Raw genomic sequence first — 137,959 nt, 5'->3', positions numbered from 1 at the left:
ATTTTTTTGTACCTTTCTGCCCTCTGTTCCACCCGTTTTCCCCTTGTTTTTGTGGCCTTCTGCCCTCTGTTTCACTCGTTTTCCCCTTGTTTTTTGTGCCCTTCTGCCCTGTTTCCCTTGTTTTCTGTGGCCTTCTGCTCTCTGTTTCACTCATTTTCCCCTTGTTTGTGCCCTTCTGCCCTCTGTTTCCCCTCGTTTTTTGTGGCCTTCTGCCCTCTGTTTCACTCGTTTTACCCTTGTTTTTTGTGCCCTTCTGCCCTCTGTTTCCCTTGTTTTTTGTGGCCTTCTGCTCTCTGTTTCACTTGTTTTTTTTGGCCTTCTGCTCTCTGTTTCACTCGTTTTCCCCTTGTTTTTCGTGCCCTTCTGCCCTCTGTTTCACTTGTTTTCCCCTTGTTTTTTGTGCTCTTCTGCCCCGTTTCCCTCGTTTTTTGTGCCTTTCTGCCCTCTGTTCCACCCGTTTTCCCATTGTTTTTGTGCCCTTCTGCCCTGTTTCACTTGTTTTCCCCTTGTTTTTGTGCCCTTCTGCCCTCTGTTTCCCTCGTTTTTTGTGCCTTTCTGCCCTCTGTTCCACCCGTTTCCCCCTCGTTTTTGTGCCCTTCTGCCCTCTGTTTCACTCGTTTTCCCCTTGTTTTTCATGCCCTTCTGCCCTGTTTCCCTTGTTTTCTGTGGCCTTCTGCTCTCTGTTTCACTCGTTTTCCCCTTGTTTTGTGCCCTTCTGCCCTCTGTTTCCCTCGTTTTTCATGCCCTTCTGCCTCTGTTTCCCTCGTTTTTTGTGACCTTCTGCCCTCTGTTTCACTCGTTTTCTCCTTGTTTTGTGCCCTTCTGCCCTGTTTCCCTCGTTTCTTGTTTGTGCCCTTCTGCATTCTGTTTCCCTCATTTTTCGTGCCCTTCTGCGCTCTGTTTCCCTCGTGTTTCGTGCCCTTCTGCCCTCTGTTTCCCTCGTTTTTTGTGCCTTTCTGCCCTCTGTTCCACCCGTTTTCCCCTTGTTTTTGTGGCCTTCTGCCCTCTGTTTCACTCGTTTTCCCCTTGTTTTTTGTGCCCTTCTGCCATGTTTCCCTTGTTTCCTGTGGCCTTCTGCTCTCTGTTTCACTCATTTTCCCCTTGTTTTGTGCCCTTCTGCCCTGTTTCCCTCGTTTTTCGTGCCCTTCTGCCCTCTGTTTCCCTCGTTTTTTGTGGCCTTCTGCCCTCTGTTTCACTTGTTTTCCCCTTGTTTTTCGTGCCCTTCTGCCCTCTGTTTCCCTTGTTTTTTGTGGCCTTCTGCTCTCTGTTTCACTGGTTTTTTTTGGCCTTCTGCTCTCTGTTTCACTTTGTTTCCCTTGTTTTTTGTGCCCTTCTGCCCTCTGTTTCACTCGTTTCCCCCTTGTTTTTTGAGCCCTTCTGCCCTCTGTTTCCCTTGTTTTTTGTGCCTTTCTGCCCTCTGTTCCACCCGTTTTCCCCATGTTTTTGTGCCCTTCTGCCCTGTTTCACTCGTTTTTTGTGGCCTTCTGCCCTCTGTTTCACTCGTTTTCCCCTTGTTTTTCGTGCCCTTCTGCCCTCTGTTTCCCTTGTTTTTTGTGGCCTTCTGCTCTCTGTTTCACTGGTTTTTTTTGGCCTTCTGCTCTCTGTTTCACTTTGTTTCCCCTTGTTTTTTGTGCCCTTCTGCCCTCTGTTTCACTCGTTTCCCCCTTGTTTTTTGAGCCCTTCTGCCCTCTGTTTCCCTTGTTTTTTGTGCCTTTCTGCCCTCTGTTCCACCCGTTTTCCCCATGTTTTTGTGCCCTTCTGCCCTGTTTCACTCGTTTTTTGTGGCCTTCTGCCCTCTGTTTCACTCGTTTTCCCCTTGTTTTTCGTGCCCTTCTGCCCTCTGTTTCCCTTGTTTTTTGTGCCCTTCTGCCCTCTGTTTCACTCGTTTTCCCCTTGTTTTTTGAGCCCTTCTGCCCTCTGTTTCCCTTGTTTTTTGTGCCTTTCTGCCCTCTGTTTCCCTCGTGTTTCGTGCCTTTCTGCCCTCTGTTCCACCCGTTTTCCCCTTGTTTTTGTGGCCTTCTGCCCTCTGTTTCACTCGTTTTCCCCTTGTTTTTTGTGCCCTTCTGCCCTGTTTCCCTTGTTTTCTGTGGGCTTCTGCTCTCTGTTTCACTCATTTTCCCATTGTTTTTTGTGCCCTTCTGCCCTCTGTTTCCCTCGTTTTTTGCGGCCTTCTGCTCTCTGTTTCACTTGTTTTTTTTGGCCTTCTGCTCTCTGTTTCACTCGTTTCCCCCTTGTTTTTTGTGCCCTTCTGCCCTCTGTTTCACTCGTTTTCCCCTTGTTTTTTGTGCCCTTCTGCCCTCTGTTTCCCTCATTTTTTGTTCTTTCTGCCCTCTGTTCCACCCGTTTTCCCCTTGTTTTTTGCCCTTCTGCCCTGTTTCACTCGTTTTCCCCTTGTTTTTTGTGCCGCGCTGCCCTCTTTTTCCCTAGTTTTTTGTGCTTTTCTGCCCTCTGTTCCACCCATTTTCCCCTTGTTTTTGTGCCCTTCTGCCCTCTGTTTCACTCGTTTTCCCCTTGTTTTTCGTGCTCTTCTGCCCTGTTTCCCTTGTTTTCTGAGGCCTTCTGCTCTCTGTTTCACTCGTTTTCCACTTGTTTTGTGCCCTTCTGCCCTCTGTTTCCCTCGTTTTTTGTGCCCTTCTGCCCCGTTTCCCCCGTTTTTCGTGCCCTTCTGCCCTCTTGTTTCCCTCGTTTTTGTGGCCTTCTGTCCTCTGTTGCACTCATTTTCCCTTGTTTTCCGTGCCCTTCTGCCTTCTGTTTCCCTCTTTTTATGTGGCCTTCTGCCCTGTTTCACTCCTTTTCCCCTTGTTTTTTGTGCCCTTCTGCCTCTGTTTCCCTCGTTTTTGTGGCCATCTGCCCTCTGTTTCACTCGTTTTCTCCTTGTTTTGTGCCCTTCTGCCCTCTGTTTCCCTCGTTTTTTGTTTGTGCCCTTCTGCACTGTTTCCCTCATTTTTCGTGCCCTTCTGCCCTCTCGTTCCCTCGTGTTTCGTGCCCTTCTGCCCTCTGTTTCCCTCGTTTTTTGTGCCTTTCTGCCCTCTGTTCCACCAGTTTTCCCCTTGTTTTTGTGGCCTTCTGCCCTCTGTTTCACTCGTTTTCCCCTTGTTTTTTGTGCCCTTCTGCCATGTTTCCCTTGTTTTATGTGGCCTTCTGCTCTCTGTTTCACTCATTTTCCCATTGTTTTGTGCCCTTCTGCCCTCTGTTTCCCTCGTTTTTCTTGCCCTTCTGCCCTCTGTTTCCCTCGTTTTTCGTGCCTTTCTGCCCTCTGTTTCCCTTGTTTTTTGTGGCCTTCTGCTCTCTGTTTGACTGTTTTTTTTGGCCTTCTGCTCTGTTTCACTCTTTTTCCCCTTGTTTTTCGTGCCCTTCTGCCCTCTGTTTCCCTCGTTTTTTGTGCCTTTCTGCCCTCTGTTCCACCCGTTTTCCCCTTGTTTTTGTGGCCTTCTGCCCTCTGTTTCACTCGTTTTCCCCTTGTTTTTTGTGCCCTTCTGCCATGTTTCCCTTGTTTTATGTGGCCTTCTGCTCTCTGTTTCACTCATTTTCCCATTGTTTTGTGCCCTTCTGCCCTCTGTTTCCCTCGTTTTTCTTGCCCTTCTGCCCTCTGTTTCCCTCGTTTTTCGTGCCTTTCTGCCCTCTGTTTCCCTTGTTTTTTGTGGCCTTCTGCTCTCTGTTTGACTGTTTTTTTTGGCCTTCTGCTCTGTTTCACTCTTTTTCCCTTGTTTTTTGTGCCCTTCTGCCCTCTGTTTCACTCGTTTTCCCCTTGTTTTTTGACCCCTTCTGCCCTCTGTTTCCCTTGTTTTTTGTGCCTTTCTGCCCTCTGTTCCACCCGTTTTCCCATGTTTTTTGTGCCCTTCTGCCCTGTTTCACTCGTTTTCCCCTTGTTTTTTGTGCCCTTCTGCCCTCTTGTTTCCCTCGTTTTTTGTGGCCTTCTGTCCTCTGTTGCACTCGTTTTCCCCTTGTTTTCCGTGCCCTTCTGCCTTCTGTTTCCCTCTTTTTATGTGGCCTTCTGCCCTGTTTCACTCCTTTTCCCCTTGTTTTTTGTGCCCTTCTGCCCTCTGTTTCCCTCGTTTTTGTGGCCATCTGCCCTCTGTTTCACTCGTTTTCTCCTTGTTTTGTGCCCTTCTGCCCTCTGTTTCCCTCGTTTTTTGTTTGTGCCCTTCTGCACTGTTTCCCTCATTTTTCGTGCCCTTCTGCCCTCTGGTTCCCTCGTGTTTCGTGCCCTTCTGCCCTCTGTTTCCCTCGTTTTTTGTGCCTTTCTGCCCTCTGTTCCACCCGTTTTCCCCTTGTTTTGTGGCCTTCTGCCCTCTGTTTCACTCGTTTTCCCCTTGTTTTTTGTGCCCTTCTGCCATGTTTCCCTTGTTTTATGTGGCCTTCTGCTCTCTGTTTCACTCATTTTCCCATTGTTTTGTGCCCTTCTGCCCTCTGTTTCCCTCGTTTTTCTTGCCCTTCTGCCCTCTGTTTCCCTCGTTTTTCGTGCCCTTCTGCCCTCTGTTTCCCTTGTTTTTTGTGGCCTTCTGCTCTCTGTTTGACTGTTTTTTTTGGCCTTCTGCTCTGTTTCACTCTTTTTCCCCTTGTTTTTTGTGCCCTTCTGCCCTCTGTTTCACTCGTTTTCCCCTTGTTTTTGACCCCTTCTGCCCTGTTTCCCTTGTTTTTTGTGCCTTTCTGCCCTCTGTTCCACCCGTTTTCCCCATGTTTTTGTGCCCTTCTGCCCTGTTTCACTCGTTTTCCCCTTGTTTTTTGTGCCCTTCTGCCCTCTGTTCCACCCGTTTTCCCCCTGTTCTTGTGCCCTTCTGCCCTCTGTTTCACTCGTTTTACCCTTGTTTTTCGTGCCCTTCTACCCTGTTTTCCTCTTTTTCTGTGGCCTTCTGCTCTCTGTTTCACTCGTTTTCCCCTTGTTTTGTGCCCTTCTGCCCTCTGTTTCCCTCGTTTTTCGTGCCCTTCTGCCTCTGTTTCCCTCGTTTTTTGTGCCCTTCTGCCCTCTGTTTCACTCATTTTCCCCCTTGTTTTTTGTGCCCTTCTGCCCGTGGTTTTCCTCGTTTTTTGTGCCCTTCTGCCCTGTTTCCCTCGTTTTTCTTGCCCTTCTGCCCTCTGTTTCACTCGTTTTTTGTGGCCTTCTGTCCTCTGTTGCACTCGTTTTCCCCTTGTTTTCCATGCCCTTCTGCCTTCTGTTTCCCTCTTTTTATGTGTCCTTCTGCCCTGTTTCACTCGTTTTTCGTGCCCTTCTGCCCTCTGTTTTCCTTGTTTTTTGTGGCCTTCTGCTCTCTGTTTCACTCGTTTTCCCCTTGTTTTTTGTGCCCTCTGCCCTCTGTTTCCCTTGTTTTTTGTGGCCATCTGCCCTGTTTCACTCGTTTTCCCCTTGTTTTTTGTGCATTTCTGCCCTCTTTTTCCCTTGTTTTTTGTGGCCTTCTGCTCTCTGTTTCACTCGTTTTCCCCTTGTTTTGTGCCCTTCTGCCCTCTGTTTCTCTCGTTTTTTGTTTGGGCCCTTCTGCACTCTGTTTCCCTCGTTTTTTCGTGCCCTTCTGCCCTGTGTTTCCCTCGTGTTTCGTGCCCTTCTGACCTGTTTCCCTCGTTTTTTTGTGCCTTTCTGCCCTCTGTTCCACCCGTTTTCCCCTTGTTTTTGTGGCCTTCTGCCCTCTGTTTCACTCGTTTTTCGTGCCCTTCTGCCCTCTGTTTCCCTTGTTTTTTTGTGGCCTTCTGCTCTCTGTTTGACTGTTTTTTTTGGCCTTCTGCTCTGTTTCACTCTTTTTCCCCTTGTTTTTTGTGCCCTTCTGCCCTCTGTTTTCACTCGTTTTCCCCTTGTTTTTTGACCCCTTCTGCCCTGTTTCCCTTGTTTTTTGTGCCTTTCTGCCCTCTGTTCCACCCGTTTTCCCCATGTTTTTGTGCCCTTCTGCCCTGTTTCACTCGTTTTCCCCTTGTTTTTTGTGCCCTTCTGCCTCTGTTCCACCCGTTTTCCCCTTGTTCTTGTGCCCTTCTGCCCTCTGTTTCACTCGTTTTACCCTTGTTTTCGTGCCCTTCTACCCTGTTTTCCTCTTTTTCTGTGGCCTTCTGCTCTCTGTTTCACTCGTTTTCCCCTTGTTTTGTGCCCTTCTGCCCTCTGTTTCCCTCGTTTTTCGTGCCCTTCTGCCTCTGTTTCCCTCGTTTTTTGTGCCCTTCTGCCCTCTGTTTCACTCATTTTCCCCTTGTTTTTTGTGCCCTTCTGCCCGTGGTTTTCCTCGTTTTTTGTGCCCTTCTGCCCTGTTTCCCTCGTTTTTCTTGCCCTTCTGCCCTCTGTTTCACTCGTTTTTTTGTGGCCTTCTGTCCTCTGTTGCACTCGTTTTCCCCTTGTTTTCCATGCCCTTCTGCCTTCTGTTTCCCTCTTTTATGTGTCCTTCTGCCCTGTTTCACTCGTTTTTCGTGCCCTTCTGCCCTCTGTTTTCCTTGTTTTTGTGGCCTTCTGCTCTCTGTTTCACTCGTTTTCCCCTTGTTTTTTGTGCCCTCTGCCCTCTGTTTCCCTTGTTTTTGTGGCCATCTGCCCTGTTTCACTCGTTTTCCCCTTGTTTTTTGTGCATTTCTGCCCTCTTTTTCCCTTGTTTTTTGTGGCCTTCTGCTCTCTGTTTCACTCGTTTTCCCTTGTTTTGTGCCCTTCTGCCCTCTGTTTCTCTCGTTTTTTGTTGGGCCCTTCTGCACTCTGTTTCCCTCGTTTTTCGTGCCCTTCTGCCCTGTGTTTCCCTCGTGTTTCGTGCCCTTCTGCCCTCTGTTTCCCTTGTTGTTTGTGGCCTTCTGCCCTCTGTTTCACCCGTTTTCCCCTTGTTTTTTGTGTCCTTCTGCGCTCTGTTTCCCTCGTTTGTCGTGCCCTTCTGCCCTCGTTTTCCACTTGTTTTTTGTGCCCTTCTGCCCTCTGTTTTCGTCATTTTTCGTGCCCTTCTGCCCTCTGTTTCATTCGTTTTCCACTTGTTTTTCGTGCCCTTCTGCCCTCTCTTTCCCTCGAGTTTCGTGCCCTTCTGCCCTCTGTTTCCCTCGTTTTTTGTGGCCTTCTGCCCTCTGTTTCACCCGTTTTCCCCTTCTTTTTTGTGCCATTCTGCCCTGTTTCCCTCATTTGTCGTGCCCTTCTGCCCTCTGTTTCCCTCGTTTTTGTGGCCTTCTGCCCTCTGTTTCACTCGTTTTCCCTTGTTTTTCGTGCTCTTCTGCCCTGTTTCCCTTGTTTTCTGAGGCCTTCTGCTCTCTGTTTCACTCGTTTTTCCACTTGTTTTGTGCCCTTCTGCCCTCTGTTTCACTCGTTTTTTGTGCCCTTCTGCCCCGTTTCCCCCGTTTTTCGTGCTCTTCTGCCCTCTTGTTTCCCTCGTTTTTTGTGGCCTTCTGTCCTCTGTTGCACTCGTTTTCCCCTTGTTTTCCGTGCCCTTCTGCCTTCTGTTTCCCTCTTTTTATGTGGCCTTCTGCCCTGTTTCACTCCTTTTCCCCTTGTTTTTGTGCCCGTCTGCCCTCTGTTTCCCTCGTTTTTGTGGCCTTCTGCCCTCTGTTTCCCTCGTTTTTTGTTTGTGCCCTTCTGCACTCTGTTTCCCTCATTTTTCGTGCCCTTCTGCCCTCTGGTTCCCTCGTGTTTCGTGCCCTTCTGCCCTCTGTTTCCCTCGTTTTTTGTGCCTTTCTGCCCTCTGTTCCACCCGTTTTCCCCTTGTTTTGTGGCCTTCTGCCCTCTGTTTCACTCGTTTTCCCCTTGTTTTTTGTGCCCTTCTGCCATGTTTCCCTTGTTTTATGTGGCCTTCTGCTCTCTGTTTCACTCATTTTCCCATTGTTTTGTGCCCTTCTGCCCTCTGTTTCCCTCGTTTTTCTTGCCCTTCTGCCCTCTGTTTCCCTCGTTTTTCGTGCCCTTCTGCCCTCTGTTTCCCTTGTTTTTTGTGGCCTTCTGCTCTCTGTTTGACTGTTTTTTTTGGCCTTCTGCTCTGTTTCACTCTTTTTCCCCTTGTTTTTTGTGCCCTTCTGCCCTCTGTTTCACTCGTTTTCCCCTTGCTTTTTGACCCCTTCTGCCCTCTGTTTCCCTTGTTTTTTGTGCCTTTCTGCCCTCTGTTCCACCCGTTTTCCCCATGTTTTTGTGCCCTTCTGGCCTGTTTCACTCGTTTTCCCCTTGTTGTTTGTGCCCTTCTGCCCTCTGTTCCACCCGTTTTCCCCTTGTTCTTGTGCCCTTCTGCCCTCTGTTTCACTCGTTTTCCCCTTGTTTTTCGTGCCCTTCTACCCTGTTTTCCTTGTTTTCTGTGGCCTTCTGCTCTCTGTTTCACTCGTTTTCCCCTTGTTTTGTGCCCTTCTGCCCTCTGTTTCCCTCGTTTTTCGTGCCCTTCTGCCTGTTTCCCTCGTTTTTTGTGCCCTTCTGCCCTCTGTTTCACTCGTTTTCCCCTTGTTTTTTGTGCCCTTCTGCCCGTGGTTTTCCTCGTTTTTTGTGCCCTTCTGCCCTGTTTCCCTCGTTTTTCTTGCCCTTCTGCCCTCTGTTTCACTCGTTTTTTGTGGCCTTCTGTCCTCTGTTGCACTCGTTTTCCCCTTGTTTTCCATGCCCTTCTGCCTTCTGTTTCCCTCTTTTTATGTGTCCTTCTGCCCTGTTTCACTCGTTTTTCGTGCCCTTCTGCCCTCTGTTTTCCTTGTTTTTTGTGGCCTTCTGCTCTCTGTTTCACTCGTTTTCCCCTTGTTTTTTGTGCCCTTCTGCCCTCTGTTTCCCTCGTTTTTTGCGGCCATCTGCCCTGTTTCACTCGTTTTCCCCTTGTTTTTTGTGCATTTCTGCCCTCTTTTTCCCTTGTTTTTTGTGGCCTTCTGCTCTCTGTTTCACTCGTTTTCCCCTTGTTTTGTGCCCTTCTGCCCTCTGTTTCTCTCGTTTTTTGTTTGGGCCCTTCTGCACTCTGTTTCCCTCGTTTTTCGTGCCCTTCTGCCCTGTGTTTCCCTCGTGTTTCGTGCCCTTCTGCCCTCTGTTTCCCTCGTTTTTTGTGCCTTTCTGCCCTCTGTTCCACCCGTTTTCCCCTTGTTTTTGTGGCCTTCTGCCCTCTGTTTCACTCGTTTTCCCCTTGTTTTTTGTGCCCTTCTGCCATGTTTCCCTTGTTTTATGTGGCCTTCTGCTCTCTGTTTCACTAATTTTCCCATTGTTTTGTGCCCTTCTGCCCTCTGTTTCCCTCGTTTTTCGTGCCCTTCTGCCCTCTGTTTCCCTCGTTTTTTGTGCCCTTCTGCCCTCTGTTTCCCTTGTTTTTTGTGGCCTTCTGCTCTCTGTTTGACTGTTTTTTTTGGCCTTCTGCTCTGTTTCACTCTTTTTCCCCTTGTTTTTTGTGCTCTTCTGCCCTCTGTTTCACTCGTTTTCCCCTTGTTTTTTGACCCCTTCTGCCCTCTGTTTCCCTTGTTTTTTGTGCCTTTCTGCCCTCTGTTCCACCCGTTTTCCCCATGTTTTTGTGCCCTTCTGCCCTGTTTCACTCGTTTTCCCCTTGTTTTTTGTGCCCTTCTGCCCTCTGTTCCACCCGTTTTCCCCTTGTTCTTGTGCCCTTCTGCCCTCTGTTTCACTCGTTTTCCCCTTGTTTTTCGTGCCCTTCTACCCTGTTTTCCTTGTTTTCTGTGGCCTTCTGCTCTCTGTTTCACTCGTTTTCCCCTTGTTTTGTGCCCTTCTGCCCTCTGTTTCCCTCGTTTTTCGTGCCCTTCTGCCTCTGTTTCCCTCGTTTTTTGTGCCCTTCTGCCCTCTGTTTCACTCGTTTTCCCCTTGTTTTTTGTGCCCTTCTGCCCGTGGTTTTCCTCGTTTTTTGTGCCCTTCTGCCCTGTTTCCCTCGTTTTTCTTGCCCTTCTGCCCTCTGTTTCACTCGTTTTTTGTGGCCTTCTGTCCTCTGTTGCACTCGTTTTCCCCTTGTTTTCCATGCCCTTCTGCCTTCTGTTTCCCTCTTTTTATGTGTCCTTCTGCCCTGTTTCACTCGTTTTCCACTTGTTTTTCGTGCCCTTCTGCCCTCTGTTTTCCTTGTTTTTTGTGGCCTTCTGCTCTCTGTTTCACTCGTTTTCCCCTTGTTTTTTGTGCCCTTCTGCCCTCTGTTTCCCTCGTTTTTTGTGGCCATCTGCCCTGTTTCACTCGTTTTCCCCTTGTTTTTTGTGCATTTCTGCCCTCTTTTTCCCTTGTTTTTTGTGGCCTTCTGCTCTCTGTTTCACTCGTTTTCCCCTTGTTTTGTGCCCTTCTGCCCTCTGTTTCTCTCGTTTTTTGATTGGGCCCTTCTGCACTCTGTTTCCCTCGTTTTTCGTGCCCTTCTGCCCTGTGTTTCCCTCGTGTTTCGTGCCCTTCTGCCCTCTGTTTCCCTCGTTTTCCACTTGTTTTTCGTGCCCTTCTGCCCTCTGTTTCCCTCGAGTTTCGTGCCCTTCTGCCCTCTGTTTCCCTCGTTTTTTGTGGCCTTCTGCCCTCTGTTTCACCCGTTTTCCCCTTCTTTTTTGTGCCATTCTGCCCTGTTTCCCTCATTTGTCGTGCCCTTCTGCCCTCATTTTCCACTTGTTTTCGTGCCCTTCTGCCCTCTGTTTCCCTCATTTTTTGTGCCTTTCTGCCCTCTGTTCCACCCGTTTTCCCCTTGTTTTTGTGGCCTTCTGCCCTCTGTTTCACTCGTTTTCCCCTTGTTTTTTGTGCCCTTCTGCCCTGTTTCCCTTGTTTTCTGTGGCCTTCTGCTCTCTGTTTCACTCATTTTCCCCTTGTTTTGTGCCCTTCTGCCCTCTGTTTCCCCTCGTTTTTGTGGCCTTCTGCCCTCTGTTTCACTCGTTTTACCCTTGTTTTTTGTGCCCTTCTGCCCTCTGTTTCCCTTGTTTTTTGTGGCCTTCTGCTCTCTGTTTCACTTGTTTTTTTTGGCCTTCTGCTCTCTGTTTCACTCGTTTTCCCCTTGTTTTTCGTGCCCTTCTGCCCTCTGTTTCACTTGTTTTCCCCTTGTTTTTTGTGCCCTTCTGCCCTCTGTTTCCCTCGTTTTTTGTGCCTTTCTGCCCTCTGTTCCACCCGTTTTCCCCATGTTTTTGTGCCCTTCTGCCCTGTTTCACTTGTTTTCCCCTTGTTTTTGTGCCCTTCTGCCCTCTGTTTTCCTCGTTTTTTGTGCCTTTCTGCCCTCTGTTTCACTCGTTTTCCTTGTTTTTCATGCCCTTCTGCCCTGTTTCCCTTGTTTTCTGTGGCCTTCTGCTCTCTGTTTCACTCATTTTCCCCTTGTTTTGTGCCCTTCTGCCCTCTGTTTCACGCGTTTTTCATGCCCTTCTGCCTCTGTTTCCCTCGTTTTTTGTGGCCTTCTGCCCTCTGTTTCACTCGTTTTCCCCTTGTTTTTTGTGCCCTTCTGCCTGAGGTTTCCCTCGTTTTTTGTGCCCTTCTGCCCTGTTTCCCTCGTTTTTTGTGCCCTTCTGCCCCGTTTCCCTCGTTTTTCGTGCCCTTCTGCCCTCTGTTATAATGCATGCTTGTTGTGTTGTCCATTCGGATCAACATTGAAGCTCCTTGAATGAAGGTGCGAAAGGACTTAAGAGCCAGGAATATCACCAGTAACTCCAAAAGGTTTATGTGCCAAGTTGGTGGGTGTCCCATTTCCCCGTGACTGTGAGGGCTTGAAGATGCGCTACCCACCATTCGAGAGAGGCATCTGTCGTGAGGATGAAACTTGGAGCATCCACTACAAACAAACGGCCTGCTGAGATGGTAGGTATGCAAGTCCACCATAGCAATGCTCTTTGTATCTGGGACGAGATGTTGATGACATTGTCGAAGGACGCGGAGACTTGTTGCCACTCATTGTCGAATTCCTCCTTTAAGGGTCTCATTTTGAGGCAACAGTTGCGAATTAGGGGAATAGGGGAAGACAGCATCTACAGAAGCGATTTGAACTGTTGAACAGAAACTTACTATTTTGTGCGCAGGAGAGTTGCCAGTTTGGAAATCCGCTGTTGCCTTCCGTTTGAGACAAAAGCCCTTGTTTGCTGAGTGTCTATGATGGCCCCCAGATGGGCAGGAGGAGGAACTCTGGGGGGAGAATTTGAAGGAATTTCACAAATTCCAGAGTGTGGCCTCTGGACACTATGTCCAAAACCCATCTGTTAGAAGGGGCGATCCTAGAGGGCCAGGTTAGTCCCTCCCGACCACTCCGAGAACCACCTCTCCCACAAATAATGCTGAGTCTTAACGTGAGGTCCTCGCCGGGGAGGACTTAGAGTCTAGGATCGTACACACTGAGTTCACACCCCACTTATCAACGGACACCACACAGTTGCTTTCAATAAGTAAGTTCTTTATCAACAGTAGAGATTTATGCAAAATGCGATTGAGGGATCGTAAAGTCTCAGTGATGAGGAAGAGGGAAGCGGTACAGTCTCGATCTTTAGGCCAGCACGAAGCGTACCCTGCGCACAGCTCTCAATCCTGGAGCCGGGGGATACGGAAGATGGCGACCGTACTGGCTGTTCTACTCACTTCTTCTCGAACCCGGTCGTGGTGGTAGCGTCAATGGTCCAGCCGGCGGACCAGAGTACTCCTTGAGCCGCGACGAGGTCAGCAGGGCTCAGGTTGTTCAACGAATGTCCTTTAGAGTTCAAGGATGAGCCGCGACGAGGTCAGCAGGGCTCCGAGGTTCCAGTTCCTTCTTCACGAGGATGAGCCGTGACAGCGTCAGCAGGGCTCGATAAGGTCCAGGTTTCCAGTCTTCTCCCCAAGGGTTGAGCCGCGATCAGATCAGCAGGGCTCTCTTGTCCAGGATACAACTGACTACTAGTTCTTGGACGAGCCTTGATATAGCGCAGTGCCCCTTTGATGTCCGGACCCTCGCAGGCGGGGATCCCTTGCCTCAGGGCTGGTCATTGGAGGGTTCCGTCGGCTGGCTCTTTGATCCTTTAGAAGATGTGCCCGGGGATTCCCAGACGCCCATCAGGGTCTGGAGCCAGTTCTCGGGGAGGCCAAAGGTGTGATCAAAACCAGCCCACAGGGGAAGGCCAGAGGTGTGAGAGAAACCAGTCTCCCAGGGGAGGCCGGAGGTGCAATCGAAACTCCTTGTCTTATCTCACTCAGGAAGTCCTCTATCCCCAGCCGGGCATGGCGCGTCTGAAGCCTAAGTTTCGCAGGGCCTTATAATCAGGTAGCAATAAATACTGGGAACTGCTGTTATATTTCCTCTGACGTCAAGACTGGTTAAAAGCTACTTCTTTTCAGCAAGAAGTACAAACAAAGATTATTGACATGCCTTACGACGGCGAATGACTTTTTGGCCAGCACATTGATGACGCCCGCCAGGCAATAAAGAAAGACACTGACCCAGCAAGTGCTCTCGGCACTCTACAGTTTAAAAAGCCGCCCTTTGGTACCCCGAGGGGTCGTGTCTCCTCTTTTTTTTGGGGAGGTTACAACCAATACCGGCAAGACCAACCCTTTCAAGGCCAACCGCGCTACTCCTCCTCCTTGGACCAGCAGTCATTTCGACAACCGCAGGCTGTTTCTTACAAGCAGTACAGAGGGAAATCCTCCTTCACAGGTAGAGATTGCTCAAAAAAGCAGTGATCACTGCCAACCGCTCTTCCCATCCATCCGACCAAATTTGGACGGCGGATATCCCATTTCTTCTCCAATTAATCCACAATAACTACAGATCGATGGTGTTGGACCTGGCCTTGTGGCGTGGTTCCCCCCGTTCCTCAGCACCCCGATAGCATAGCCCCGCACCCAGAAACCCCTGGTCGTCCCGTCCCCTGTCCGCCCCGCTCCCTACTCGACCCTACCACCAGGCGACCATCCCCGCATTTCGCCATCCCTCTCCCCGGTACCGGGCGCCCAGAACCTGCATCAACCTACAGGGCCCCCGGTCGCCATTACCCCTCCCGAGGTCCCTGACTCCCTAGACCTTCCGTTGGATCCCCACCGAAACCAGGAAAACAGTCACACAGGCCCTCGTCACCAGCTGTCTGGACTACGGAAACACCCTCTACGCGGGAACCACAGCCAAGATCCTGAAGAGACTGCAGCGCATCCAGAATGCCTCAGCACGACTCATCCTGAACATCTCCCGCCGCAGCCACATCTCTACCCACCTGAAAGACCTGCACTGGCTCCCAGTCAACAAGAGGATCACGTTCCGACTCCTCACCGACGAACACAAGGCTCTCCATGAAACAGGCCCGAAATTCCTAAACAGCCGCCTCACCTTCTACACACCCACCCGCCAGCTCCGTCAGCCTCGCCCTCGCATCCGTCCCTCGAGTTCGGAAGTCCACCATCGGAGGAAGATCCTTCTCCTACCTGGCGGCCAAGACATGGAACTCCCTCCCCACTCACCTACGGAAGACCCTGGACCATCTCTCCTTCAGGAAACAACTCAAGACCTGGCTGTTCGAGCAGTAGTGCCACCCCCCCCCCCCACCCCCCCCCCCCCTCAGCGCCTTGAGACCCTCTCGGGTGATTCCATTGGAAAGAAGTTTTCCACCATGGCGGCAACTACTTTCCGGGCGGCCAAGGGACGGATGCGAGGGCGAGGCTGGCGGAACGGAGCTGGCGGGTGGGTGTGTAGAAGGTGAGGCAGCTGTTGAGGTATTTCGGGCCTGTGTCGTGGAGAGCCTTGTGTGCGTGGGTGAGGAGTCGGAACGTGATCCTCTTGTTGACTGGGAGCCAGTGCAGGTCTCTCAGGTGGGAAGAGATGTGGCTGCGGCGGGGGATGTTCAGGATGAGTCGTGCTGAGGCATTCTGGATGCGCTGCAGTCTCTTCAGGATCTTGGCTGTGGTTCCCGCGTAGAGGGTGTTTCCGTAGTCCAGACGGCTGGTGACAAGGGCCTGTGTGACTGTTTTCCTGGTTTCGGTGGGGATCCAACGGAAGATCTTTAGAAGCATGCGTAGGGTATTGAAGAAGGTAGACGAGACAGTGTTAACTTCCGAGAGTGTCCGAAGTAGAAAAACAATGTATAACATAATGCTTGTCCAAGAGAAATGACATGATGTCCTGATTTAGACATTCCAAGATAGTGGAATAACATTCTCGCGAATGATGGCGATAATCTGTGTCCGTTTTTATTTAACTGTGCACCGTATAAACAAGACACATCTAATTAACAACATTAGGTGTTACACAACTGATATTTTGGGCACTCAGGTGACAATACTCTTTTTATTTTCTGTCCCGTGTGATATTTAAATATTTAGATTCACAAACTGAGTGAGGTAATAACAGCTCACAAATACGGTTTCGATTATACAATTTTTTGGCAAGATATTGAAAATATATCAATATATATGATGAACTGGTGTGTTTAAGATGGCCAACACTTTTTGAGCAACATGTATTGCTCAGAGTTGATTACACTTCCGGGTCACATGGTTCAATCCCAGTGGTGCAGCACATATAGGCTATCGCTGACGTGACGCACTGAGAGTTCGACAGACTGCGCTGGATTGAATCTGTGAAATAAGTGAGGCTAGCACGAATGGTACTAAACTCAAGCGCGTCTCTCTAATGATAACCTGAATGCTAGACTTTACGTGTCTGCGATTCATTTAGGTAGCAAATGTAGTGAAGACAGGTTTCACTTTGGTCAATTTGCACTAATATTGCCTTTTTCTTACACTGAATATGACACAACCTATATTACCAAGGCCGGTAAACAAAACCTGGGTCAGACTTTGCCCAGTACGGCTAAACACAACTGTAAAAACTTGTTTTGCTGAGCCATCGAATGAGAACATCTCAATACCTCTATTAGTATTAACCCTGGATATACATAGAGAGATATGTGTGTGAGGCAACCATAATATGATGTAGAAATATAACAGCAGTTCCCAGTATTTATTGATACCTGATTATAAGTTGCCCATCTAGATTAAATCGTAATCAGGCTTGAGGTAGTGCAGCGTGTAGATAGAAACTACTAAATACAAATGACATATGTAAATTATGTCTAGATCTGAAGCATAAAAACTGCCCAAAGCCAAAGACTGGAGGACATTTGATCTTCGAACTATAGTAACTCCAAATCTAGTCCTGTGGATAAGTATAAGCAGGTAATAGCTCCATTAAATAATTAAGCAAGATAGTCCACTTATTATATATATTGGCTTCTGTTTTTAGACTGATAACAGGATCTCCAAAGAAACTTGTTTAAATGTTGGTGGATATATACCAGGTCACACTTGGACCACATTGTGAAGTAAGCTGCCTAGAATTTACTACTGTGATTTTTTCTAAATGAAAGAAGACAATTGTATGAGGAAGGGTACATCTTCCTTTTACAATAACTTAATTGGAATAATAAGACAATTATTTGCCTCAGAGATGGGAGGCATTTGTTGAAACACGGTTATTTTTTAAATTTTGTTGAATTTCTATTGACTGTATTAATCAATTGCAATGATATATATGTAATTTGGTGGTTGGGCCAGGTGGAATGGGAAATGCTACTTACCAGTATGCATCTGTCCTTGGCATGTAGAGTTGCAGAGTCACACACTGTGCATAGATCGCCATCTGGTGTTGGGACCAGATGTTTGCACTTTGTTGTTGTCCTGGAAAAGTCTTTGGAAGTCACGAGGTAGGTGACTCCTCCTTTGTACCATAGTGCGCATGGGCATCGGCTGAATCAGCGCTGTGTCGTTATTCCTGTTTTCCAAAATCAATAAAATTAGTTATCAAAAAAGGGTTTTTTTGCCGTAAAACATCAGTTGGCAAACTCCTTCACCCAAACATCAGACCTCATCATCCAAAATTATGCTTTAGTCAAACAAAAGCGTGGGAATCAAAGGACGAATTTACAGAACCTTGATGCAAAATAAAGACACCGTGAAGTTGCTAAACTCCTGTGGGTCTGTTATACCTCAATTCACTTCTGGACAGGCCAGCAGTTTTGAAAATAATTGAAGGTTTTTTACAAATAGACAAGAAATGCACTGTAGCACTCTCCAGGCAACCTTGAAATGTCTCCTATGAACATGCAGAGCTGTATTAAATAGAGCTTTTCTGGAGGCCAAACTTTAATCAAGTCTCCTTGGAGGGCAGAAGTTTTAAACAGTAATACCAAGGAAAAGTTGTAGGATTAACTCCGATATTATCTAGAATGAGGAGAGATGAAGGACTAGAACGTATTCTTAATCCAAATAGAAAAGAATATGGAGCCTTGGGGCCTTATTCAGAGTTTGGCAGACACAATTATAAACGTGGCGGATGTCCAGTCTGCAATATTACCTGTGCATTAACATTAATGGCTCTTCAAATATGGGAGGTGGGACCCCCACCACATTAGGAAGGAGTCCCCTGCCCTCCAAACTCTAAATAAGGCACTTGCTCAGCATTGGAAGCGTCTATTTTAAGGCTAGCGCTGAGTAGCTGATAGTTACCAGTGGTCGGCAAAATGTTATACGAGCTGCACAGTTACACAGATCTCGGTTGAAACCCTTAGTACAAACAGAGAGTTAAGGTAATAAAGAAACTGTACGGGCAGGGGCAGGATTGAAATGAAATGAAATGAAAAAGGCTTCTATATAGCGCATGGCTACCCAGAGGCAGGACTAAAGGGGGGGCCCTTAGGGAAAGAGACAGGTCTTCAGCTGTTTACGGAAAGCCAGGTGGTTAGATTCTTTCCGGAGAGAGAGTGGTAGGGAATTCCAAAGCTTAGCGGAATTGAATTAACTAGTTCTCTGTGACGATTGGTTCAGCGGTCAGTACCACTTTCTTTCTTTAGCGCTTAGACGCCTCAGGGCAGCAATCGCGCTTTATAAATCCTCCTTTCATTTCATTTCATTTCATTGTATGAGGAGTCGCAAGCACTCGATCTGGCCCTCATTATTCTATGAACCTCTGCCAAGTGGAGCTCGTCAGAGCGAAGTCTTCTGGAGGCCTTGTAAGGTCTAACCAGGGCCCTGATGAGGGGTGGACCGTTTCCCTTCAGAGATTTATGGGCGACGCATTGAGCCTTAAAGCGGATTCTCTCCTGTACCGGGATTGGTATGTTACTGACCAAACTCACTGGAGAAAAGAGAGGATTAAAAAATAGGATCTACCACATGGGATGGACCAATCAAAAAGTGATTTAGATCTGCGTTTAACATTATCAGTAAACAGAACCAGATGAGCTGACAACCTGCTCATGCTAGAGTGAAAACAGAATCATGTGTAGGCAGGCTACTGCACATGCAGCAAATTAATATGGCCTACTCCAGACAATTATAAAATTCTATATTCATTCTACTGACCTCCCGACAAATTAAACAAGAAAATCTTGCCACTAACATAAATGCACTAAACACACAGGGCCAGATGTAGGTAATCCCAGATTACTGATTCTTAAATACCGAATCATACCGATTCGGTATTTAAGAACTGGCAATCGGGATGTAGGTAATTTTACTGAATTAATACCGATTCGGTAATTGCCATTCATTCCTATGTGCCTGGAGGCCCATAGGAATGAATGTCAATTACCGAATCGGTAAATACCGATTCGGTAATTGGGGGAAACATAGAAGGGTGGCACGGTGTCACTTTGACAGCCTGTTGCACCCCTCAATTGTGCATGGGTGCACATGTTGCAGACATACATGCTCTTAGGGCATGTATGTCTGCAACATGGCACTGTTTTAAAAGCCAAAAAAATGCTTTTGAAAGGATTTTCATTATTTACCACCAACTTCTAGTTGGTGGTAAATAACGACTTCTTAAACCCCTGTAGCACTGATTTAAGTGCTACCTACATGTCAAAATACAGATTCGATAATTTTACAGAGTTGGTATTTTACCGAATCTGTAAAATTACCGATTCTGTATTTTAACATGCCCCTACATCCCAAAATCAAAATACTGGTCGGTAACGGCCGAAATCGGCCGTTACCGACCGGTATCTGCCTTCCTACATCTGGCCCACAGTCTCTAGCTGCTGCTAATATCAAGTGCACATACTTTCAAGATATCATCTGATGACTACAGTCTCACCCACATCCTTCATCTAACTTAAACTCCCCACTAAGCCCACTCATCATTCACTCCACACTCTCTACCACTAACCTTTCTTCGTACTTTCCTCTAAGATCACCACTTTTGGGAACACCCTGCTACTTCACTTACTGCCCCTCATCTCTCTTTTATCACTTTGCTGAACACTCTCACTTTAATTCTTTTTTTCACCTAGAGAACCCATTGCAATTCTCAAATCAGCTAATCCATCTTGCACACCATCTGACCTCTTCATGGGCATGAATGTTAAACACTTTTTGGATACATTTCTCAGCTGAACCTCACTATCTAAATCTCTCCAGCTTAACTAATATCTATTCACTGCTTCAAAACTGCTATTGTATTATTCCTTCTCAAAATCTTACTTGTGACGGTTTGTCACATGGCTCAGTTAGGCCCAGAGAGAAACGCTGCCATTTTAACATGGACACGTTCGACAAAGTTGCCTTTTCTTTCACATGATGACTTTTGACGCATTTGCATCTGTGAAAGTGAAGGATTAGTTTCTATGAAACTACATTTGCTTACGAATTCCACTTCGTAAGAACACTATCACTACACCTTGACCAACTACGGTCTGAACATACACTGTGCAGATGAGACAGTTTGTTATTCGTCCATGAGGCGTAGCAGCTATCAATAGGTCAGGGACAAGGGAGGCCTGAATAAGGTCTCGGCCTGGGAACAAGAATGGTTTTGCAATAAATAAACAAGAATTTCTGGGTTGGGGCAGAGGAGCACTTGCTGTCATTGCAAGGTCACTCCATGCTAAAACCACAACTCAGCTGTTTGCCAAACACTCTGCGAGGAGGGATGTCCAACCTGTGAGCAAGATGGGTGTCAGGAAGCCCCTGTAGTACACAATGAGATAGAGAATAAGAGTGCCATGCCATCCCTTCATATGTTTCTCCCCTCCTATATTCACAGTCCCCTGTTACCAGTTGGCCGCTTTGCTGCCAGTAAGAAGTGGAGAGAGGGGAATAGGCAGGAGGCCCCTTTAAGACGGAGATGAGGTCAGACGATACACGATTCAAGAAGGCGGGACGGAGAGCGTGTCAGGTTGGTCAGTAGTTGGTCCAGCTACATGCAGCAAGGGAGCGCAAGGTGGAGAAACCAGACAGAGAACACCTAACAGCCTTCTGAGAGAGAGAACCGGAGCCCTGGAGAGGGCACAGCTTGTCCGTGAACAGAACACTCCAACCCGGCGGAGGAGGAAAAGCCGAAGAAGGAGACCAGACCTCAATGAAGGACGTATAGTCACTACGCCCCGGAGGGACGTGGCTCTTCCAGGTGCGTCCGGGTGTCTAAAGGGTTTTGGAAAGGGGCTCTGTCAGAGAGGGACGGGAGGGGAGGAGGAGGGGTGAAAGGGACCCAGGGAAAAGGATATAAGTGAGACGGAAAAGAAAGACAAGGGCAGAAATCATTGGCTACTCTTTTTCTTTTTTGTTACTCCAACCTCTACCCCCTCCCTTCACTTTTATGCATAGCTATTATTTATCCTTCACATCCTCCCTTGACTAAACCATGAAGCAAAAACACTTACCTGACCCTTTTCTTTCTGTCCGAGGGACGACGGCTGCCGATGCTCACCTAAGGGACTGAAGTGAAAGACCTTGTGGGAAAGAAGAATATAACGGAGACAATCAATCATTGTGATTTCCTGTAATACTAATACAAAGTGCACACCAATAAATTATTCAATGCAGACAGCTCCTTCTTGACCGACTCTTCTACATACGTGGTGTAGAATGTGGGCATAATTCCATTAGTCCGAGATGATGGAAAGCCTAATGCAACAACTAATTCATGGTCAAGAAAAATTGGAATGGGCCAGAGAGACAGATGATGACGGCCCAAGTGGACAGGGAAATGTTCAAGGCTTTGCTCACCCAGCAGGTTGAATGCATACATAAGGTTGCTGACAGTCAAACGCACTAAACCACAAATCAACAGAGCCACCAAGGGGTACATGCAGGGCCCCCCAACATATCCCTTCAGAAATATCAACCGGGCGAGGACCCGGATGCCTTCCTTACGAATTTCGAAAGGGCTGCCCAAGCTGTGGGTGGCTGGGGGGGAAGTGGCCTTTCTTTTTAGCACTGCTATTGACAGGGGAGGCCCAGGCTGTGTACCAAGTGGCTAACCCCACAGGAAACACTCCTTACGAGGACATTAAGGCTGTCATATTGGACCATTTGGGAATGGATTCCTAAGCATATCGGTCAAGATTCAGAAAGGAACGAGGTAACCCTGGAGGTACCCCAAAGACAATATTTTTAAAGTTAAAGGCGGCTGCTGATAAATGGGTAAGACCCCAAGAGAACAGCAAGGAACAAATATTGGACTCACATTCCTTGAGAAGAGGCACACCAGATACCCGTCGAGGACTCTAAGCGCAGAACCGGCTCCACAGCTCGCCGCACCCGCTCCGCGGGTGCCGCCTCGCACAGGAGTGCGCTAATCACTAACAACCGGCACCTGGTCATCCTAGGCGGAGGTAAGGGCGTGAGGCTAGGCGTGGGCTGAGAGTGTGCAGGGACTCCAACAACCAGGAGTCCCTGCGAGACCACGGACATACCATCCGGTCCGCTCTCCCCGCCGGCCCGCCCCCCCGCCCGCCTGTGGCAGTAAAGGGCACCTCCTTGCTCTACCTACTGGGACTCACATTCCTTGAGAAGAGGCACACCAGATACCCGTCGAGGACTCTAAGCGCAGAACCGGCTCCACAGCTCGCCGCACCCGCTCCGCGGGTGCCGCCTCGCACAGGAGTGCGCTAATCACTAACAACCGGCACCTGGTCATCCTAGGCGGAGGTAAGGGCGTGAGGCTAGGCGTGGGCTGCGAGTGTGCAGGGACTCCAACAACCAGGAGTCCCTGCGAGACCACGGACATACCATCCGGTCCGCTCTCCCCGCCGGCCCGCCCCCCGCCCGCCTGCGGCAGTAAAGGGCGCCTCCTTGCTCTACCTACTGGGACTCACATTCCTTGAGAAGAGGCACACCAGATACCCGTTGAGGACTCTAAGCGCAGAACCGGCTCCACAGCTCGCCGCACCCGCTCTGCGGGTGCCGCCTCGCACAGGAGTGCGCTAATCACTAACAACCGGCACCTGGTCATCCTAGGCGGAGGTAAGGGCGTGAGGCTAGGCGTGGGCTGCGAGTGTGCAGGGACTCCAACAACCAGGAGTCCCTGCGAGACCACGGACATACCATCCGGTCCGCTCTCCCCGCCGGCCCGCCCCCCCGCCCGCCTGCGGCAGTAAAGGGCGCCTCCTTGCTCTACCTACTGGGACTCACATTCCTTGAGAAGAGGCACACCAGATACCCGTCGAGGACTCTAAGCGCAGAACCGGCTCCACAGCTCGCCGCACCCGCTCCGCGGGTGCCGCCTCGCACAGGAGTGCGCTAATCACTAACAACCGGCACCTGGTCATCCTAGGCGGAGGTAAGGGCGTGAGGCTAGGCGTGGGCTGCGAGTGTGCAGGGACTCCAACAACCAGGAGTCCCTGCGAGACCACGGACATACCATCCGGTCCGCTCTCCCCGCCGGCCCGCCCCCCGCCTACCACGCCCACTATATCAAAGTACTACACTCCCGCAGCGCGGGACGCAGCACGGGGCGAAGACCGGGCTACGAGCGGGCCGTTTGAGGCCGTTCGAGGCCCGGCGAGACCGGGAGACCGGACAGGGCCCTATCCTCTGTAAGTTAATTTGTTTCCAACCCTTTTCACAATCACTATTTAAGCAATATTCATTCTAACTACGGGAACAACCATCCATTACATCATCATCCATAGTATTACAAGATGGTAGCCACAAGAGGGACAAAACAAAAAACACTAGCTCCAGGGAGCGTCGGGAAGTTACTGGGACCCATGGACGACTTCCTTGCAAAGGCAAATTCGTTCATTGATCAAAGTATTACCCTCATGGAAAAAAGAGTCTCATTGGATCTAGACTTTGCCAAGCGATCCTCCCTGGGTAACCTTGCAGAAGCCAGAACTCCCGTCCTGACTGCAAACAAAAAAGCACCAGGTACCGTGAACGAAGGTAGACGTAGCCTTCCAAATAACGTCCTATCCGTATCTGACCTTGCAGATTCCCCGTTAGCCTCAGAATTAGAAAAAAACCCTGAGTTACCACCTCAATCCCCCACCCAGATATCCTCCTTGGAAGACATGCAAGCAAGAGGAAGGAGAGAAGGAGCGATTAGTAAAAATAAGTTTTCTCAAAATAATCCTATTATATCCAAAACCGCTCCTCCCCCGACCACTCCTCAGGTTTCACTAACTCCGCCACTAATTCCCTTACAACCACCACAGCAAGAACTTGCAACTGTAATAGTTCACCGTGACCAACAGGAAGGCTCTATACCTATCCTATTGGATTCACCGTCGCAATCATACACAAAGGGCCCGGAAGATCAGGATAACTCTATATTCATAGATAAGTTAACAGAAATCTTCAAACAATTACTACGACCTGTAGAACTAAAGCTAACAAAGATAGAAACACAGATTTCGAAGATTATCTCGTCCTCGCAACACTCCCAGGGGCCCCCCCCCAAAGAAGAAAGGGAACGCAAACCCTCCTCACAACGCTCCCTTAAACTCACTGGGTACTAGCACAAAACCCTCTACTCCTCACACAATTACACCACAGACAGTAGCACCCACTCTCCCTCCTCCCATTCCAATACCTCCAGCTACCTTGACCCAAAGTACACCAAACCCTACCACCGTAGCTCCGACTACATCAAAACAAACTAAAACCAAACCACCCACAACCACTCGGCCACAACCAGCCCCTAGAAAAACTGTTCCCCCCAAAACCCCGGCACACAACTCTTCTTGCCAACCAGCCCAAAGAAATACCCTAAAAGAGACAGGAGAAGCTAGAGTCCATACGGAGCTTCCTCCTGAGGCCGCCCCTTATGTAGCAGTCATGATTGGAGTAATCGAACTACCTCCTAATACGGCGGAACCGCCATGGTCCCTAAAAAACAAAGTTCACCATTGGCTGCAGACAAATCGCCCCATGCCACCAAATTGCCATGGTAGGATCTCCTCACTTTTTAGGACTCCGTGGGTGGGGAAAGGTAGCAAACAATACCCAGGGGACTGCATCATTATTACCTTCGAGGACCCATGGGTGGTAGACTATATCACCTCTTGGGAACACCCAAATCCAAAGGGAAGTATAAAAATCAAACCCCTCTCATTCTTTACCCCTTCATCCAAACCTCAAATAGCAATTTCTTTGAGGACCCCGCTTTCCCCTGGGTCGAACCATCTCAGCGTCAATTAACCTTCCCCGACAACAGACAATATGGCACCTCTCGCTTTAGAGAGCAGCAAAACCCTTGGCAACTAGTCAATCCACGCCAGCAGGGAGAAAATTGGGGAGAATGGGGATACCAACAACAGAGGAGGACCCGTAGAGCTCCACCTAGATGGGACCCCTGGCACAACATCCCAACAACAAATAGATACAGTCCCCTAGAAATGGTGGATTGACCATCAAGGGATCTAGAACAAACCACCCCAAACTCGACATATTCCCCCTCCCCAAGCAACAACATCGACTTAACTTCACCAACCCCAGCCACGAAAGACAACCCCCACACAATACCTTTTTTATTTTGGAACGTGGCGGGTCTCCAAACTAAGATCGATGACCCTGGGGCAGTCAAATTCCTAGAGCAAGGCAAAATAATCTGCCTGCAAGAAACCTGGGCAACTTCAGAGTTACACTTATTAGGGTATAAAACCTACTTTTCACCTGCTACCCAAAGCCCAATAGGCAGACCCAAAGGAGGCCTAATAATCTACATTGCCAACACTCCTTCCCATCTAAAAGTGTCTAATCTTTTCACTGATTCTAACTGCCAGATACTCTCTGTCTGCTTTGCAAACGAAGACACCATTACCCTTGTTAACTCTTATAATAACCTAATGGAAAATGACTTCCTCACTTTCGTCGATAATATGCAGGAGAGACTAAGATCCCCCCAACATCGGGAGACTAACTCCAAAACGATTCACCTTATCTGGGGAGGTGATTTCAATACACATCCGTGCCCACTGGCAAACACTCAATGTTGCGGATTTTTAGACGACAACGACGCCCCACTAGCACACTTCGTCCACAATAAATCCGGCAATGCTCTGAATAACACACTCTCAGAGTTTGACTTATTCATCTCCAACTCTCCGAAGGCCGAGAGAAACCAGTTTAATCCAACCTATGTAGCTAGAGGCCATCAGACAACAGTGGACTACATCCTGCTGTCCCACAGTCTCGCTGCAAAAGTCACAGATCACCAAGTAATAGACAACATACTAAGTGATCACTATGCATTAAAGATTGAACTTCACCTATCGGAATACAAATCCAAGGTCACGGACATCGCAGCTGCCCTCACTCAAGATAGCCTGCAACTGCGCAAACATAATGGCTATTCCATAAAATGGGAAAAGATTGACCCACAAAAATGTGCAAAACAATTAGTCAACCAGGCATATCCATATATCATTAACTGCCTGGACCCAGCCATAAATCACTCCGAGGTCCTGTTGAACTTCGCAGAAATTTTGACACTAGCCAAGAGACTACTCACGGGGAAAATAACTAATAAACACACAGAAAGGAAAGGTTGGTTTAACCACAATTGCACGAGAGCTCTAACTAACCTAAAATCCGCCCTCCATAAAAAACCAAGGGATGTGGCCCATATTCAACTTCTGAGAAGAAAATACAAACTGGAACGTAACTTAAAATTACAACAAATGAAAGAGAAACTCTGGAATGACCTAGACAAGAGCTCTCTATCAAAAAACAGTAAGGATTTCTGGAGAACGATCAGATCCCCTTTCTTCTCGGACAACAACTCTCCCAAGATAGAGGTGGCTATAGATGAGGGAACTTCGATAGCTCACTTTGAACAAATATTCAAAGACCAAGGAATCACAGACCATCCACCTCACCACCACAATGAAGTACAATACCCAATTTCAATATCTTTTGACATCTCCGAAATCCTGGCGGCTTTGGATAAAAGCAAAACAGGAAAAGCCCCGGGTCCGGATGGCGTGCCTGTGGACCTTTTCAAATGCAACCAGGAGCTTTGGACACCTATCTTAACGAGAGTATGCACGGCAGCAGCTAGTGAGGGCATTTTGGATTCCTGGACTAGATCAATCATGGTCCCCATCTTTAAGAAAGGGGACCGACAGGACCCAAAATGCTATCGTCCCATATCCCTTCTGGACTCCCTCGGCAAAGTGGTGGGGAGGGTCATTCTGGAGAGACTGCAATTGTGGAGCGAGGAAAAGTCCATCATCTCGGACTTACAATTCGGCTTTAGAGAAGGCCTTGGGACAGTTGAGCAGGCACTTAATCTCAGCCTTATAATGGCCAAATACATGCACGCAAAGAAATCAACGGTATACATGGTCTATGTAGACCTGTCTGCCGCTTTCGACTGCGTTGCACACTCCAAACTATGGACAGTCCTAAGAGAGATGAATGTGGACCCCTCATTGCTGGACCTTCTCAGAGAGTTGTATTCCGGGGCCTCGGCCAGAGTCCGGTTCGGAAAGAATGGTGAGCTGACAGCATCATTTGGTGTGGAGCGAGGAGTTAGGCAGGGCTGCGTTCTGGCCCCCTTTCTCTTCTCGCTCTACACAAACGGCTTGGAGGAGGCAATGCTGAGGGGGGCCCAGGACCTCCCAAAAATGAAACAGAGACCGATTCCAGCGCTCCTCTACACGGATGACGCCGTCATCCTAGCCCGAACCCCGCGTGAACTCCAGCATTCACTAAATAGATATACCACCTTTATGAACTCCCTGGATCTAAAGGTTAATGTAAAAAAAAAACTTTCGTTATGATCACGGGGAGGGCGAAGAAAGGTAAAAAAAACATCTTTCTTGATAGCCAACCACTGGAGATCGCCACACAATACCCATACCTCGGGATCTTGATTGACGATAACCTAACATGGAAACCAGCAGTAGAAGCGAGATGTCACATTTTTAAGCGCTCAATAGCAGCACTGCAGACCTTTTCTCGGAAACTGGGAAGGAGGCGTCCAGTAGAACTGCTAAGAATCTACAATGCCAAGTGTCAGGCGATTGCTCTTTATGGAGCAGGGGTCTGGGGCCACACAGACGTTGGAGCTCTCCAAATAATCGAAAACCGATTTATAAGATTTCTTCTTGCCACCCCAAAAGGCTCATCAAACTACGCCTCCCACATGGAATTGGGAATTCCTTACTTGCAGGATCTCCTTAAAATTCAGCCACTGCTTTTGTGGAGGCGTATATGGACCTCGGACGCTAACATGTTATCACAGTTGATAGTGGCCGACACAATGTCACTTGACCACACCCTTAGAATACAATGGCTTCGCTACATTAGAAACTTTTTTACCGACCTTGGCCTTGAAAAATACTACTTCCATCCAGAATCGTTAGTTGCTCTCCCAAAAAAGGAACTTAAGGAACTTGCATTACGGCATCTGGAAACATTAAGATTGTCAACCGAGTCAGCAAAACCTTCAGTGGTTCACGCGAACACAGTTCAGCAAACGTTTGGCATCCAACCGTATCTTGCTCTCGATACTAAAACATACGAGAGGATGCTGCTCACCAGGCTCAGACTGAACCTTTTTTTTAGACTGGTCGCCTTTCCCTTAAACAAAGCCTGGGACCCAAACCTGCCTCTGTGTCCCTGTGATGCGAAATCAACTCAATCCAATATTCACGTCATCCTATTTTGTAAATTTTATCATCCCCACAGAAAATATTGGATACCTCCGCTATGCAGGCGATCCTCTGAAGCAAAAAACTTCTCTTCTTTTTAAAACAAATGACATTTGTTCCGTTTTTCCTCATTGCACAAACGCCTCTATGAAATGGCTTTTTTTTTAACTTATGTATGTATGAGCTTTTTATGCTGATTGTTTCTTTTATGGTTTTCTTCGTGATTAACCGAATAAAGAATTATATTATTATTATTATTACAAATATTGGTGGTCATTTATCTGGAGCAGTTTCTTGAGGCCTTACCAACACCCACCCAGAGGTGGCTATGTCAACAGCCACATCTCTCTGTGGATCAACCTGTGGAGATGGCAACGTCCTTTGCTCGGGCCCAACCAAAGACACTAGCTTTTGAACCTGATTGGTCCTCACGGTATGCCACAGGATGCATGCAAAATGAGAAGAAAACCGGGCCACCCCGGAGTCTCTGAAAGGCAAGCCCTCTAGAGGTGAGGCCGCTCCGTTCCAGGGACCCCAATGCTACGAGTGTTGGGAGTGTGGGTATATAGCTAGGACCTGTCCACCAAAAAAGTCAACGGAAGAACCGATGGATGTCAGTTGTATACCCAAAACCATCCTATATACAGAAGAAATGGATTCTGGCTTCTACGTAAGTCTTACACTCAATGGAAAAAAACGTGACAGCCTTACTGGATTCGGGTTGTAGGCAGTCCGTCGTACAGAGCACACTGGTGAAAGACTTTCAGATCTGCCCGGAGCAGTGCTCAATTTGTAAAATATTAGGTGCAGGTGCTCACATTTTTTAAGGAGGCCACACCCACTCCCCCTGCCCCGCCCTTTCCTCAGTGGCCCCACCCACTTCATTTATTAGCTCCACCCACAACCATAAGCCTCAACACATCAGAGCCGCCTCCTCACCTCTTGAGTTCCGCAAGAAGCTGAAACCCCGGCTCTTCACATAAGCACCTTGGGGGGCTTCACACCTACACACCTGTCCAAGCGCCTGGATACCCTCTTGAGTGATTAATGCACTATGCAAATCAATAAAACATAACATAATATTATTATATGCGAACGAGGCTGCAGTGCGCCTGGTTCTGTGTATAACCGAAGGTTGAGTTGTGGGGGAAGATTGTTTGATGGATAAGTGACCGCCAACCTACCGCCAAGGAGTCTTAAGCGGTGATGGAGGCTGGCGTGGCTGCCAGGATGTAAACACAAAACCTGCTGTGTATCTTTCTTGAAACACGCTAACACTTAGCAAATATTAAAGCCAAGATATGGCACCAATTTATTGATGAAATATTAACTTCTAAACTCAGTTTCCTAAAGATAAATATTTTTTTAAGTGCTGAGTTGCAGTCTTCGTGATTAGAAAAAGCTAGTGATTATGATTTTGTGTGTCAAGCCAGGTGTGAAGTCACGCCTAAGTGTTTATTTATTGAAATGGCCAGAATGTCAACGTAGTTTTTGCCTAATACGCACAAACTGTACTCCGTCCTTTTCACTTTCTTTTGCCAATGCATTGTGTATTTTTTAAAGGAACATAGCTGGTAAGGTTTCAAAAAAATCAACGTCTGTGAGATTAACTTTTTTTCTCTTGCCATGATTGGTCATTCTTCTGTTCTTGTGTCCAAATTACGCAGTTTGGTACTGATGCAATAGAGTTTTCCTCTACCATGCCTATATATTGCCCACAGTGTAATCAATATCTTTTGAACCTGTTAACCATTGCAAACTTCAATTTTCACACATCATTAAGTAAATAGCTGATTTTGCATATCAGGCAGAAGTGCAAATATCGGTGCAAAATGGTACAGCAGGAGAGCAAAGTGTATGACTCCTGACCATGGCAAACAGAAGTGGGACCCAGAGGTTGAGTAGCTTGATCAGGGTACTATCTTTTTGGAATGGGAAGCCAAGATTTGATTTTAGAACATTTTGTTCCAATAGCGTAGCCAGTGTGTCATGGGCCCTAGTGCAAAGCAGAAAATGCCCCTACCCACACCCCACTCCTAGCTGCTGTTTGGATTGTAAACAACAGCAGTAGGCCAGCTGAATGAGGCTCAGTGCTACTGCACCTGCTGCATCAATGGAAACAACGTTCCTGGTTAATTCCAAACCAAGACAAGTAGTCCTAAGATCAGCCCCTGCAAGTAAAACCCTAAATAAATACTCTGTTAGGTCCTTTGATAAAACTGAGACACATACATCCCTCCGTGTCACCACAACAGAATCATAACTCTGTGCCAGCTCCTCGCTGAGGAGTCACTGGACCTAGGAGGTAAGAGTGTGATTGAGAGGGTGGGCTGTGCCTGTGTGGAGCTTGTTCCAGAGTGTAACGCTGCTCTCTGAGGGATGCACATTCCTGTGGTGGCCATGGTGGTGTGTTAATAATGCTCGTCATTGCAGCATGAATGACTGGCCGTGCACTCATTGCACTGTCCTGTGAAGCCCGGGTTCTGCAGCGCCCCCGTGTGCACAGAGCATAAGCGATAGTGAAAGGTAGACTGGAGTCCTTGGCACACGACATTTGCCTTCGCCAGCGCCAAGCACCATCTCTGACAGAGCGCGCACCACATTGGGCCTAAGGGCAAACTGCCCCTTCGGAGAATGACTGGAATGACTAGCTGGGGGTGGCGGTTAGAAACGCTGGGCTTGGACTGGTCTGTGTGCGCCTTTTTCCTTTTATAAAATTCTGAAACAGATCTTTTGGGGGAACAACAGGCTCTTGGAAGAGACAACTTCAGTATTAGTTAAGATCTGGCAAGAGGACTTTGTTTCCCTTTTGCTCAAGAAAACACACCCCCTAGCTCCCAGCACTCTTTCCATCCCTGCCTCTTTGCAACATGTTATCCTAATGCGTACACAAAATATGGCATTTGACAGAAATCATTGGCTACTCTTTTTCTTTTGGTTCCTCCAACCTCTAGCCCCTCCCTTCACATTTATGCATAGCTATTATTTATTCCTCACATCCTCCCTTGACTAAACCATAAAGCAAAAACACTTACCTGAGTCTTTTCCTTCTGTCCAAGGGATGACAGCGGCCTAGGTTCACCTAAGGAACTGAAGTGGAAGACCCTGTGGGAAAGAAGAATACAAAAGAGACAATCAATCATTGTGATTTCCTGTAATACTAATAAATAGTGCATACCAAGAAATTATTCAATGTTGTGAGCTCCTTCTTGACTGACTCTTCTACAATGGGGAGCTACAAACTCTCCCTCCAGGGAATGGGAGACAGAGACAAACATACACACACACAGGACAGCATCGTAGGGAAACGCCGGATACAGTTTTTATATGCTGGCATATGTACATTGTTTTAGAAAGATGGTGGAACTATTTATTTTGTTCAATGTGCTTATACTGCTAATTACTTTTATCACCTCTTTCCTCACCGGCAGAACCCAGAGAGTCCGCCTCCCCTTTCCGATCCAAAGCCACCACGATCACCTGCGGCGTACCCCAAGGATCATCCCTCAGCCCTACCCTTTTCAATATCTACATGGCACCGCTCGCCAACATCATCTGAGCACACCACCTCAACATCATCTCGAACGCCGACGATACCCCGCGGATCCTCTCCCTCACCAAGGACCTGGCCACCACCAAATCCAACCTCCAGAAGGGAATGAAGGCTGTCGCAGACTGGATGAAGACTAGCCGGCTGAAACTGAACTCGTACAAGACAGAGGTCCTCATCCTCAGATCCACCCGCACCACATGGGACGACTCCTGGTGGACGGCTATGCTGGGAGTTGCCCTGATACCCACCAACATCACCTGCAACCTGGAGTTCATTGTGGACTCCACGCTCTCTATGGCCTAGCAAGTTAATGCTGTTTCCTCTTCCTGCTTCAACACCCTCCGCATGCTCTGAAAGATCTACAGATGGATCCCCACCAAAACCAGAAGGACGGTCACCCAAGAAATCGTCAGCAGCAAGCTGGACGCCCTCTACGCAGGAACCATGGCCACACTCCAGAAGAGACTCCAATGCCGACAAAACGCCTCTGCACGCCTCATCATCGTACTACCTCGTAACAGCCACATCACCGCCCACCTGAGAAACCTGCACTGGCTCCCGGTCAACAAGAGGATCACCTTCAAGCTCCTCAGCCACTGTACAGCAGCACTCTGCAGCACCACTGTACAGCAGCACTCTGCAGCACCACTGTACAGCACCACTCTGCAGCACCACTGTACATGACCACTCTGCAGCACCACTCTACAGCACCACTCTACAGTACCCATGTGGTTGTGTGTGGTTGTGTGTGGTTTTGTGTGGTTGTGTGTGTGTGTGGTTGTGAGTGTATTTGTGGTTGTGTGTGTGGTTGTGTGTGGGTGTGGTTGGGTGTGTATGGTTGATTGTGGTTGTGTGTGGATGTGGTTGTAAGTGGTTGTGTGTGTGGTGTGTGAGCATTTGTGGTTGTGTGTGGTTGTGTGTGGTTGTGTGTGGTTGTGGTTGAGTGTGGTTGTGTGTGCGGTTGTGGGTGTGGTTGTGTGATTGTGAGTGTGGCTGTGCGTGTGGTTGTGTGTGATTGTAGTTGTGTGTGGTTGTGTAAGGTTGTGTGTGTGGTTGTGTGTGTGGTTGTGTGTGTGTATGGTTATGTGTGTGTGTGGTTGTGTGTGTGTGGTTGTCATTGTGTAAGGTTGTGGGTGTGGTTGTGTGTGGGTATGGTTGTGTGTGTGGGTGTGGTTGTGTGTGTGGGTGAGGTTATGGGTGTGGTTGTGTGAGTGTAGTTGTGTGTGTGAGTGTGGTTGTGTGTGTGTGGTTGTGTGTGGTTGTGGTTGTGGGTGTGTGTGGTAGTGGTTGTGTGTTTGTGTGGCTGTGTGTGTGGGTACGTGGGTGTGTGTGTTGTGTGTTTATGTGTTGGTTGTGATGAAAGGCTAGGCAGGGAAGGGGGTTCGAACAGAGGAGGAGGGCTGCGTGGGAGGGGGTGGAGGAGCATGCTGTAAGGCTTACTGAGCCATGAAAGAAAGGAACAAGCAACTTAATGACCCGTGACTGAGGAGACAGATGGCGGCTGCAGCGTGTGCATGCTCGTGTGAATGCAAGGCTGTAGCCAGTCTGTAGCATTTTCAAAACTCACTTACTAAAGTCTCTCTGAGCAGTGCATGCACGCTGACTCAGCGAGACCTAAAAACACACAGACATTTTTAATTGGACCATTCCAGTTTGGACCCAGCCATATGCAAACCAATCTTGACCCTGCACCCAATGGGAACAGTCCAGCCCGAACAGCCAGGGCAGGCCCTCCCTGAACTGAAATAAGCATTCTAGGACTGGTTTCGGGCTTTCAGCCCTCATCAGCCAGGATAGCTTGACTCCAGTGGCATGGATAGTGTGGGAACCACGCCTGGGCATACCTGGCCCACTCGAGGTGACAAATGCAAAACAAGCCTTGCCATAGCCAATAGGTCTCGCTTTTGGGACCTTATAACTATTTACTTATGCAGCACATTATCCTTGGTGCAACAACATCAAGGTCCCAAAGGCGAGACCTATTGGCTATGCCAATGCTTGTTAATGTATGTTGAATATCTAATTAACTGTAGTACACTGTAAACAAGCATTGGTAAATGCATTAGGTTTCTCCTATCTGATCTGTATGTCTTGTGTGACGTAATTCATTTCTGGCAGGCTTCACTTTCCCAGATCATTGAGAGTGCACTATGGCGCGGCGGGGACTGTACGGATCCGATTTGAATGTACTTTCTTTTCTTAAGTCACAAATGTATGAAACAGTTTAGAGTCTGGAAACCACTATACAGCCCATTGTCCTGAATGTTGACTCCCAGAGTCCTGAATATGCACCCATGCGAGTTACTCACCCTACTTGCATCAGATAAAAAAGCAACGACTATGGCTTCGTTGTTTAGAATATAAAAAATGCTTCATTTCTGAAATTATGAGACTGTCAAAGAACTATAAGGAGTCTCTTTGAATCGACATACATAGTGAAGGGTGGTCCAGCTAGATAGAAACCCGTCCCACTTAAAGCCCTTCGTATGGCAATATGAAAGAAGCATGTGAACAGATACAAATACTATTCCTCTGTAGAAAATACGCATGTTTACCTGCTAATAAACACAAAGCATCATTCTTCACGGTGCTCACATCAAATGAAATGAATCCTGAATCTCTGCTTTAAACCCATCGACTTGTAAACTTGTGACGCACACTGTGGCTGCAGAGCATCCTTTCTGTCACCAGGCTGAGCTAACGGCCACAAATGCTGCAATCCTATTATTAATAAATCTCCTGCCAGAGGCTCCTAGCGGCCTCGGTTGTCTTGTGCATGTGTCTCCGAGCGCTCTCTGGTTTAAATCAAACCTTTGCCTCCTCGGATATTTACTGGCTTCGGGCTCTCTGAAGCAGCCACAAGTTGAATGAATGAATGAATGAAAAAGATGCTTGCTAAAGCGCACTGCGGCCAAGCGGCTTCCTGGCGCTGGGGGGGGGGGTGGGGGGGGGGGGGTCAGATTCTACAGTGCTACCAAGGGGCTAAACTGGGAAGGCCTGGGAGAAAAGAAAAGTTTTTAAGGCTTTACGAAAGGAGGAATAGCTGGGAATGGACCAAATGGACAACGGAAGGCTGTTCCAAAACTGAGGGGCTAAAACCGAGAAGCGGGTACCACCGGTTCGAGATTTGCGGAAACGGGGTACTTGGAGGAGAAGATGAGATGAGGAACGAAGAGTGCGAGTTGGAGTGTAGGGAGTGACTAAAGAAACAATAAAGAAGGGAGCAGAGTGGGTGTAGGCCAGAAAGGCTAAGCAGGCCAGTTTAAAGAAGGAACGGGAGTGGACCGGGAGCCAGTGGAGGGACTTGAGGACAGGCGTGATGTGAGAAAATTTGAGGAGATGGAAAATGAGACGGCTGCTTGATTCTGGATTGCCTGTAGCAGTCGTGATTCGAAGGCCGGGATGCCAACATAGAGGCAATTCCCGTAATCAAGACGGGAAGTGATGAGAGCCATGATGATCGATTTAAGGGCAGTGATAGAAAAGAAGCGGGAAATTTTTCGGATGAGACGAAGGGACAAGAAACAGGATGAAACAACGGAGCTGACTTGTGCGTGCATGGAAAGGTCGTTACTAACCTTAATGCCCAAAGTGCGAACAGAGGGAGCAGGGGAGGGGGGGGGGGGGCCAAAGGAATGGGGCCAGTAGGAAGGGGACCAAGGACTGGAGGGGCCACCCGTGAGGACAAGCTCCGTCTTGTCCGGATTCAACTTGAGATGAGGTTGTTGTTGTTATTCGGAGTTAAGCGCAGCTGATTCAGGACTGACACCGTCTACCCTGGAGGGCAGTTGTCCTATTCATTCTTTCCCCCACCTCGCCATGCAATGCAGGTTTATTGCGCCCGCAGCGCAGAGGCTTTGAGGAGGAGATCGGATGCACCCGTCACTTTCTCTTGTAACACACTGTTTTCTACCTCTTTCATTTGTTTGTTTTCGATACCTGCACAAGTGCCACCAGTGCCTACGTAACGTTTGTTCTTGTGCTTGAGTGTCCTCCATATATTGCAGTATTATACTTCTATGTTTACTTTGTACGCTTTTGTAACCGGCACACGTCACTTTTTCCTCCTGTAATGCACCGTTTGCTACCTATTGTATTTTGTTGGCTCACGATTGTCACTTTTGTAATGCACCGTTTGCTACCTCTTGTATTTTGTTGGCTCACGATTGTAATTTTTGCTTCATTTAATGTAACCTTTGCTTTTGTATTTTGCTCACTTGTAATGTTCTCATGTATCAGTTCTGTTCCTATTGTGAAGCGCTTTGACACCTTCGGGCAAAGTCCGCGCTATATAAAAACGCATAAATAAATAATAAATAAATAAATAAGTAAATAAATAATCCACAGGCCTCCCCGCAGACGACCTTGGGGGGGGCCTTTGCTCCCCGGAGGACGCATGGGATTAGTGTGGAAACTCCCACAGAAAAACCGGCAACGAGACACAAAACCCACCCTCGAAATGTGCCCACACCTGATGACGTCATTACATTGGTACTATTTATAAGATTTATTTAAAAAGAAGGCAGCTGAACACCACTTCCATAAGAGCAGCTACGACGGGTATAAATACATCTACAGCAATGCAGCTGAATGTATGAATGAATATGCCATCACTGACCCGGAAGAGGAAAGTCCATTTCGCCTTTCACCAGAGGAAAAACACAAATTAATAAAACTACCAGTCTGTTAGCCCCAGAACTCCCAAGTGCATTATGGTATATGCAGTTCACTGTAATGTTTCATGGCATGCGGCATTCACCAACAGGGAATAGTCCATTTGACGCACCCCCATGTTTTGTCCACTGCATTTTTTTTTTTAAAAAAATTTGCAGAGTTTTATATTGCGCAAACTAGAACCGAACCGAATCAGTTATCAGAGTGCTTTACATAGCACCAGTTACGTTACATGAGGACACACTTTCATTTTTTTTTTTCTTTTTAGGCACGGGGAGATTAAGTGATTTGCCCAGAATCACAGGGGGTTTTTGGCGTTGTTACCGAGACTCGAACCGAGTTCCCCAGGTCCGAGGTCGAGCGCCTTAGCCGTTAGACCAACCCACAGCTTCCAGAGTTTCTTGACAAAAAGAGCTCAAAGCTGCAGGTGAGTCAAACCACAACTGGCCAGAGCTACACATTCTATGTCCATGGGTTCTTGCTTCACTCCATGTGTACACATTCTATGTCCATGGGTTCTTGCTTCACTCCATGTGTACACATTCTATGTCCATGGGTTCTTGCTTCACTCCATGTGTACAAATTCTATGTCCATGGGTTCTTGCTTCACTCCATGTGTGCACATTCTATGTCCATGGGCTCTTGCTTCACTCCATGTGTACACATTCTATGTCCATAGGTTCTTGCTTCACTCCATGTGTACACATTCTATGTACATGGGCTCTTGCTTCACTCCATGTGTACACATTCTATGTCCATGGGCTCTTGCTTCACTCCATGTGTACACATTCTATGTCCATGGGTTCTTGCTTCACTCCATGTGTACACATTCTATGTCCATGGGCACTTGCTTCACTCCAAGTCTACACATTCTATGTCCATGGGTTCTTGCTTCACTCCATGTGTACACATTCTATGTCCATGGGTTCTTGCTTCACTCCATGTGTACACATTCTATGTCCATGGGTTCTTGCTTCACTCCATGTGTACACATTCTATGTCCATGGGTTCTTGCTTTACTCAATGTATACTATCACCCGCTTCTAAGTGACCTGGTCTCCAGCTCAACCAAGGCTTACAGAACCATCCCCACATCCCTGGGCAAAGAGGTAACCCCAGAAGAACGTTTTTATCCCAGGGGACAGTCTCAACGTCCATGTTCATCCAATACAGCTATCACACACATTGCTGCCAAGGTTTCAGATTGCAATGTGTCGCATTTTCATAATTTCATTGTGATTATGAGTGACATTTCAACATTTATGAGTGACACTTTATCATGAGCAAAATCATGAGGAAAACTTATAAAAATCAGAAATTAACACTCAATTGAGTAAAGGAAACTGTAAAAAGATCTTAAAACTACTACAAAGCACCAGAAATGGAAGGGCACTAACCAGAGACAGACTGCGTGACTGCAGTTCTCAGTAACATAAGGCAAGCAGGCACTGCAGCTGCTCAGAAGATATAATTGATTTGCTCATTCATGACAGCACGCTAGCCTAAAAAACAAAGTTCATAGCATAGCAAGTGCAATTTGGAGATTATACCATAAATCAGGCCTCTCCGAAACCGGCCAAACTGAATGACAAACTAACTTCTGTTTTCATTTCTGTTCGAGGACAGACTAAAGAACAAGCTGAACATTTAACACAGCAGACAACATCCCACATGCATACATTTGACACAGCAGACACCATCTCACATGCATACATTCGACCCAGCAGACACCATCCCACATGCATACATTTAACCCAGCAGACACCATCCCATATGCATACATTTAACACAGCAGACACCATCCCACATGCATACATTTCACACAACAGACACCATCCCACATGCATACATTTGACACAGCAGACACCATTCCACATGCATACATTTAACGCAGCAGACACCATCCCACATGCATACATTTGACACAGCAGACACCATCCCACATGCATACATTTAACACAGCAGAACCATCCCGATACATACATTTGACAGAGCAGACACCATCCCACATGCATATATTTCAAACAGACACCATCCCACATGCATACATTTGACACAACAGACACAATCCCGATGCATACATTTGACAGAGCAGACACCATTCCACATGCATACATTTAACGCAGCAGACACCATCCCACATGCATACATTTGACACAGCAGACACCATCCCACATGCATACATTTAACACAGCAGAACCATCCCGATACATACATTTGACAGAGCAGACACCATCCCAATGCATACATTTAAAACAGCAGACACCATCCCACATGCATACATTTAACACAGCAGACACCATCCCGATGCATACATTTGACAGAGCAGACACCATCCCACATGCATACATTTGACACAGCAGACACCATCCCACATGCATACATTTAACGCAGCAGACACCATCCCGATGCATAGATTTAACACAGCAGACACCATCCCACATGCATACATTTAACACAGCAGACACCATCCCACATGCATACATTTCACACAACAGACACCATCCCACATGCATACATTTGACACAGCAATTGTTGTAATTTGGCAGTGACTAAATTAGCATTTAGCTCAGCTACACACACTTTTATCGTTAACTTGACCATGTTTTTGGAAGCCATTTTGTATTTCCTGGCTTCCATTTGAATGAACATGCTGCCTCGTGGTCAGCATGTCCTTTTGTCCTTTCTCTGTACCAATGACCTTTTTAAACTGCCCAGCAACTGGCTATTTTTAGCACTGGTCAAGCTTACACATGCGTACTCGAACATTGAACGGTCACCTCTCAGGAATGTTCTCCAAAAACTGACCAGTGGTACTAGACTCCTCCCACATGTTGGCTGTGTTCCAAAAATGCCCTTATATGTACCTAAACTGTGTAAAAGTATACCGCTTACCTTTTTATTACTGTCTAAATCGTATAAAAGAGGTCACGCATCAATGTTCGGGGTGATACTTCTTGCATTACCGAAGGGTGCTGTAGGATTGTACCACCACCCCATGGGGTCCTAATAAACTTGTCTTTTTTGCATTGCCAGTTTCCGTGCCAACTTCTATTCTATGGTGTTCGTGAGTGGTTCTTTCAGAGTATGTAGATCTGTTGAAATCCGATACCACAAATTGGCGACCACGAAGGGACTCATCGGCGACTCGGATGCCCGAAGGAGTGGTCGCGACGAAGGATTGGAAACTCGCCATGGACGCGTACGCTGCCACTGAGTGACCCGAGTCTTGGCACCCACTGTGTTTTTCCTTTCCTTCCGATTTGACCTTCCAGGTGGCGCCGGTCCTCGACTGAGATCCTGATCGGTTGGGTTGTTGTGCAGTGCCCGTTTGGCTGATTTGATTAAGGAACTTGGCAGTTGGAACCTGGATGTTTGAGAATATTTGGTAAGCTTGTGATTGGTAAGGTAGTCTACTGACACTTACTGTGGCTTTTGGATTTGTTTGAGTTAGCTAACATTTGAACCTATGATTTGAATTATATGTGGAGTGCACCTCACATAGGCAGGTATGTAGAGATATTTCTCTGACTTTGTATTTGTTTGAACGGCACACCATGTGTAAAACATATTAAGTGCCATTTTATGTAATATCGCGTTTTCGTGATATTTTGACATGCCTGTTTTAAGCACACTCCGAGGAATGTGCTGTCTTGGAAATGGTACCAGTTATCGATTAAATGACTCTCAGCGGCTCCCCCAGAGGGGACACCTAATCGTGAAATGTACATAAAATTTGGCCTTCCTCCTATTATGTATAGCACATTGTGGCACAAATACACGAAAACTGATCATGAATTACAATGGCCACTACATGGGTCGTTTGATTTGCGAAAGGTTCAATATGTGGAGCAGTGTTTGTTTCAATGCAGGTCTAGACAGGACACGTTTGATTGTGTGCGTATGTGGGAGAAAGCGGTGCGTGAACGAATGAAGCGTGAACAAGCCTTGGCGGACAAGGAGCAGCGGAAGGCTGCTCGTGACAAAGCTTTACAGCTGCAGGAGAAAGAATTACAGGAACAAAAAGAGAGGGAGGCTCGAGAACGTAATTTACAGGTTAATGGTCAGTTTCCTATTCAACGTCCTCTTTATCCTGTCCTTATTAATGAATCCGATGATTTTTCATTGTTAGATCGTTGTCCGCCTCCATATGATAAGTATGTGGCTAATCTCCTACCGGAGATTGCAAAACGTTTGAAGACTAGTGAGAGTTCATGGACCACGGCAACCCCTGCTTCTTTCTTGACTATGGCTCAGTATTATGAACGACAGGAATTGGAGGCTAAAGAAAGTAGTGATAAGAAAGCAAAGGATTTGAAGACGAAAGTGATGTTGGCTCAGGTTTACGCTACACAGCCGAGAGGGAACGATAGGGGTAGACGTGGATCGTATAGTACGTCATCTGCTTGTTCCGATATTTTTGAGGATCAGTGTGCATACTGCAAACAGTTTGGACATTGGGCTTCAGACTGTCCGGTGCTTCGAGAACGGCGTAATCAGCGTGGTCGAGGAAGTGGAAGGTCTCGGAATAGTTATGCAGGGTCGAGGGGTGGAGCGAGTGATCGTGGTAGGTTTGAAGCGAGTGATCGTGGTAGGTTTGAAGCGAGAGGTCGTGGTCAGGCTGATCATAATACTTTTGATCGACGGAATCAGTATTAGATAGCTGAGGGTGAGTTTATTGAGTCTCAGGATAATACATATGCATACGATTGCGTAGGATGGGGTGTGGAATCGGTTGAAGTACCAATAGATCAAAGGGGTCCTTATATATCAGCGAATGTTTTGGGTTCTACTGATCAGTTTCTGGTCGATACAGGAGCTACTCGTAGCGCTCTGTCCAAACACTTGGTTCCAAGGGCTCCCCTGTCTGGCGAAACGATTACATCAATAGGGTTCGATGGAACACCTTCCCTTAGCCCACTGTCCCAACCCCTTACATTTCACATTGATAAATGTACTGCCCCATGCCCGTTTTTGTTGTCTCCGAACACACCAGATAACACTGTGGGACTTGATATGCTTAAACATTTTCGAGCAACTATACGCTGTGCCCCTGGCGGGGTGCGGGTTATTTTGAATGAAAACTACCCAGAGGTTGAGAGATTGTACCTCATGCAAGAGGCCGATGCTTTAGCTTCTCTTCCTAATACTTTGTGGGCTACTTCCGACACTGATGTGGGACAGATGATCATCCCTCCCGTATGTATTACTGTAAAGGAGGGAATGTCTTTGCCTCGTGTCCCACAATTCAAGATTTCCAAGGAAGGTGAAGTTGCCTTGACACATATCGTAAATGACTTGATTATGGCAGGGGTGGTGGAGGAAGTCCCTTATAATGTTTGTAACAGCCCAATTCTTACGATTTTAAAGAAAGACACAGACACCAAAATCTATCGTTTTATTATTGGTTTGAGGGAAATTAATAAGATAGTAGTGCCCCAGTATTCGGTGGTGTCTGATATTACTACCTTAGTTACTTTGATTCTACCCACAGCCACTACCTTCACTGTAATCGATTTGAAAAACGCTTTCTTTTCGATTCCCATTCATCCTGACAGCCGATATTTGTTTGGCTTCACATTAAATAACAAATAGTATAGATTTTGTCGGGTTCCTCAAGGCTACACAGAAAGCCCTAGCATCTATAGCCAGGCTTTAAAAAGACAGCTTGATTCTTTCGACTTACATTCTGGGGTGGCTCTTATTCAATATGTCGATGACATTCTACTTGCAGCAGACACACGGGAACAATGTGAGGAGAGTACTTATTCCCTGCTTTCTTTCCTTGCCAAGAATAATCACAAGGTTTCAAGGAAGAAATTGCAATACTGTAGACCAAAGGTGACCTACCTCGGTCACCTTTTGTCTAAGGAGGGGCGTGCATTGACATCAGATCGAATTCAAGCAATTTTAGATACGACAGTCCCTTGCACTCAGAAAGATGTTCGTGCTTTCATAGGTTTGATGTCCTTTTGTAGACAGTGGATATTAGGATTTTCACACATTATAAAACCGTTGTTATCATTGTTGTCCAAAACTACACCGATTCCCATTGAATGGACAGATGAATGTCAGAATGCTTTTGAACAATTGAGGCAAGCTCTTTGTTCTGCACCAGTGTTAGGTACGCCAGATTATACAAAGATTTTTACATTATATGTCCACGAGAAGGATGGATGCGCATTGTCAGTCTTAGTGCAGACACACAGAGATAAACAGAGACCGTGCGTTTATTTTTCAGCAGTACTCGATCCTGTAGCACGAGGATTACCTGGGTGTTTTCGAGCAGTTGCAGCAACAGCAGTGGCTATACGACAAAGTGAGGGAATACTTTTGTCACACAAATTGTTGGTATTAGTTCCCCATGCGGTAGATGTTTTATTGAACCAAACGAAAACACAGCATTTAACTAGTGCTCGTTTAACAGGATACGAGCTGACGCTGTTGGCGCCACATATTACACGGAAGAGGTGCGCCACTTTGAACCCCGCTACTTTATTGCCATATCATGTTCCTGAGACCCAGAAGGAAGAACATCATGATTGTGTTTTTCTGACCGAAGAACAAACAAAGGGTCGTATCGACTTACAGGATACGCCTCTTCCAGATGTAGATGGAGAACTGTGGGTTGATGGATCTTGTTTAAAGTTGCCAGATGGTACGACTTCCGCAGCTTATGCGATCACGACACTTAAGACAGTGGTAGAAGCAGCACGAATACCACAGAAATCGGCCCAAGCGGCTGAATTGATAGCCTTAACGAAAGCATGTGAATTAAGTGCTGGATTACGTGTGAATATCTACACTGACAGTCGTTACACTTTTGGAGTAGTGCACGATTTCGGCCTACTCTGGAAGGAACGAGGGTTCCTGACCTCGCATGGAGTGCATATTATGCATGGAGAGGAAGTACGTGATCTCCTGAATGCACTATTATGTCCAAAGAAAGTAGCGATAATCAAATGTAGTGCACATAAGAAGGTGACAGACAAAATAAGACAAGGAAACGCTTTTGCAGATCACATAGCGAGAGAGACTGCAATGTAACAAAATATCTCTCCTATGTATGTGGTGAAATCACAGGCTGAGCGATGGCATGATGCCAGAGAGGAAATATTAGACATCCAAAAATCAGCATCTGAAGCAGAACTTGCAACCTGGGCGATAGAGGGAGTGTTGGATGATGAGGGTTGTTGGCGTAGCAAAGATATGAGATGGAAATTGCCTGCCGCTTATTTGCAAACAATGGTTCAAATGACACATGGGCTGGCACATGTTGGGGCTCTTGCAATTACTAAATTGCTTACACGAGTTTGGGAGCATCCTGAGATTGCTAGCACGGCTAAAAGAGTAGTGCAGACCTGTCTGATATGCTTACAGTACAATCCTGCTAAAGGGACTTATACTCCTAAAGGAGGGTTTGTTCCACCTACTGCACCATTCGAAGTACTGCAAATGGATTACATCCAGCTTGAGCGCTGTAACAATCTTAAGTATGTCCTAGTGGTGGTGTGTGCCTTCAGTAATGGATTGAGGCCTACCCCACAAAGGACAATACAGCATTGACAACAGCTAAAGTGTTACTCAAGGAGTACTTCCCGCGCTTTGGTGTTTGTAAATTTTTGTGGAATGATAACGGTCCTCATTTTGTTGGGAAGATAGTGGAGTACGTCCTGAAAGGATTGGGGATTAGGCAGAAATTTCATGCTGTATTCCATCCGCACAACGCAACAAAACAATGCCTGCACCCCTCTTATTTAGTAAACCACGATTATTCAGATATAGACCACACCGTAATTTAATTTAGGTAGATCCGGTACCCTAATAAGTACCATTTACTTTTTATTTTGGAAAGAATTTCATACGTGTGTTCATGCAGAGATAAACAAATACACTGACATGTCTAACTTACTGACTACATATATATACACATTTCATACAAAAAGAAAATTATATTCATGAAGTGAACAAAACACATCCTAACAATATCGTGACAAAAACATTTCAATCCAATACAATCATTGTTTTTTACTTCATAATTTATCATCAGACAACGTCAAATGCCCAGGAACATTAAGAAATTATTCACAAAGTCCTAGAGTATATTTAATATACTAGTATGTTCCCATTGGTAAGCCGACGTGTTTCGAGTTGGGGCCAACAGGGTTCCCAAACTCTCATCAGGGCCTTTTGATTAATCTGTATAGGAAGTGAAATAATAAACACTATTTAGTATTGTTATATGCCTCGTACAGCTCTTATGCCATACCTCATTCATTGCCTAAAGTGTACCTGTAATTCGATTCACTGTGGGAACGGTATATTCAGGGGCTTCTCAGTGGGAAGGGCTGTCTCTCTTAGCTCTGCCCGTATCGCCGTGCCGGTGAACTGCTGTTTCTAGAAGGGGGAGATGAATGAGCCTACCGATGTACATCTGATAGATTCAAACAATGATCCTTACAACAAGCCATTAGTCTAACAACATCCTACCTCGTCTTGAGTGGTGAACTACTCGTGAGGATTTGGTTGTGCTGGTAACGTCTCGCGTATATTCTTTACCTATTCAATGAAAACGCGTGTCAAACTTTACACAGCGAAATACGGGCCCTCAACAATTTATGGCGATGATATATTAAATTATGCTTGCCAGGTCCATACCTGCACTCATGTGCGCTTGCCCTGCCGCTTTGCTTCTTATGGTGTTCGTCGCTCAGGGATCGGGAAACATTACTCATCCAGATCGCGTTTCTGTAAAGCAAGTGGAGCCGGTAAACACTCGCGTGTTGCGCCTAATTGTGGCCTTAGTTCAAATGAACGAACAGACAACCGTGTGAAACTTACTTGTTTGTTTGCTCTTGGCAAGCACACCGGCGTCCGCTCCCGCATGCAGTCAGGAACCACCTGACTGATGCACAATGCGGAGGGCGCCATTTTAGGCTGACATTGTGGGTGGGCGCTCAGTGCTCAAGGATTATGGGAGATGTAGTTTAGCTGTGAAAGCAATATGTAATACATTAATTTGCTCATTCTATGGGACTAGGTATGGACGTTTTCATGTACATGCAGGCTGTCTGACTAATTTTACCCAGGATTGCAGACGCGTTCACACCCTGGATAATTCGGACATGCTGTTTAGTCCGGTTGGAGTGGTATTAAATTTCAAAATTAAATATGCTGTGTTAAACATTTAACACAGCAGACACCATTCCACATGCATACATTTAACGCAGCAGACACCATCCCACATGCATACATTTCACACAACAGACACCATCCCACATGCATACATTTCACACAACAGACACCATCCCACATGCATACATTTAACACAGCAGACACCATCTCACATGCATACATTTAACACAGCAGACACCATTCCACATGCATACATTTAACGCAGCAGACACCATCCCACATGCATACATTTAACACAGCAGACACCATCCTGATGCATACATCTGACAGAGCAGACACCATCCCACATGCATACATTTCACACAACAGACACCATCCCACATACATACATTTGACACAGCAGACACCATCCCAATGCATACATTTGACAGAGCAGACACCATCCCACATGCATACATTTGACACAGCAGACACCATCCCACATGCATACATTTAACACAGCAGAAACCATCCCGATGCATACATTTGACAGAGCAGACACCATCCCACATGCATACATTTCACACAACAGACACCATCCCACATGCATACATTTGACACAGCAGACACCATCCCACATGCATACTTTTGACCCAGCAGACACCTCCCCACATGCATACATTTGCACAGCAGACACCACCCCGCATGCATACATTTCACACAACAGACACCATCCCACATGCATACATTTGACACAGCAGACACCATCCCACATGCATACATTTAACACAGCAGACACCATCCCACATGCATACATTTCACACAACAGACACCATCCCACATGCATACATTTGACACAGCAGACACCATCCCACATGCATACTTTTGACCCAGCAGACACCACCCCACATGCATACATTTGCACAGCAAACACCACCCCGAATGCATACATTTCACACAACAGACACCATCCCACATGCATACATTTGACACAGCAGACACCATCCCACATGCATACATTTAACACAGCAGACACCATCCCACATGCATACATTTGACACAGCAGACACCATCCCACATGCATACATTTAACACAGCAGACACCATCCCACATGCATACATTTGACACAGCAGACACTATCCCACATGCATACATTTGACACAGCAGACACCATTCCACATGCATACATTTCACACAACAGACACCACCCCACGTGCATACATTTCACACAGCACTTTGTGTTATTTTCTTTGATAATAATGTCATGCATGCCCATAGTGCTGCAGAGGCCAGGGCTTCACAGCGCTTCCATCCATGCTCTTTATCTCCAATGCATCCTCGAGGTCACACACAGACCCTGCAGGGATCCCTTCAGCTTCCACCGCCCCCAGTGCAGCGCCCCCTGCTGGTGCAGCTGCATTGATGCTCCTTATCTCCAGTGCATCCTCCAGGTCACAAACAGACCCTGCAGGGATCCCCCTCAGCTTCCACCTCCCCCAGTGCAGCCCCCTCTGCTGGTGCAGCTGTATTGATGCTCTTCATTATATGCAGTGCGCGGGGTCAGAGGCCTCGCCTGATCCTTATATGGAATTGTTTGACTATGGCGATGTCAGTGTCTCTTTTTTTGTTCATAAATAACAAAAAAATATTTAAAAAATAAACATAAAATCCCCCAAAAATATATTTTTTTAAAACACACACACATGGCTGGGCGCTTTGAGGACATCTCACCTCTCCTCGTGCACCGGTCAGTGGGGGCTGCAGGGCCTGGGGGGGCACCGGGGGCCCGGTGTGTTATAACCCCTCCCGAGTTACACGAAGCACCATCGAGCGCGAGCAAAACATCGCGTCTCCCGGCTGCGCACGCGCAGGACCGCGCGTCTCAGCTGCGCCTGTGCGGGGCGAAGACACGATTCCTTCTATCGCAGACCAATCACAAGGTGTTGGGACCTCGCACGGAGCGCAGCCTGTGAGCAGCCCTGGACAGAGGACGCGGAGTCTCACTGCGCCTGCGCAGAGGAGAGACACTCCCCTCCGTAAGAGGAGCCGACCCGAGCTTTGCTCTTCAATACGTCTCCGCGCGTGCTGCGGCGCGAGGCGCCTCGTGCTCTTAGGCGGTTGTTGTCTCTCATTCATTGTGCCCCCGCGCGGACACTGGACTTCATTCTTGTGCTTCTTTGTGTCCCTGCGCGGACCCCGTCCCATCGGTGCTGCGCGCCGTGCTGTCGGGGAAAGGGGGGAATAACCGAAGTCAGTCAGTGGGTCATTATTACGTTTATTTCTACAGCCCCACATGTGAGGCAGAGATCATAATCCTGACAGTTGGGAGTAGATGAGGGATGGAAGGAAGGAAGGGCGTAATGTTGGGGGACCAATGAGAGGGGAGAGGAGACAATGGGCACTCGCGCACGAGAGCAAGGGGTCACCGTCTCGCGCACAAAGCACGAGAGGGTGAAGTAACACAAGAAGGGGCTGAAGTAAATAAAGAGATCTTTCCGTCAACGACTTCAGGAGTTGGATTGTAGTAACAGCGGTGTCTGTCCCCGGCGCATGCGCAGTTCACAATCCAAAGCTGAACTCGTACGGTTCATCTAAGGCTCCTTTAGCCCGCGCTGTGGGAAGCCCTATCTGTCCCCAGCGCATGCGCAGTTCAAAATCCAAAGCTGAACTCGCACAGTTCATCTAAGGCTCCTTTAGCCCGCGCTGTGGGAAGAAGTGTCTGTCTGTAAAGGAGGTAAGTTCCGAGGTAACAGGAACAAACAGGAGTCTTTGTAGGTTGAAGAAGAGGCAAGTTTAATATCCAAGGAACAGAGCACCACAGGAGCACATCCACACACGGCAATCCTCAACTGTAGAAGTCACAGACCCACAGTTGAAGGTTGCGTGTGAGAGAAGCACCACACTTAAAAGAAAACACTGCGCGTGTAACAGGGGAATGCGGACGAGCAATTTACAAGCCATAACAATGAGAAAGAATCTTACCAGTATCTAAGCACTCTACATCTCCTCCCTTCCCTCAACAATGAAAAGGAAACTTAACTAAAGAAAATAAAACTTAATTTACATAAAAGTCTTTAAAGCGTGTAGGCATAGAACAATTCCTGTGAGTTCTGGTTGACACATCTGAATTGGAGGAAGAGGGAGAAGTACCAGAGATTTCAATGTTTTCTAAGGTGTCTTGAAGAGGAGGAATGACCTCAGCAGAAGGTGAAGACACATCACCTTTGATCTCTTGAGAAGTAAGGGTAGAATCATTGAAGGATGAAGATTCTACCTGGGAGAGTAAAGGAACATCTAACAGGGTGGGAAAGTCAAAAGAAAGATAAGAAGAGTTCTCATACCCATGTTTAGTTCTGAGAATACTCATGGCTTGCTCAGGGGTAAGTTTAACAAGTGAGCGTTTGTTGCGCCACCCTCTCTTATCTAAAAACAGGGAACCTTTAGAGACCTTAAGAACTTGAGTGGGCATGGAAAACTTGGAAAGACCTTTCTTGACTTTATCCATGGTTTTAAACATGACCCAATCACCCACAGTAAATATTTCAGGGATGGAAATAATTTTGGAATCAAAATTCCGCTTTTGTACTGATTGCTGTTTCTCAACATTACCTTTTACCCTCAATTTGTCAGAGCAGGAAATGCATTTGGAAACTTGTGGGGTCAAATCTTTGATCCATGAGGGGCAGACAGTACCATGTGGGTTTCTTTTTTTAAGTAGTCTGAACGGTGAAATGCCCGTAGTGGAGTGAGGGGTAACCAAATAGGCCCAAACCTTTTCTCTTAAAAAGGTTTCAACATCCAACTTGCAAGAGAAAGCAGTTTGAATGCCCTCTTTCAAAAATCTATTCATCCGTTCTACCAAACCATTGGATGCAGGGGAGTAAAGGGCAACCTTCAAGTGTTTGACATCAAACTTCTTCAAAAATTCCTCCATAACGCGGGAGCAAAAATGCGAACCATTGTCGCTGACAACTTCTTTAGGAGGACCTTCTACCCTAAAAATTCTTTCTAAAAATCTAATGGCTGACTCGGAATCAGGATTGGTACAAAAATCAAAGTCAAACCACTTTGAGTGATAGTCAACAAGGGAGACTATATAACGTTGAGAATGAGGGAGAATTTCGAAAGGGCCAGAAAAATCAACAGCAACCTTGACCCAGGATTCTTCAGGAATGGGGACACTGTGTAAAGGTAGATTTTGTAATTTCCAATGTTTGTCAGAAGACAGACAGGTACTGCAAGAATCAACCCAATCATTGACATTGCTATCCATGGCAGGCCACCAGAAATGTTCTTTCAGCTTGCGAGAGGTAGCGCCTACACCTAAGTGACCCTGATGAGCAGCAAAAAATAACTTTTTACGCAAAACCACAGGGGAACACAACGATCTCCCCTGAAAACTATACCATTGACAATGGTTAAATCATCTGACACTTGAGCAAAGGATTTTAAAGGGGCAGGAAGAGAACGAATTCTTGGCCATCCTGAAACTATTAAGTTTTTTACAGCAACAAGGGTTTCATCTTCAGAATAGCATTTGAACCAATCTCCCTCAGAAATGGAGAGAGGAGAAAAGACCAAATCCTCTAAAGAAGCTACGACGCACTCAATGTCATCTTTGAGAACATCATCATCATTTTCTAAGGGTAACCTGGAAAGTGCATCCGCTCTCATATTTCTACCACCAGCGATATGGTGGATGCTGAAATTGAAGTCATGTAATTTAGAGAGGATTCTTACCAACCTCGAAGAGGCTTTTCCTGTACCATTCCCATTCAGTAGATTAAGTAGGGGCTTATGATCAGTATACAACAAAAAATGAGAGCCCCAAATGTAGACTTTGAATTTTTCTACAGCCCACGCACAACCCAGAGCCTCTTTTTCAATGGTGCTATAATTGCATTCAGCATGATTCAGTGACTTTGAAGCAAAACCAATAGTGTGTTCTACAGAACCATTCCATTGGCAAAGGATTGCACCAAGCCCTTTCTGGCTGGCATCAACGTAGATGCCACACTTGAGACCTGGTGTGAAGGATGATAAGGCTGGAGCATTAACAATAACCTTCTTAATGTTGTCAAAAGCCAGATTTGCTTCATCATTCCATGTAAAATTAACATCCTTTTTAATTAGCATCCTAAGAGGTTGAATTAACTGGGCATAGTTCATGACAAATCTCGAGTAATATTCGGTGAGACCGAGAAATGATCTCAAAGTGTCTTTGTTGTTAGGGACAGGTACACTAGAAATAGCCTGAGTGAGAGAAAGTTTGGGTTTGATACCTGAGGTGGAGATAGAATGACCTAAATAATCTAATTCTTCTACAAAGAACTTACATTTCTTTTCACCTAGGGTGATTCCTACGTCTTTGAAACGAGAGAGAACAATTCGTAAATCCTTAATATGTTCATCAACATTTTTAGAGTGAATCAAAACATCGTCTTGGTATGCTTGTACACCTTTAACACCAGCCAAGACACTGTCCATAAATTTTTGAAACACACTTGCGGCACTTGCCAAACCAAAAGGTAGTCTTAAGTATTTAAAAGCCCCAAAAGGAGTGATGAAAGTGGTGAGTTCAGAGGAGCATTTAGTCAGAGGAATTTGATGATAAGCACTCCTTAAATCCAAGAGAGTGAACAATTTTGATCCTGCAATGCCGGCGAGGAGTTCTTGAATTCTGGGCAAAGGATAACAGTCAATGAGAATATTTTGATTGAGTGATCTCAGATCTGCACAGAGACGAATGCTGGAATCCTTTTTCTTCACGACAACAATAGGACTAACCCATAGTGAAGAATCTACAGCTTCAATTATTTTCTCATCAACCATTTTCAAAAGTACTTTTTTCAAATCGTCTCTCACGTTAAGGGGAACATTTCTCAACTTGTGAATTACGGGAATAGCGTTGGGCTTGAGACGAATGCGATGTTCGTAGTTTTTTATCATACCAACTGAATCGTTAAAAACTTCTGGGAAATCAGCAATAATTTTGTTGACAATACCTACATCAATAAAGTTAATGAAGGAAAAGGTACTTTGTTCATTAATCTGAACGGGAAATTCTGAACCAGGCACAAGTTTGAGGCCCATTTTAGCAAGGTCTTGCCATCCTACAATACATTTGCCATTAGTGGCTATATATACTTTTGTGTAGATACACCTCCCCAAACAAGTTACAGTGGTGATGAAGAAACCCCACATGTCAATGTGTTTGCCAGTATATCCTTTAGGAATGATGTCTAAAGGTTCAAGAGTAATTCTTGAAGACCAATGGGTATTGAACAAATGATCGGATATAATGGTCACAGGGGCACCAGAATCCGCCATCATGTCAATTTCCAAATGATCAATAATTACTAGACAAGTGGGATCTTTCACGCGTTCAGAATTAATACAATCAATCATGCAAATAGAAACAGACTGAATAGAGAGAATTTCTTTTACAGCTAAATTTCCCTTATTAGAATCAATATTAACTGAACTTATAGTAACATTTTTTAAATCAGAATCAATAGGTTGAATATCAGCATCTTCACCTGAAAAATAAGAAATGTTATTGATTTGAGAATTCTTTCTGTTACGACATACTGATTGGAAATGACCATTTTTCTGACAAAAAGTGCACTTTTTGCCCAGAGCTGGGCAAGTAGGGCTGTTACTTAAATGTGTTTTGGAACCACAACGATAACAAAAGGTATTTGTTCTCCTTTGAAAAGGTCTTTGAAATGGCTTGCCCTTGGAATAAACTGCGTTAACATTCAATTCATTTGGAGTAAAAGATGAAGTACTTTCAGAGATACACTTAGAAGAAACAATTGATCTTTCAATTCCTTTGGCCATTTCAAGAACTTCTGATAAAGATGGATCTCTGCAGCTTAAAATACGCTCTTGAATTTTTTTGTGACAACAGTTATAAACAAATTGATCTCTAAGAGCTGTGTCCAAATAAGAGCCAAAACTGCACTCAGAAGCGAGATTCCTCAAGGCGGAGATAAACTCTTCAACAGTTTCATCTTGTTCTTGACGCCTTTTCATGAAATTGAAACGTTCAAGGATAACACTAGGTTGATCAAGGAATTTTCTATTTAATTTTAAAATTGCAGCAGTATATTCATTAATCTCATCACCACTTCCTGAAGCTGGAAGAGGATTTGGCAAATTATTAAAAATCTGTCTTCCTTCTTTTCCAAGGTTGCTATAGAGAATAGCCATTTTTCTCTTTGGTGCATATTCATCAGCCCCAATAGCAACCAAATAACTTTCAAAATTTTGGAACCAATGTCTCCAAGGTTCTTTAGGTTTACCAGGAAGTGGTAGAAAATAGTTTAAAGCAACAATTTGCTGATTAGTAGCCATGTTGTTTGAATGAAAATAAATGTAAAATGCTTTAATGCAGCAAAAGTCTGAATTTGTTAAAAATGTTCAAAAGAAAACAACTTGTTTTGTAATAAACGACCTTTAAAAAGGTTTAAAATGCAAAAGAATAATGAAATAACTTTAAATATTCGCTCACCGTTGTGGTTTAAGAGATTCCAGAGGCATGCGATGATTAATTTACCTTGCGATCTTTCCGATCGTCAAAAAGTAACCATGGTAACGCTTTGAAAACAAAATAAAATGGCCCCTCTGCGTAGCTGCGTGATTGCGCGCGTGCGCGTAGTGACGTGTGGTTTGAGCGAGGAGATGACTCAACTCGCGAACGTCTCACGTCACAAGGGAGCGCATCAGTGAAGAGAAGTCGGGAAAATGAATAAAATGTCCGAAATCCTGATGCGAGGGGTTGATTCAAAGCGGGTTTTCACGAAGAAGACGCACAGCATGCCCTGGATTAATCCAATGAGGGAGTTAAAGGTGCAAAAATTGGTGATGCTCTGAATTTGAAGTAAAAGAAGTCCCACGTCGCCAAATGTAAAGGAGGTAAGTTCCGAGGTAACAGGAACAAACAGGAGTCTTTGTAGGTTGAAGAAGAGGCAAGTTTAATATCCAAGGAACAGAGCACCACAGGAGCACATCCACACACGGCAATCCTCAACTGTAGAAGTCACAGACCCACAGTTGAAGGTTGCGTGTGAGAGAAGCACCACACTTAAAAGAAAACACTGCGCGTGTAACAGGGGAATGCGCACGAGCAATTTACAAGCCATAACAATGAGAAAGAATCTTACCAGTATCTAAGCACTCTACACTGTCCCCAGCGCATGCGCAGTTCAAAATCCAAAGCTGAACTCGCACGGTTCATCTAAGGCTCCTTTAGCCCGCGCTGTGGGAAGCACTATCTGTCCCCAGCGCATGCGCAGTTCAAACTCCAAAGCTGAACTCGCACAGTTCATCTAAGGCTCCTTTAGCCCGCGCTGTGGGAAGAAGTGTCTGTCCCCAGCGCATGCGCAGTTCAAAATCCAAAGCTGAACTCGCACAGTTCATCTAAGGCTCCTTTAGCCCGCGCTGTGGGAAGAAGTGTCTGTCCCCAGCGCATGCGCAGTTCAAAATCCAAAGCTGAACTCGCACGGTTCATCTAAGGCTCCTTTAGCCCGCGCTGTGGGAAGCACTATCTGTCCCCAGCGCATGCGCAGTTCAAAATCCAAAGCTGAACTCGCACAGTTCATCTAAGGCTCCTTTTCCCCAGCGCATGCGCAGTTCAAAATCCAAAGCTGAACTCGCACAGTTCATTTAAGGCTCCATTAGCCCGCGCTGTGGGAAGCTGTGTCTGTCCCCACCGCATGCGCAGTTCAAAATCCAAAGCTGAACTCGCACAGTTCATCTAAGGCTCCTTTAGCCCGCGCTGTGGGAAGAAGTGTCTGTCCCCAGCGCATGCGCAGTTCAAAATCCAAAGCTGAACTCGCACAGTTCATCTAAGGCTCCATTAGCCCGCGCTGTGGGAAGCTGTGTCTGTCCCCAGCGCACGCGCAGTTCAAAATCCAAAGCTGAACTCGCACAGTTCATCTAAGGCTCCTTTAGCCCGTGTTCTAACTAAATTCGCACCCCCGTCATTTTGTACACCCCCTACGTCAGAGGGGTGCGGATACATGCAGGTTCTGCCTGTATATTCGCGCTGCCCCATCTGGTTGTGCACCCTTTCCTTGCGCATGCGTGAACAGGCCCACTACTACCACGGGGCACTTGGAAGCCCGGATGGCAGAGCCTGCAAAGGCAGCTCCGCTGCTGAGGAGGTGGAAAGAGGCCTCTTCAGCAGCGCACCTGGCCGCACTGTGCTTTAACATGCCCCTTGGTTCAGCCCCCCTTCCCTAGGCGTCGGGCACAGGGCCCTCTTTCTCCTGGGGATTGTACCAGAGAAGAGAGGGGCTGCTGCATCCTGTGAGGGGAGGAGGGGGTGGGGAGGGCTGCAGGAGCACTGGGGCTTGGGTTTATTTATTTTATTTTATTTATGCATTTTTATATAGCGCGGACTTTACCCGAGGGCGTCAGAGCGCTTCACATTAGGAACAGAAATGAAACATAATGAGAAACATTATAAAAGAGCAGATTACAAAAGCATACGTTACGATACATAAGGTAATAGTGACAATTGTGAGCAAACAAAAACATGAGGTAGTAAAAATTGTGAGCAACCAAAAATACATGAGGTAGTAAAGGTAATAATGACAATCGTGAGCAAACAAAATACTTAAGGTAGTAAAAATTGTGAGCAACCAAAAATACATGAGGTAGTAAAGGTAATAGTGACAATTGTGAGCAAACAAAATACTTGAGGTAGTAAAAATTGTGAACAACAAAAAAATACATGAGGTAGTCAAAGTGCATAAGAGGAAAAGTGACAAGTGACAAGTGTGCAGTTAAAAGAGAAAACAGAGTATAATTTGAGGTATAATACTGCAATAAGTGCTAGGCACAAGAACAGGCGTTACGTAGGCAAGGTGGCACTTGTGCAAGCATCAAAGGTAAAAACATGTGAGAGGTAGCAACCGTTATAAGGGCAAAGTGTTGTGTGCACGTTACAAAAGGGCACCGAACACAAGTACATGGAGAATACTGCAAAAAGGCAGACACTCCCACCACAGGAAAACACTGGGAAGGCACTCCCATGGTCATGGAAAGTAGAAAATATCAATAGTGGGAAGTCTTCCTCCGAATAGCAAGAGGACGTGAATTACTTTTGGAGGTGTCTCTGGAGGAGGAGAACTTTGAGGTCCCTTTTGAAGGCCTGGGAGGAGGCGGTGGTCCGGAGCTCAGGCGGAAACGAGTTCCAGATTCTCACTGCGTTGCCTGAAAAGGATTGGGCCATTATTCTTTCCTTCTTGAAAGTGGGAGGTTCAAGCAGTAGATTCTCGGCATTGCGTGAAGGTCTAGAGCCTCCAGAGAGTTTCAGTTTATTCACCAGGTAGCGGGGAGAGGAGGAGTGCAGGGCTTTGTGGGTGATACAAGCGGTCTTGTAGATAGCTCTAGCCTCAAAGGGAAGCCAGCGGAGGGTGGATAACAACGGTGTGATGTGATCGCTTCTTTTGGCCCCATAGATGAAACGAGCTGCTGAATGGAAGACAGACTTGAGTGGGGACAGGTGAGATTTGGGGAGGCCAGTAAGAAGAGAATTGCAGTAGTCTAGTCTGGAGAGGACCAGTGATTGCACCAGGGTTATAAGGTCCTGCTCCGGGAAGAAGCGACAGATTCCTCAAAGAAGGCGCAGTTGGTAGCGAGCAGATTTTGCAATAGAATTGATGTGGGGAGTTAGATTGAGTTTTTTGTCTAGAATGACACCAAGAGATTTTGAGCTGTCGACAATGATGGGTTTGTTGTTTAGTAGATTCATCTGATCCATCCATGATTGAACCGGGGGAGGAGAGAGTGAGGAGGAGAAGAGGAGGAATTCAGTTTTGGAGGGATTCAGAATTAATTGATGAGATGACATCCAGTTTTGAATGGAGTCAAGAGTAGATCTTAGGATGGAGAGATCATGAGTGGAGGCAACCTTGAGGTAGAGTTGAGTGTCATCTGCATAGAGATGATAGTGAATCCCGGATTTGCTTAGGAGGTTTCCCAGTGGTTCTAAGTAGAGATTGAACAATGTGGGTGCAAGTATAGAGCCTTGGGGAACACCTTGACCCACCGCCACAGGAGAAGAAAGACTGTTCGCTATTTTGATCATTTGAGATCTGTCAGAGAGGAAGGATGCAAACCATTTAAGCACAGTGCCTTCCATGCCCATTCTCTGTTGAAGAATATTGAGGAGGGTGTTGTGATTAACAGTGTCGAAGGCTGCGGAGAGGTCAAGGAGAATTAGCAGACAGGACCCCCCTGAGTCGAGTATCCTCAGCGCATCATCAACCACTTGCAGTAGGGCTGTTTCAGTGCTGCAGTTTTGGATGAAGCCGGACTGACAATTGTCAAGAAGATCGTTGTCCTTGATATGACGAGAGAGTTGTTTGGCTACACATCTTTCCGTTATCTTTGCAAGAAAGGGAAGGTTAGTGATGGGGCGGAAGTTGTTGAGGTCATTCGCATCAGCAGTGGGCTTTTTCAGCAGAGGGGTGACCTGCCCAGTTTTGAAGGGGACAGGAAGGGAGCCTTGCCAGAGGGAGAGGTTGATCAGAGTGGTCCAATAGGAGAGGGAATGGGTATAGAAGTCAAAGGCAATGGCACTGGGGATAGGGTCAAGCGAATGGTTGGAGGGCTTTGTTTCGCGTATGCATTTGAGAAGGGCATCTTCAGATATGGGGTCAAAGCTCTGCCAAATGGCTAAGGATTTGCGCTCCTCTGGAGGTGTAGGATGAGCAACCTGACCTACAAGTGATTTCACCTTTCCATCGAAGAAAGTAGCGAAATCCTCTGCTCTCTTTGTAGAATCCTCCACCTTGGAGGTTGGGGGAGAGCAGCTCGGAGTCTTGATGAGATCGAATAGTTTTTTGGGTCTATTTTTGGCGGAATCAAGGAGGGTTTTGAAGTGCGTCGCTTTCTCAAGGAAGATGTGCTTGTGGTATTTGGATCTTGCTGTGCGAAGCAAGGCTAAATTGTCAGTGGAAGGCAATTGCCTCCATTGCTTCTCCAGGAATCTTAGCTGCTTCCTTTCCTCATAAAGGGATTTGTTGAACCAAGGTGCTGAGGGAGTGGGCCTTATCCTTTTGCTTTTGAGTGGAGCGACGTTATTAATTTCAGCTTCAAGAACTGTGAGGCATTGGGAGGTGAGATCGTCAACAGCTATGTTTGGGTCTAGCCTTGGAAGTGAAAGCAAAGCTGATTCACAGAGGGGACCGACATCAATGTTTTTGGCATCACGGAACCAGGAGCTGGCCCGCTTGGGTTGGCCAAGAGTTATAGAGTGTGAAAGTTGAAGAGAGAATGGGATGAGGTGGTGGTCAGACCAGTCTACATGAATAGGGGTAGTAGTAGAAAGCATGCCTGCTTTAGAAATAACAAGGTCCAGGATTGCGCCCTTAGAGTGGGTTGGTTCAGTGCAGTGTTGGATAAGATCATTTGCCGAGAGGAAGGTGGCCAGTGAGTTCGCAGAGGAGTCTTGCGGTGCGCCCCAGTGGAGATTGAGGTCACCTACGATGGTCTGATTGTCACTTTGAGAGTATTGGTCGCTGATGAAGTCTTTGAGATCTTCTATAAACGAAGAGCTACTGCTACGAGGCGGGCGGTAAATGATATGGAATCTGAGCGGTGAACGGTGCTGCAATTGAAGCTCAAGAGAAAGGCATTCAAAGGTGTGGGAGGAGCTGCTAGGAGACGCCTTAAGTTGGAGGGCGTTTCTGAAGATGACTGCAACACCTCCCCCCGTGTTTTCAGTTCTGTCATTCCTAAATATGGAATAACCTGTGGGTAATAGGAGATCAAATATAGAGTGCGAGGTATCTTTGAACCAGGTCTCTGTGAGGAAGAGCATGTCAAGTTTGTGAAAGGTGATGGTGTCGGAGATTTCAAGTTTGTGTTTTACTGCAGATCTGCAGTTGTGAAGCATACAGCGCAGCTCTGTCAAGACTGTTTTGGTGACGGGGGCACTTGGGCTCTGAAGGGTGATCGGGATATTGAACATTTGCGGAGGTGCTCGGGAGGGTTTAGGTGGACGCTTTGTTCTGACAGAGGTGATTGTCGGAATAGTGTAGACAGTGGGGTTGCTAGGGTATGCCTGTTGAAGAAGGGTGGCGCTCAAAGGCTTGTGTGAGTTAACGACGCTTGCAGACGAAGGGTTGAGCTTGGCTGTTTTAGGGTGAGGGGCGAGGTGCATCTCTGGGGAAGTTGGGGGGGGGGTAGAGGTGCATGGAGGGGTGGGGATCTTAGAGCATAAAAGTGAAATGGCAGCTGTCAGCTGAGAGATGGAGGTGATCAGAGAGCCTAACGTATTTTCCAGTGAGAAAGAGGCAGAGCACGGAAGGTTGGGTGGCTCGATTGAAATAAGGGGGGGTGGAATTGGTGGTGGACGGCAGGGAGAGGTGAGGGGACAGGGGGTGTGTTGGGAGGTGGGGTTCACAGGTGGGGAAAGGTGGAGGTTGGGAGCGGGGGTAAATGAATTGGGGGTTAAGGGAGAGTTGTCATTGTTGGTGTTGCAGGAGGGAGAGGAATTAGGGACAAATTTAGAGGGAGAAATGTGCGGAACACGTCGGCATGGAAGTAGGAGGGGGGAGGCCTGTGTGGCGTCATGGGAGTGTAGGAGGTTTGGGCGGAAAAGAGGTGCATTAGTTGCGGAGGTCCTGTCAGTTAGGAGAGGTAGCAGCGAGGGAACGGTCATCTGGCAGAGTGAGGGGGGTTGAGAGAAAGGGAAGTTGAAGAGGGGAAGTGGTTCTGCTGGGCCCGAGGGAGGGAGAAGGAAGGTGTTCCTAGGAGGGGAAAGGGGGTAGTGCGGCAGTACTGGAGGAGTAGGAGGGAGGAGCGAGATGCAGTGGGAATGTGGCAAACACGGGGTGAATGACGAGGGAAAGAAGGGGTGGAGAGGAGGGACGGAAGGAGGGCTAAGGGGAGCATAGAGACAGTTAATTGGGGAAGAGTGTTGGAGGAGAGGTGGACTAAAGAAGGGGGTGATGGGAAGAAGTATGGGGGAGGAGAATAGATTGGAGTATCGTGATAGTGCAGATGGGACGAGGAGCGTGTTAGCTAGTGGTAAGGCTGAAGTAATGCGGGAGGGGACATACTGTGGGGGGGGAGGAATAGGAGATGAGGTAAGTTGGGGGGGGAAGGGAAAGGGGCCGACCTGCGCTTCTCGAGAGTGCAGCCAATTGGAGTGGGGTGGGGTCGGCGGGGGAGAAAGGGAGTAATGGGTGGAGCTGGAAGGAGAGTCAGGGGGAAACCCGGTTGCATAGACGGGGAGTAGGGTGGGGAAGAGGTGGTCAAAGAGCGAGAGGCAGGAGTCTTTGCCTTGGATCATGACAGTACCGTTGTTATAGAGTGAGATAGTGAGGTAGCCATTGAAGCACCCAGAGGGGGAAATTTTTAGTTGTTTCCCATAAGGGATGGAGGAGGAGGAGACGACGTTCAGGGAATTGTAAAAACTGTTGGACCAAGAGGGGATGTCGCGAGTGAAGAAGATGAGATCGTTTTTGAGCCTCCCAAGACGACCATTGAAAAATTGATCCACAAAAAGGGAGTCCGGGAAACGTTCAATAGTGTTATGCTTCAGTCGTTTTATTGTAGCTTTAGTCTGGTCGGGAGGATAAATGATTTTGTAGCAATTGGCTCCAGACTTAACTCGAGAGGTGGTCATGTTGGGAAGCTGAGGCGAAGGAGGGTGGGGGAAAGATGAGAGGGGTGTTGCTGGGAGAGCGGTAGTGAGGAGAAAAAAGAGGGCAAAAAGGGGGCGCATAATCCAAACGGTTATGGTGTTGTTAAGGGGTTTTATGGAACGCTCCAAGTTCTTGAGTGGGAGACCTGTCATTTGTCGTTGTCCTTGTCAGGTGCATTTTGTGTTTATGTTTAAATTCAAATACCTGCAGGGGACCTTGCCAGGAGTGAGGATTGACATGGCTTATCAACTTGGAGAAATGTTTGTCTGCCTCACAAAAAAGAATGATGAAAATCATGCAAACGGGGCCATGATATTGTTCCGCTAATGGGTATTTTGAAAGTGGTTTAAGTTTAAGTTCAAGTTATGGTTTGGTCTCTTTCTTTCTAACCTAACTCCACCTGAGAAAAACCCTTCTTTCATTCTTTTGCCTCCACTATCTCTCTCTCTATATTATTCATTATCTTGCACTCTATAATCTCTCAGTCCTTATCCATGTATTTCTTCCTGCCTCAGTCCCCACTCCCTCTTCCACTCCTTCCTCCTCCATTCTTTGCCTGTTTCTCTTTCCCATCTCTTTCTTTCACTCTCTTTTTCTTTTTCTTTTTCTTCCACCCAACTCCAGGTTTCATATTTCTATATCCCTCCCCACCGATCTCTCCTTCTCCTACTACTTCCATATCTCCTTCTTCTTCTCTAGCGACACCTCTCTTTAAGCTCTACATTCCTATCACATACTTTTCTCTCTTACTTCCCTCGTTTGATCTCTCCCCTTCTACCTCTCCCACCTCACTATCCCTTCCTCTCTATCCAACTCGCCATTTTTAGGTCTCACTGAAGCAATGCGTAAGCTTTGTTTTCGGCGAGAATCTAGAAAGCTGCTTTCAAAAGTCTACCCACTGCGGATCGCATACAGTTCATATGAGGTAGGCGCGTGCATATGAATTCGCTCCCCCTACCCCTCCCACAAAGCAGGACAAGACTCCTGTACTGATCTGCTGCTCATTTTCACCGCCTCCTTCTGTGACTCCCGGTTCTCTTCTCCTGTGACGATCTGCTGTTCTCATCCACTCCACCCCCTTCTTTAACTCCCTGTTCTCTTCTCATGTGCTGATCTGCTGCTCTCATCCACCCTCCTCCTTCTTTAACTCCCTGTTCTCTTCTCTCGTGCTGATCTGCTGTTCTCTTCCACCGCTTCCTTCTCTTACTCCCTGTTTTCTTCTCCTGTGTTGCTCTGTTGCTCTCTTCCACCCACCTCTTTCTCTAACTCCCTGTTCTCTTCTCATGTGCTGATCTGCTGCTCTCTTCCACCTCACCTCCTTCTCTAACTCCCTGTTCTCTTCTCCTGTGCTGATCTGTTGCTCTCTTCCACCCCACCTCCTTCTTTAACTCCCTGTTAACTTCTGCAGATCTGCTGCTCTCATCCACCCACCTCCTTCTATCTGTTCTCTTCTCTCGTGCTGATCTGCTGTTCTCTTCCACCCCACCTCCTTCTCTACCTCCCTATTCTCTTCTACCGTGCTGTTCTGCTCTCTTCCACCCCACCTCCTTCTTTAACTCCCTGTTCTCTTCTGCTGTGCTAATCTGCTGATCTCTTCCACCTCACCTCCTTCTCTAACTCCCTGTTCTCTTCTCCCGTGCTGATCTGCTGTTCTCTTCCACCGCCTCCTTCTCTAACTCCCTGTTTTCTTCTCCCGTGTTGATCTGTTGCTCTCTTCCACCTACCTCTTTCTCTAACTCCCTGTTCTCTTCTCCTGTGCTGATCTGCTGCTCTCTTCCACCTCACCTCCTTCTCTAACTCCCTGTTCTCTTCTCTTCTCCTGTGCTGATCTGTTGCTCTCTTCCACCCCGCCTCCTTCTTTAACTCCCTGTTCTCTTTTGCTGTGCTAATCTGCTGCTCTCTTCCACCTCCCCTCCTTCTCTAACTCCCTGTTCTCTTCTTTTCTCCCTCTGATGATCTGCTGCTCTCTTCCAACATGAACTGATCTCTTATGCACTCCTCTTAAGCTGCACCAAAATTGCACATGGAAGCCAAATTGTGCAGGTTAGTTATGTACTGTTTGACTGACTCATCCTGCCTTTGCATCTTTCTCCCGAAGTGATATCGTACAAGGACAGCACTCACTTTCAGGAGGTAGTGCAAGTCCAACTTTTTGATGCAGATCTCGTATTCATTAAGAGTATCAGAGTCACTATCAGAGAGTTCAGGAAGGTGTTCAAAGAATTCTTGTCCCTCAGAGCCCAAACAATGCATTAACAATGAGGCTTTCCTCTCTGCACTTAAGGAAGTGCCACAAACACGAGCATAATGTGTGTAAACCTTCTTCCACTTCAGCTACGAGAGAGGAGGAACTCCTGGAGATGTCAACAAGAAGGGAGGGGCAGTGGCATTTTGCATTATGTATGTACTATTTTTTGACCTAGTTACTACTAAAGCGTGAACTTCAGTGATCTGGTTACAGTGCGCAATATCCACTAAACCTTATAAGCTGAGCGCATCAGCGACACTGTGTGAAACTTCCACAATAAAAGTTTAGTCCAATGCGCGCAATCCCAGAAACTTTATTTGCTGTGAGTATCAGCGGAACCATCAGCCTGATTACTGATTGAACATATTTATATAGGGAGGAGTCACTTAAGTCTGGTGCTCAATTACATGTGTAGATGTGAGTCTGGTGGTGCCTGATAAATGAAAGGCAAATATTTGTTTACATACAATTTCATATATATATCTGATTTATTATTCCTTTTACAGCGCCTTCTACCTTGAGAAGGCCCATCCTAGACCAGTGTGTGGACAAAACACATGCCGACAAATCAAAGACAAAGGGATTGGGACATAGTCTAGGGACACTAACAACAAATCCTACATCGAACCTCACCTTTAACTGATGGGGATGAAGGGCAAAGAGCGATATAAAGCGATATACTGAAAAAAAGTAAACTGGAGAATTGCTGCACATTAAAGTAAATTAACTAATAATGAACTACATAACCACAGCTGTGAGACCTGGAAGCCAATTATTTCTCAGTAGAGCCCTTGATTGTGATCACCTTACAGTGCTCACATTATCATCCGCGCTAGAAGAGATGGGAGCCTGGGGTATCTGATTACAGAACCTCATTTACATAAAAAAGGGGGGTGACAGCCTGTTCACAATGCACAGCACAACTTGTTTACGTAAAATGCTCGTACACAAACAGGGTAAAGTTTTGTGTCTCTTTTTTTCATTTTCTTTAATATATCCTGCACCTTGCTCCCTTCTTCTCTTCCTCTCATTTCAATTCATCGTAAATTACTCAAATTCACTATTGCTTTATCAGCACGGCACAAGTCGGGGGTAGCCACAGTTTGAAGGGGTCCCCCCACTATTATCTAGAAAAGGGACTCAGTTGCACCTAGCTCCTTAGCCTGCGACTGGGAAATGTTACTTTGTTTCTTGTATCTGCAAACACAGGCCTCAAAGTGTTTGTAACTATCCCTCCCACTAGCAGCGTCCCCTTTATTTATTTATATGTGTGAGTGGCGCAAGAGAGGAACAGAGAACTAGACAAAATTAGCCCTTCAATTGCTTAATACACTGTAAATGTGAAACACTTTGGGGCTTAGGGGCTGGATAAAGAACGTCAGGAAACAAACACAAATTAAAAGCAATTTTGATTTATTAGCTGAAAACTGTTTGAAAATGTAATTTCCAAGTTCCACATATCTGTTTAAAATATTTACACTTTCAGTCATTTCCGAGTTTAGTTACAAACTGATAGTGGGAAAAACACATGATGCATAAAAACTGATACCAAAACCTTATTTTTACAATATTTTATGTTTCTTGCGTTTTGTTTTTAAAACAGGCCGTCGATCTTTCATGTGAAAATTATTATAAGGGCCTGACATCACTTATTGTGACGTCACTACTTGTGACATCATTGTGATTTGCATATGATAATGGGCTCCTTCACTATTTTCCTTATGTGTGCCCTGTTAATTCCATGACATGGGTCTATAGATATTAAAAATAATTATATAAATTCAGAGGTATTCAGCCCATTTCTATGGTGATGTCACACATAGCCAAGTTTTCGGCTGCTTCTTCTATTTTTCAGTGAATAAAAATCACCTGCCGATCCCCCTCCTTCCATTTCTTTTTCTTTTTCACCCCCTTTCTTTGTCTCTCTCGCTCTCTGTATATCTCACCCTCTCTATCTCCCACACACTCCTGTGAGCTTTAGCTTCATGAATCTCACTGCCACTTCTGGCATTCATATGACAAATCCTGAGGAACATTTCAGGACAAAGGATAATCAGTGTGGAAGACGAGTTGCTGAGAGTGCAACAGATTGTCCTAGCACATATATGCTTTTGATGTGGAATTTCGCTATTTCACCACATTCTTCAAACAGAGTCTCCTGCTTACAATGGCTCAATTCTGGTAAAAAGTAGAGGTTGGCACGGCAGAAAATGAATAGGGAGAGCTGAGTCGGAGAGGAGCCATGGGTCACACTTAGTTATAAGGCCTGAGACACAAGCTGATCCATCAACCGAAAACAGTGTGTAAAAGATGCAGCAAACGTTACTTAAAAACAAGGTATATGCTCTGTTATATCTAAAAATAGGTTATTTCTTGAACACCTGTGCTTCGCTTGAGTTCATTACATATACTGCAGTGGCATTTGTTAATAGTAATACATACATTTTACCAATGAAGCTTCCATCTCCAGAGCCCTGACAACATGTCTACTTTGGGTGTGTTGGGTTTATAGATTTTATCACTAATCCTACAAGATAGCTGAAAATACAGTTGTTAGTCCCAGTATTGTTCAGTGTTGCTTTTACAGGAAGTGTGATCAGGTGTGATTGAATTTTTTTCTTTGTATCTCTTCTTCACCAAATAAAAATCAAGAATGTTTCTTTTCTTCTAATCCACATTGTGCTCGCCTCCCACTGTGTATCCTGGTGCAGCATGTTGCTTTGCTTTGTGTAGGGAAGTGAACAATCTCTGGAAACAAACACTTTTATAACTCTGCAAATACTGTTTTCTGTTTTGCTTCTTTACTGCTAGTCGGGTCTTCTATCAAATGCCCTTCAAACTTTCAGCGCCCTTCTATGTTTTCTCCCTGTGTGTTCGATGATGACTTAGTAGCTCTGATAATCGACTAAAGCTCTTCCGACTTTAATTGCACTTGAATGGTTTTTCTCCTGTGTGACTTAGCTGATGATACCTTAATGCTGAAGAGAAGCGAAAACAACTGTCACTTTCACTACAATGATAGGGTTTTTCCCCGTGTTTGTTCGCTGATGACTTTGTAGGCTTGATAAATGACTAAAGCACTTTGGAAATTCAGTGCACTTGAATGTTTTTTCCCTGTGTGTGTTTGATTATATGTTTTAAGTTGTGATAACTGACTAAAGCACCTTGCACATTCGTTGCATTTGAATGGTTTTTCCCCTGTGCGTATTTGCTGATGTGTTTGGAGGTTTGATAAGCGACAAAAGCACTTTGCACCTTCACTGCACTGGTATGGTTTTTCCCCTGTGTGTGTTCGCTGATGACTTTGTAGGTTTTCTAATCGACTACAGTTCTTCCCACATTCACTGCACTGGTATGGTTTTTCCTCAGAGTGTGTTCGCTGATGTCTTTGTAGGTCTGATAATTGACTGAAGCACTTCACACATTCACTGCATTTAAATGGCTTTTCTCCTGTGTGTGTTCGCTGATGACTTTTTAGGTCTGAAAACGGACTAAAGCACCTTGCACAATCACTGCACTTGAATGGCTTTTCACCTGTGTGTCTTCGCTGGTGTTTTTGACGGCTTTATAATTGACTAAAGCTCTCCACACATTCATTGCAATGGTATGGCTTTTCCCGTGTGTGTTGGTTGATGTCTTTGTAGGTCAGATAATCGATTAAAAATGCTCTTTCCACATTCATTGCACTTGAATGGTTTTTCTCCTGTGTGAGTCTGCTGATGATTCCTTAATGCTGAAGAGTCACTAAACCTCCTGTCACATTCACTACAATGATAGGAATTTTTCCTCCGTGTGTGTTCGCTGATGACTTTGTAGGTGTGATAATCGACTATAGCTCTTCACACATTCACTGCATTTAAATAGTTTTTCCCCGTGTGTGTTTGCTGATGAAATTGAAGGTGTGATGACTGACTAAAGCACTTTGCACATTCATTGCACTTGAATGGCTTTTCTCCTGTGTGTGTTCGCTGATGAATTCGAAGGCTTGATAACCGACTAAAGCTCTTCAAACATTCACTGCACTTGAATGGCTTTTCCCCTGTGTGTGTTCGCTGATGAGTTTGGAGGTGTGATGACTGACTAAAGCTCTTTGCACATTCACTGCACTTGAATGGCTTTTCTCCTGTGTGTGTTCGCTGATGACATTGAAGGCCTGATAACCGTCTAAAGCTCTTCAAACATTCACTGCACTGGAATGGCTTTTCCCCTGTGTGTGTTCGCTGGTGTCTTTGTAGTTCTGATAACTGACTAAAGTTCTTTACAGATTCACTGCACTTGAATGGCTTTTCTCCTTTGTGTGTTCGCTGATGACATTGAAGGCCTGATAACCGACTAAAGCTCTTCAAACATTCACTGCACTGGAATGGCTTTTCCCCTGTGTGTGTTCGCTGGTGTCTTTGTAGTTCTGATAACTGACTAAAGTTCTTTACACATTCACTGCACTTGAATGGCTTTTCTCCTTTGTGTGTTTGCTGATGACTTTGAAGGCCTGATAACCGACTAAAGCTCTTCAAACATTCACTGCACTGGAATGGCTTTTCCCCTGTGTGTGTTCGCTGGTGTCTATGTAGTGCTGATAACTGACTAAAGTTCTTTACACATTCAGTGCACTTGAATGGTTTTTCCCCTGTGTGTGTTCGCTGATGTGTTCGAAGACTTGATAACTCACTAAAGTTCTTTACACATTCAGTGCACTTGAATGGTTTTTCCCCTGTGTGTGTTCGCTGATGTGTTCGAAGACTTGATAACTGACTAAAGCTCTTCACACATTCACTGCATTTAAATTGTTTTTCTCCCGTGTGTGTTCGCTGATGAAATTGAAGGTGTGATGCCTGACTAAAGCACTTTGCACATTCACTGCACTTGAATGGCTTTTCTCCTGTGTGTGTTCGCTGATGAATTCGAAGGCTTGATAACCGACTAAAGCTCTTCAAACATTCACTGCACTTGAATGGCTTTTCCCCTGTGTGTGTTGGCTGATGAGTTTGGAGGTGTGATGACTGACTAAAGCACTTTGCACATTCACTGCACTTGAATGGCTTTTCTCCTGTGTGTGTTCGCTGATGACTTTCAAGGCTTGATAACCGACTAAAGCTCTTCAAACATTCACTGCACTGGAATGGCTTTTCCCCTGTGTGTGTTCGCTGGTGTCTTTGTAGTTCTGATAACTGACTAAAGTTCTTTACACATTCGTTGCACTTGAATGGCTTTTCTCCTGTGTGAGTTCGCTGGTGTCTTTGAAGGCTTGATAAGTGACTAAAGCTCTTTACACATTCACTGCACTTGAATGGTTTTTGTCCTGTGTACGTGTGCTGATGAATCTTGAGTAGTGATGACAAACTAAAGCTCTCGCTGCATGTGTGTGATTCTTCTTTCTTGGTTAGTGTCTGTGGGTCGGGTATATATTTGTCTACATCCCATGACTGTATTTCCTGATGGGCCAACATGACTGATAAAGCACTTGAGTTTTTTTCACACATTTTTTATGTGTGCGGTATTTTACACGTTTGATTTCTGTTTTAACAATAAAATGCAATAGCCACCAAATATTTGCTACACTCCTAATACGTAGACGGTGTCTTTGTAGGTGATTGTGCCTTAAGATTGGATTATGGCTATGCACGCTTGCGGGTAAAGATTTATCTTCCTTCTGGCCGGTGAAAATTGGGACAGTCTGTTGTATTGTAGCTAGAAGAACTCCTCTTTCCTTTACCAGTCAGTTGTCCGGCTCCGCTCTGTTGTGCTCTTCTCTGGTCACTGTGGTTTGTCCAGAAAGATTTTACAATTCACCTAGAGCACAGAATGATGGCTCGTCTTCATTTTAGAAAACAAAGCACTACAGTAATCACATCATACCGATCCCATGATTAAAGTTGGTATATGAGACTTGTTTATACAGGAGGCGGTTTGTTATTGTTGTTGCCTCAATTTTCCTAAGGTCCTTTCTTCGTCTTGTGCCGTTGAAGTGCACAGCTCAGCCTCTTACAATCACTGAACTGCCCTTGACGCTTCATCCAGGATCTGTCAATTTGTGTGCAGGTTCCTCTGTCGCCGACTGCGCTGATGTTTTCCTGAATACTGTAGCTCAATATTTTTGCTATTATTGAAGATTTACAGCATTAGCTTCTTTATTGATGGTCATTTCATACATTCAAGGCTTGTTTTCTGCTGGATGTAAAGATATTTAACATTACTAAATTGAAACATAATGGAATGAGAATTCACAATGTTTAACTGGTTGTAAAAGACATTTTGGGGGAGATTTACCAAATCTCCACGCAATGCAGCGCAGCCCCACCACGCGAGGCTGTGCTGCGTTGTGCAGCAGGGAGGGAGCAGGAGAGCACCATATTTTCAAATATATGGCTCTCTCCTTCCCTTTCCCTTGCACCAGCACTGATTACAACAGCCCTGCGCCATGCATACACCTTAGCACCAGAGCGCTAGGGTGTGTGTGTGTGTGTGAGAGTCCAGCATAGGTTTTGAATAGGAAGGACACCCTTCTTGTACAAAATACTATGCCTAGATACGAGGGAAAGCTTTTCCTTTTTTGTATACGTTTTGCACAGTGCAGCATGGATGCAAAGTTAGAAAAGGAAGGACAAATAAAAGAATTTCTCCTTCCTTGCGCCTAGGTTAAAAGGGTGAAGTTTTCTCACACTATACCCAATCTACTGTATTTGGTAAATTGGGTTTAGCGTGAGAAACCATGGGTGGTTGCAGGGGAACGCCCATGCACCCCCCTTGTTAGGCCCCCCTGGCGCAAAGTAATGTGACGCAGTGCTATGCGCTGCTTCACATTCATTTTATTTGTCTGAAAGTAAATTAGGAAAAAAACGATTTTGAGCTGTTTTGTGCCACTTTTGTGACGAAAACACAGCACAAAATGTTAGTAAATCTCCCCCTTCTTCTTTACTGCTTTTGAAACTTAGCAAGGAATATTTCATCATACACAGATATTTAACTAAAAGTTCTATTGATCAGGTGACATCTTAATTATATCTGAAAAGGAGGTGATTTACCAGTGATCACAGTGTAACTGAGCAAAGTAAGGGCGCTCACGGAGCTCCCAAGTACTTATTGGTATAGCTTAAGATAGACGGACTGGTCAAGATTTAATTTAAACAACAATAGATTTTAGAAAAAGAGATGGATGAGGCTCGGCGGCAAAATTTCCAGTAACTCTTTACGAAGTATTCAACAAAAGTAACTCCAGTCACACACTTCTCGTTCCTTTCCTATTCACTTAAGATCATCTCAAATGCCAACTCCTGTCTTTACCTCGCTGTTCATAAGCCACCTTTGACACTTTCAACAGCTCCCTTGGTTCAAGCATTTCTGGTTTCTTCTAACCGGGAAGATTGGAACATTATTGTGAGTTGAGTGGGGTTTCCTATTGCCATACCATCTGCCCATCTCCCTGAAACTGGTGCAGCTTACAGCACCCAGTTCTGACCCTGAAAGACAACTTTAAAAGGCAAGTCTTTATTTCTTCCTAGAGTAGATAAAGTTCTGTAAGATGCAGCTCCTTCCGGGGCTATTGTGTAAGGCCCATCCTTTACATTATAAGCGCAGATAAGGCAAACAAACGTTGATTCATATAATATAATATTCAACAATATCAGTCATTTAGTACTGTAACACGGGGAGGCCTGCCCCCCTTATGCCTACGTGGGCGACAACCCCTGCGGGGTATTCATCATGTGACCCCCCTCTTTTCTTCACAGACTAACGATTGGGGGCATGCAGTGGAACCCGATACTATACAGGACGTGGAGTATGAGGACGACGGTCCCTTTAACTGGCTCCACATTGGCGAGGAGGAGGAGCCTATACCGTCGTCAAAAACTGCAGCTGACAGCACCCAGGCGTGCTTATTCAACGGCAGCGTAGGAGGAGTTGGAGCAGAGTCGAGAGTTTGAGCAGAGTCGAGAGAAGAAGCGGAGAAGACCGGAAGAATCCTTGTACCATCCCCGGCAGAGAGGAGGAGTGACCCGTTGGCGGCGCGGGAGCCAGGAGGCCATCGGCATCACGATCCCCCCAGCCGCACGCCAGGAGGTGTGTGGCTATCCGAGGTACTGAGCCGTATAGCGGCTGGGTGGAGAGGAGGGGTAGATCCGTCCCCTGACCTGCCTTCCCTTTCTTCCCTTTCTCCATTCACACCCCGTTCCCTCACGGCGTACTGTATCGAGCACTGATGGTGAATCCCTCACTCCCTTCCCTAGCACAACGTTAGTGTCCCGGACGTTTTACTGATACTTGCCTTTCTTCTCTTCTCTCCTGGGCGGCGGTCCTGGTGGCATCACGGAGGCGGAAGAGCCGCGGTCCGGCCGGAATCCCCGACGGCGGACTCGGGAGGAGGAGGAACCCAGACCCCGGAGGCGAACGCAGAGGAGCAGATCCCCCAGAAGGTTCCCTGTGAGGAAGACCTGTATTGATCTCTTGTTTAAACAATTAAAACCCTCAATCACTAAAACCCGCCTCCTGCCTTTACCTCCACAACCCGCTACAAGTACTTATAGAGGATCCATGTTATGTTATGTTATGTTATGTTATTTATATTTTTATAGCGCGCAGCTGCCCCAGCAAAGGGGCGTCCTGGCGCTTTGACAGACGCTGTAACATAACACACAATAAAAGAAAAGAAATTAGCTAGACACTGGAAACAGGAAAGTTTTAATCGCCTGCCTGAAGGCGAGCAAATCTTCAAGAGCTCGGATGTGTACCGGGAGCGAATTCCATAAACCTGCCGCTAACACCCTAAAGGAGCGGCCACCCATTCTGCTCAGCTTAAAGCGTGGACAGACAGCCAAATGAAGCCCCTCCGATCTCAAGGATCTCAAAGGCCTATAGGGCGTGAGTAGATTGGCGAGTGCCGGCGGCAAAGAAGATTTCAAAATTTTAAAGGCCAGACACAGCGCCTTGAACTTAATTCGCTGTCTGACCGGGAGCCAATGTAAGGCCATGATGGTACCAGACACTGAGCAGTGTCTGGGGAGGCCCACAATGGCTCGTGCCGCGGCATTTTGTACTCTTTGGAGCCTAGAGGCCTCCGCTTGATTCACCCCTAACAACAGTGAACTGCCGTAGTCCAGCCGAGATAGTATTGAGGCCTGGACTACAAGCTGTCTGGTAGGGGGATCAAAGTACTTTAAGACCGGCCTAGTACCACGCAAAATTCCATAGCACGTGGCAGCCACTTTCTTGGTGTGGTCCCTGAAGGTGAGCGCAGAGTCCACCCAGACTCCTAGATTTCTCACTCCAGCAGCAGGAATAGGAGTGACACCAAGCTCTGATGGCCACCACTGGTTACCCCATAGCTCAGCATGCTTCCCTAGTACCAACACCTCCGTTTTGGTGGCATTCAACTGGAGGCAGTTGGTGCGAAGCCAGCTAGCTACTGCCAAGAGACCCGCACGGAATCTCGGGGCCGCCACCTCAGGGTCTCCACTAAGTGTCACCGCTAGCTGTGTGTCGTCCGCATATGAGGCCATCGTAAGACCCCACTGTTTGACGACACCAGCCAACGGTTTCACATAGAGGTTGAACATTGTAGGGCTCAACGAAGATCCCTGTGGTACCCCCAGCTCCAGGGGATAGGTGGCGGATTGGCCAGGTGGTATAGCCACTTTAAAGGAACGGTCTGCCAGAAAAGACCGAAACCACTGGAGAGCGACATCCGTCACTCCCGCCTCCTGTAAGCGTTGGATAAGTATTTGGTGGGACACAGTATCGAAGGCAGCGCTTAGATCTAATAGTATAAGCGCTGCAGTATGACCTGAGTCAAGTACCTGGCGAAGATGTTCCATGATGTAAAGTAATGCCGTCTCGGTACTGTGTCCTGACCTGAAGCCGTTCTGACTGGGATCCAAAATCTGGTTGCGAACCAGATGCTCAGACAGAACAGAGTTGACATGGGCTTCTGTTACTTTAGCGATCCAAGGCAACAGGGAGATAGGTCGATAGTTTTCTGGCAATCGGGGGTCAGAGTTGGCTTTTTTTAATATAGGAGTGACCACTGCCTGTTTCCATGCCGCAGGTACCATTCCACAAGACAGTGACATATTGATGAGATTCAATATGGGGTCACGGCACAGCGGGGAAAGTGTGTTAATGAAGGCTGGCTTTAACGGGTCCGCAGGAGAACCTGACTTGACCCTAAGGCTGAATCTGTCAAAGGCCTCAATCGACAGTTCAGGTAAAATAGCCAGGGGCTCATGATCCGACGTACCAGAGACAGTAGCCTCTCGATCCTGGTGGAGTGTGTCGAACCCATGATATATTTTTTCCACTTTCTCCACAAAAAAGGAGGCCAATTTATCACAGTGAGAATCTGTGCAAATCACCTCTGATGAGGATCTGTTTTTCATAAGGTCCTTCAGTACCTTGAAAATCAGTTTTGATGGATTGGGGCTGTTAGCAAATTCATGAGCGTAAAATGCAGCTCTAGCTCTGCAGATAGCTCTATGGTAAAGTTTCAGCTCAGTGAAATACCGAGTTTTCAGAGCAGGGTCATAGGATCGTCTCCATTCCCTCTCTGTTTTTCGGCAGGATTTTTTCAATTCTGCGAGAGACTCATTATACCAGGGACTGGGTGTTTTTGTCCGGCCTTTCGACCATCGTAGAGGTATAAGAGAATCCAGGGCGTCGGTGATCCAAGCGCAGAACTGTTGGTAACCTTGTTCCACATTAGTGAAAGTGCTCAAAGGTTTCCGCCCTAATATACCGTAGAACTCTTCCAGCGTTAGCTTGTGCCAAGGCCTTTTAAGGATAGGCCTGTCCATGGATATAAAAGGCTTATCGTGGACCGGACAGAAAGCTTCTACTAGCAGATGATCAGTCCACCCTATCAACCTCGGATCTGACAACCTTAACCCGTCAAGTGTGGAAAAGAAGGGGTCAAGAATATGGCCTCCAGAGTGGGTTGGAAGGGTGACGAGCTGAGTGAGTTGGAGAGCTTCCAGATCCGCCAACAGGGAGCTCACGGTAGTGGATGACCCATTATCGAAATGGATGTTGAGGTCACCCAGGATGTTAAAATTGGCACAGCCGAGCGCTATAGGACTGACCATATCGGCCAGTGCGGATCTAAAGACAGAATCATTGCCGGGGGGACGGTAGACAAGCAGCCCACTGAAAGTGAACTGATGGGAAAAGGCGACTTTGAAGATAGCACTTTCACATGCGGGAAGTCCTGACGGCTTCCATTCAGCCGGGAAGCAGGATTTGACTGCCATAGCGATGCCACCACCTCTTGTAGTCCTGTTAGAAGTGAAGATGGTGTAATTCTGGGGGAATGCAAGGTTCAATATGGCAGAGTCAGAGTCCTGAAGCCAGGTTTCTGTCATTAAGAAAACATCGGGATCCTCTTTCTCTATCAGGTCATAAATGGACAAGTGATGCTTTACAAGTGATCTAACATTAAGGCACCAGATACGAAGATCTCGCGATACAGCACGTGATCGTCACAACCAATAATTTACCTGACTTATCCCCGCAGCAGATGTGTGCATATTACTCCTTTTTCCCCCTTTTCCACCATTACCGTTTGGGGCCCAGATGCCACTTTGTGACTGGATGGGCATTTGGCAGAGTGGGAGTAGGTGTCAGTTATCCACAGGTGATGTAGCATTTCTACCTTTCCATATTTCTCATATTCAAGTTTACCTAATTTCCTGTCTTTTGGCCACTCTACTGCACTCTGGCTGCACACTCACTCTGTGAGGTTCATCAGAATTCAGGTAACGGCCTGATAGTCACAAGGCCTGTGACTGCTGTTCTCTGTGCTGTTCTCTGTGCTGCTCTCTGTCCTCCCCCGCTGTCTGTACATGTTCTGTGCCCGTTTCTTCCCTCTGTTCCCCTCACTGTCCCAGTGTCTCTCTGCCCGGTTTTCCTTCTGTCCCCCTCGCTGCCCCCGTGTCTCTTTGCCCGTTTTTGCCTATTGTTCCTTAGCTGCCCCTGTAACCCTGTGCCCGTTTTTGCTTTCTGTTCCCTTGTTGCCCCTGTAACACTGTACCTGTTTTTGCCTTCTGTTCCATTTGTTGCCCCTGTATTCCTGTGTCCTTTTGCCTTCTGTTCCCTTTGTTGTCCCGCACCACTCCCGCCGCTGGGTCCCCTGCGACCCCGACCCTTGACTGCCCATTCGCTGCCCCCGCCTCCCAGCTGCTCCTCCCTCCCAACTCCCCACATATGCGCGGTGAGGAAAGCGACCCTTGAACCTACCAGGTAGGTCCTCCCCCTCTGCACAGCACCGCCTGTGTGTCCCTGCCCCAGCAGCCGCTGCTGAGGAAGTTCGAGGGCCTCCTCCAGCCGCAGGCTACCACCTGCGCCTCATCCCTGGTGGCCAGTGGTAGGCCGTAGGTTTGTTCCTCTCCTGCTATATATTGTCTTTACTGTATTGCCTGTGTTGCCTTATTGTCATTGTTGTGCCTGTGACTGTTGTTCTCTGTGCTGCTCTCTGGCCTCCTTGGCTGCCTGTACTTGTTCTGTACTTGTTTCTTCCCTCTGTTACCCTTGTTGTCCCTGTGTCTCTCTGTCCGGTTTTCCTTCTGTCCCCCTCGCTGCTCCTTTGTCTCTCTGTCCGTTTTTGCCTTTTGTTCCTTAGCTGCCCCTGTAGCCCTGTGCCCGTTTTTGCTTTCTGTTCCCTCGTTGCCCCTGTAACACTGTGCCCATTTTTGCCTTCTGTTCCATTAGTTTCCCCTCTATTTTTGTGCCTAATTTGTCTTCTGTTCCCTTGTCATCCCGCACCGTTCCTGCAGCTGTGTCACCTGTGGCCCCATCCCCCATGACTGCCCATTTGCTGCCCCCGCCTCCCAGCTGCTCCTACCTCCCACCTCCCCATATATGCCACTTGCGCGCCGATGGTGCGGCTAAGGCAAGCCCATCTGCGCCCGTCTCGCCTGGCCAGCACCCAGCACCAGAACCCCTGGTCCCCGCACTCACCACGAGGAACGCCACAACTATGATGCCAGCATTCTGCACACTCTCAACTCTGGACAGACTCACACCTGCTTCAAGGCCGCCCCGAAACGCACATATGGTCCCTTCACCTGCCGGAACTGCAGTTACACCAGTCTTAGAGCCGACGAACCACCCGCCAAGAAAGACCTCAACCACCTCCGATGCATTCTACTGAACACCCACAAACACTCCCGATAAAAGAGCGAGCTAAGTTCAAGCTAGGGTGCTTGACTTTTCAAGCTAGGGCGGGCACAGCCCCGGCCTTCATTAATTCGGCAATTTCTGCCTATGCTCCCTCTAGGCACCTTCGTTCCTCCAGCCTAGCTCTACTAACTACGCCCCGGTTTAAAAAGAAGCGGGCAGGGGGACAGAAGTTTGCCGTACTTGCCCCCACCTTCTGGAATGACCTCCCCCTATCTTTAAGACTCTCTCCCTCTTATTTGGAGTTTCGGAGGTCACTAAAAACATTACTATTCCAGCAGGCTTTTTGCACCTAGCTCTCTAATCCCCATTAGCTCTTTTATCTCACTCTGTTAGGGACCTCATCAGCGCCATGAAACTGACTCAGTGTACGTGCGCTTTATAAGTTCTTTTAAATTCAAATTCAAATTAAACACGCCGTCGAGCAATGGGACCTGCTCGACACAACATCCCCGGACGTCGCCTTCCTGACAGAGACTTGGATGAACGACTCCTCCGCACCCGACATCGCCATAGCCATCCCAGACGGCTATAAGATCACCCGCAGAGACCGCACCAACCAACGGAGTCGGAGGAGGAATCGCCATCGTCCACAAGAACAGCATCAGGGTCTCGACTAGCACAGACGATACTCTCAGCACCACCGAACCAATGCATTTCCAGATCCACACAGACCCCAACTCCACCCTCAGAGGCACCCTCATCTACCGACTTCCCGGAGCCCACCCCTAGTTTAGCGACTCCATCGCCGACTTCATCAGCACGCACGCCCTGACCTCCAGAGACTACATCTTCCTCGCAGACCTGAACTTTCACCTTGAGAACAACAACTACAGCAACTCCGCAACCCTAATCGACAACCTCAGACAGTCAACTCGTCACAACGCCCACCCACTCCGCCAGCCACACGCTCGACCCAGTCTTCTCCTCAAGCCCGCACGTCTCCTTCAACCACACCACCGAACTCCTCTGGACCATCCATCGCTGCATCCACTTCACCTTACAGAAACCCACCACACATCACCACGCCCAACAGATCCCCCGCTGCTGCTGGAGCAAAATCACCGAAGAACAACTACGTACAAACCTCGCTCTCAGCCCACCCACCGAACCTTCCAACACCGACGCCGCTGCCCACAGCCTCAGATGCTGGATCGACGACTGCGCCAACACCCTCGCCCCGCCGAAGAAATCCCCCACTGAGAAACCAGCAAGAGGGCCAGCTTGTTCACCCCAGAACTCCTAGCCTCCAAGCAAGCTTGCCGGAAACTAGAGAAGAAATGGCACAGTGAACAGACTCCGGACAGCCACGCAGCACAAAAGGACACCATCCGCAACCACCACCACCTCATCAGGGCTGCCAAGAGGACCTCCTTCAAAGACCGCTTCAACAACAACGCACACAACAGCAAGGAGCTTTTCAACATAGTGAAGAAACTCTCCAACCCCAACTCCAACACCAAAGACATCCTGCCGTCACAAGCCCTGTGAGACTCCATCGCCACTTTCTTCCACCGCAAGATAGCACACATCCACAACAGCTTCAACACCCAGACAGCCCCAAACAGACAGCAACAAAACACACTCTCCACACACAATCGACCACGATCCCCTGCTAGCCTGGGCCAGCGTGAGCATCGATGACACCATCAAGACCATGAGCACAATCCACTCCGTCTCTCTGTCAGACCCATTCCCGCACCACGTCTTCAACAAAGCAAGCAGCTTTATCGAACCCCACCTGCTCAACGTTATCAATCTCTCCCTCGAGACAGCGACCTTCCCAGTGAGCTGGAAACACGCTGAGATCAATGCCCTACTCATAAAACCTAAGGCAGACCCAAGAGACCTCAAGATCTTCCGGCCCATCTCTCTGCTTCCGTACCCAAGGTCATTGAGAAGATCGACAACAGACAACTTACCTGTACCTCTAAGAAAACAGAATCCTGGACCCTTCCCAGTCAGGGTTCCGCATCAACCCCAGCACTGAGACCGCCCTCATCGCCGCCACCGACGACATCAGGACCCTCCTGGACAACGGTGAGACCGCAGCACTCATCCTCCTAGACCTCTCTGCCACCGTTGACACCGTCTGCCACTACACACTGCGCACACGCCTCCACACTGCAGGGATTCGAGACAAGGCTCTGGAATAGACCACCTCCTTCCTCTCCGGCAGAACCCTGAGCGTCCTCCTCCCCCCATTCGGATCTGTAGCCTCCGAGATCATCTGCGGCATACCACAGGGATCCTTCCTCAGCCCGACACTGTTCAAAATTTACATGGCCCCGCTCGCACACGTAGCCCGGCAGCATGACCTCAACATATTCTCCTACGCCGACAACACTCAACTGATCCTCTCGCTCACCAGGGACCCCATCTCGCCAAAGCAAACCTCGACGAAGGAATGAAGGCCATCGCCGACTGGATGACGATCAGCCGTCTGAAGCAGAACTCAGAAAATACGGAGGTCCTCATCCTCGGCGCCAACCCTTCAGCCTGGGACGACTCCTGGTGGCCGACGGCACTGGGGGCAGCCCTGACACCCACCGACCACACATGCAACCTGGAAATCATCCTCGCCTCACCGCTCTCAATGACCAAGCAATTCAACGCTGTCTCCTCCTCCTGCTACAACACCCTCCGCATGCCCTGCAAGATCTACAGATGGATCCCGACAGATACAAGAAAAACAGTCACTCACGCCCTCGTCAGCAGCAGACTTGACTACGGAAACGCCTTCCACGCGGGAGCCCCAACCAAGCTCATCAAACGACTGCAACCTATCCAAAACGCCTCGGCACGACTGATCCTCGATGCCAGGACCACATCACCCCCCACCTGAGAAACCTGCACTGGCTCCCCATCAACAAGAGAATATCCTTCAAGCTCCTCATCCAGGCACACAAGGCACTCCACAAGACCGGCCTAGCCTACCTCAACAGACGACTTTCCTTCTACATCCCCAACCGCCAGCTATGCTCCGCCGACCTCTCACACGCCACTGTCCCGCGCATCCGAAGAACAACCACCGGCAGGAGATCCTGCTCCCCCCTCACCGTCAAGACATGGAAAACCCTCCCACTGAGCCTACGACAGACCCAAGACCTGCTCACCTTCAGGAGGATACTCAAGACCTGAATGTTCGATCAGTAGCAGCCCCCCGAGCGCTTTACAAATGACTGATTGATTCACTGATTGATTGATTGAAGGCTGTGGATCTCACTTCTTCTACAACAATTATTGCAGACATAGGGCCTAGTTAGGAATTTGTCCAACAGAGTATTGCCTCAAAACTAGGTGTGGTTGAAGAATTCTGCTCTGCCGGCAGACCTTGCAAAGTTTTGCCCACTCCGTTCCCAAAAAACTCCTCAAAGTGATGTAGAACAGAGTTTTTTTTCTCAAGCGGTTCGCCAATGGTAGGTGACGAGCGCTTGTGAGAAAATATAACACGCTAGACCTCCTCCTGGTGAGATTTCTCATTGCGGAATGTCGCTGCAGGTCGCGACCACTCGAGTGTAGAAATTAGTCATTCTCGTTGATGAAGCTGCCACTTGATTAGAATGTCAATTCGAGCAGCAGAAAGCAGCAGCGCCCTCTGGTGCGACCCGTAGCGCTGTTCGCGCTGATTTTACAATGCGGGAAAAACTCCTGGCACAAAAAATCAGTGAGAGTAGTGCAACTTAGAAACTCTGCCACTAACGTAAGTTTGCAGAGTGCGGCGGGGTTTCCCTGGCACTTCGTGGAGTTCAGTGGACTAAAACTCTGCGAACTACACCAAGGCCTAATCAAAATGTGATAGATATCCTGTCTGCCTTATTATAATTGCCATAGGATGTAATACATATTTAATGGGGCGGGAAGGATACCTGTCATATTTGTGATGGAGTAAACCATCCGCTGAAATCTAAATCAGGCCTTTGGTGTACATTTTGTCCAGTGTGGCTAGCTGGGCTTGAAGGATCTTGTTGTTTGTCGTCCTCTCACTGCTGTGAGGTCACCGCTAGGCAGAACTTCAGTCAGCCGCGCATTTTGCAGATCTTCCTTTCTAGGCAGGACTTCTCTCAGCTGTGCCTTGTGCAGATCTTCCTTCCAGGCAGCGACTTCTCTCAGCTGTGCCTTGTGCAGATCTTCCTTCCAGGCAGCGACTTCTTCCAGCTGCGCCTTGTGCGGATCTTCCTTCCAGCCAGGACCTCTGTCAGCTGCTCCTTATGCAGATCTTCATTCCAGTCAGGACTCTGTCAGCTGTGCCTTGTGCAGATTATACTTCCAGGCAGGACTTCTGTCAGATGTGCCTTGTGCGGATCTTCCTTCCAGGCATTAATTCTTCCAGCTGCCCCTTGTGCGGATCTTCCTTCCTGCCAGGACCTCTATCAGCTGCGCCTTGTGCAGATCTTCTTTTCAGGCTGCAGCTTCTGTCAGCTGCACCTTGTGCAGATCTTCCTTCCAGGCAGGATTTTTGTCAGCTGTGCCTTGTGCAGATATTCATTCCAGGTAGGGGCTTCTGCCAGCTGCCCCTTGTGCAGATCTTCCTTCTAGGCAGGACTTCTGTCAGCTGAGCCTTGTGCAGATCTTCATTCCAGGAAGGGGCTTCTGTCAGATATGCCTTGTGCAGATCTTCCTTCCAGGAAGGGGCTTCTGTCAGCAGTGCTTTGTGCAGATCGTCCTTCCAGGATGGACTTCTCTCAGCTTTGCCCTGTGCAGATCTTTCATCTGGACAAGTATTCTGTCAGCTGTGTCTCGTGCAGATCTTCCTTCCAGGGAGGACTTCGGTCAGCAGTTCCTTGTGCAGATCTTCCTTCCAGGCAGGACTTCTTTCAGCTGCGCCTTGTGCGGATCTTCCATCCAGGCAGGGCTTCTGTCAGCTGCTCCTTGTGCATAGCTTCCTTCCAGGCAGGACTTCTGTCAGCTGTGCATTGTGCAGGTCTTCCTTCCAGGCAGGGCTTCTGTCAGCTGCTCCTTGTGCAGATCTTCCTTCCAGGCAGGGCTTCTTTCAGCTGTGCATTGTGCAGATCTTCCTGCCAGGCACGACTTTTGTCACCTGTGCCTTGTGAAGAACGTCCTTCCAATCAGAATTTTTGTCAGCTGTGCCTTGTGCAGATCGTCCTTCCAGATGGACTTCTCTCAGCTTTGCCCTGTGCAGATCTTTCTTCTGGACAAGCATTCTGTCAGCTGTGTCTCGTGCAGATCTTCCTTCCAGGGAGGACTTCGGTCAGCAGTTCCTTGTGCATATCTTCCTTCCAGGGAGGACTTCGGTCAGCAGTTCGTTGTGCACATTTTCCTTCCAGGGAGGACTTCTGCCAGCTGCACCTTGTGCGGATCTTCCTTCCAGGCAGGAATTCTGAATTCTGTCAGTCATGCCTCGTGCAGATCTTCCTTTGATGCAGGGGCTTCTGTCAACTGTGCTCTGTGCAGATCTTCCTTCCAGGCCTGGGCTTCTGTCAACTGTGCTCTGTGCAGATCCTCCTTCCAGGCTTGGGCGTCTGTCAGTCGTGCCTTGTGCAGATCTTCCTTCCAGGAAGGGGCTTCAGTCAGCAGCACCTGGTTGCCCCCAAACAGAAAATCACATGGGGTGTCCCACAGGGCTCCTCCCTGTCCCCCCACTTGTTTAACCTCTACATCTTCCCCCTAATTCAGTCCCTCAGAGATAGAAAGGTGACGGTCTTCAACTATGCAGACGACCTACAATTGCTCTTTACGATAAACAACACTGAGAGTTCAATTACCAGCTTCCAGTCTACCATGAGGTTCATCCAACACTGGATGGACCGAAACCATCTTCAATTAAACCCTTGCAAGACTGAGCTGGTACTTACAGGGGACAGGCCTAAGTACTGGGGCCCACATTATTGGCCTTCAGAGATGGGCCCCCCACCTTCTCCCTTACCATCGGCAAAAACACTTGGAGTCACACTAAACAGCGATCTCTCATTGAAATCGCAAGTGGGTCTCGGAAAATAAGAAAGGTTCATCGTCTCCTTACACCAGAGGCCCTTACCCAGGTGGTGATAGCCACTGTTCTATCTCACCTGGACTACCCCAATTCCCTATACCTTACAAAAGGGGGTGGTGACGGATGGAGCATCTGAATCAATCAAACACTCACACCCAGTCAAAAGATCTGGGTTTAATCCATCACCGTTCTTTAGCCCACTCTGCCACCCCAGTTCAGACATGGCTATATGCAAATCAGTCTGACCCTGTGCCTCATGGGAACAGTCCAGCCCAAACTGCCAAGCCATGTCTTCCCTGGACCGGAAACAAGCTTCCGAGGACCGGTTTCTGGCATTCCAGCCGTCTTCAGCCCGGCTTGCTTGAATCCAGTGGCAAAGTGAGCAAGGGACTCACGTCTGAGCATACCCTGCCACACTTATGGCGGCCAAAAGCGGTACAAAATGGGGTGGTGATGGACGGAGCATCTGAATCAATCAAACACTCACACCCAGTCAAAAGATTTGGGTTTAATCCATCACCGTTCTTTAGCCCACTCTGCCAACCCATTTCAGACATGGCTATATGCAAATCAGTCTGATCCTGTGCCTCATGGGAACAGTCGAGCCCGAACTGCCAAGCCATGTCTTGCCTGGACCGGAAACAAGCTTCCGAGGACCAGTTTCTAGCATTCCAGCAGTCTTCAGCCCAGCTTGCTTGAATCCAGTGGCAAAGTGAGCAAGGGACTCACGTCTGAGCATACCCTGCCACACTTATGGCGGCCAAAAGCGGTACAAAAGGGGGTGGTGATGGACGGAGCATCTGAATCAATCAAACACTCACACCCAGTCAAAAGATCTGGGTTTAATCCATCACCGTTCTTTAGCCCACTCTGCCACCCCAGTTCAGACATGGCTATATGCAAATCAGTCTGACCCTGTGCCTCATGGGAACAGTCCAGCCCGAACTGCCAATCCATGTCTTCCCTGGACCGGAAACAAGCTTCCGAGGACCGGTTTCTGGCATTCCAGCTGTCTTCAGCCCGGCTTGCTAGAATCCAGTGGCAAAGTGAGCAAGGGACTCACGTCTGAGCATACCCTGCCACACTTATGGCGGCTAAAAGTGGTACAAAAGGGGGTGGTGATGGACGGAGCATCTGAATCAATCAAACACTCACACCCAGTCAAAAGATCTGGGTTTAATCCATCACCGTTCTTTAGCCCACTCTGCCACCCCAGTTCAGACATGGCTATATGCAAATCAGTCTGACCCTGTGCCTCATGGGAACAGTCCAGCCCGAACTGCCAAGCCATGTCTTCCCTGGACCGGAAACAAGCTTCCGAGAACCAGTTTCGGGCATTCCAGTAGTCTTCAGCCCAGCTTGCTTGAATCCAGTGGCAAAGTGAGCAAGGGACTCACGTCTGAGCATACCCTGCCACACTTATGGCGGCCAAAAGCGGTACAAAAGGTGGTGGTGATGGTCGGAGCATCTGAATAAATCAAACACTCACACCCAGTCAAAAGATCTGGGTTTAATCTATCACTGTTCTTTAGCCCACTCTGCCACCCCAGTTCAGACATGGCTATATGCAAATCAGTCTGACCCTGTGCCTCATGGGAACAGTCCAGCCCGAACTGCCAATCCATGTCTTCCCTGGACCGGAAAAAGCTTCCGAGGACCGGTTTCTGGCATTCCAGCCAAATGCCAGAAACCGGTCCTCGGAAGCTAACTCAGATGCCAACCAGCCACCCCATTAATAAGGAAGCTACACTGGCTCCCCATGTCTCAACGCTGCACCTTTATAACAGGATGCTTGGTCTTTAAATCTTTGCACTGCAAAAGCCCCAAATTCATAGACAACCTGATAGTCAAGCACACCCCTACCCGCAACCTACGCTCAGCCCACCTCTCATTTCTCCAAACCCCCTCCTTCAGACGGAAGCGCACAGGAGGCTGCAGATTTGCCACACTCGCTCCTCGACTTTGGAACTCCCTTCCCCTCGAAATCCGAGCCTGTCCGGACCTCATGAAATTCAGAGGAGCACTTAAAACCTGGCTCTATAAGCAAGCCTACAACTAATGTCCCCTAGAGCCACAAACCTTGCCTTTTCTACAGCGCCATGAAACCAATCGGTGTAGGTGCGCTCTATAAATCATTTTTAACATTAACATTAACATTGTTCCATTTTTTGATTTCCCTGTATTACACAAGCATGTAGTTTTGGGATGTATCTGGCTCCTCTGCCGCCACACTGAAATGGTGGATTGTTATGACTTTTGTTTTATGTGTAGTTAGCGTTTGACACCATTTCTTTTCTTTGTCTCTGTTACTAGTAGCTGATACTTCACCAGGGAGCGTGTGAAGGTCGCATGGGTTGCTGGACCCTAATTAGGTTTATATTTTGCCTTCACATTATCTATTAAATTTGCTAATATTGTGCTGAGTAGTACTTTAGTTTCGTACATGCCTCTCCGGCACCCCCCTACAAAGACAGATCTAGAGTGCACAGAAGTTGCGCCTAAGGCAAGCTCGTCCAAACCCGTACACGCTTAAGACTGTGCTTAGCGCCGGCTCTTCTGTTGGTTTCACCCCCCATCCGGCTGTCAATCAATCAATCAATCATGAAATTTGTATAGCGCGCTACTCACCCGGAGGGTCTCAAGGCGCTTGGGGAGGGGGGTCCGCGACTGCTCGAACAGCCAGGTCTTGAGTTGCTTCCTGAAGGCGAGGCAGTCTTGGGTAAGACGGAGGTAGATGGGGAGGGAATTCCAGGTCTTTGCTGCCAGGTAGGAGAATGATCTTTCTCCCATGGTGATTCTTCGAATGCGTGGAACGGCGGCAAGGGCGTGGCTGGTTGATTGTAGTTGGCGGGTCGGAGTGTAGAAGGTCAGGCGGTTGTTGAGGTACCTTGGGCCTAGGTCGTGCAGGGCTTTGTATGCGTGGGTGAGGAGGCGGAACGTGATTCTTTTGCTGACGGGGAGCCAGTGCAGGTCTTTCAGGTGTCCGGAGATGCGGCTGTGACGGGGAATGTCCAGGATGAGTCGTGCGGAGGCGTTCTGGATGCGTTGGAGTCTTTTCTGAAGTTTAGCCGTGGTTCCGGTGTAGAGGGTGTTTCGGAAATCCAGTCGGCTGCTGACGAGTGCCTGGGTGACCATCTTCCTGGTTTCGGTGGGGATCCATCGGAAGATCTTACGGAGCATGCGTAGGATGTTGAAACACGATGACGAGACAGCGTTGACTTGTCTGGTCATCGATAGGGAGGAGTCCAGGATGAACCCCAGGTTGCGTGCGTGGTCCGTTGGTTTGGGTGCGCTGCCTAGGGCCGGGGGCCACCAGGAGTCATCCCAGGCAGATGGTGATGATCCCAGGATGAGGACTTCAGTCTTGTCTGAGTTCAGTTTCAAGCGGCTGTTCTTCATCCATTCGGCTACTTCTTTCATCCCTTCGTGTAGGTTGGTTCTGGCGGTGATGGGGTTGTTGGTGAGGGAAACGATCAGCTGGTGGCCTCGGATCTGAACGGGGGGAGGCGGACTCTCTGGGTTCTTCCGGCAAGGCACGAGATCATCCAATCCAGCGCCTTCTCTTGGATTCCGACGTTGTTGAGGCGTTGTACTAGGGTGCGGTGGCAGACAGTATTGAACGCTGCGGAGAGGTCCAAGAGGATGAGGGCCGCTGTTTTCCCGTTGTCGAGCAGGGTTTGGATGTCGTCAGTGACTGCGATGAGGGCGGTCTCGGGCTGTGGTTGGCTCGGAAGCCGGACTGTGAGTGGTCGAGGGATCCGTTTGTCTCGAGGAAGGCCGCAAGCTGTCTGTTGACGGTCTTCTCGATGACTTTGGCAGGAAACCGGAGGAGCGAGATGGGGCGGTAGTTCTTGAGGTCGGTGGGGTCTGCTGATGGTTTCTTCAGGAGGGCGCTGAGTTCGGCATGCTTCCAGCTCTCCGGGAAGGTGGCGGTGTTGAAGGAGCAGTTGATGATGTCCCGGAGTTGGGGTGCGAATGACGGAGTCGACCTTGTTGAAGACTGGTGGGGGCATGGGTCGGTTGGCGATCCGGAGTGGATGGTGTTCATCGTGTGGATGGTGTCCTCGGTGTTGACTGTGGTCTAGGTGTGGAGGGTGGTGGTGGAGGGCGTTGGTTCTGCGGTTGGGTGCGTGGCTTGTTCGTCGAAGCTGTTGTGTATGTCTGCGATCTTGTTGTGGAAGAACGGTTGCGAGTGAGTCGCAGAGGTCTTGCGAGGGAGTGATGCTGTTGTTTCCGGCGCTGGGGTTGGAGAGCTCTTTGACGATGCTGAAGAGCTCCTTGCTGTTGTGTGCGTTGTTGTCTATTTGTTCCTTGAATGCTGAATTCTTGGTGGTGTGGATCAGCTGGTGGTGTTTGCGGGTGGCGAGCTTGAGGGCTGTCATGTTGTCTGTGGTCGGGTTCTTTCGCCAGGCTTTCTCAAGGGTGCAGCAGTTCTTCTTGGAGTTCTTGAGGTCGTCGTTGAACCATGGGCTTTCTTGCTTCCGGGCCTGTTGGGATGGGTTTTGAGGGGTGCGAGGTCGTCGGCGCAGTTGGTGATCCACTGTGTGAGGTTGAGGGCTGCCTGGTTGGGGTCCGTTGATCCTGCGGGAGGGTTCTGGCTAAGTGATGTGGTGAGCTGGTTGGTGGTGATCTTGTTCCAGCTCCTGCGGGGAACTTGTTGCGGGAGGTGGTGAGTCGTGGTCTTTCTGAAGCTGAAGTGGACACAGCTGTGGTCGGTCCAGTGGAGTCCGAGGGAGTGGCTGAAGGAGATGTGCTTGCTGGAGGAAAAGATTGGGTCCAGCGTGTGTCCGGCGTAGTGGGTGTGGGGGTTCACCAGTTGCTTGAGTCTGAGGTTGGCGAGGTTGTCCAGCAGGGTGGTGGTGTTGTTGTCGTTGGACAGGTGGAAGTTGAGGTCCCCTAGGAGGATGTAGTCAGTGGAGGGGAGGGCGTGTGGGCTGATGAAGTCTGCGATATCTTCGCTGAATTGTGTGCGGGGTCCTGGGGGTCTGTAGATGAGGATGCCTCTGAGAGTGGTCTTGGGGTCGGTGTGTATTTGGAAGTGAAGATGTTCGGCGACCGTGAGGGTGTCGTCGGAGTTGGTCGTGATGCGGATGGTGTTCTTGTGGACGATGGCGATGCCTCCTCCAGTCTGGTTGACGCGGTCCCTCCGGATGATCTTGTATCCGTCCGGGATGGCTATGGCGATGTCGGGTGCTGAGGAGGTGTTCATCCAGGTCTCTGTTAGAAAGGCGACGTCCGGAGAAGTGGTGTTGAGCAGGTTCCATAGTTCCACGGCATGTCTGTGGACGGATCAGCTGTTGAGCAGGATGCACTTCAGGTGGCTGCTGTTGGCGCTCGGCTTGGCGGGTGCAGGTGAGTTGCAGGTCCGGTTGCAGGAGAATTTGCAGGATTGGCATGTGAAGGGTCCGTGGGTGTGTCCTGGGGCGGCTTGGTGGCAGCCAGGTGGTCGGCCGGCGTTGAGTGCGCTGAGGGTGGCGGCGTCGTATGTCCGGCGGGTGGAATGGCATCTGCGGGGGCGAGGGGGTATGGCACTGGGCGCGGTCCAGGCGTGGATGGGCGCAGACGGGCGCAGACAGGCTTGCCTTTGGCGCGCCTTCGGCGCACCATTGGCGCGCACGCGCGGACTCTGCCATAAATGGAGAGTGGTGGGGCGGAGCGAGGGAGGAGCAGCTGGGAGGCGGGAGCGGGGTGGTGAGTGGGGAGGGGAGAAGCGGTGATGCAGGAGGGAATGGGGGTGGGAGGGAGCAGCGGCAGGGAGCGGGGAGAGGGTTGGTGGGGCACAGGGGTAGAGAACACAACAACCAAAAATACAGTGGCACAACAGGGGCAGAAACAAAGACGGTCACAAACAAAATAATATGCTCAACAAGTAAACGGCAACAAAACGAGATACTGTACGGTCAGGCGAGCTCAGGGGCACAACAGAGGCACAGCGGGCTGTTCATATCCGCTACTCATGGGATGAGCTGCTCGCTTTTAAACCGTTAGGTAAGCCTTGTTTGGACCCTACTTTGATTCTGCCTAATACTATCAGCAAGAATAGTTGCCTAGATTGTAAGCTCACTCACAGTACCTCCAGAATTGTCAAACTTAACTCTCCTACACCGCATGTCTTTAGGTTGCCTACTCCTCAGATGGAAATCAGAGGCATTTTTATTAATGCATGGTCTCTAACAGAGAGTGCATCCTATTTTGTGGACTTTCTAGTAGCTTGTGCACTGGATTTTGCTTTTATCACTGACACCTGATCAGATGCTTCATCCAACCCAGATCTAATTGCTGCAACACCCACGGTTTTTCCAATTTCAGGCTTGATCATTTGGGGAAAGGGGCAGTGGGTTAACAATCATTTACAGGGACAACCTCAATGCCTCCTTTGAGACATTACCGGCTGCCTCTGATTATGAAGCACTTTCATATAAAATTCCTCTTTCTAATCGTTACTCCTTAAATGGGGTACTTATTTACTGACCCCCAAACGCTAGGACAGCCTTCTTAAATAGTAACAATCAGCTCTAGGACATTAAATCAAATTCCCTCGATTTCACTGTACTCGGTGACTTCAATTTCCATCTTGAAAATTCTGCGGATAATGTAATTCTGAAAATTCTGTACTCCTGCAACAAACTTTGTCGTAGCATGACGATTTTGGTACCAAAAGACCGATAATGGCTAGTACACTATGCATAAGCATTTTCGTCATAATCGAGTAACGATTTCACCTCGAAATCGCCATTTTCGTTTTTGAACCCTTGGGTTCCATTTTACGCTTGGCAGCCATTTGTGAGTTGCCCTTCACATAGGCTTGTAACCACAGCTGAATTCGATATCAAAGGACACATACACCTTAATTGACTTTTCTGAGACCTGTGCAAGCTGGAACCATTGCCCCAAGCCAAACCTGTATGGTCAGTTCCTCTCCTAGTGGCCAAACAAGATAGCATCAAAGCACAACAGGCCATAAACTGTTCCCATCGCACACACACCCCCGCCCGAATCTTGCTCACACCTGTCCCTTCTCTTTTCTCTTCTTGTGCTTTATGATGAGGAGGAGCCCGGTTTTATTGAGGGTACACCGATATCTGATGAAAATGTTGGGCCTTGCCGGGTAATTGATCACGAACTGGACACACTAAATGTGGACTTGTCATCATGACTCTGCTTTTTCTTTGTAATGAAAATATGTGAATAGCTCACTGTAAATCCAAGAATGTTTGCACTGTAAATCTAAGAATGTTTGCCTGAAGCCTAAAATTCTGTATAAAAAGAGAAGCCTGGTTCTGTAATGTTGAGCAGTCTCCTGAGAATATACACACCGTGTTGTTGTACTTCTAGGATGCTTGTTACTTGGTTGCAGCCAATAAATTTGATCTTTGGCTTCACCTAGAAGACTCGTGTTTCTGTGGTCTGAATCAGGAAAGTACTCGAGGTCTTTGGGTGTTGCCCCTGACACCGCTGGGTTACCGGATCAGTACCGGTTCTGAAAAACCCAGTACCTCAGTTGGCGCCCAACATGGGGCGATTTCAGCGGTACCGGTCCAAGCCAGAGGTTCGTGAGGAGCTTCGTGTGAAAATTCCAGAGGACGGCCAGCCACTTCAGCGACCCCTGTATGTCGACGTAGTTCCGAAGGTCTTTGCTGCGAGGTTCCCCGCTTCCCGACGGCTACGAAGGACTGCTGCAATGACTATCACCCTGATTTGGACCCTTGATGTTTGGTAGAGCGAAACGATAGACGAGTCTTCTAGTGACGTCATCGATACCTCAGTTAAGTGTAAGTGGAGCGTCTCCCAGTCCTTAGTTTGTTTGGTGTCCCCTTGGGACCGCTTTGATTTGGAACTTGCAAGCGCCAAAGCCGAAGGACTCGTGTATTCACGAGAATATCGTAACCGATAATCCTTTAAAGTTTGAAGCTAGACTAGAGAGCGAAGATGCCTGGCCTTAGCAGACTTGGAAATTTGTTTTGTCTTGGTTGTAATAATAGGGACTCCCGACTGGAGGACTCGTGTCCGGTTCCTCCGATTGGAACTCCAACCTATGAATTATATGTAAAACATGGAGTAGGCCCCATCACATACAATGAAGTGTGGATAAAATACAGCAGAAAGGATGGTGTTTTGAAATGGCCCCAATATGGTAGCTTTGATACGGAAATCCTGGATAATCTCGAAGTTAAACTTTTTCAAAAGAAAGCCCGGCCGGCAATGTTTGACTCTTTCCGCCTATGGCGTAAAGAGGCCAAACAAAAGGAAATTAAATTAGCGAAGAAAAATAAGAGAGAAAGGGGTATCTCTATAATGCAAGCTGCTATGCAGTATAAAGACAATGAAGAAGAACAGATGAGTGAGCAGTTGTACAGGCAACGTAAAATGGTAATAGATAAATGTTATCCAGTTTTGCCGCCTCTTCAGCAAGAAGCAGCAAAAGAGCTTGAAAAAGATCCCCTAATGTCACATTTGTTAAATTCGCCACCCCCCTATGCGCAAAATGCTACAGCACCTCCACAACCTCTAGTTGTGCAACCCATGGTTGTTATGCCTCCTGTTCCTCCACAGCACCTACCAGCTCTTCTTCAGCTGGCTCCTGTTCCTCCGGTGCAGCCTCTCCAAAGGTCACCGGCTTTTACACCTGCTCTTCCTATACTTCCTACAACTCTAACTACTGTATCGACTACCACTCCTGGTACTCCTCCTGATACTGCCTCTGCATCTGCCTCATCTCACCCTGCCTTCCCACTTGTCTTTTCCTCGACTTCTTCGTCTGTCCGCCAGAGATTGGCAAGCACTGTTTCTACTCTTCTATATCCTTTGTTTGGAGCGACAAGCCCGACTCATGCCCCTGAACACAAACAGTTGCGTAGCCACCTGCCTGATTCTAGGGAGAACGAAATATTGGATCGTTTGGCACATAAATGGGTTGCTGACCCGATGAGATATGATCTAGAATCTGTTATGGATGTCTTCCATCAGTGGGAAGCATCAAAGCAGAGGTACGTTTTTGAGAAAATGTGTGTTTTTCTATGCAAAGACTTAGAAGAAAATGATTTGGACTCTAATCCGCCTGAGTTGAACCATGTACGGTTCGAATTTTCAAAGGGCACAATTGTGGGTTCAGATGTTAGGAAAGCCGTTGCAACATTGTTATCACTTAGGACTGAAGGTGTTTCCAAGTCGTTGTTTGATTCTGATTCCTCTGTCAAGAAGAAGGGAAGACAATATCCCATGAGAGAGGTTCCCCCAGTTTGGAGGGAAGGGGACGCAAATGCTGTTTCCGCCGTTCTGCCACACTTTCAGCGTGTATGGGTACAGGTCCCATGGAAGCGAGCTGAAGTCTTGGCCCTTAAACAGACATTGCCTGATCCCCGTAAAAATCCTGCAGGATATTATAAGGAGTTATCACAGACTGCAAGCTCCTGTATCATGAATTTAGCCGACGTAGACATGTTGTTTGGAAATGTTGTTCCACAGCCTTTATGGGGAAAGATTCGTCATACGGATCATGATCAAGAGCTAGGCGACACATGGATGAATATTGCCGCTGCTGATGCTAGACAAGTTGGTGGTGCTAAACCTGAGCCTTTAGTAGCAGAACTTCCTGGAAGAATTATTACGTATATGAAGACTTTGATGCCCGAATTGCGTGTAAATTGGGATAAGTTGTCTGCATGTAAGCAGAAGAAAGATGAGACGGTGTCTGATTTCTTCTCCAGGTTTGAAGAAACGTTTGTCGACTACAGTGGTCAAGATATGAGTACAGAAGGTGGTCAGCGACTGTTCGTTGATAAATTTGTACGCAATCTGCTTCCAGAGTTGTGCAAAAAAGTTGAAGGATTCAGAGAGTTCATGGGCAGTTTCCTCTTCAGCACAGATATTGGCCACTGCGCAATATTATGAAAATAGAGACAAAGATGAGAAAGATAGAGCAGAAAAGAAAACTAAAGAGTTGAGAACGAAGGTCCTGTTACAGCAAGCATTCCCGCCACGTGGTGGTAGTGGCCAGAATATTGGTGGTCAGAATAACTATCAGAATAATTATGAGCAACCTCCACAGTTTCAAAAGCCAAGAGTAGAGTATACTCAGCCACGCCTTCCTGTGGGTCCCAATCAGTGTTCGTATTGCAAGGAAGAGGGTCATTTTAAGTATAGTTGCCCTATCCTGTTACAGCGCGCAAATGGTGTGTCAAGCACAAGAGGTAGAGGTGTTCAGCAGACACCTAGAGGTAGAGGACGTGGAAAAGTCCCTCAGAATACACGCTCCCTTCCACCTCAAAATTCTATGAATAGGTTTGATCAGCAGAATAACGCATCTGGTAGGACAGCTCAGTACTACGCTGATGATTACTATGCAGAAGATGAGTGGACCGAAGGTAATGATTGCTAGGACAGCCATAGACAAAGAGAGGGAGTTGTTTCAGTTCCAGTAGATCAGAGTGGACCATACGTTGAGGTGATCACATCAGGTTTGTCAGAACCTTTTCTGTTGGATACTGGTGCTACAAAGAGTTCTATGATGCACTCAAAACTCCCTGGCGCACCTTTGTCTGGCGAAATGAATGTTTCTGTAGGTTTTTCTGGCGCCCCTGTTAGGAACCCGATTTCATGTCCTATGTCCCTGTCTGTTGGTCCTTGTGAATTTGAAGCACCACTTATTCTAACAACAAGTTGTGGTGAAAACTTGTTGGGATTGGACCTGTTAAAAAGATTGTATGCGACTCTGTACTGTTCCCCTTCGGGAGTACAACTTACACTAGGTAAGAAAGTGGTTTTTCCAATGTATTTGTCAAGGGATAGAATTCCGACAGATTTGCTGTCTCTACCTGATATTCTTTGGGCTACTGGTCCTAACGATGTGGGTCTCTTGGAAATACCACCATATGTTGTGACATTGAAAGCCAATGTTAGAATGCCGCGCATTCCCCAATATAAGATCTCCAGTGAAGGTGAAAAAGCGTTGTTAGCGATCATTTATGATTTGATTGAAAAAGATGTGATTGAAGAGACAAGAGGCAACGTTTGCAATAGTCCTGTTCTGCCTGTTTTGAAACGAACTGACTCCTCTCAGCCACCTGTGTACAGATTTGTGATTGACCTTAGAGAGGTGAATAAAATAGTAGTACCCCAATTTCCAGTTGTTCCTGACATTACTGCCCTGTTGACTATGATCCCAGCCTCTGCTACCTGGTTTTTGGTGATTGACTTGAAAAATGCTTTCTTCAGCATCCCAATTGCTGAGGAAAGCAGGGATATTTTTGGCTTCAGTTTAGGAGGACGAAGCTTCCGTTTTAAACGCGCTCCTCAGGGCTACTGTGAAAGTCCATCAATATATAGTCAAGCTCTAAAAACACAGCTTGATACGATTGTTTTACCTGAAGGCGCTACCCTCATTCAGTATGTCGATGACCTACTTGTTGCTGCAGACTCTGAGGAAATCTGTAAAAAAGCCACGTTTTCCTTGTTGCGTCATTTGTGTGATCTGTATCACAAAGTGTCCCTGTCTAAATTACAATATTGTCGACAAGAAGTGACCTACTTACGTCATCTCTTATCGAAGGAGGGAAGGAAACTGACCCCAGAAAGAATCCAGGCAATAGCAAAATTAAGTGTGCCAAAAACACAGAGAGAAGTGCGTGCTTTCTTGGGTATTACATCGTACTGTAGACAGTGGATTCCAAATTTTTCTTTACTGACCAAACCATTGGTGGCATTAACATGTAAAGATACACCCAATCCCGTGCCTTGGTCCGAAGAGTGTCAGAAAAGTTTTTCTGAATTGCGCACAGCATTATGTTCGGCTCCTGTTTTGGGTACCCCCAACTACAGTAAGCCCTTTACATTGTATGTCCATGAGCAGGAAGGTTGTGCATTATCAGTGTTGACACAATTGTTTGGAGACAAGCAGCGTCCATATGCATATTTTTCGTCAACTTTAGATCCAGTAGCTAAAGCATTGCCAAGTTGTTTAAGAGCAACAGCAGCAGCAGCTGTTTCTATTCGACAGTCTGCTGGTTTAGTGATGAATAACACGTCAGTGGTCATGGTTCCACATGCAGTGGACACGTTATTGAACAGAACCAAGACACAGCACTTAACTAGTGCTCGATTGTCAGGATACGAACTAACTTTGTTAGCAAGCCATATGCACATCAAAAGATGTAGCACATTAAACCCAGCCACGTTGTTGCCAATTTCAGATGAGACAGATAGTGCTGAAGAACAGCACAATTGTTTTCTTAGAACAGAAGAAGAAACAAAAGGGAGAATAGACCTCCAAGATACTCCTCTTGCTGAATGTGATGGTACCTTATGGGTGGACGGTTCATGCTTCAAGCTTCCGAATGGTGACACGACTGCAGCATATGCTGTCACCACTTTGCATACAGTCGCTGAAACTGCACGTATTCCACATAACTCCGCTCAAACAGCAGAATTGATTGCACTTACAAGAGCGTGTGTGTTGTCAAAAGGAATGAAAGTAAATGTGTACACTGACAGTCAGTATGCGTTTGGCGTGGCTCATAGTTTTGGACGTCTGTGGCGTGAACGTGGGTTTCTGACTTCGCATGGAGCCAAGATCCAGCATGGTCAGTTGGTGAATGAGCTTCTTGAATCACTGACTTTGCCTCTACAAGTTGCGATTGTAAAATGTAGTGCCCACAAGAAGGTGACTGATGATGTTGGGCGTGGGAATGCATTTGCTGATGAAGTTGCAAAAGAAACAGCATGGAATGTGATGAGCCGAATGTATGTTGCAGGTCCTGCAAGATGGGTTGGTGATGTTGGAATGTGTGAGGACACGATAGAGAGTGTGAAATCGATCCAATCTGAGGCTACAGAGAAAGAGATGAGCATGTGGAGAGAAAGTACGGGCAGAATGGATGCAAATGGTTGTTGGGTTGAATTGTCAGAGCATCAGAGATGGTTGCTACCCGATGCGTACGTGCTTGCAGTGGTTACAATGGCTCATGGAATGGCTCATATCAGCGTAAAAGGGATTTGCAAGTTGTTGGCTCCAGTATGGAAAAATACTGGAATTCCTAAGTGTGCAGAGAATGTGGTCAAGAATTGCATGGTGTGTCTGAAACACAATCCTGGTAGGGGAACCCCAACTCCAGCTGGTCATTTTGCACCTCCTACGTACCGGTTTGAGGTTTTGCAGCTAGATTTCATACACATGGAGAGGTGCAACAATTTAAAATACGTACTCATTGTTGTCTGTGCCTTCTCAAGATGGGTAGAAGCATATCCCCTAAAGGACAATACTGCCTTGTCCACAGCGAAAGCCCTTGTAAAAGAGTTTTTCCCTAGATTTGGAATGCCTAGAATGGTCTGGAGTGATAATGAGTGAATTTGTGGGACGAGTGATGAAGGAAGTGTGTGAAGGGCTAGGCATCAGACAAAAGTTCCACGCTGCAAATCACCCCCAATCAGCTGGATTAGTAGAATGCTACAACGGCACCCTAAAACTAAAACTAGCCAAGATTTAAGCGAGCACTGGTCTTAAATGGCCTGACGCTCTGCCTTTAGTACTCCTATCCACCAGAATGACCGTGCATTCCAGAGTGAAACTTAGTCCCTATGAAATTGTTTTCGGCCGTCCGGCCAACATATGGGGGGTGCCCAGACCCACAAGGTTTAGTGAAATAGAACACCCTGCTTTGCTTGACTGCTTGTATGAATTGACGGCTAAATTGCGTGTTATACACCAACAGGTCCATGACTCTCTGCCTCCGGTCTCTGAAGATCCAGGCCATCAAATCGATCCTGGATCCTGGGTGTTGGTGAAAAACTTCCAGCGAACAAAGAATAACCAGCCCCGGTGGACCGGCCCTCACCTAGTCCTCCTCTCGACAAGATCTGCCGTTCGAGTGGAGGGTAAAAAACATTGGGTTCACGGCAACCACTGCAAACGGATCCCTCTGCCTCTGCCCTATGACCGGTGGGTCCAGGAGGGTGTCGCCGACTCAGAGACTGAATCTGTGCCAAGGTTCATACATTTCAGTGATGCTCGTGTGAAAGGAACAATTACAGAACAAGAGAGTGACAATATTTTGCAACCAGCTGTACCATCATCAGCCCGATTGGACACTACAGAACCTGAAGTCTTGTTTAAAGACCATACAATACCGGGAAAACAACGGTATAATCTGAGGCTGAGAAATAAGAACTAATAAAAATGGACTAATAACATTTTTTCCCCAAGTACTATTTTTGAAAACGCAGCTCTCCCATCTGAGAAACGTGCTTATTTTTGTTTTTCGAACCGCCATCCGGGTTCCGCTGCTAGGGCCGCGATTGCCCAAAGTCTTTGGGGTGCAGCTGGCGACGTTAGGTCGACAGTTCTGGTTGGTCTAAGGGAGTTGCCCTAAATTCCTTAGCAGAATCAACCTCCCATCGCAGGCAGCAACTTAGAGGATGGAGTTTCCCAAAATGGAGAGATCTGCCAAAGCTGTGAACTTTAAAACCAGAATATGTGGATTGATGACAAAGAAACGTTTTTTATTATTATGCATTTTCCTGTTATTAAGGGCAATGATGTTTTTGATAGAATATGTACTGTTTTCTTTACAAGTGACCTTTGCACCGACTACATCGCTCATACCTCCTCCTACTATTTCTGCACATTCTTTTCAACCCCTTCCTGAACATGAGTCAGCTAGGAGATTAGAGTTTATTAATAACTCCTTCATTCAGCTCTTGCACCAACACCAACTAGTAATGAACACGACTAACTGCTGGGTGTGTGGTCTTATGCCTCACACAACGGATAAAGGTATCCCTTACCTCGTCCTGCCATTCAGCCACAATGGTTCTGTGTGGGCATACAGAACAATGTTCATTTATGCACATGAAGTGTACCCCATACGGTCTAAAACAGACAATCCTAAGAATAATGCTCTAGTTAAGGGTACAGTAGATATGATTAAGGAAGATATTTCCTATGAGACTATCCCTAGAGATGAGACACTAGTATACATAGGATGGAACGTGACCGGATATGGAGCTACTCTGAGTGAGAAACAGCAAGCTAAGAGATCTTCCCCGATTTGGATTGTACCCCATCAGGGTCACCTGTGTCTGCAAGGTACTGGCAAGAATCCCAGAGCTCAGTTAGGGAAGAGTGTCTGTACTGAAACGTATGTTTTCTCTTCTCAGACTTCCCCTTCATTTTTAGCAGCTAGGGGTACATATTTCATCTGCCATGATCGAGCATATACATGGTTGCCCCCTGACTTTTCGGGCACTTGCTTCGTTTCGTTCCTGTTGCCACCCACCTACACGGCCGCGGCAGATTACCATAGGACAAGGACAGTTAGGGGTGTTGTGAGTAAAGACGACACTGTGGAACAGGAGTTTGGGGATTTCGCAAAAGGTTTTCTGCCGTTTTGGGGGCCCATGGTGAACAGCAGGAACATTCGCCAATTGACGAGGGTAGTTGAATCCGCCGTGATTGAAACGGCTGGTGTCCTTAGTAACTTGACTGCTGAGCTCCAATCGGACCGTCTTATGACCCTTCAGAACAGGGTCGCTTTAGACGTCATACTTGCAGACCGAGGTGGGGTATGTAAACTGATCCGATCGAGTTGCTGTGTTTTCATTCCAGACAACGCTCCAACTGTATACCAGGCCATCTCCAAACTGCATAAGATTTCCGAATCTATTCATGTGGATAAAGGAGATTGGTCTTTCATGGGATGGTTCTGGGAACTCATAGCCGGCCGGGGATGGAAAATTCTGATGGTCATTGGGATGGTCTTGGCCATTCTTTTCCTGTTCTGCCTGTGCGTGCTGTGTGCTCCTGCAATATGTGGCCTCTGTGTTACATCATGTGTAAGGAAGCCTGTGTCAAAATACGAACTAAGTACCAGAATGATGTTACAGCAACATCTCAATGACTTTAGGAATATAGACCTGGACTCAGATTAGCATGAGATTAGGTTAAATTGCCTATGTAAGGGCAAAAGGAGGGTTTGTAGCTCTGAAAATTCTGGACTCCTGCAACAAACCTTGTTGTAGCATGACGATTTTGGTACCAAAAGACCGATAATGGCTAGTACACTATGCATAAGCATTTTCGTCATAATCGAGTAACGATTTCACCTCAAAATCGCCATTTTCGTTTTTGAACCCTTGGGTTCCATTTTACGCTTGGCAGCCATTTTGTGAGTTGCCCCTCACATGGGCTTGTAACCACAGCTGAATTCGATATCAAAGGACACATACACCTTAATTGACTTTTCTGTGACCTGGGCAAGCTGGAACCATTGCCCCAAGCCAAACCTGTTTGGTCAGTTCCTCTCCTAGTGGCCGAACAAGATAGCATCAAAGCACAACAGGCCATAAACTGTTCCCATCGCACACACACCCCCGCCCGAATCTTGCTCACACCTGTCCCTTCTTTTTTCTCTTCTTCTGCTTTATGATGAGGAGGAGCCCGGTTTTATTAAGGGTACACCTATATCTGATGAAAATGTTGGGCCTTTCCGGGTAATTGATCACGAACTGGACACACTAAATGTGGACTTGTCATCATGACTCTGCTTTTTCTTTGTAATGAAAATATGTGAATAGCTCACTGTAAATCCAAGAATGTTTGCACTGTAAATCTAAGAATGTTTGCCTAAAGCCTAAAATTCTGTATAAAAAGAGAAGCCTGGTTCTGTAATGTTGAGCAGTCTCCTGAGAATATACACACCGTGTTGTTGTACTTCTAGGACGCTTGTTACTTGGTTGCAGCCAATAAATTTGATCTTTGACTTCACCTAGAAGACTCGTGTTTCTGTGGTCTGAATCAGGAAAGTACTCGAGGTCTTTGGGTGTTGCCCCTGACACCGCTGGGTTACCGGATCAGTACCGGTTCTGAAAAACCCAGTACCTCAATAAAGATAGGATCGATCTCTCAGACCCTGGGGCAAGTCTCGGTCTCACCCGTTAGTGACAGCTCCGACACACTCAGCCGGCCACTTATTAGATGGCATTTTCTCAGACAATCCCTCTTCAAGTCACTACTGCACGTCCACTTCTCTGGTCAGACCATCGTGCAGTTATGCTTCAACTGAATTCGGAAGCGGATCCTAGGCATAAACCAAATCTAGAGGCATCAAGACAGGGTGCGCAAAACATACTACACACAGTACTTTTCCTAACACCCAAAAGTATAAGCACATAAATCAGCATAGCACATAAATCACATTAGGGTCCAGGTTGCGCCACTGCGCAAAAACCTAAACGTAGCAGCTGCCCACTACTTGCTGGACAGCTGAGGACAAGAACAGGCCCTAAACGCTGCAGCTGGCAGGCACTTAGTGCTACGCAGCTGTGGAAGGCCAAAGTAGGGGGCGAAGGAGCGCGACTCACTCCTGAGCCCAAAGACATGTCCCTAGAAAGAAAACCTAAACGTAGCAGCTACCCACTACTTGCTGGGCAGCTGGAAATGACAAACTGCGGCATGGGCCCTCACTGTCCCTTAGGAGCAAAACGGTGGTAACTGCTGGAGCCCTCTGGCTCTAGAAATACATATTGCGCCCTTTTGGGAGCCCTCTAGGCTCTGGTCACCAATGGGCATCTTGGGGAGCCCTTCTAGGCTCTGGCATAACGGGGCCCCTGGAAGCCGTCTGGCTCTCACAACATAGGTGCCCCAAAAGGTAGGACCAAGGGGCTTCTAAAATAGTAACAATCAGCTCAAGGCCTCCACAGAAAGCAAAGCAAAGTTCATGTCCGACACTCTTCCACAAACACTCTCTCACTATGCTTGACCATAGTGAGATAGCGTGAAAGTGAGTGTTTGCTGAATGAATGTTTGTGGAAGAGTGTGGGACATGAACTTTTCTTTGCTTTCTGTGGAGACCTATTTTTGACCTGTTTTATATTTAATGTGTTATTTATCCCCCCACATTTGCCCTGAATTTTGCACATGGACTCATGTCTGAGCCACTGATTTATTAATAAATAAACTCTATTTTCATAACTAAGATGTACTGAATTATTGTGATGCACCATTGTCTCTGATATGTAGTTTGTTTGTCACCTCCCTTATTATACTTAGAATCCCCCCCAGGGACCTGGCAATCTATTTTGGCAGGCCTTTCTGTTCTATTCAGCAGGCTCCAGAAATAAAGCCACGTCCTCCCCATCGAGCTTTCTTGATCCGATCTATCTTAACCAGCCATTTGTTAGCTGATCTTAGCTGTCTGCCTGGTGTGTACAGTTGAAAATATTGTTGAAGGAAGGATGGACCAAGTCCATTCACTGCCTTGAACACCATACATAGTGATTTGAACATAATACGTTTCCGTATTGGGAGCCATTGCAATTTCCTCAATTCCTGTGCAACCGGTGCAAATTTGGGTAGGCCAGTGATTAGTTGAGCAGCAGCATTTTGCAACATCTGTAGTTTGTTAAGAATCCCTTGCTGGGCTTGCAGGAAAAGGCTGTTGCAGTAATCAAGACAGGACAGCACAAGTGCTGTCACCACCGTTTTCCTGCTACTGTTAGAAAGAAAAGGGAGCATTTTCCTAATAGTTTTCATGATCCAGTGAAAGGAGGATGTTAGAGCATTAACCTGTGGTTTAAAAGATAGTTGCTTATCAATATGCACACCTAGGTTTTTTACTGTCGTTGATGGTATGGGTGGAGCTACCATATCTTAGGGCCACCAATTGGGAGTCCAGAGATTAAAGTCATTGCCAAAAAGAAGAACCTCCGTTTTTGAGGAATTCAGCTTGAGGCAATTGCTAGCCATCCATGAGCTCACTGCAGTCATGCAGTCCTGGAACCTTGCCGCTGTTCCTTCTTCTCGCCCCGGGAGCAGAGATACCACAATTTGTGTATCATCTGCGTAAGATGTTAGTTCAAAACCAAATGAACGAATCACCGGGGCGAGGGAGGAGACATAAATATTAAATAGTGTGGGGCTCAAAGAAGAACCCTGAGGGACCCCTCCTGGGAGTTTGAATGGTCTATATTCGAAATCTCCCAGGGCCACCACCTGAACCCTGTCGGTTAGGAAGGACTTCAGTGTGCTCAGGGCTGTCCCTCGAATTCCCCAGCCTTCTAGACGGTCCACCAAAATGTTATGATTGACCGTGTCGAAGGCCGCGGAGAGGTCAAGGAGCACCAGGACTGCCCGTCCTCCTGCGTCCATCGCCTTCCTAATCTCTTCCGTGGACTTAATAAGGGCAGTCTCGGTGCTGTGGCCCTCCCTAAACCTGTGTTGAGCTAAGTCCAAGCATTGAGAGGACCTGAGAAAGTCACATAGCTGTGCATTCATGCCTTTCTCAATGAGTTTGGCTGGAAGTGGAAGCCTGGCTATGGGCCGGTAGCTGTTGGGATCTGAGATGTCAAGAGTAGGTTTTTTGAGCAAAGGAGCAATTGATACTCGTTTCCAGCATGTTGGGTATTCTCCACATTCAAACATCGAATTAAATAGCTCATTTAACATGTATGATATGGGAGTAGCTCCCAGTTGTGCCACTGAGGCTGGGCAGGGATCTTGAGGCAAGCCTGATTTTGTTCCTAAGAGCAACTTTTTTGTCTCTTCCGATTTCACCGGACGAAACTCCAAGAGTTCCGCCTCGTGTGGGTTCACCAGAGAGGTCCTATGTGTTCCTTCAATAAGAGACAACCCCACTTGATGTTCTAAAGCTGAGAAAATCAGCTCCACTTTGCTTAAAAAGAACTTGGCGAGAGTCTCGCAAAGTTCCAAACTTGGGGGAATAATGACTGATTTAGGAGTAACCAGACTCGCCACTGTATCGAAGAGTTCTCTAGTGGAGTTTTTTGCTCCCTCAATTCTAGCAGAGAAGTACGTGTTTTTAGCCTTCTTAATCATTTCTTTGTATATCCTTTGACTGGCTTTAAGTTTAGTTTTATCTGCCTGCAGATACTCTGTGCGCCATGTGCGCTCCAGTTTTTTACATATCACCTTGTGTTCTCGTAACTCCTGGGAGAACCAGGGAGCAGATGGTGCTGTACGCGTAGGGCGGCAGAGTTTAGGCTGTGCTAGAGTAGTACATGCTTGATCTGTCCAGTATGTGTACTTTTCAGCAGCTTCATTTACATCTATGGGTGGTATAAATATGGAGGATGAAAGATGATCCTCCAATACCCTGCCATCCAGTTTTTTCCAAGTTCTATACAGCTTGGCAGGCTTCCTGTCCTGTCTAGCTCAAACTAGCTGGGGCAATTGAATTTTAAAAAGGACCACTGAGTGATCTGACCAGACCATGGGCTCCGAGTGACTAAAATGTAGGTCTGGATTATTTGTGAAAATACCATCTAAACTGTGCCCCATTAATGTTTAGCTCCACTTACCACCTGAGTCAGTTCTGCCGCATGCATTACATCGACCAGAGCTAACGTGTCTGGGTCTGAGTCTCCTTCTAAATGAAAATGAAAATCTCCTAAGACTGTGAAGGACTTGGTACAAAGGGCTTCTTCCAGAAAAGTGCCCACCGTGTAGAGGAATTAAGATCTGGATGCGGGTGGTCTATATAAAAGGCAGCCCTGAAAAGTATAATGATTAGATATGGAAAGCTTAAATCCCAGTGCCTCATGGGTCTGTGAGGACACCGTCTGAAATGATCCCTGGATCGAGGCATGATAAATAATAGCAATCCCACCCCCTCTTTTACCGGTTCTATCCAGAACACGGCTACAGTAACCTGCAGGTGTAGCAATGACTAGATCCGGTCCTGAAGCCGCATCTTTCCAGGTCTCGGTGATGAATGCAATTTTAGCATTTTTTTCATAAATCAGTTCTGCGCATTCTGTACTGTGTTTAACCAAGGATCTGGCATTAGTGAGGAAGCAGTTGATTGTGTTCTCCTCCCTATCCTCACTCAAATTGTGGGACCTGTTTAGACCCTTGATTGGAGTCCAAAGAATAGCAGGTAGACAAGAGCAACATGCTGGACAGACCTTAGGTTTCGCAAGCATTTCTTTGTCAGGTATTATGCATTTGCAGTCATCCTCCACCCTTCCTTTAAGGCTCAAAAGCAGGTCACAGCTATAAACTCTCCTGGATTGATGATTTAAATTAAAATGACTAGGGGTCCTGGTGCTTAGCGCTGTACTGTCGCTGACGGGCGGACGGGAAGACGTCATCTTTTTATCCGGTGTGGAGGAGGGCGTGAAGCGTCCTACTACTGGACCGCTACCCTATTCCTCTCCCCAAGATGGCGTCTCCCCTCCTAGCCTACCGGCGTCAGCACCTGAATCGGCTGAACCGGTCAAGGAATGGCTACAAGGGGCCTTGGAACGACGTGATTCTCGCACCGAGGGGTCAGTGATGCTAGCTGGTAAACATGAACAGGTTAAAATATTTATAATTTTTAAAAACAGATTTCAGCAATCAATTGATAAATGCCCGTGGGCGACAGCGATAGCTTAGAAGGCCATGGGCTTCCGCCTCGGGGGTGAAAACAATCAATTCTGAGCCCTGACGGTAAAACGCTCCTTAAGTAACCTGGGCGGGCGGGAAGTGTCCTACTACTGGACCGTTACCCTATTCCTCCCCCCAAGATGGCGTCCCCCCTCCTAGCCTACCGGCGTCAGCACCTGAATCGGCTGAACCGGTCAAGGAAGGGCTACGAGGGGCCTCGGAATGACGTGATTCTCGCACCGAGGGGTCAGTGATGCTAGCTGGTAAAAATGAACAGGTTAAAATATTTATAATTTTTAAAAAGAGATTTCAGCAATCAATTGATAAATGCCCGTGGGCGACAGGGATAGCTTAGAAGGCCCCCGGTTTCCGCCTAATAATTATTTTCATAACTTCTAAATTGTTAAAACAATGTCTATACATTATAAATACATTTATATACATACACATTGTTTAAAAAAATAAATACAAATATGTATAACACATTAAAAAACTTTTTAATATTAAAAAATAATAATGATATACTACAATAAATAAAACACTATAAATAATATTAAATAGTGCAGGAAATAAAATTACTATTCTAACTAAAAACAATGCAACAGTGGAGTAAATGTTGGATAGCGTAGGGGTAAACATTTCTATTCCTAACACAGTTATTGCAACAGTAGAGAAAATGTTGGATAGCGTGGGGGCTAAACTACTATTCCCACTCCAGTGAGTGCAACAATAGGAAAAATATTGGATAGCGTAACTGTAAAAATGACTATTGCCCCTTCAATGAGTGCAACAAAAGGGTAAGTGTTGGAGGGCGCAGGGGTTACAATGACTATTCCCACTCTAGTGACTGCAACAGTAGGGTATATATTGGATAGCGTTAACTATAAAAATTACTATTCTCACTCCAGTGAGTGCAACAGTAGGGAAAGTGTTGGATAGCGTAACTATAAAAATTACTATTCCCACTCCAGTGAGTGCAATAGTAGGGAAAGTATTGGTTAGCATAACTGTAAAAATGACTATTCCCACTCCAGTGGGTGCAACAGTAGGGAAAGTGTTGGATAGCCTAACTGTAAAAACTACTATTCTCTCTCCAGTGAGTTTAACAGTATTGAAAGTGTTTATTAGCGGAGGGGTTAAAATTACTATTCCCACTCCAGTGAGTCCACCCTAGGGAAAGTGTTGGATAGCGTAATTGTAAAAATTACTATTCCCACTCCAGTGAGTGCAACAGTGGGGAAAGTGTTGGATAGCTTAGGGGTTAAAATTACTATTCCCACTCCAGTAAGTGAAACAGTAGGGAAAGTGTTGGATAGCGTATGTGTTAAAATTACGGAGTTCCTGGCCGGACACTTAAGGTGATCCAGAGGATCCGGAGACAACACCAAAGTGTATAGGAGTCTTGTATCCCCGCCAGAGACTCATGAAGTTTGTCTCTTAAAGTTAGGAAGTACAAACTGAGATGAAAACCTCCTCTTACAATTACAGCACCATAGCGTGTGCTTCACATAGGGTGCTTAAAACATGTGAGTCCCCTGTCTACACCCTCACACATAAGTCCTGACAAACGTTTGTTTTAACTAAAGGCCTGGCTGAAACTAGTTGACCACACTGGACGTGGAAAACCATAAGTCTCTCTACCATGTCCCAAAGCTTTGCTTTTAACCCTGCCTAGGGCCCACTAGTAAATTAACCATTTGGGACATCTAGGACAGCATTTTAAAACCCAACTCTAAACACCTTCACTGCACACTCAGTTAACACAACCTTCTCTGCTGTAATCAAGCACACCTGAGGCACACTCGGTGTCTCGGGTGGGGCCCAATGATGAAGCATGCCACCAACTAGGTTGGTGGGTGAGGGCCTTCCAAAAAAACCAATAGGTTGGTGGGTGGTGTCCTCTTACTTTCCCTAATTTGCGGTGCCCGGAGAGGATATCTCTCTCTACCTGATTCCTGTGCCTGGAGGTCGGAGAAAAACACCAAACACTGACTCGAGTCCCCCCGCCGCTGCTATTTGCTTTCTGCGGCCGCCGAGTGGGGGACTCCATTTCCCAGCATCCTTTGCCGGGGCGACGCCTGATGACCGCATCCCAGCGCCCGGAGGACTGACAAAAACAGCTGCAGTTCCGGCGGAGTGGGTGGTGTCCTCTTACTTTCCCTAATTTGCGGTGCCCGGAGAGGATATCTCTCTCTACCTGATTCCTGTGCCTGAAGGTCAGCGAAAAACACCAAACGCTGACTCGAGTCCCCCCGCCGCCGCTATTTGCTTTCTGCGGCCGCCGAGTGGGGGACTCCATTTCCCAGCATCCTTTGCCGGGGCGACGCCTGATGACCGCATCCCAGCGCCCGGAGGACTGACAAAAACAGCTGCAGTTCCCGCGATGCGGGATCGCGCGCTGGTCAGTGCCGGGCTAAGCCCGGGCAAAGGGCGGGCCTCTAGGCCCTCAGAGACCGCAAGAGACTGGGCTGAGCCACCCCCTTTGGCTTTGTCATCATCCCTATCAAGGTAATCCCCACCCGTGTCGGAGTATAACGAGTAGCAGTTCGTACTAGCCCTGATGGAGGGTAAAAGTAAAAGCAGAGCAGTGGTACAAAAAACTCCTATGCATACACGTTCTGCTACAAGAAAACAAACATTGGCGCCAACTCCATTACCTACACTAAGCCCTATCGATAGAATGCTGCAGCAAACTATTGGGGTTGTTGTCAATGCGATTGAAAATACAGAAAGAAGACTATCCTTACCACCTAGTATGTGCTTAATAACCCAATCGCCAAAAGTAGTCAATACACCTGTTAACATCACAAATGAAACAACGTTATCACATGACTCTCTTTTATGACAATCTTTTGCAGGCCTGCCAAGGAATGACCAAAATCAGATTGCTGTACCACAACCTTTAGAACCTACTGTGTTCTCTGTTAGGGAGAGTAGATTGTCATTAACGCCCAATTTGACAATAAGTGTCATACCGCAACCCATAACACTGAACGAAGTGTCTAATGATATAGGGGAGTTAGATGGCGGTGACACCAATGGTGTTATCCCCATTGTAGAATCAAGTAACACTAGTCTGTTAAGTAGTGAAATCGATTATGGGTCTGCCCGCCCTAAAGGGAAATCTACTCACAGTAGGAAAAGGTTGATAGTCAGCAAGCAGGGTAAGAGATATAGACGCAAAAGGAAGAGAATAGTCCAAACTCCAATAGACCATGAGAGGGAGGGTGAGGTACACCAAAATAGTGGAAATACACACTCAAAGGAAATTCTAACTCCAACCAGTATCGAGGGACTGGTGCAATATTTAGAGAAAACGATAAAATCCTACATTGCACCAGTAACAGAAATTCTAGAATCCCTAAGTAAAAAAGTAGAGAACTTGGATATGGCCGGGATGCCCGCCACCCCCTCCCAACACCAATTCCCCAATGGGAGGAGACAGACACAGGTTTGAACTTTTGGAAGGCGGGGGGGAGTTACCCCCCTGGCCGTATTTATTAAAATATGAAACAAAATTTAAAACATTAAATTAAAACGTTTCATGAATTATGTACAATTTTACTTTCATTACATTTTGATGAAGACATGTTCTTTGGCTAACCTTAACAGATCTCTAATACAAAGGTTTCCTAGCCGAGTCTAGCATCCTGAAAATGCATACATTCTAAATTAAAATTGTACATCCTAGCATTAAGGGCCAACGGCAAGGTATTAACCGGTGTAAGATCCCTACTACCAAAATCCCGCCCTCACGGTGTGAGTGGCGCATGCGCAGAGGACTTTACCCTCATTGCCAACTGTAACTTCCCTTGTCGTGGGGGCCCCCTTTCACTCGATGCCATCTTAAAGGTCGTCCGAGTTCCCGTGTGAGGTATCTGTAGGAAGGACAGCGTGGACTCCCCCCCATCCCCACACTCTCTTCCACCGGAGCGGATATCCGGCCCCCGGGAAATTCGTAGGAGGGGCATCTAGCCGTCTCCCCCCTGGGAGGGGCCTATGGCCGTCTCCCCCTAGGCGATCCATCCGTAGTGGGTGCTGCCTCCCCATGGGAGGGGCCAATGGCCGCCTCCCCCCGGGCGCTCCCATCCATTCTGGGTGGCGCCCCCCTCTAGGGACCTTGAAATCACTGCTCACCGATCCACACTACTCGACCGTTGAAGTCCGCCAGAAATGCCAACCAAATGTGCATATCCTGGCGAACCTCTGCCGACAGTCTCGTACGGTGGTGTCCCTCTTTGAGGCCGACCATAGCTTGTGCAATAGAGCGTGAGAAGGGGCGGGCCATCCGTATCACTCTCAAGGCAAAGTTAAGCTGACCCACTGTTTGCTGTATCTGGTGCAGGGTCACTTTCTCCTTGCCCAGGCATTGCGTTAAGGAAGCCCTGAATTTGGCCACCTTTTCCATTGGCAAACGGAAATATCCTTCCACTGAATCGAGCTCAATTCCCAGAAACTCCAGTGAAGTAGATGGCCCCACCGTCTTACCTGGTGCCAATGGGACTCCAAACTCCCGCATGAGGATGCAGAAGTCCTGCAGCGCCTGTGCACATTTCGCATTGCCGGCCGGTCCTAAGAACAGGAAGTCATCTAGATAGTGCATTACTTGTCTATGCCCTGTGGCCTCGATGAATGCCCACTCTAAAAAACAGCTGAACATCTCAAAATAAGCACAAGAATTGGAGCAACCCATAGGCATGCATTTATCCATGTAATAACTCCCTTGGAACGTAAAACCTAGCAAGCGCTGGTCCCGCGGGTGTACCGGGAGCAACCTGAATGCCGATTCGATGTCCGATTTCGCCATCAGCGCTCCGGGGCCCAGGTGATTCAATAGGGCAACGGCATCGTCGAACGATGCGTACCGAACTGAACAGACATCCGGATCAATGGCTTCATTCACCGAGGAGCCCCTCGGGCCGACAGGTTGTGAATGAGTCTAAACTCCCCTGGGTCTTTCTTTGGAACCACTCCTAGCGGTGAACACACGAAGTCCGCCACCGGCGGGCATGGAAAAGGCCCCGCTACCCGCCCCAAGCTGACCTCTTTGGAAATTTTCTTTGCTGCCACAGCTGGGTTGTGTCGGACAGATAGCTGATTTTTACAAAAGGAGTCCCCCCGAAAATCCCCCGCCGGGATGTTGAAGCCATATAGGAATCCGTTCCTCAAAACCCCGGCGGATACATGATCAGGGTATTTGTTCAACCAGGGAGTCAAAGCCATGATGTCGACAGGTGAAGGCAATCGTTTCCCAAGCATCACCTCACTCTTGCTTGGACCCCCCCTTGCCTCCCGAACCACCGTTCTTTGATCTACAGCTACTCTCCGGGTGTGAGGAGTTCCCACATCCCACACACGCATGCCTGAACCTTCATGTTCCCTGGGGCCTGTTACAGTTGCCTCTGTTGAAGCCCCAACAAACCCCGCGCTTGCCCCCATTTCCGCCGGTCTTGGGCTGTAATTCCCCACCGGCGCCTGCTCGAAAGGGCTGCACAGGCTTTTGGCGAACTGTCCCAGGCCCGCTCCCGCCGGGCGAGGACGTACCCGCCGAACCAGGCAAGAGCTGCTTGTGCCACGAAACCGTGTTGAGGCAGTCCCAGGTCAAAGTTGCATCAAACTCCTTAGCTTTTCGGAATTGCATGTCATAACCTTTCCACTCGTCCCCCCCATACATGTTATAAAAATCAATGATCCTATTCTGGTAACAGGATAACTCAGTCAACACTTCAGGCTTCCGTTCCCCCATTACTGCCGTAAATATCGAGAAGGCCTTCACCCAGTTTGCTACGGTCTCGTCGACCCTAAATTCCGCCATCTTGGCCCGCCATACGCTGGGGTGCCATAAATCCTTCTGGGTCTTTGCATATTCCATCTCACGATGGTCGGTCAACAATGAAAACATATTCACATACTTGTCCCCCCATATCATTTCCTTTGTGGCCGCTGGGATGTGCTGGGCCACCCTTTCGCGCCTTGAAGGCACTGAACCTTCCCCTACCATTGGCAATGGGTTCTTACCGGGTTCAACCGTCGTGTCTGCTGTCTTTTCCCGGCCAACCGTAGGTACTCCCGGCGCCACCTGTGGGGGAACAGAAGGAACATTCGCCGTCCCGGCTTCTCTCGACTGTCGTAACTGCTCGATTATTAGTCTAGCTTCCTCGGCCGGATCCCCCGCAGCCACTGCCCCCCCCTGCCTTCCTTTTAAGCCAGGGCAACACTGCCGCTAACTGGAGGGCCAGTTCTGGGGGCATTTGATCATCACTAACCGGGGTAATTACAACAGGGATTGGCAAGCCTATATCCGGACTCGGTACCGGGCTGTCCGCCGGCGTGATGGGGGCAGCTGGGGGCACCTCCGGGACCTGATCATCCCCCGGAACCGCCCTCCTCTTGCTACGTTTCCCCCTACCCTCAGGGCCGACTCCCGGCAAGGCCGGGCCTATCACCTTCTTCGGACGGCCCGAGGGATTGTTCGGTGCCGCTAACTGCTTCTTAACCTCGGCCAAACCTCGACCGATCGAATCTACTTTACCCAATTTGCGGTCCATGATCGCCATTCGGTTCGACAAGGTGCGCAGAACCTTCTCCAGATCGGAGCTCTTTCCTGCTTTTTTGCCGGCCATAGCTTCGATTAATCCGCTCTAGTCGATCGACGAGGTCCCAGATCCTTCGCACTCCTGGTACTGAAAGAAAAACAACAGGATTACAAGTTCTCAAAAAATTGCCGCTTGTTCCGTCGAGGGCTCACGAGCAACGAATGGTGCAGCCTTCAGAGCACTGGAACAAGAAGACGCTTCTTTGGATTCCCGTTCTATTTATCCGTCTGCGGGAGGGCCGGGACCCTCCTCAGGTACGCCCACTGGGCGCGGTCTTCCGGGCGGGTGTCTAGGACAACCACTCCTGGGCGGGAAGGGCGTGCTCTGGCTACGCCACTTTGGGCATACCAGCCGAACCACGCCCCCCGCCCAAAATGGTTTCCCGGGGGGATCGGGGCACCCATCCATACGTTCGGGGGGACCGAGTGGTCTTCCCTTTCCAAAAACTGGGCATAGCTAACCTAGATATTCTAGAACATCTGGGCACGCAAGCCAGGTCTCCTACAATTAATGTATTAACTGGGAGGCTGAGTAAAAATACGTCAAGTATAGTAACTAGAGTTCCTAGTGTGTCCACCATGGTAGTGAATTCGGTAGCAACCACAAGTGGAACGAATATGTTAGCGACCACCGCCCCAAATATAACAACTGGACAGAAAGCTGCTGGGGGACAAAGGGAGACAGGTGACCACACTCATAACAACAAGAACTTGCCAGCTCCCAGGCGCCACACTAATAATATCATCCCTGCCACAATTAATCTACCACCGGAATGCAGACCATATGTAGCTATCCTTGCAAATGTACCCAAACTGCAGCCTACCCAATTTGAAAACCAGGAAACCCTAAAAAATAAAACACTGCACTGGCTAGTGAAAAACTGTGGTTTCCCAATATGAGGGGCTAGCCAGATTATCTCCACGCAGAGGGTAGGATGGGTGGGACCAAATAAAAAGGAGATAAATGGGGATTGCGTAGTTATAAATTACAGGACTACTGAATGGGCGAGAGATTCGATTCTAAATGCACCTATACCATACAATCGTGAATATAACACCACGGTGTTCCCACTTGATTACTTTTATAGGAACCAGTCAGGAAGACAAATTACAACGCATTCCTTCCAGCATCCCAGAGCTATACACATTAACCACCCCAATGTTCCCCCCATTCCATCTTCACTGTTCAATATATACAACAACTTTACAGTTCCGATTTGCAATAGATTTCAGGTGTTCAGCTCATTAGAGGAGAACGATTGACTGAATGTATCATCTATGGTCCCACACCCTGAAATTACTGTTTCTGGCGATAAAGTAACCACCGAAAAAGAGTTGGGGGGGCCAAAGTTAGGTAGAAGTTGTAACTGAGTTAAATTTAAACTCGACTAGTACTGAACAATGTAAAGATAATGATGCAATTGTGACAAATGTAAATGTATCTGCAGATATTAATATGATAGCAAGTCTAGGAACATCATTATTGACCAACCATCCTGAGGCTATAAGAGGCAACCCCGTTGATTCCCTTATAATCACCACTTGGAACATAGCGGGAATTGCCGCCAAATTAAGCACTCCGTTTTGGGACAACTTTATTATACAGGGCTACGATATAATATGTCTGCAAGAGACGTGGCATAGAGAACAAATACAAGTTGATGGTTACACTTCTTATAGCGTGGCAGCAGTAGCATCTAAGGCAGGCAGAGCAAAGGGCGGCCTACTGACCCTGGTTTCCACTAAACTAACGGAATTTAATGTTGGGGGATATGTGGAGGTGGGTGAGCATGTGTCAGTCTTGCGACTAACACACAGTAAAGGTAGGGATCTAGTTATTGTGAATTTTTATAATAATATTGTGGGGCCCAATCGGGGTAAGATTGTCCCGGATGTTGAGTGTGCAATAGAAGAAACAATCGCACTTTCAAACAAAAGCACTGTAATACTTTGGGTAGGAGATTTTAATATCAAAGCATGTAGTCACCCCCTGAAGGGGATTTGTGGACATCGAGAAGAGTACCCGGGTGGCGACAATATTATTTTTAATCATTTCCCCCACAGTAATTATGGTAGTGCACTGAACAATCTGGTAGCTAAAATAAATCTGGAGCTACTAAAATGTACAAAGAATAAAAATAATGAAAAGTGCCCCACATTTAGAGGGAGAGACACCCACTCAAACATTGATCATATTTTGGTGTCCAATGGCTCTGCTTATTCCAATGTCTGGGTAATAGAGCAGCCTGTGAGTGACCATAATAGTATATCAGTGGAATTATTGGGTTGGGGCCCAAAAACAAATGTGTATGGTAGACCTGTCCAAGGGACCACAGCCGAGAGACCGAATGGCATGAGGATCAAATGGACCAAAATAGACCCCAATAAATTGACGAAGGATACTATCTGCAAATGTAGTAGAGAGGTCTACATGAGCCCCCTCGCGGCCATCACACGCCAACACAACCTCAACATCATCTCCTATGCGGACAACACCCAGCTGATCCTCTCCCTCACCAACGACCCCGCCACCGCCAGAGCCAACCTTCACGAAGGGATGAAAGACGTAGCCGAGTGGATGACGACCAGCCGCCTGAAACTGAACTCAGACAAGACGGAAGTCCTCATCCTGGGTTCCTCGCCCTCCGCCTGGGACGACTCCTGGTGGCCCCCCGCCCTGGGCACCGCACCCAAACCGACAGACCACGCACGCAACCTGGGCTTCATCTTGGCACCTCCCTCACCATGACCAGACAAGTCAACGCCGTCTCCTCGTCATGCTTCAACATCCTGCGCATGCTACAGAAGATCTTCCGGTGGATCCCCACCGAGACCAGGAAGACGGTCACCCAGGCCCTCGTCACCAGCCGACTGGACTACGGCAACGCCCTCTACGCCGGAACCACCGCGAAGCTCCAGAAGAGACTCCAGCGGATCCAGAACGCCTCAGCCAGACTCATCCTCGACATCCCACGACACAGCCACATCTCCGGACATCTGAGAGACCTGCATTGGCTCCCCGTCAACAAAAGAATCACCTTCCGTCTCCTCACCCACGCACACAAAGCCCTACACGATCAAGGCCCGAGCTACCTCAACAACCGCGTCAACTTCTACGCTCCCAAACGCCAACTCCGATCAGCCAGTCACGCCCTCGCCGCCGTCCCCCGCATCCGAAGAACGACAACAGGAGGAAGGTCCTTCTCCTACCTGGCCGCCAAGACCTGGAACTCCCTCCCGACCGACCTGCGCCTGACCCAAGACCACCTCTCGTTCAGGAAGAAGCTCAAGACCTGGCTCTTCGAGCAGTAGCAGCACCCCCCCCACCCCAAGCGCCTTGAGACCCTCCGGGTAAGTAGTGCGCTCTATAAATATCTGTGATTGATTGATTGATTGAGGTTGACTATTGCCTAGCACCGAATGTAACCGCGTCCACCTTACTCTCTAACTTTCTAAAGATAACGAGTACTGTTGAGAACTCCTTGGCTGTAAGAAATAGAAAGTCCAAGAGAAATAAAACTGTGTGGTTTGACAAACATTGTGCCCAGACTCTAAAAAAGTTAAAAACAGAGCTTGATGATAAACCAAGAGACAAAGAAAGAGTTAGAGAAGAACAAATTAATTATAAATCTGCTTTAGCATCCAGGAAAAAAGAGTTGAAAATGATGCCTGGTATAAACTGGATATGGCTGCCGAAACAAAAGATCACAAACTATTCTGGGAAACTATTAATGGTCCTTTTCTAAAGAATGACAATATTCCCGTAGTGAGTTCTCATGTTAGCTGCCACGCATGGATTGTCCATTTCTCAGAAATGTTTAACTCTGATTTTAATTCAGATGGGTCTATTTTTAATACAGATATAGTATCATGCACTAAATGGCAGAAAATGCAGTTATTTGTAATTTTGGATGAAGTCACAGAGGCAATTAAAAATAGCAAGGGGGGTAAAGCACCTGGGCCTGATGGGGTACCCATGGAGTTTTATAAGCATAAAATGACTCTATGGGCACCAATTTTAACACGCTATTTTAATGCGGCCGTGGAAGACAGTTTACCACTGACATGGGGTCAGTCAATTATTATTCCCCTCTACAAAAAAGGATCTAGGTCCAAAGCCCAAAATTACCGTCCCATCTCACTTTTGGACTCAACAGTTAAAATCCTTAGTCGAGTCCTATTAGTGAGATTGGAAGCCTGGGTTGAGGAAAAAGACATCTTATCCCCAGTGCAGTATGGCTTTCGTAGGGGGATGGGTACAATGGAGCAGTGCGTGAACCTGGAACTCATAGTCGGCAAGTACACTAAAGCTAAAGATGGTAACCTATTCGTGTGCTTTGCCAACTTGAGTTCAGCATTCGATCTGGTGGAACACGCACTGCTCTGGCCTATCCTGTTGGCGATGGGTGCCCCTATTGAAATCATCCATCTGCTTGCCAGACTGTACAATAATTTATCCAGTATAGTTAGATTTGGATCAGATGGAGAATGCACCCCTTTTTTTTAAATCAGAAGAGGTATCCGACAAGGATGTGTACTTGCCCCTCTATTATTCTCCCTTTTTATAAATCAAGTTGATCAAATTTTAAGACAGACTAATGCAGATGCACCTATCATTAATGGTAACCCGATCCCAATCCTCTTGGACGTGGATGACGCGGTCCTCCTCTCTAGGACCCATAATGGACTGCAACATCTAATTAATCAGTTCCACGTATTTACTGAAAGTAGGAAGCTGAAAATTAACAAAGGGAAGACGGTTACAATGATATGTGGTAAGGAACCAAGAAAATGCAAGCCCTTTTTTTTTTAGACGGGGAGAGATTAGAATCTGTCAGTAGTTTCTGTTATTTAGGCATTACTTTTTCAGGAGACGGGAGATGGGTCAATGAACAAAAAAGTGTCCTTTTTAAAATGATTAGAAATACAAGTTGTATTTTTAGATTTGCTGCTAAATTAGGGGGTCGTAGAATTCATGAAATGTTGTCCATATTTAATACAAGATGCATATCTTCAGCCATATACGGGGCCGGGGTATGGGGGCATGATGCCCAGAGTGCTAACCTGATCCAGCGCTAGGAGAATGTGTTTTTAAAACGATTAATTTGGGCCCCGGCTACGGCTTCAACAGAGATAATACATAGGGAACTTGACATAAATTATGTTAATGATTTAATTGTTCTACGTCCTCTGTCCCTATGGCGCTCAATTTGGGCAAAGGAGGAGACAAAGTTTACCCAGGATGTAATTACTGATTGTATTAGTCTCGACCGCCGATCAAATATCCCCTGGTTAAGCCACATACAACATTGGTATAAGACACTGTATGGTCTAAACATTTTTAAAGATCTAACAACAGGGTCTACATAGTCGAAGCGGGAGCTTAAAGTCTCACTCCTCAAATATACAGCTGGGATTAGAATGGAAAGATATGTAAAACAAAGTACGTTTAATCTCTACCTGGAATATAACATTAATGAAGGCTTCCAAACCTATTTTACTGTTGTTAGTATTAACTCTCACCGTTTTGTATTGACCCGTCTCCGGTTGGGAATTGTGCATCACTTAGTGGCCTTCCCAGTGGTTAAGAAACCCGGCACCTGTTCCTGTCCCTGTGATGATAAATCCAAACAGAGCACTTGTCACTTTATGCTATCCTGTAACTTTTATACTTCTTTTAGGAAATTTTATTTCTTACCCATCTTTTTAAAATACAATATGCGTGGTATACAAACAGCGATGCAACTGATGTTTAATTTAGAGACCCCAGACGTATGTTTTCATGTGGCCACTTATATTTTAAAACGTATTTCTGTAAGAAAATCAATCATCGTATGAATTCACTCAATGATGCTTTTTTTAAACTTTTTACTATGTTGAAATGAATACTTTTACCACTTATACTACTTACTGTTAGTTGAATGTAGTGAGTTAGACTTTTTAAGTATTTGGATTTGTGCTGCTAAATGCATATTGCACTTTGGGAAGGATGGTATTGACACTCCGCACTTTATCATGCTAATTTGCACATATACTAACGCTGTACAAATGCTGCTATTGTATATTGTGCACTGAAAGAATGGTATAGTGCTTTGCACTTTATTTTGACGTAGTTAGACTTTTTAAGTATTCGGTCTTGTGCTGCTAAATGCATATTGCATTATGGGAAGGATGGTATTGACACTCCGCACTTTATCATGCTAATTTGCACATATATTAATGCCGGACAAATGCAGCTATTGTATATTGTACACAGAAAGAACGGTATAGTGCTTTGCGCTTTACTTCGACATATTTTGCACATATCTCAGTGGAAGTATGCCTTAATTGAAGCTATACATCTGTAAGGATGACATAACCATATATTTTTTTTTTTACACTTTAATACTGCTAAATTTGCATAGACATTAGAAGATAAGTGTATGTGTATTGGTAGAAATCCGCTCCATTGTAATTTATACATCTTTGAGGATGATTTAATTGATTCTGCACCTTAATATTGCTAAATCTTGTACATACATTAGTAGACAAATGCACCAAAAAGCACTTTAAAGATTGTCGGATATGTGTTGTCAAATGTATAATGTATTTAAGCTACCAAGGTATTTTGTAAACCAAATTGATACATATGTATGTTGTATTTATTTTATTTTTTGTTTATTATGTTTGTTGCTATATGGTTTTATTTTTACATACCGAATAAAGCATCTTTGACTTGACTTGACTTCAATAGGTTTTCCCAACCCGACACATACAACACGTACATTATTGAAGAAGCTAGCTCATTTTGATTATTATACATCCCTTGGGGAAGTGAACTAGCTACTCTAGTTACTCACTCTCTATTGTGATCTCAAACATTAAAATTACTATTCCCACACTAGTGAGTGCAAAAGTAGGGAAGGTGTTGGATAGCGTAGGGGTTAAAATTACTATTCCCACTCCAGTGACCGCAACATTAGGGAAAGTGTTGCATAGCGTAGGGGTTCAAATTACTATTCCCACTCCAGCAAGTGAAACAGTAGGGAAAGTGTTGGATAGCGTAACTGTAAAAATGACTATGAATGAATGAATGAATGAATATATTTTATTGTATCAATTAACAAAAATTGTTACAAAAAAGTGTCCTGTAAAATATTCATAAAACTTGATTGCTACAGTAGTCATCATTAACTGCTACAAATTTGGATGCACTAGATCCTGTAAAACAAATCCTAAGAATACAGATCATAGAAAATAAAACATTAAAACCCATGTGTCAATTATGAATTCAACGGTACAAAAGGGGGTGGTGATGGACGGAGCATCCGAATCAATCAAACACTCACACCCAGTCAAAAGATCTGGGTTTAATCCATCACCGTTCTTTAGCCCACTCTGCCACCCCAGTTCAGACATGGCCATATGCAAATCAGTCTGACCCACTAGCTGCAAAGGCGGACAATAAACCCTTATTAATAGTGACCACATAATAACCGTCTCCCGGTAGGAGCGCCTAATTACAAAAGACCTGCAAATACGGTGAACGACTACAGCGCATCAAACTGTGACTATGACATTGGTCTATCAAAACATTTGAGTTCTGCGTTTGTTCTTCTCGTTAGGTGTTGATCCTAAAAGATATAGGTCGATGGGTTTCAGGCTTGTGCTTTATGCATGCTTCAGGACTTCGCAAACGAATGTCAACCAAACATCGCACCATGTTGAGGAGGCCACTGGCGTGAGAGTTTCACACGTAAACTGGAGTGCCACGATAAAATAACTGTTCGGGATAGTTGTCCAGAGGGCCAGAGACCTGAGTGGGGCCATCAATGTAAGCAATGGCCTGTAGCCGCCATGGCTAATTTGTAACTCCTCGGTCAGTTTGCTTGTGTAGTATGCTGATATGGTTGGGTTGTATTGCAAACACGATCCACAAACTGGCATGTGGACACTCACTTCTGGATCCTTGCTGCCTGGCAGCTCCTGCCACCCAGCACCAAACAAGCAGGACTTGTATAGCTGAGCTGTGCGCGCCCTCCAGACAGTTCCAGTTGTGCTGGCATCGCCGAGCTGCACTAGATGAGTGCGGGCAATGGAGCAGACCACCAGAGGGCGCGACAAACCTGGAGGTTCCCGGTGACAAAGAGTAACTATTTTTAAGATTACTGTGAGGTTGTTCCCAGTACTTCTTTAATGCAGTATTTTCATGGAAACCTAAATAAAAGGTAGGCACTAGCTACAGTATGATTGCGGTTACTAAAAATTTAACATCTGATAGCACGGTAAGCATTTGCAAAATATGCTCAACTTATCTTATACTCTCTCCAGCCCATCCTATAATTTGTGTCGCGTATTTTATATTTAGTTTATTATTTTCTTTAAACTATTGGCTTTCCTATTCAAAGTGCTGTCTCACACAGCACTGTAAATATACAAGTCACTATTCCCCTAGTGCACCAACCAGGATTCAAATTAGCGACCCTTCAGTTTGAGATGAAGGCATCAGAAATTATAACACTAAGCAATTGACCACTTCATACAGAATAGTTTAACTTGCATTTTCTTTTCATTTTAGATGTGTACATTAGATTACAATTCCTCCCACTCCTCCCTGATTGGTAGGACCCTCGTCCAGCTCAAAGTTCTGCTGCAGTGTATTGTGATTTTACAAATGAAGGCTAAAATAAATAAATGTAAATATCAGAGGCCAATTGTGTTAGGGAAAGACAACAATATAGACTGGCTGAGCCCTGCTTGGTCACCCGATCCCCCACCTTGGCCAAAGCCTGTGCACCCTTGCCGTGAGAGACGGAGCTGCAAGTGACTCTGGTATCCTGGTTTTATTTTGGCCTCAGCACAGAGAAGATACTGTGTGCGCACTGCATGACTGGGCTCAGAATTGATCCGAAGACCCAGAGCCTGGCTCTGAGGACGTTGACGGACACTACAACCACTCTGTTGGTGGGGCAAAGACTACGGTCTGTGTCCCTGGCTACGTACAGTGAGTAGTGGTGGCAGCGTACCATGTTCTTAGAGGTCAACAGCTGAACCGGCCATTTTACCTGTCAGAGGGCGGCTGCGGTGCTTACAAGTCATTGAGTAAAGTTCCATTTACGTGTCATGACCAGACCCTGCATTGGCATCCCGTTTGACGTGTATTTAAAATATAAGGTAGCAGGGCTCTATATTGTTTACACATGTGTCAGTATGTTGTTACCAGTTACATCCATGTTCGATTGCCCATCCTCTAACATGGCACAAGATGGGCAACATTGTCAGCAATCCAGACGAGAAGGGTGTAACTTTGGACACAAGAGTGGAGGGATGGAGTCAGGACTGCCTTTTAGAAGGTTCACACTTACTGTGCTCATGTTGTAAGTATTCCCGCATGGAGGCAGCATCATCACTACCTGCTGTGAGCAGCAATCACCCTGCACAAAGTCCTTGTTTGTGCAGCAGAAGAAAATGGATGATGAAATGCAACCAGGGAAACCGGTAAACCAGGCAGGGAATAAGCATTCCGGGTCTGAAAATAGCACAGAAAAGTGGGTCGCAATCATATGGGCTTTGTTGTAACTCAAGTTGCTTTACTGCCCGGCATGAAGAGCCGCTGATTCAAGATAAGTATCACTAATAGTGACTCCCCGTAGGCGAGGGCACATTGCCTGGTTTCTGCAAGTCTTTCGGGATGAAACTATTGCCCCGGGCAGTGGCCCTGTGAGCTGCCTGTCTGATGAGAGGGAAGAGGAGAGAGCCTTGTCCGGCAGAAGTCTGCCTGCCCTTTGAGGAGGACCAGCAGCAGAGCCCGTTATGAGGAACGGCCCAGAAGGAACAGAGGAAATGTGGCAGAGTGCCAAGAAGTCCTGTGAAGCGCCCAGGGTCCCCCAGTCTCCCTGACTGAGCAAGTCTGTGTAGAGGTTGTGTCTCACTTGCCAGAGACAACTGCTAAATAAAAAAAGCTGATTCGGAGACCGCAGAGGGGAAGATACAGACAACCACTGCTGACTCTACCGTTGTTGCGCTTCTGCGATAACACCAGCACCTCAGACCCAAGATGGAGATCCTTCCACCGCGACTACTCAACCTTCTGCCATGACTTCTGGGGCAGACATCTCAACGTGTCTTCATGGAGACACTGTCACACCAGCGAGCTGCACATGGAGAGGAAATCAAAGGGACAGCGATGGTCTGTCCCTTTGCCCCAGAGCTGGCCGTGTTATTCATGGCCAAGTTTTAGGAGAAATTTACCTATGATAGCAATCCATTTGTGCATCATATCCAGACATGATTTTGGTTTATTGATGACATTTTTTGCATTTGGGATGGACAAGATGATATCTTAACTGTGTTTATTGAATGGTTGAATGCCAGATCAGTAGATATACAATTCTGTGTGTCCAGTAGCCAGTCATCTATCACATTTTTGGATGTAGCAGTCTTTGGCCACAATGGCAGATGATGAACTACCATCAACGAGCCTTCTCTGGCGCTGCACAAAATATTTGGAACTCTCTCCCACCGGAAATTCATAGAATCTCCTCCAAAGATGCTTTCAAATTGGAAGCAGAAAGATTCCTCATGAATAAGTACTTACCTTAACACGATGGACCCTAATCGCTCTGTAAATACTACAGCTTTGGTTAATAATTCTGTTTGTTACAATTGTATTTGCCCCGCTTATATCGTTATGTATCATCACTCCCTTGATGTCATTTTATCATTGACTAGCCCACTCTACGTTAACCCTGAATTAGATAGGATCTGTTATGTTTGCACTATATGATTTTATGCATATTAGTTTCACAATTTTTTCCTGTTGTGATCTGTTTCCTTCCTCTCCCTCTAAGTGTAAAGAGCTCTGATATCCTTCAGGATCAAGTTCGCGCTATATAAAACTTTATAAATAAATACATTGTTAACCAAATCAAGGGTTATACTAGTCATCATCCACACAGTCTACATGACAATTTGCCTTCGGGCCAATTTCTCCGAATAAGACGGAATTGCTCAGGTAAAAGTGATTATTTCATGAATGCAGAAATTCTTGTGAACAAATTAAAGGAACGCGGATACCCAAACAAGTTGCTGAAAATACGATGAAACATGCTTGGTGGACTCCAAGAGAGACCCTTCTGGAAAACAGACCAGCAAATGACAAGTTAGAACGCATGGTATGCATCTCCACATTTTGTTCAAAGACTACCTGTAGGAAAGTGAGTTTCTGTTATAGTAACCCCCACTTTTTGCCAGACCACTGATGCATTTTGACTTGAGGGCTTGTGTTCTTTCCCCAAAACTAACCCAATCGGCCTATCTGGCCACAGGTCAGCCCCTGGTAAATGGTACCACAGGTACCCATGGCACTGTGACCAAAGAAGGCCTCTAAGGGCTGCAGCCCTTATTGTGCCACCCTTAGAGGCCCTGTAGCTTTACACACACACACTGCCTTTGCAGGCTGTGTGTTTTGATGCAGAACAAGTGAACAGTCAACTTGGCTCATCCCTGTGAGCCATGCCTACAACCCACTGCCCTGGCCTAGATCACCCACCCCTCCAGCTTGGTGCACTATACCAGTAGTGAGGGTACATGTGAATGAGCCCGGTACCCCTACAGTGCCCAAGTCTATTCTTGGGCATTGTAAGTACAGTGCTGCCATTAAGAGTATATGGTGCTGGGAATTTGTCATTATGAACTTCACAACACCATAATGGCTACACTGAAATCTGGGAAGTTTGGTATCAAACTTCTCAGCACATTAAACCCACACTGATGCCAGTACCTCAAGTATATTTATCGGAAGTGTTTTAGTGCGCCAAATTATATTTTGTACTGGGGGATTAAAATTAGAACTGTTTATAGGGAGTCACATACGTAATCTCCTTTTTGCCTACAAAGGAAATAACATGAGTTGTATTTTTCTATATTAAAGCTATTATGTGGAATTTCTTTCTTGGTGGTATATATGTATAATTAACGAATCTTGTGTAAGTAAATGTGATTGCGTAGAGTGGGTTGTATGGTGTTTATACCTACTTGGTGATACTTTTGATTCCTAGAGGATATTTTATTTACGACTCTTCAATAGAGACCAGATCTCCAGAGTACAGCGGACCTGTCCAGAAAACCTCTAACTTCAAGGATTTCGAACAATTGAACTCTGAAGTTCCGTCGTCTGGCCTTCTCAACTCTCAACCCACCTCCAGGCCTGGCCACTGTGACTATAAACCTGTCAATTTATAAAGATGTGTTTTCTTCTTGGTTTCAGTGTCTAAAAGGTGTCAGCCCAGTATGGTTATGGTATGACTCTCCTGGAGTTCACGGACCTAAGGGTTCATTCCTGGTATAAAGAACGGGTGACAGAGGGCGTCCCCGCCAGGTGATCTGAATAGCGTCTGAGTTGAGTCCATTTACGTAAACTGAGGGCATAGGCTGTGTGTCCAGCAGCTTCCTACGTGATCTCAAACTCCCTGACATACCAAGGCGCCTAAACGTCTCGATCCAGGGAGTCAAACGCCTTATCGGCATCATCAGCCTTCATGTGTGTGTTTTCCCGATGCAGCACTGCGAATACCATCCGTAGATGAACCGCTGTGGGTTTATGTGGGACAAATCGCAACTGTAACGGTGAGACAATTCTCTCTCGTAGGAGGGATAGCCGAGTCGCATCACCTCAGGCAGGAATTTATTTCTAAGCTTTGTAAAACTCTACACCTGACCTTCAGATCCCGGAGCCTTTCCTTCTCCTAGGACGTCTACAGCTGCAATGATCTGTTGCCCAGAGATCGATGGCTTATGACTGGATGTGAAAGCAAATTAATATAGCACTGAATAACTAGTTCGGGAAAGAAGTGTCCTGGCGCTAATATGAGCACATAAGTATCAAAATCCCACAGCCCCTGAACATGAACCGAAAGGTTTTGATTTGTTTCCTGAAAGAACTCATGTTTTCTTGGGCGCACAGGACAGGTGGGAGCGCATTCCATTCCAGGTACCTGCAGTCACCACAGGCAGAGAGCAGCCATCTTTTCTGATTTTTATAAACTCAGAGACTTTATGCTGCAAAGCATGATGGGTTCTCACCACTTGGCCAGCTGATACCAGGCAAAAGGCGAGGACATATAAGAATGAATCCCCGGATTGTTGAGAGTTTATGACATAAAGTGCTTCATATTGACATCTTTTCAGGACAGGAAGCGGTTCCAATTTGACCAGTTTGTTGGAGACAGACCTTGATTTTATTAACCTCAGAACAAGCCCAACTGCTTTCTTTGTAGCAGCAACAATCTATGTAGGCGATATTCAGATATGCCTACGTATAAGGTGATGCAGGAATCCACTCTCGATAGAATCAGAACCTGTACCAGGTCCCTCCTAGATAAAGCAGGGATTAATGGAAGTAGTTTTCTGATAACTTGCAGCAGTCAGAAGCCTCTAGAGCAGGTGATTTTAATGTATCCTTTTAGGAACAGATGCACGTCCACCCAAACTTCCAGTTTCCTGACTTGATGGAATGGGGTGGGCAGAGCTCTCAAAGACACCGGCCGCCACCCTTGTGCCGTGAAGCTCCTGTCCCAACTACCACTATTTCCGTTTTTCCACTGTTTAGCACCAGGGAGTTTGAGCTCATCCAATCAGCGACTTCCTGGCAGCAGCTCCTGAAATTAATGAACATTTTATCTGTATTTAATTCTAATCCAATGATTTGTGTACATTCGAGTAGAGGTGATATCGAATGGCTCCATCAGGCGTATTTTCTTCTAATCTAATGATTTGTGTATCATCGAGTAGAGGTGATATTGAATGACTCGATCAGGCTGGCCAAGTGGGCCATGTAAAGATTGAAAAGATTGTGGCTCAAAACCAGCCGGGGTGTTTGTCTTAGGGGTTGATCTGAAGTTAGCTGAGGCCACCGTTTGGATCAGATATTTCAAAAAGGATAAGAACCAAGCAGGCATTTTCCCCAAAGACCCACAATCTCCAATCTCTGTAGTAATGTGGAGTGGGAGATGGTGTCAAAGGCTTCTGATAGATCTAATCAGATCAGAGCCACACCTCCCCACCCCCATACATAATGTCTCTAATATCCCACGCGGCTTTAGCTCTTTTGGAGCCCTGGAAGGACTTTGTGCAGAAGTTGGTGAGCTGCTTGTTCACCATGGCCTCAGTTAGTTTGGTGAACATCAGGAACAAAGAGACAGGCCAATCCTTAGAGTTAGAACTGCTGTGACTACTGGAGCAGACATCTGGAAGTAATGTTGTCTAAAACACTTTGATTGGCTGCACGCGGGGGTGCAACGGAGGGCGAGAACAAGAAGGTTGAGCTTGGATGTGTCCCAGAGTAATTATCAGAGCCTGGGATGAACTCAAACATCCCACCCATCATTTGGCCTATTCATAAATATGCCAGGTGTGCCCATGTGTGAGTCCCGTGCGCACTGCACCGCTGGATATCAAGCCGCACCCTACAGTCAGAGCCCAGATGTGGGTACCCTGCTCGCTGCACAACTGGAATCAAGCCGCACCCTACAGTCAAGGCCCAGATAGGTAGAAACTGGTCTTGGGTTGATTGTGAAAAGGACATGCCTCTCCTCCTCTTCACCCTTGGACAGGCCTCTCCTCCTCTGCACCCCTGGACAGGCCTCACCTCCTCTGCACCCCTGGACAGGCCTTTCATCCTCTGCACCCCTGGACAGGCCTCACCTCCTCTGCACCCCTGGACAGGCCTCACCTCCTCCATACCCCTGGACAGGCCCCTCCTCCTCTGCACCCCTGAACAGGCCTCGCCTCCTCTGCAGCCCTGGACAGGCCTCGCCTCCTCTGCACCCCTGGACAAGCCACTCTTCCTCTGCACCCCTGGACAGGCCTCACTTCCTCTGCACCCCTGGACAGGCCTCACCTCCTTTGCACACCCCGGGTCAGGCCTCACCTTCTCTGCACCCCTGGAAAGGCCTCTCCTCTGCACCCCCCAGGACAGGCATCACCTCTTCTGCTCCCCCTGGACAGGCCAGACCTCCTCTGCACCCCCACGGAACAGGCCTCACCCCTTCTGCACCCGCTTCGCAGGCCTCATCACATCTGCATACATGGACAGGCCTCACCTCCTCTCCTCCCCTGGGGAGGCATCACCTCCTCTGCACCTCTGGACAGGCCTCACCTCCACTGAACCCAGGGAGAGGCCTCACCTCTTCTGCACCCCTGGACAGGCCTCTCCTCCTCTGCACCCCTGGACAGGCTTTATCTCCTCTGCCCCCTGGACAGGCCACACCTCCTCGGCACCCCTGGACAGGCCACACCTCCTCGGCACCCCTGGACAGGCCTCACCTCCTCTGCACCCCTGGACAGGCCTCACCTGCTCTGCAACCCTGGACGGGCCTCACCTCCTTGGCACCCCTGGACAGGTCTCTCCTCCTCTCCTCCCCACTCAGGCCTCACCTCCTCTGCACCCCTGGCAGGCCTCACCTCCTCTGCAGCCTTGGACAGGTCTCACCTCCTCTGCACCCCTGGACAGGCTTCGCCTCCTCTGCACACCTGGACAGGCCTCTCCTCCTCTCCCCCCCTGGACAGTCCTCACCCCCTCTGCTCCCCTGGACAGGCCACTCTTCCTCTGCACCCCTGGACAGGCCTCTCCTCCTATGCACCCCTGGACAGGTCTCTCCTCCTCTGCACCCCTGGACAGGGCTCTCCTCCTCTGCACCCGTGGACAGGCCTGACCTCCTCTGCACCCCTGGACAGGCCTCACCTCCTCTGCACCCCTGTGGACAGGCCTCACCTCCTCTGCACCCCTGGACAGGCCTCTCCTCCTCTGCACCCCTGGACAGGCCTCTCCTCCTCTGCACCCCTGGACAGGTCTCTCCTCGTCTGCACCCCTGGACAGGCCACACCTCCTCTGCACCCTTGGACAGGCCTCTCCTCCTCTGCACCCCTGGACAGGCCTCTCCTCCTCTGCACCCCTGGACAGGCCTCACCTCCTCTGCACCCCTGGACAGGCCTCACCTCCTCTGCACCCCTGGACAGGCCTCTCCTCCTCTGCACCCCCTGGACAGGCCTCTCCTCCTCTGCACCCCTGGACAGGCCTCTCCCTGGGGTGCAGAGGAGGCCTCTCCTCCTCTGCACCCCCTAGACAGGCCTCTCCTCCTCTGCACCCCTGGACAGGCCTCACCTCCTCTTTACCCCTCTGGACAGGGCTCTCCTCCTCTGCACCTCACTGACCTCACCATGAATGCCAGGGGGGTAGGGGGGGATCTGATCCTTGGATTAATAAATTGCAGCCAAGTGAGTTGGCCGCTCTCCTACCTGAGCAGAAACCTGTCCGGGCTCCCTCCTCCTCCTGGGGTCTGTGAGGGTCTGAAGATGGCGGTATCTGCCCACCAGACAGGGCTCCTTCCTCCTCTGCTGCAGGCTGGACACACCAGGAGAGGCCGGAAGTGATGTCAGCACTGCTGCTGGTGCTGTCTCTGCCACAGCTGACCCGGAAGAGGAAACCCTTCTCCCTTTCATCCCATGAGCAGCTCAGTGGATTCATCAGCAGGCGAGGAAAGCCCTCTGGTGGTCACTGAAGGAACGACCGCCTCCAGGCTCCGGCAGTGAATACATTTCACACAAACAAGCATTTATCCCTATAAAGACCTGGGATTTCAGATGTCACAGATGTGAATGTTTTTAAGGGTCAGACAGTTCAAGTACAGGGTCTCACACTTTGCTGCTGTAAAAAAGTATTTATAGCTTCTCTTCAGATTGCATCTTTCAAACACTGACGTAAAGGACTAAAGAGTATTTACAGAAAGGCGACAACTGGAAGAGATTTCAAGTATTTCAAAGAATATATCTGTATTTCAATGAATATATATGTATTTCAAACAATATATAAGAATATCAGTCAGTTTTCCAATTAAACTGGGCAGCTTATTTATTCTTTAAAATACTTTATTTGCAGTTTTTCAAATCCCCAACGTACTAGATAGCAAAGTAAACAGAGGTAAATACCATGTTTATTTATTTATTGATAACATTTGTAGAGCGCGATGTTACCAAACGGTGTCCTGGAGCTATAGTGATAGCTCCCCTGCCCTCAGACCTCCTGACTAATATTTATTTATTTATAACATTTGTAGAGCACGCTGTTAAAGTTGGAGCATGGAGTTTTAAACACCAGATCAGTGACAATGAGGCATAGATCATGTGTCAAAGCGACAATTGAAGGAACAGCTCATTTCTAATTTTCCTATGTCTGTGGCTTATTCCTTATATTTAATTAGGTTTTATATCCTCAAACAAGACTGAATTGTAGGTTCTAATTAGGTTTTGAGTTTCTGGTTTAAGAGCACAACTGTCTCCTAAAATATTAAGATAGCGGTCTCTTGCAGGCTTTGTTTTTTTGTTTACAGTAACCACCATCCTCTCTCAACAAAGATTTGCTGACAAAAAATAAAGCAATAGATCTTTGAAACAATTAAATCCTAAGATAGGGCAACCGAGTATGAACCAGACATTTCTCACAGAGTTTACATTGTATTATAAAAATGAGTGGGTGTTACTGGCCTGAAGAACAGAGGAGGGGCATTTCATTACTCGAAAATATTCTGCTCCTTCACATAGGCCCCTATATCACAGTACGCTCATCATCAATATACCACTGATTAGAGAATGCGTCAACTCTTTGTAGCATTGTCATGCAAGCAACCTTCAGTGCCTCGACAGCAACATTAGTTTGGACCTGCATACATCAGAGCCCTCAAGAATCACACATCACGAGTGACATTAACACATTTGGAGGTCGGTCTGAAGTCTCACACAAACATGGCCCATTCTTCCAAACTATGGGGATTAACTAGAACTTCACACAAGACTATTCGGCACAGAGCAGACCCTCTGTCCCACATTTTGGTGCAAAACTTTTCTCATATTACACCATGAGTACAGCACACAGTTCAGTAGAATGTTAAATTGAATGTCTATTTTAGTGAGACTTGGGTGTAATTTTATCACTTTACATGTGTGCTGATCATGTCTATAAATTCAGTAATGTCTCTTCCTTTGTTATTGTCAAAGTCAAATGTTAAGTGACACCACTCCCTGTGTCTTTTTTAAATACCTCAATTCTCTATTGATTTTTCATATACAATGAGCATATTACAGAGATGGAAGTTTATCGATTCAGCGGAGTCCAAGATACTGTGTAAACTAGAACTTGTGAGAAGACATTGAAAACAGGAAAAACAATAAATGAAAAAACCCCTCTAGATAGAGGTGATGTGGCTCAGACGATCCCGCAGATGACCAGGGAAGGAGGATGAGGGAGAACACGAGGGGAAGAGACATGGGAACAGGAAAAAAAAGGTCAGGGTGCCAAGCCCCATGGTCGCCACCAAAAAGACAACTCCCACTATGAAGGCCGTAACCAGCTAACTCTCACAGTGGTGGGTTAAATCCTGGAATACTGACATTTTGTGAAGCATGGTCAGACGGACCATCAATTGCGGTGCCACCCCTAGGTTGGTCATCAAGGTATCCCAAACAAAGTCCCAGTAGCACAAAGCACTGTACAGTCCGCAGGAAATGTAAAATGTCACAGGCGAGTGCGCCACACCTTCAGCACCTGCTTCTCCTGCAAATTTAGCGGCACCGACATCATCTCCGCTACGACCACAACACAGATCCCCGACCCCAACCACCTAGAATGCATCCTTCTCAACACCCGCTCGGTCCACAGGCACGCCATTGACCTCTGGAACCTACTAGACACCATCTCTCCTGACATCGCCTTCCTAACGGAAACATGGATGAACGCCTCCTCAGCCCCTGACATCGCCATCGCTATCCCGGATGACTATAAGATCACACGCAAGGACCGCACCGACCATACAGGAGGTGGAATCGCTATCGTCCATAAGAAATCAATCCGCATCTCAACCAGCTCCGACGCCAACCTCGCCAACTCCGAACACCTTCACTTCCAGATCCACACCGACCCCAAGACCACGCTCAGAGGCACCCTCCTCTACAGACCACCAGGACCACGCGCAAAATTCAGTGAAGACATCACGGACTTCATCACCCCACACGCACTCCCCTCCAAAGACTACATCCTTCTGGGAGACCTCAACTTCCACCTTGAAAAGATCAACGACCGCAACACCGCCACCCTCTTGGACAACCTCGCCAACCTCGGACTTAAACAACTGGTCACTTCCCCCACCCACATCGCAGGCCACACTCTCGACCCCATCTTCACCTCCAGCAACCACGTCTCATTCAGCCACACTACGGATCTCCTCTGGACTGACCACAGCTGCGTTCACTTCACCTACAACAAACCAAAACCCACCACCCACCTCCAACCAACTCTACAAAGAAACTGGAACAAAATCACCACAGAACAGATCTCCACATCGCTCCTTCAAACTTCCCCAGCCCTCTCTTCTAACGCCAACGAAGCCGCCTCCAACCTCACCCTTTGGTTATCCAACACTGCCGACACCTTAGCACCACTGAAAAAACGTCAACGCAAACTTGGCATCAAGAAGGCCTCATGGTTCAACGATGACCTCAAGAAGTCCAAGAAACTGTGCCGCTCCCTTGAAAAGGCCTGGAAAAAAGACCCATCCACCAGCAACAAGGACGCCTTCAAAAGCGCAATCCGTACTCACCACCAACTGATCCGAAAAGCCAAGAAAACAGCATTCAAGGATCGACTTGACGACAACGCCCACAACAGCAAGGAACTTTTCAACATCGTCAAGGAATTTTCCAACCCCTCGGCCAACTCCAACGACATTACCCCCTCTCAAACCCTCTGCGATTCCCTAGCCTCTTTTTTCCACAACAAAATTGCTGACATCCACAACAGCTTTGACAACCAACCCGGAAGCCAAGCCACCCCACCATCAGCTGACCATCTTCCCCCCGTCAACACCCTTAACGCCTGGAACCCAATCTCCACTGAGGACACCATCCGCCTGATGAATTCCATCCACTCTGGATCCCCCACAGACCCATGCCCTCACCACATCTTCAACAAAGCAGACTCCGTCATAGCTCCGCACCTCCGAGACGTCATCAACTGCTCCTTCAATTCCGCTACCTTCCCAGAAGACTGGAAACACGCTGAACTCACCGCCCTTCTGAAAAAACCAACAGCAGACCCCACCGAACTCAAAAACTACCGCCCCATCTCGCTTCTTCCATTCCCGGCCAAAGTCATCGAGAAAGCTGTCAACAACCAGCTCGCCGCCTTCCTCGAAGCCAACAAATCACTCGACCCCTCTCAATCTGGCTTCCGAGCCAAACACAGCACCGAGACCGCCCTAATCGCAGCAACAGACGACATTCGAACTCTACTGGACAATGGAGACACAGTCGCCCTCATCCTCCTCGACCTCTCTGCAGCCTTCGACACAGTCTGCCACAGCACCCTTCTACAACGCCTCAAAAACATCGGAATCCAAGGAAAGGCACTGGAATGGATCACCTCGTTCCTCACCGGAAGAACCCAGAGAGTCCGTCTCCCACCATTCAAGTCCGAGGCCTCTGAAATCATCTGCGGCGTACCACAAGGATCCTCACTCAGTCCCACCCTCTTCAACGTATACATGAGCCCCCTCGCGGCCATCGCCCGCCAACACAACCTCAACATCATCTCTTACGCGGATGACACTCAACTGATCCTATCTCTCACCAGGGACCCCAGCACTGCCAAAACTAACCTACACGAAGGAATGAAAGAAGTCGCCGAATGGATGAAACAAAGCCGTCTGAAACTGAACTCAGACAAAACAGAAGTCCTCATCTTAGGTAAATCCCCCTCTGCATGGGACGACTCCTGGTGGCCGGAAGCCCTCGGAAATGCACCCATCCCGACAGACCACGCACGGAACCTTGGCGTCATCCTGGACTCTTCACTCTCAATGAACAGACAAGTCAGCGCCGTATCCTCTTCCTGCTTTAACATTCTTCGCATGCTCAGAAAAACATTTCGCTGGATCCCCTCCGAAACAAGGAAAACAGTCACCCACGCTCTAGTCACGAGCCGACTGGACTACGGAAACACCCTCTACGCAGGCACCACCGCTAAACTCCAGAAGAAACTACAACGAATCCAAAACGCCTCAGCCCGGCTCATATTAGACATCCCACGCAACGAACACATCTCTGGTCACCTTAAAGACCTCCACTGGCTACCAGTCAATAAGAGGATTACTTTCCGACTGCTTACCCACGCACACAAATCACTCTACGACATCGGACCAGATTGCCTCAACTCTCGACTGTCCTTCTACACCCCCTCCCGCCAACTTCGCTCTTCCAGCCAAGCCTTCGCCACTGTTCCTCGCATCAACAAGTCCACCATGGGAGGCAGATCCTTCTCATACCTGGCTGCCAAAACATGGAACTCCCTCCCCGCTTACCTTCGCCTCACCCAGAATCACCTAGCTTTCAGAAAGCAGCTTAAAACGTGGATATTTGACAAATAATCCTCCTCCCCTTCCTAAGCGCCTTGAAACCCTCTGGGTGTGTAGTGCGCTATATAAATGTTTTGACTTGACTTGACTGACTATATCGTCAGCAGAGCGTATCCATCTGGTCCTCCACTGTGTAATCAGAGCTCAGATCATACTTGGCCCCAAGCAGCTCCTTGAGAAGAGCAGGTGTCAGCAATGCGTTATACGTCTGAGCCAGGAGAAGCATGAGGTCAGTCAACCAATGCTGTTATGCCTCACAGTGGCACTTACAGGCAGCCAAATCATTAATCAAATTACCTTTGGGAGGCCTTCCTGCCCTCCCACAGCACCTGTGCAGAGGAGATGGACCCAGCGTTCTCCTCCAAGTACTAGCTCAGATATTGGCACCGCCTGTGCTTGTTTTCAGGGGCTTTATACCGTGCTGTATGCATACGCCAACAGGCCTGAGGGGTTTGCAACAATCGAAGTTTATGGTCGAGTAGCAGAAGATCATGATCAGAGGTACTGTTTGGGAGGATCAAGGCGTAAACGTTTGAAATGGACGCAGGAGGTGAAAGTATAGTCCATGTCCCTCAGGTGCGTCAACCACCATGGATCCATCAAGGCATGATCATCAATAATGTCAGAGAGGATGAACCGGTCTCTGGGCTGCCTGGTCGTATGGTTTCTGGACTTGTCAAGGGGCCATATTCCAGCACCCCCCCCCCTTATGAATACCCTGGCTGTCCAAAGGAGAGCAGGAGTTTGGTCAGCCGCTCGGGCATAGATAGAGCCCATACACAAAGATTCAATGGGTATCTGAACCTTGACAAAGTTATTTATCTGCTAAGGGTGGTCCCGCCATGTCCGCTGTGTGCAAACCCCCAGCAATTTGTGAAATAAGATGTCCAACCCACTCTCCCCATGTTCCAAAGGAGTAGATGGGTGTGTAAGGGTAGTCTGGATCCCGCTGGCATGTAGTACCGCACTCATGCAATCCCTTCTGAGTTTATCATGATCAATAGGTGCAGGTGTGTTTCCCGGAGCAATGCTTCACCAAGGAGATGCATCCTCTGAAATGAGAGGATTTTCTGCCTCTTGATAAAATAGGTCAGGCTGTTGTCATTAAGGGGCATATTTACAAGCAATTGGAGGAGTACGGCGTTAGCCTCCTTTGCTTAACGCTGCTCTCTCCACTTCTGAAATGCAGGGGTGCACCGTATTTACGAGAATATAGTGCAGCCCTGTGTTTCTTCCTCTGCTGGTGCTACATTTAGCTACTGAGCACCAATGCAGGCAGCCTTGCACCATAGTGCAAGGGTGCCTGCGTTGAGGGGAGCAGGCCTGACCAGTACCACGCATCAGAGGTTAGACAAACGCATTTCAATGTGGTGGTCCACATCACCGTACTGAAATGCAGAGTCACACATTTGTATAGCTTTCTGAGCTGTCAAGTGCTGGAGCGATGCTATAATAATTAGAAGTAAAACTGAGCAAAGCTGGCAGCGCACGTTTAGGCGTTCTGGTTCAGTTACATTCAGTCATGGCACTCCAATCCGTCACGTGAGATTGCAATGATTTGCCCAATGCTGAGCTGTTTGCCAGGGCCGGTTTCAGTTTCTAGTCGGGCCTTGGCTTGCTCGGTCACAATAGTGCCTGCCACAACCGGTATTTATGTCCAACAGCCCCAATCCAGGGGAGAGGGGGGCTGGGAGGGCACATGCATTATGTTGTCGATTTTTCTCGGGCCTGGGTTCTGGCAGAGGCACAAAAAAAATCCTAAATCATTATTAGTAGCCGAGTCAGCCCATGTCTTAACTGCCATCACCTGCAGACAGCGCGGGGCACACGTGGATCCATGAGGCTGCGCCTTACCTGTTGATATGTTCTGGCAAGGCTTGCCACGCTTACTCATAATTGCAGCGAGGCAGACATTCCAGCACTTCCGCAAAGGGCAACTAGCTTTGCAGCAGGCAGCAGTAGTGAATGTACTCTTTCCTGGAGTGCTTGAGCCTGCCATAGTCAGGTCAAGAGAGCAGTCGGTCTGCTGCATCCTAGCGGCAGATATCAGAGTGACAACTCGAATGACTTCATGTCTGCAGCCAGCAGACTCTCATACAGGTGGACTTACAGCAGCCCTGAGCTGGGGCCTCAGCACACGCACCCCTGCCACGACACCAGTGAAGCGCTCAGATGGGCAGACACACTCCCCCACGCACTTGTGAACTGGCAGCCTGGGGGAGGCCGCACTTAGGACCCGATTCACAAATGTATACTGAGACGAAAGTCTAACTTTCTGACTTTCGGTATTCACAAAGGGCATTTACGTGTAGTAAAGTTAGACTTTTGTCTCAGTTAAACAAGTTTTGGTCTTAAGTCTAACTGAGACCAAAACTTAAGTTAAACTGAGACAAAAGTCTAACTTTACTACTCGTAAATGCCTTTTGTGAATACCAAAAGTTGTAAAGTTAGACTTTTGTCTCAGTTTCACTTAAGTTTTGGTCTTAAGTCTAACTGAGACCATAACTTAAGCTGAGACAAGCGTCTCAGTTTACCTTTCTGATTCATGCCTAAGTCTGTACTGAAGTTCACTCAGACCGCTGCAGGCATATGTTTTAAGAGTCGTAGGCCATAACTCCAATTAGTTTACACCAAAATGAGACATAGGCATAGTTTTCTTAATTTATATCGCACTCATTTGAAATGGACAAAAATGTTATGCAAGAGTGAAGGAAACATGCACGAAAAATATGAGATGAATGTTGTGTCTTCAGTGACTTCTTTGAGTTTCTCGTTGCTCAAATGGGTGTAATTTCTGATATTTATGTTCCCTATATGTTTCATTGCTTGATTTTCCTTGCGAAAAAGTGTCACTCATAGTCATTGAAATGTCACTCATAATTACACTGAAATTATGAAAATGTCGCACATAGCAATCTGAAACCTTGGCAGCTCTGTGGATGTTTTCAAGATATGCTCATTCAAGTGCAGGCCTCACACTTGGTTGCTGCTGTAGAAAAGTAGTTATAGCTTCACTTCACGTGAGCATCTTCCAAAACCTGATATCGAGAACTAAAAGTATTTACAGAAAGCTGACAACTGGAAGTGACAGATTGTATTTCATGGAATAAAAGAGAATATTGGTCAGTGGTGCAGACAGAGAAAAATACCACACAGTTTTATGCACTAGATCAAAAAAAGTGTGTGGCATAGTTCATGTGTCAAAGCAAACATTTTAAGGAAAGCTTGCGCGTTTTCCTATGTCTGTGGGAAATTCCTTATATTTAATATGGTTTTACATCTTCGAACAAGATTGAAATTGCAGCCCAAATTAGGTGTAGAGTTTCTGGTTTAAGAGCACAATGGCCTCTTAAAATATTAAGGGTCGATTGGGATGGCGGACGTACAAAGTCCCCCGCCATCCTGTCTGGGGCAGGTACCGTCCGCCACAAGGGCGGAGGAACCGTGCCCCCAATTAGGATGCACCTGCCACAGTGGTGGGAGTATCCCGCATTTTTAACATTGCAGACCCCCAAATTACCATAGGTACCCCCCATGTGCACTCCCATCCCCTCCCCCCCTTCACCCTGGGGGACCGCAACGGGCCCCCAAAGCAAGAACCGTATGCCTTTTCGTGGTGGCATTGCCGCCACGGAAAGGCATTCCCCTCAGCCCATCGTAATATGGTGGCAGTGTCTGATAGACACCGCCACCATATTAGACATTTTCCGCCGCGGTCACCTTAAAGTAGCGGACGGTCTTCCCGTCCGCCACGGTCCGTCCGCCATTGTAACATGGCGGGGGGAAATAGGTGGCGGACAGGCAAGGATGGCGGACGAATCGCCACCGCCTGCATAGCGGTGGTGATCCGTCCGCCATCCTGATCCTAATCGGCCCCTAAGTTAGTGGCCTCTGTCAGGCATTGATACTTGGGACTGTCTCTTTGTTTGTTGCTTTGTTGACCACCTCCCTCTCTCTATCAATTCAATACTTTATTTTGCATAAAAGTGCATAAAATATTTACAATAATTTAATAAAAAGACATTAAATATGTAAATAATGCCAGTATAGGGATAAAAATATCTTACAACACTACCAAGCTTGTTTTAGATCAGTTAGTTATCCCACAACAAATTGACTTAAAAAAATTCCTAAAAGGCAATCTGTCATAAGTAAACTGAATAATCTGTGTTTCTCTCCAGATGGTCAATAATCCTCTATTTCCACCATAACCACTTCATCTATCACTGGACACTCATCAACACCAATAATAGTCGACCAAAAAAAAAAACCTCCCTCTCTCAAGTATGAGTGCCTTAAAAAAATAAACAAGCAATGGCGTAGCCAATAGGTCTCGCCGACGGGACCTAATAAGTGTTTAGCCATGCAGGAGAATAGGGTTTGGGCGCAGGGGTGGGTTTGCTTAGACTAGCACTAATCTTTGAAGCTACTGTATGTGGAGTCATGCTGCTGCAACACAAATCAACCACCATCAGAACCAAGCAGATCCAGGCACACGCACAAGCATACACACTCGTGCAAGCAGGCAATGAAGAGGGAGCACGCGGGCACCTGATCTGCCAGCCAGAGTCTGTGCCCAGCTCCTAGTGCTGCCCAAGCAGAGCCCCCCGCACACTGCGCCAGATGCCTTAGGCACGTCTCTTTTATTAACCGGAGTGACTAAATCGATAATATCATGGATAATGAGACAGCAAGCACCGTGGCACTGTTAATTGTTAATTGGCAGCTCGCCTTTTTTTTTTTTAAATGATTGTCGCCATTGCTAAACTGGCAGCCAGTGCCCATGCCGGGGAGAGGTCGCCATGCCAGGCACACCATGGGAAGGCTTTTACAGCAAAGGTGACAAATCTCCCTCAAGGGAAGAAAGAGAGAGATGGGTCCTGCAGAAGAGGCAGCGATTTCGGACATCCCTTTTCCCAGTCCTTCCCCTACCCCTCCTTCTCCTCACCGGAGCCGTTACCCCAACACTGACGCCCCTCGTGTACCGGCTTGGCAGACAAGCATTGGCAAAGCCAATAGGTCACGCCTTTTGGCTTTGGTAATGGCTTTTGCTGACTCTGTTCTCCTTTTAATAAACAGTGGTGTGCCGCGGGCGGGCAAGGGCGGGGGAGCACCTCACGGGCCGCCGCAAGTGAAGAGGCGGAAACAAAAAAGAAATGCAGACAACGGGAGGAGGGCGGAGCATGTTCAACGTGGACAAAGGAGGGGGGCGGGAGCAAAGGGTATGCGAACAGCGGGGGCGATAGCCTGGTGAACACGGACAAAGGGTGGGGGGTGGGAGCAAAGTAACAGGAAATTAAACAAGCGCGCCGCTAAAGTGAAAGTGACTGCACTGTGTTTAATTAATAACCTGATCCAAAATGAGGAATGCAGCTGCCACCCTGCGCGCCGCTGCTCGCTCCCGAGAGCAAAACGAGGTGGGAGTGAATCTTTGAGAAGAGGTGGGACATGCACCTGCCTTTGTCCGTTTGTGCGCTTCATTATTGATAGACACACGCAAAGACCAATGCAATGTGTGGGAGGAGTCAGACCCATACGGAGAAGTTTAGAGTGCTGACAAGAAGCCTCCCATAGAGCTAGGCTCGACCTAAAAAAGATATTGTTGAAACAAGAATTCCTAAGAGAGAGCGAACGTAAGAGACACCGCTTGCCTTCCGCACCCCGTTTTTAAGCTCTTTCAAACACTTTACATTTTACCTTTCTCATTTTAAAAATACCTTACTCATTTGTACATTGCTTCTTTGTACTTGCATGTCACGGGGCGATGTTGTCATACAAGTTTGGGGTAGCTTTTTGTTTTTAAATTTATTGGGGGGTATACAATTCGAATTTGCTTGAATACGATCTGGATTTGCTTGAATTTGAAACAGCTTGAATCACTTTTACCTGCATTCAAATGGCGGCGGTGTAACTCCACTGCAAAGCTTTCGCTTACCCGCTCCAGTGTTTAGCAGTAGGCGGGGCAGCTTACTCTTTTCTCTTCTAACGCTTCTTAAGATGTTCAAAGTGCAGATGTGCCACTGGTGTATTGAAGGCGAGCCTAAGGCAAGCCCATCTGCAGCCGTCCGGGTTCCGTAAGCAACCAGATTCTAGCACATCAGACGACGTCAATGGGAATAGCAATTGCTCCTGCTGCAGATAATGTCTTACCAATGCCAAGTGCTTCGGGGGCAAATAAATGCATGTGACAAGAGAGATCACTTATGAAAGGTCTGCAGGTTAAACCTTTCAGCACAATCAAAGCACCTGAAAGAGAAACGCATCTAGACTATTCATGAAATACACATAAACGGCAAGAGAAATAACGACTGAGAAGGACTCTCCACCAGGCCCCATGCATGGTCAGGACAGCATATTTTCTATTCACTACAGATTTGTTACTAAAGATGACTGCATCAAAGAGCTGGTACTGGACATCATTACTGATACAGTCCCCATGTTTTGTTTGCAGCCCACATTGGTCCAGTTTGATATCGCTGTTTGCGGATTACCTGGCCTTCTGAAGTACTTCCTTTGCCCGTTGTTGCTGCTGCCTAGAGCCTCCTGAGATTTGCAGGCTCAATCCTTACATCAAGCCATCCACACGCTTTCCTCGTGGACCGCGGACTGCCGGGGAACTACATCCCCCAGAAGGCAGTCTGGTCTCGCGGGAAGAGGGGCGAGAGGACCCACGTCACCATCACATAAATCTGCCAGGGAGACCCCGCGGCGCGGGACGCTGGTTGCCGATTACCTGGTCTTCTGAAGTACTTCCTTTGCCCGTTGTTGCTGCCGCATAGAGCCTCTTGAGATTTGCGGGCTCAATCCTTACATCAAGCCATCCACGCACTTTCCTCGTGGACTGCCAGGGAACTACATCCCCCAGAAGGCAGTGCAGTCTCGCGGGAAGAGGCGTGAGAGGACCCGCGTCACCACCCTGACCCTTTCGGCGTTGGTCATTTCTAGAATTGATTATGCCAACTCTCTTTATGCTGGCATTCCCACCTATCAACTGAATCGCCTTCAGCTGGTTCAGAATCAGGCTGCACGGCTAATTTTCCATCAGCCTAGGCACCAGCACGTGCGCCCCCTGCTGAAGACCCTTCATTGGCTCCCGATAGCAGAACGCTGCTACTTTAAACTAGGCTGTATCATTTTCAAAGCCCTAGCTGGCCTTGGCCCTCTTTTCATCTCTTCTCTTCTTCATCACTATGTTCCCTCCCGCAATCTTCGTTCTTCCCATCTTGCCTTACTCAATATCCCTGTTTTTAAGCGCAAGAAACATGGAGGGCTCAGATTCTCCTTCCTGGCCCCATCCTTCTGGAATGCACTCCCTTTAGAATTTAGGCTTACTGTTTCTTACCCCCATTTTAGGTCCCTTCTCAAAACCCATCTGTTTCATAAAGCACACAACTAAGTCCCCCTCCGATCTGCCCTCACACGGACACCATAAATGTGGAACCTGTTCAGTTTGTGGCCTGACTATTGAAGGTGATCATTTCACCGATGGAACCAAACACTGGCGCCATATGGATTTCACAAATT

At 47.3% G+C, this 137,959-nt stretch overlaps 1 protein-coding gene, 1 long non-coding RNA gene and 1 pseudogene across 2 annotated transcripts; 1 reads left to right on the top strand and 2 right to left on the bottom strand.

Annotated features, from left to right (window-relative positions):
* Positions 1–16,351: 16,351 nt before the first annotated feature.
* Positions 16,352–46,836, bottom strand: LOC147737107 (uncharacterized). The gene is made up of 5 exons (XR_015309764.1): positions 46,725–46,836; positions 30,687–30,756; positions 28,591–28,703; positions 20,431–20,499; positions 16,352–16,541 (listed from the first exon to the last, which is right to left on the bottom strand). It is a non-coding gene; the product is annotated as an uncharacterized LOC147737107 (long non-coding RNA).
* Positions 46,837–64,599: 17,763 nt separating this feature from the next.
* LOC147737106 (uncharacterized) lies at positions 64,600–67,794 on the bottom strand. Its single transcript, XM_086934357.1, has one exon. The coding sequence runs from the start codon at positions 67,388–67,390 to the stop codon at positions 65,750–65,752; it is 1,641 nt and encodes a 546-aa protein (XP_086790483.1). The 5' UTR covers positions 67,391–67,794; the 3' UTR covers positions 64,600–65,749.
* Positions 67,795–88,953: 21,159 nt separating this feature from the next.
* Positions 88,954–91,402, top strand: LOC147737105 (uncharacterized; annotated as a pseudogene).
* The last annotated feature ends 46,557 nt before the right edge of the window (positions 91,403–137,959 follow it).

This window comes from Lissotriton vulgaris, chromosome 1_1, assembly GCF_964263255.1.
Source record: "Lissotriton vulgaris chromosome 1_1, aLisVul1.2, whole genome shotgun sequence".
NCBI lineage: Eukaryota > Metazoa > Chordata > Amphibia > Caudata > Salamandridae > Lissotriton > Lissotriton vulgaris.
The sequence above is the reverse complement of the archived record's forward strand: the minus strand, read 5'-3'. Positions and strand labels throughout refer to the sequence as shown.

Coding starts and splice junctions, on each gene's coding strand:
- LOC147737106 (XM_086934357.1), bottom strand. CDS start 67,390: ATGTGTGAAAAAAACTCAAGTGCTTTATCAGTCATGTTGGCCCATCAG.